Source organism: Dromaius novaehollandiae, chromosome Z, assembly GCF_036370855.1.
Source record: "Dromaius novaehollandiae isolate bDroNov1 chromosome Z, bDroNov1.hap1, whole genome shotgun sequence".
Classification (NCBI taxonomy): Eukaryota; Metazoa; Chordata; class Aves; order Casuariiformes; family Dromaiidae; genus Dromaius; species Dromaius novaehollandiae.
Genome location: NC_088132.1, coordinates 37,630,338 through 37,774,516, shown reverse-complemented (window position 1 = coordinate 37,774,516; position 144,179 = coordinate 37,630,338). Strand labels below are relative to the sequence as shown.

Genomic DNA, 144,179 nt, shown 5'->3' with positions numbered 1-144,179 from the left:
TCAAAACTGCCAAAATTTGCTATCATGTAGAACGAGGACTAGGATTACTTTATGTGATCTGCTGGGAATATGGGAATACACATACATGAAATAAATGAAATGGCCAATATTTTCCTCAAGCAAAGCTAAATACCAATGAAGATTTAGAAAGCAGAAGCATTGGTCTAATTAGAACTGTGTACTAGAGAACCGGGCAGACTTGTTATCTCTGCATACTTAGAAGCAAAAAAAGCATTTGACAGTGTAGGATTGAAGTATGTCATCTTTTGAAAGTTTTATGTTTTTATCCAGCCTTTATTAACAGCCAAGGCCCTCAAAGCCAACAGGAAGATTCTCCTTTATTTTCGTAGAGCAAGTTCAAGATGAATTAGCTTACATTCACTAAAATTGTCAGTACAGGTCAGGTAATGCCCAAGGATAAATCTGGCTCAAGTCAAGACCACCACTTTTGCTTGTATAATCACCACAGAATCTCCATGTTTTGTAGGAAGATTTAATCCATCTACAGAGGGATATAGGTAAGGAGGAACATACAATAAAGAGACTAAACACTTCTCTTAATGACAAATCCTGGGCATTTTCTCAAAGGTTTAATGAACACTCTGGAAGACTTTGGTCTATACTAAAGATCAAAATGAAGTAGGCCAAAAAAACTTATTTTCATTCTGAGTTTTGCTGTTATTATAATAAAACCCTTCAATTTGAATGATAAAACTGGTAAAATGGCTATGAATTTTTTAATTTCTTTCAATTTTTTTCATGGATTTAGTTATTGAAGCCATGAATAGCAATGTATAATCATATCTTCTGGATGATAAAAATTCTGACACACAAACACACAAAAAAAAGAATAAATAGGGTTTTTCATTGTAGTTCTATAACAAATATATATATGTGCGTACAGGTGATTAGTCTCTGTTTGAAACTATACGTTCTTAGCAACTGATACAGGTTACATACAAAGGGGGCAGTGAAATTGAGGGAGGAAATCAAATCACATCTAGACTTTTTTTCTTCTGTGGTGTTACCTGTAAGGGCTTCAACAGACTAAAACCTATTGCTGTGCTTTTAAAAGACCCTTTGGATCAAACATCATGAACTGAATAGTATGGATCTCAATAAGAAAAATAGTCTTTAGGGCAAATGTTTAAGGATTTTTGGAACCTTTAAAGTACTGCCATTGCATGGTACTGGATATTTTTGTTTCTGTACATTAATAGCTTTGATTTTCTAATACCAGTCAAACACAATGTAAGGTTAGTGTGCTGGGTTGTATAGTCTATTGCTTACTGCAGTTTTTTATTGATGTGCATTGCTTCCTTTACAGAAGAGACATAATTATATGGAGTTTTTATTATATTTTGGTAACTTCTGGACACCTAAAGCCTGGAGATTTAGACAGAGTTAACCTGGACTTTTCAAAATAGCAGTAGCAGAGAAACTAAAATTATTGTAGAGTATCTTAATCATTCACATGACAACTGTTAAATTAGAAAAGGTCCACAAACCTCTCTGCAAATGTTTAGCAACTTAACTGCCAAAGAACTAGAGAAATGCTTTTTAAAAGCTTTTCCTTCCTATTATATCCAAAACCAAGATCTTAAGGTGAAAAATAGTGAGTAAAAGGCTGTTCTTTCAGGGAGTCAAACTCTGTGTGCCCAGTCACTGTGGATTTGTAGTCTCAGGACAGCCAGAAGCACACGTGGGCAGCAGGAGGCATTTGGCTCTGAGGCTTTGCTCGCAGCCCAAAACTTGCTGTTGCTTCGGCCAACATGCGCAAAGGGGAACGGGCTGGGAATGGCGGTGCCAGGGAATGGCTGTTAGGGGGTCCATGAATCAGAGAGTCGTGTAGCAGGGAAGGGAGCTGGGGATGTCATCTGGGCCTGCGTGCTGCTCAGAGACAGCCTGAGTATATCAGGATGCTCAAGGCTGTGGACAGTCAGGTTTTGACCACCTGCAAGGCTGGAGATCCCACAGCCTCTGTGGGCTCTGTTCTATATTTGATGACCCTCATGGAAAAAATTATTTTTGCTTACATTGAGTCAGAATCTCCCATGCTGCCACTTCTGCCCGTTGCCTCTCATCCTGCCACCGGGTACCTCTGAGGAGAGTCTGGTTCTGTCTTCAAGGCACCTTCCCATTAGGTAGTTAAAGACAGCAATAAGATGTCTCCTTCACCTTTCCTTCTCTTGGCTCAACAAACCCAGCTCCCTCAGCCTCTCCTCACACAAGTGCTCCAGCCCCCTGGCCAGTTTGGTGACCCTCCTCTGGACTTGCTGCAGTATGTTCATGCTTTTCCTGTGCTGGGGCACCCCGTCACTGCACTCCAGGTGCAGTCTCACACGTGAATCCCCACAGCTGAACAGTTACCCAGCATCTCCAGTCTCACTTCTTTCTCCTCCCACACAGATGCAGTAGCTCATAAATCTAGGGGTTCAGTTTGGTTGCCTGTATATGGGTGCCTTATGCCACTACAGGTTAGCCAAGCTCAGACCTTAGTGTGTCTGAGACACCTACCAGCTCTGTGCCTATATGATACCAGCTCTGGGGAAACCTGTGCCTTCCTGGAGTGGCAGCTAGAAATCAGCTAGGGTACTCAGAGGCACTTCAAATGACGGTAAAGATCTACATGTGGGCAGCTAAATCCCTCCTTCAGTGCTTGATTGCACAGAGCTGCTATAGGAGACATTCAGGCGCTGGCCATCAGAAGCTGCCCTAACAACTTCCCACATCTCTTTCAAGGCAAAGGTGATGGCCCAGATAAAGTCATACTGCGGCCAAGCAGTTTATATAGTGCTTTTAGTTTTGCTTTTTATCAGTCTGTCTATCTGAAATGCTCCTCACGTCTGTGTGCTTCAGTATTCATCCATTCTTTATTTATCTGATCACTATTCCATTCTCCCCTATCACTAACACCAAAATATTATGACTTGGAGCCCTGGGTTACAACTACGTGAAATAGCTGTATTTAGGTAGGAATATGTGTGGGGGTATGTTGGGTTTCTCTTCATATCTTTCTGAAACATAAAACTGCCAGGTGGGAGCTGAGAAAGGAAATCTGCAGTTAGAGTAATAAGGAGGAAAAGATATTTAATGTAATGCTGTAATTCTGCCAATTCAACTGGATTTAAATGCAGACTAGAAATGTAAGATAATAAAGTTCCTAAACCTTGTGTGAAAATTGGCAGCTGGGTAGAGGACAGAAATATTCCCAGTGCCCCTGCAAAGGGAAAGACAGGCCGTACTCGGCCGTAATATGTGCTGTTTGACAGCAGCTAGCTGGCCAGTCACTGTGTGAGTAGCTCCAGATCAGGCTGTCTCTGCCTGGAAATGGGGTCAGGAAGAGTGTAGAGAGATGCAACATTGATGAGATGGATGGAGCACTACAGGATAAAGCAGCCTGCTCTTAGAAAACCTGCTTTCATTAATTCTGTTCACTGATAACCTTTTTTTTTTTTTAAACAGCAGTAGCAACCCACCACCAAAGTCATGGCACTAACAATAACACGGGACATAATTACTCTTTTTGTCTGAATGCCTTCACCTCTACCCCTTCCCTTTCTTGACAATTTAGATCGATGCTTTTAAGAGCAGAGCTTGTCTCTTACTGAGTGTTCAGTAGCATCTTAATAGTTGTGAAGGTCCCACAGAATGACAAAAAATGATGTTTACTGTTCAGTACAGTACGACTGATTTGGAGCCCAAAATAACCCAGATGAGTAGGAGAACTTGATTTGATAGTTGATCCTGAGCTATCAAAACTAGCTCAGCACCGTAGAAATACAGAAGATCAAACTGAATACCCAGTAATGAGACAAATCAGCATGGTATCAACACAGAGGCTGACGGTGGGTGTTAAAACCCACAATTAGTAATCTGCAGTTAAAATGCAAGTCAAACTGCTGCAATGAGCTAAGGATGTTCAGCAACCAGTGAAGTGTTTTTTCGTGGCAGGGCTCGTGCCAGTGCTCTGGGAAGACCTGTGGGCTGCAGTTTCAAGTCTGGTGGCAGGGCCCGCCTGATTTTTTTTCTGCAAGATTGGTGCGCCAGCCCAGGGTCACCCTGAAACCACGCAGTCTCCTGTGCTGGAGTGGAAATGACTGACTGGGGAAAGGGGAAGACTCAGCTTTCTATGCCCACATTGCTGCTGAAGACATTTTTGTGAGACTGTGGCTTTAGTTTCTGATATGTGACCATTCTGGATGACTCCCAAGATCATCACCTTTCTAGATGGCTTTGTAATTAGCAGGAAAGTCTCTCAATACCCTAGGGGGGGTTATGCAGACTACTGTCAAAGGACAAATAATCTCAGAAGTGTTTTCTAATGTTCAGGAACAATCTCTCGAATCCAGTGCAACTTAGGGCCAAAGAGACTTTTCCCTTGCCATTTTTCGGTTCCTTTCCTGGCTTCAGAAAAATCTCTCTGTGGCACACACAATGGAGATATCATGCCATGCTTGCTTGGCTTTCTGACAACACTGAAAAAATCCTAGACAGACACTTCTATTTTCCTGATCAATGATACTGTACCTCAGAACAGGTCGTGCTGCACTATGAGCTGATCTCTGCCATAAAAATGCATGCATAATATATAACACACACGCACACACACACACACACACACACACACACACACACACACGCACTCATTTATATTCTCCACACAGAGGATGAAATAATTCTGCACCTTGTACATTTTTGCGCCGTTAAGGCACGCTGTTGCTTTGCAAGCAAAACAGTAGATCTTTCATTTGCCAGTGACATTCCACAAAGTGCTTATAATTCAGTGCGAGCTTATCAGCCGTCCAATCACCCACTCCAGGGAATGTGTCAACCATCAAAAGGAGTGGAGGAGGTGTGCTGAATCTTAATGGCTTCTATTTCATCAGACTCACTTTCTTAAGGGCATTTAATCAATGAGGACAAGTAGTAGGCAGATTTTTAAATAAATGTGTCACTTTAGGTTAATCCACAGTACAGTTGAATGTATTTGTTTATGCGATTCCCTGAATATGTTCCACTGCTGCTCAGCTGAATTGATAATCTGTAAATCAAAACATGTTACAAGTAGCTTTAAACTAGCCCTTGAGCAATAACTTCATTTGACCTACTGGTATCTAAACCAGCCAGAAGTTTCAGATCCAAGGGTGCTTAATGTCAGTGTTTCATATTCAGCACAGTTTCAAGCAAACATTTGCTTCAGTGAATCACATTGTTTTTCTGGTCGTTGTAGGTATATGGAACGCTTTGGTGCATTGTTTTGATTTGACTGTGGGTTCTTTGTTAAAAAACAATCTTTTGGAAGAAAGGATAACCTAAATGAGAAAGTGAACCCCCCTCCCCACAAAATCATTGAAATAATTAAGCCTCCCGGTGTTATTTATTATTATTATTTAATGGCTATATGACAGGACAACATATATAACTAAAAACATGCAAATACAGATAAAATTGATTGTATATGTATGTACATATATATGTGTGTCCATGTGCATGCGATAAGCAATTACTCATGAGTGCTGATTTACCACATGTTAACTCCGTGCTAATTAAAATGTTCCATCTATTTATCCTTCCTGCTCATACATGAAAAAAAGGTTATCACATAATTCATGGGGGAGAATGTGTCACGCGTTAGTATATGACAATCATTGCTAGTCTATAGTAAAAAGGATTTAAATTAGCCATTGTTACAATTATACCAACATATCTTGGTGTTCACAGAAAGGAAAACTGATGAGCTAGTGGGAAAAAATGGCTAGCCCATCTGTACTGGAGATTTGCACTAATGCAAAATATTGGTAAAGCTGCTTTGATTTACACTGATATGAACAAGATTATAATCAAGCCTAACAGCTAGAATGGATGCTACTTATGTTACTCAGCTGCGAGAACATATAAGGCCTGACTGTGCAGTTAAAATCCCCTTGGAGACCAATGGCAGTTTTGCCTGCATAATGACCTCCGAGCCGTACTGTAATAGAGTAGAAATTATTCTGTGCTGTAATAGAAAACTTTACCTACAGCCATTTATTGAGGTCTTTGGTGGAAATACTCTCCAGATCGAAGTGTGTGACATTGCAAAGGACATCTGTGCTTATGAAAGGCTGCTTGTGTTATGCAATATAAATCATTCGAGCATGGGCATCCAACCAGAATATGACTTTCCAGTTCGTGTGAGGAGCAATTAGATTCGTGAGCGTGCGCCACACACAGAATAGTGAAATAAAATAAAATAAAATAAAATGAGTCAACAGAGCTCGTATACAAAATCAAGAAATAAAGGTTGAAGATGTGTTACAGGTGCTCTCAGCAATGTTCTTATGATTTTAAGGGTGATTCTTGCATGACCTTAGCCTGTCACAACTGCTCCATTTCCGAGCTTCTCAGCACTAGCACCGTAAGTGCACTTGTAAACATACATATAATGGGTACTTTCAAATGGATATTCATGTGCCAATTTGTATCACAATTTCGCTCTTCTCCATTCAAGACAAATTAAATTCATTCTTGTGCATCCTACTGGTAATGTACAATTAGCTTCCTGAGACTGCAATCTATTTTTTTCTCCTGACTTGCAGGAGGCTTTGAAAACACCAGGTAAAACCTACCCCACCCCTTTAAAAAGGATCTTTAATATGGATCTGAAAGTCATGTAAATCAAACCATTTCATAAACTGTGCCTCAACCTCTTTAAACATATCTCCATGTTAGCTTTAACATCATTATGTCCCATTGTGATGAAAATGGACTTTCTGTTTCCTGTGATAATGAAAATAGCCACTTTATGCAGTTTCTGCCTGCAATTACCCAGGCTTTTCTCAGGCTCTAGAGAAATCTAAGCTAATTGCTTTGGGACTTTTGCTACATTTCCATAAATTCTTTGTTAATTTTTCATGAGAAACTGTTATTGCAGTTGGCCTTAAAGTTCCCATTGTATTCAATAATGTAAAGAAGTCATTATGAAAACATAACCAATTCACTAGTGCCTCCATCAAAGCTACACTCTTTTATCTACATGTATTCTCAGGTGAGACTGAATGACTCATCCAAACCCTTCAATGGCTCTTTTTTATTTTGATACAAGCTTTTCTTCATCTGAGCTTACTCAAAGCAAATCTAAAAGTGGTTCTATGTGGTGCATGACCTTGTCATTATAGGACATGAATTGAGTTTGCTTTATCTGACAGTTGGCTGTGGAATTGCTTTTATACCTACTCATCAAGCCAAAGACAAAGAATTCTGTTTTAAGTGACATGGTAGTAATAAAAATGAGGCACATTTCCAAGGGAACGCTTCACAACTTGTGATGTTATATTTGATTTATTGATTATTTCGAGCTCAAAGTCACAGTTTCTGTAGACTAGAAACAGCAATAAAATATTAATCTGAATCCATTTTAGTGCACTTTGCTCAGATATTCAGTAATACAAACCTAGCCTCTATCCTGATGGGTGTCAGGCACTTCTTACTAGGGTCCTTTTTTCTTTCCTTACACAGCTGGGCCTCAATACAATGATGCATGTTTTTCTCTGCAGCATTTTTATAAAATGCAGCAATTACGTATGTTAACTGTTATTAATTACGTAAAACCCCACCAAGCAGTAAGAAAGAACTGATGGTGGTTGAGGTTCTGGAGATTCCTGGAACAATAGCAGCTCTGTGTATCTGGCTGCAACTGGGCAAGTGTTTTTATTAAAAAAAAATAATATATGAATTAGAAAGCAAGAAATGTCAAAAGCTTGGCTAAAGTTCTGTTGCTGACTGTGAAAATATCTTTCACTGTCTTCCTCTGCAAGCTGCAGTGTTAAAGCTTTGCCTGCATTATAAGGACAGGCCTCTCAATACATAAAACAGAAGATTTGCATTGATTTTGGTGGCACCATGCCAGCTTACATTAGCTACAAACCCAACCCTGATTAGGTCTGTACTTGAAGAAAGGCATCAGAGCTGTCCACAGAGATGCTCCTTAAAAAGTCCTCGGGCCATAGCAAACCTGCTTAGCTCTCGCACAGCCCTGAAACACCTTAATATAACAAAAATATCTACGCCGTTTTAGGAGCTTATTGCATTTTTACCAGTTTTCACCATGTAGGTCTTTCTGTTATGATCATAAAATATTGATATATTTGTAATCAAATATGTGTCACTGCCAACTCTCAAGCAGTTAATGTAATTTGCAGTGCAAAATCTACTTCCACAAGGATTTTCCCTTGTATTTTGCAATAGAAAAACAACCACTTTTATTAAAAAAAAAAAAAAAAAGAAAAAGAAAGAAAGATCAGGGTGAAAAATCACCCTGAAAAATCATGATGAGCCAGTATTTTTCCAGTCAGGGAAAACTGCTTAGTGATATGATTTATGGAATGCACAGGTTTTGTTGATACCAAGAGTAACCATTAGAGATTAGAACTGTGTCATTTAATGACCTATCTCTCTCTAAGGTCCTCTAGCTTCTGAAAGCTGAAAAAAGGCAAGGTATCATAAGCAAACCTCAAAAAGCTCTAAGGTTTGACTCAGAAACATGTCACAAATCCCATTGCTTGTCCTAAGCTTTTCCAGACCTCTTTTGTGTGGTAATGAAGGAGAGGATCATTGTATGATTTGACCACTTTTTCTCTTGTAGCTGGTCTAAAAATAGAACAAAACTAATATTGCTTGTGATATCTATAAATCATTGATAACGTTCTGACCAAAATTTGGAAACACTCCATGCAAAGATCTTAAACAAATAAAATTTAAGCCCTACTTTTTTGCTTTCCCACAAAAAAAGATAATGCTGGCTTTGGTTTTACATACAAACTGAGTTTTTTTCATATTTATCAGTGGTTTCCCTATGCTGGGGACTATTGATTCAAGAACCATGCCTTTCCCATACTTCTTATGAGCTGCAGTGCTTTATTCTCTGGGGAGCTAACTGAAGTGAATGGGAATATTGGCAGCATATGGCACTACTCAGGGTATTCGAAGTGGAAGGTTTGCTGGACTGGAGGGAAATTTACTCTGTTCTTGTTGTCATGCGTATTACCAAGCAGTGTACATTCACAGGCTCTCTGAGATGGCAATTTTAATACCACTGCTTTTCAGTGATTTGCCACCACTGATGCTAATGGCAGTGGGAGCAAAAGAAGCAGTACAGTAGCTAGTTGGCTACTTCAACTACTCAGACTTTAAACTTTTCTTTTTACTGCAGTGATAGCAACAACAGTGAGTTGTGTCAGGGACCTAAAGCTTGTATATATATGACTTCTAAAGTGCTTGAGCATACTTTATTAATACTTTATCCAGAGCACTGGATCTATATTTTCCCGAAGAGGTAAAAGCCTCCTCTTCACACTGTTTCTCTTCCATAGGAAATTTGGTTTGCTTTGATTGAAAGAGAGAAACAACCGAAAGGCCTGCGCTTCTCCCAGAAGTGTACACCTGTTGGAAGACTAATGGTCTTACAGCTGGTCTGCATTTATTTTCATCATCTTCCCTCTAACATCTGTCCCAAACAGGGCCTTCAGCCTGTTTGTTGGTAAAAATGCAGGAAGAGAGGGTGGGAGGATACATGGATCCACTGGCAGGGGATATGAAACATCTAGAGACCAGTCTGCATTGTCATACCTGGGGTCTCTGAATTCACAAGGAACGTGAAAAGTAGGAAAGTTTGATTGCGTTTTTGCCTGCAATTGCTGAGTGGATTCAAGGAAATGGGGTCTTATTTGGGATTGTGCTAAAGCAGGTATTAACTGAGGGGGGTGGAACGAAGATTAGTGGAAGAGAGGTGGGACATGAAACGCTGGAAGCTCTGACATCCAAATAGGAAAGGAGGTATAAACATGTGTGCTTATGTGAATATGTGTGCACATCTGGGTGCTCACAGAGGACTGTTGTGGGAGCCAAAAGAAAGGGAGGAAAGAGGAGCCGAAAGGCACAAATGGAGAGAGCACATCCAAGCCTTTTTGCTTTTTGAGTTAAGAGAACAGCAGTAGTGGATGTTTCTTATATAAACAGTGCTTCAGTAACACAGGAAAGCTGACTTTGAACTTCTTGGAACTAATTGAGTGGTTTGGCCGTGCTTGCCTAAGGAAGTCATTCTGCTTCGGTTGTACACGATAATTGCAACAGGCTTCACAGCTAGTAGCCCCCTTGCTGTTACAGAAAATTTCACTTTGACCAACTCGGTCCAGCAAGTCTGGTTTATTGTGTTTTGAATATGTTCACAAGTTCATACACATTAGGTAATTCCATCTCCTTTTGTAGCTCTGTCCTAATGGTGTTTCTTTTACATGCCAGTTATTTTCTAGCTTTTAGATATTTTGTTACTCTGATATTACCTGAACCGTAGGGGCAAATGAAATGTTTGCACGAGCTACTGAACGTGGCTTGTTCTTTTTTCTTTTTTCTTTTTTCCCCTTTCCTTTGCTAGAAAATCTACTAGCTCAAATAGGTGAGAGGAACAAAGTTCCCTGAACTTTAGGGGAAAAAACATAAACAAGGGCAAACACACACAGTAAAGTAGCCTTGGATTTTTCCAGACCCCTAAGTGCTTCGTTTCAGAAGATTTCCAAGTTTATTTAGGAAACACATATACAAGGCGTGTGTAAAACCTTCCCTGAATGGTTAGCTGGCTATAAGACTGATCACTGAAAGCAATGCAAAAAGACCTTTCATTCTCACAACAATCATTCTTTCTTGATTGGCTAAGTGTATGGAAAAATCCCTTGACATACATATAGTACCAATTTCCATATAAGTAAGTGCAGTCCAGCACTATCGCATTCCAGCTAGCTGTGCAGTGAAGACAATTGGTCATTGAAAGCTATTGGGAAGATAAAGTTCATGTGCTTTAAAAAAAATGCAAACTTTTGACTGTTAAAGTCCATTATGCATTATGCAGTTCTTTACTTCAATGAAGGATCTCAGGAAAAAGCTGTTACAATAACAATGAATAACACATTGCTTTACATGATGCTTCATTTGCGAATTCCCTGTGGCTAGTGCATTTCTTTTCCAAACGGAAAGAAATGAAGTGTCATGTGTATCAGCTTGTTCTTCATTGCTCACATTCCTCTTTGTGTTGACTAGAATTTTTCAGTACAAGGACGCAAGAATGGTGCTTTACTTAAGGATACTGCGTTATGTTAAGCAGACAGTATTGTCATTATTTAGCTGCTATGGTAGACTGTGGATGCAGTCCTGTTGATTTTATTAAAGAGGCTGTCAGGATCTATAATTCACACATCATTAACCGCTTCATTAAGACTACAGCAGCTCTGTGAGCCCTAAACTTGTAGCAGTTTCAAGACAATACAAGTAAATGCTCACTGGCTGCGACATGCAAGCATCTCCAGTGACTTGTTCACTGGATAGTTAAAAGGCAGTACTGTTTTTTAGGAAACGCTTTTTTTCAAATTATAAGCATAAATGCATAAAACATGTTCACTTACAATTGATTTGATTTAAGTTAAAAGCATTACTTTGCAATGAGGTGCACACTCTCACATCGTCAATCAGAAAAAAGGGCAATAACATAACGAAATGTACAGTTATTTAAGTACTTTCATATGTTTTAGGTTTTCTTTACTGGAATATGGAGCAGCCTGTGTGCTGAAACAATGTGAAGCAGAACTCTAACAGACCTGAACAATGTGAAGCATATCTATTTAAGAATTTAGAATTAATGGAGCATTAATTATATGAAGTAATTTTTATTTTCCTCTTATTTTCCCTAAGTCTTACTATATTTCCATTTTTACTCTGCTCAGTCCCTTGCACTTGCTTTCCGTTCCTCACTTTCACTAGCCACCTCCTTCCCTCTCTCTCCCTGCTTCTTTTGTTAGAGCTACCACATAGCACTGGATTTTAAGCTGTGTTTTGGAACCTGATAGATTTGAGCGGATTTAAAAAAACAGCAAAAAGACTTGTGTTTCCACCCATTACACAGGGCCAACCGTGGAAGCTTTGTGGGTGGGATTGCTGTGCAGCTCTTTGGCAGCACTGCCCTGCTTTCACGGACCCTTCTTGCCTTCTTCCCTTGCCTTCCTGTTGCATCGACGCAGCCATTTGTGCACCCACAAGAGGAACGGGGCCAGGCAACGGGTTCGGCGTCTTGGTGCTGCCGGTTTAGGCTGGCCCTGACACCTCCCTTGGAGGAGCTCATGCCTCCTCACCTGCTACCAGGGCACTGCTTGTATTCTGCAAACACGGGGCTGCCAGCAGGGAAGGACCTTTACTTCTCTTGCCAGAAATCACAAATTTCCAGCCTTCCCCTGCCTTGGGAGCTGCGCGTTCAGCTTGCTCCAGCATAGCCACTAGCCGTCCCTCCAAACCCAATGGGGCTTGCGGCTCTTGGCTTTATGGGGGTCTCTGCGAAGGTCCTGCCCAGCCACGCTGGAGGCCACCAGTCTCTCTCTCTCCACAGCTTCTTCATCCCATGGTGACTTGGCACCTCAACCACCCGCTCTAGGGCTGATGCTGCCCTGTGGCCTCCAGCAGAGGCACCGCCCCCCCGAGCTGCTCTGGCTCAGGGCCACAATGCCCCAGGGCAGATGCTGGGGATTACGCCTTGCAGTGGGTCACTACCATCGCTGCACTGAGTCTAGGTGTCCTGTAGGGTCTCCAGCAGCGTTTCTGGGGCACATATGTGCTCCTCAGCGATGGGAGCCTGACATCCCCAAACTGGCGCTGAGCAGTGAGGCACTCCCTAACAGGAAACCATGGACAAAAAGAGCCAAAATCTAGCTTACTTTGGAAAAACCAAGCAAATGCTGCCCTGACCGCTGGGGAAGGCTGGCAGGCTTTGCGGGAGGCTCAGCCTGGTGCTAGGGTTAGGGTTAGGGTCAAGAGAAGAGAAAGCTGAAAGCTATAGGGAGAGTGGGGCTGCAAAGGGGCCGCCAAAAGAAACCGAGAGCCGCCTTGCAGTCCTGCTCCCTGCAGTTTTTATGAGGTACTCTTTGAAAGATGCTGAACAAAATAAATGGCTTTGTATTGTATTTGTTGATATTAGCCCAGGAGCACCATGCAAAGCATAATTGATTGATGTTACCCTAAAAGTCCATTTGAATTTTGCTAACTTAATTCATTGCAGCTTTACTGACAATTTAAATAGTGTATTTGTTGCCATAAAGTAAGTCTCAGGGTAAATGTACTGTCAGCAAACATATTGTACCTTTCTTGGAGCCAATATGTGAATATTTCTATTGACATTTTTGTAGGGAAATAAGTCAAATTTTTATTTATAAGAAGTTTATTTTCTTCTTCTTCTCTGCATTTACTTAGAAAGATGTACATACATACCAAAAGATTTCTGCTCAGTCACGGTGGATTCTTTCAAGGTTAAATCCCAAGTCTCCATGGGAGTGTGTTATTCTCTCTGTAAGATGTCAATCTTTCTCAGACTGTTCTAATCAGGGAAAACAAATCTTTTACCAACAGCACACTGCTGATAACTATTTTTTTGCTGGGGGAGAGTGATTGCATAATGGTCACCAGTTATAACATGCTTACAATTTATTGGGATGTCTAGGCTGTAAGATTGTTGATAGGGTTGAGATTACTCTTTTCATGCTTTGGTGTGCTAGTGGTTACTGAGAAATAAAATTGGCTATGGTTTTCCAGCCTTTGTCTTCAGACCTGTACAAATATATGTCAAATAGTATAGGACAAAGTTAGCTTTGGTAAAAGGGGAAGGAGCGAGGAACTCTATTTTTTCCTGTAATTATCACTGGTGAGTATTTGTGTTCTTAACAGCAAAAGTGCTGGTTATGTTGGGAACTGGCAGATCTTGTACAAACCAGAAGGGTAGTCACTGTGTAAACAGTTAGAGGCCAAGATTTTTCACAGTGACCTTGCACTGACCTCAGCCTTGAGGTAGAAACTTCTTTACTAGAGATAAAACATTAATGCCTTCCTGTCTGTCCAGGACAGATGGCCTATGATATGGCAGTAAATTCAATGTGCCCAAGGCCATTCTCTGGCAATGAGGCCAACCGACACAGAGTAGCACAAATCCCTTCCTTTAAACTACCTTTAAACTACCTTATTCTTCAAAACAAGGTGGCCAAATGCAAACCAATAACGAGGAAGGGCCCAAGGTTCCCACCCCACGCTGGGAAGGGCCCACCCCATGGATTGGCATGGGCCAAAAATGGGCTGAGGTGGCCCTGGCATGGTGTCACTGTAGATGGATGGGTCTAGTACCCAGCAGCAACCCCCAGCCCTCTTTAATTTAATAGTATAGAAATAGCAAGAGGGCTTTTTTTCCCCTGGTGCTCTTCGTTCTTTCTGGGAAGTAAATCTAACCATTCCGCATTCATTTCACTTAGAAAATCTGAAAGAAATACAAGTAGTTACCTCTTAAAGGAAGGTCAATAGTCACCACAAAAGCGTCTGAACAAGTCAAGTCATATTCATACATTTTCCCAGCACAACCAGCATATTCCATTCACAGCTTCATCCTTTCCCTGCAACCTTTTTTTATTGTCAAGTTAGAAAAAGATGAAAAACATAACAATTCAGCTCAAATATTCTCAGCTGACCTGACTGTATGGAGGGCTTTCCACTTAGGACTGTTTGGGTCCTGAGCCAAGATGGCAAGAAGATTGCAGCTATGGTAAATCAATGAGCTGTAAATGCTACAGAAAGTTAGCAAGGCTTAATTAATTAGTCCTGCAAAATACCTTTGCTGACTAACTGAACAAGTCAACAGTAAAATATTTTTCCTAAAAGATCATCTGCAAGAGCTGAAAACACAACAACCCGTACTTATTGCAAACAAAAACCTGTGGAAAGGAACATGAGAAAATGTTTGTGACTGATAATTGTAAAAAAGAAAATGTCTGAAAAATAATCAAAAAAACAGAAAAACAAGCAGATAAAAGCTAAGAGGGAACAGCCCTATCCATTCCATATAATTCCAGAAACCTGCAAACATAACAGAAAGATATTGTGAAAGCAGCAGGTATATCTGTGATATCCGTGTAAGCCCTTCTCCCAGTGACAGGGGATCATCGTCATTAGTGCACTAAAACAAACACAGTCCATGCAAAACTGAGACATTCCCTCAGGAACATGCAGGCATCACCACAACCTTTTTAATCAAGAACAACAGAAAAGCTAGATACGTTGGACAGATCTCAATAGGAAATGCTAGCTTCCAGAGCTCAGACCTTACCAGTGCTTCAATAATTAATACTAGATGGTGGCCTAGATGGCCAGTATTTGGGCTACAAGGACTTGTGGTATGACCCAGTACGGCAGTCCTTAGCAGCTTGCCTTTCTGGTGTGCAACTTAAATCTCCCTTGCTGAGATTGCTTTCCTTTTCAGCCTATCCACAGTAGCCAGGAAGAGTAAGTTACTTTCCCACTTGGTTGTTACTTTTATACCTTTGAAGGCTTGTATCTCTGCTCAGACTCTTCTCAAAAGTGACATCCCTCATTTCTGGCTATTCTCATTTTCCTTTGGGCTCACTCTAATCGGTCACATCTTGAAGTGTAACGTCCAAAACCAGGCAGAGCACAGAGCCAAATTCTTCCCATTGCTCAAGCGAGAAGAATCTTTACTTCACATGTTGCAGACTATGCTATTTCATATCCCAGCATGATGGCTGATGCTTTCACAAAAGCACAACATTGCTGACATTGTTCAGTTTGATCCATGATAAACCCCTACGGAGCTGCTACATAACCAGTACTTGGGTGGTTTATTGTCCTTACCTGCATATCACACTTTGCATTTGTACTGTTTTTTCCAGTGCATATTGCCGATTTGTGAAGATTATTTAGCACTGCAGTACCATCTTTCTATGCACTTCCAGACCGTTCCAGTTTCGTAGAAGCTGTATATTTTTAAGGATATATACTCTATTTTGTTATGTAAGTTATTCATTAATATACTGAAAATAGTGGATGGGAAGCACCTGAATGGGAATCCCCTCTCAGTACATACTGCGAGTTTGATAGTGAAGCATTGATAGCTATTCTCCAAACACTGTCTTCCAGTTAGGTTTGTTCCTACTTCACAGCTCTTTAATGGACAACACATATTCCTCACTTATATTTGAGAGCATTGTATAACACCTAATCAAAGGCATACTAAAGTCAAGACAGGTGGCATCCATTGCTACTCTCTTACTGTCCTACTATAGAAGGAATCCAGATGTTTTGCCTTGAATTGTTCCTCTCTTTGTTCTAAGTAAGTCATTACAAACAATTTGTTTATCATTTTTTTGAGTATCATTCTGTGAGTTTGAAAATAAGCTAACCTGTCCTCTGCTAACAAGCTGAGCTAACCTTAGATCTCCTATTATCTCCCTGTTGCGCATATGGGAATATTTATGCAGTAAATACACAAAATAAAGCCAGCTGGTCTTACAGTTTAGGCAGAGAACCACTTCTTGCACACTTGCGTAGACATACCTTAAAACCCAAAGGTTTTTAAGTTTTTTGTGATAGGCAGCTGTTTCAAGCTGATGATATCAGCCATAAGCAGTTGTCTCCTTTTTGTCCTAACAGCATGGGTTGCAGATGAACTCTGAACTATCATGTCCTACAAGTCCTAAGCTTGCCAAAAAAACAAATAAGGGTTGATCAAATCAGCAGTTGAAGATGAAAGAACTATATTAAAAACTATCTGTGGTTAAATAGAAGTATCCTGGCATAAACACTTTCTCCCGTTAGGCCCTTAGCCTTCCCTTTTGGTACTATGTCCTTTTTCTAAGGTAAAACTAACAATTCAAACACAAAAACTTTTAAAAAACCCTCTAAGTTCCATCATGAAATTGAGCTTCAACTACATTATTACTTTAAACAGCGCCCATCAGATACTGACATAAGTTGGCATAACTGGGCATTAAAATCTCTTACCAAAGTCCTAGAACAACTCTACAAGTTGTAAAATCCAATCACTTATGGATTCTTTAAGACTGTGTGGAAACTGAAGTCTCAAAGTAGTCTCATTTTCATATTTATCATGTATTTCACATTTACCATGTATTTTGCATTTATTTTTCATATTTATTAGGTATTTATCAGGTATCTCACATTTGTGGTAGATATACTATCTTTGATATTGTTTCAGGTAAAATACTAGATCTAGGGTAACCTGCACAAAGTCATAGGAACTGCAATAATCCCTCTGCTGCACATGCTTTATAAAATGCCTGTCTGACACCACTGTGATAGTAGGAGTCCAAAGTATTGCTCAGCTGGTACTTCTCCAAAAAAAGCCTTTTTCTCATTTGAACTGTATATTCACCTTTATCTGTTATAACCAATAGCTTAACCATCAGACAACTGGTTATGGATAAAACTATGCAGTTACTGTACTTGTGAAGCCTGGGATCACGGAAAATCACTATAAAGATATTTGTATACCCCCATCATCAGGTACTATGCACTGTTGTTTTCTGGGATTTGGCCCAGAATTTCTGACCTTTTTCTGCTGGGTACACCAAGTCTGTATACGTGGCCTGGATGTATGTAATACACAGAACACCCATGCTAAGGAGGGCATTTCTCACATGTGGCATCACTTACTTACATACAAGCAAGTCCGCACAGTGTAGTGATAGCTTTCTGTAAGTTGATAGCCTTTGTCTTAAGTTTGTGTCCTCTCTGGTTTTTTGTTTGTTTGTTTGTTTTGGCTAAATATTACTCTAATGCAGTAAAACCTTGTGTATAGGTAAGAAGATTTTAGAGAAATTAAATTGCCACTGGCTTTAAAAATGTCTTTTCTGTCATGGAAGTAATGTGAGGACAACTAATTCAAGATGCTAACATTAATAGAAGTTGATAAAGTGTTTGAGTAGACAGTTGTATGGATTTATCAAGTGAAGCATGCATCTTAAATACATTAGAAAATGATCACCTCGCACTGATTAAGGATGTAACATTTCTTTCTATTGAGATGTGTTTTACATCTGTGAGGCTGTAACGTGTCTTGCAAATGGCTTCAGTATTTCACAGACAAATTATATGTTTCTCACTTCTGCATGTTCTGTCACTAAGTGAGAGGAGATGCTAGAGAACTTAGAAAGCTCTAAAAAATTTCCACTGGTTTTCTGTCCAAAGCAGCCTGTTCATTGTGAACCAACCTTTTTCAAGGGCCTTCATATATTTTATTTGTCTTTTATTCCATTAGTACATTATGACGCAGTTAGACAGACATGAAGAAACTTCAGCCCTGTGAACACTTGCCACTGGAGACATGCAATCCCTGGCAGGAGCGCTTAATCACATTCCTCAGTCAGGTGTCAAACAGAGCAAAGGCACAAACACACAAGCAAGTTTTGTTTAGAGGACCTCAAAAAACCAGCCAAGTGGCAAATTTGGACATCTGTGCTAGACTGTGGCTGTCCTGTTTTTTCAATCTAATCTGTCAAGATAACCATTTCCCCATTCTCTTAAACAAACACAGACTTCCTTGTTTAAACACTATAACAGTTCTAACAGAGCACACGGTTTTTAATCATGCTCTGCTAAGTACACTAGCAAGAGCCTGAGAAAAGCAGCAAAACATCTTAAATGTAAGCTGCTGAATTTGCTATGTGCAAAAGAATAGGGCATGCAACCCTCAAATTTTGGATGGACTGTAAATAGTGCTTGTAAGAAAAAGTGCAGCTTAAAAAGACATGAGCTCTTTTCTGGCCTCTTAATTAACAGAGCAGCTGAATTCAATTTTACTCCAAAAGAATAATTAGGATAATGAATGTGGGGGGTTCATTTTTCTTTTCCTATAGGGTGTCCCTTCCTACAGATTTCCTCTACTACTCAGATTATCCTAATGTAGCATTAGTAACAGATTTTCCATGAGTAATAGAATCATAAAATATGGTAAATGCTGAACAGCAGTCTGTAGGTAGTCATTACATTTAATACTAAAATTTAGAAAGACAGGCCTGCTGCAGAAAGACTATTAAATATAGACATTGAATAAATCCAATTAAAATCACTGATCTATTTTTGCTGAATATTGACTTTGCTTTTTACTCTCTTCAGTCTTTTTCCCCTCCTTTTCTTTCCTATTATCTCCGATTCATTCTATCCACTTCTGTATTATTTGATTTTTTCTTGCTTTACACATTATTCTCTCACCTTTCTCTTCTGTAACTACTTGTTCTTTTTATCTCTGAATGGAGCATTTCCTTTCTGTTCATTCTTTATTGTTTTTTATGCCGGGTACACTATGTTGACCTTCTCATTCTCTCTCCTTTTCCTATGACTTTCCTCTTTTTTTCTTTTGTCTGTTTCTTTTCATTGCATTCTGTTGTCCCTTTCTTGCTTTCCACCACCACATTCTTCCTTCTTTATCCTTTATCCCCGAAGTCTCCTTCTTTTTGTCTTGAATCCTTCCCTTTAGCTGTTTCTCTGTATGGAATTTTCCCATATCTTAGTCTTACATCTTTTCCTGATCCACCATATGGTGTCTCCTATCCTCTCGTTTCTCATGGGGTCCTTCTTCCCGACCTGCTCCAGAAGATACATTTCTATTGATGGGAATGCTACTTTCCCGTCTTGCTCCTTTACCTCTGTGCTTCATTTATATTACAGACTAGCTAAGTCATACCATGTGCTTGGAAATCAGTCTGCCCAAGGCTTGGATCTTGTGATTTCCCACACAAACGAACCTGATTGTTTCCCACCTGCAGGTTGCCCGGGTGTACTCCTGGGGTAGGCATTCTGTGTTGGGAACCTCCTTCCGCTGTGGATGGGCGACTCGGCAAGGTCAGCCCAAAAGCTCCCCTTCACAAAGTTTCCTAGATGGTTTATGCAGACTTCCCGGAGCTCTTCTTTTACGACACTCTGGTCTAAGCTGTTTCTCATTGGAAACCACAGTTAAAGAACACACAAGGTATGCAGGGGAATATTTAAAACACCTTATTCTTGGACAGTATAGGAACTACACAGATCCGTGCACAAATGAAAACGTTTAGATACTGTATCACAACAGGAGTTTATTCTCACCTCTTCAGGGATTCTTTAGGTCCAATCTATGATTGAGGCAGCTGTAGTCCTTTTCTCTTCTTTGTTGCTCTCCTAGTTTCCCAGGATGGTTCCTTAGTGAAGGAGGTAAAGAGATCAGGTAGCTCTGGAGAAGATACCATCTTCAGGAAAAACATCATTCACCTTTGTCAGGTTACTCATCGTTTTTAATATCCTGGTCATATGGCTCATACACAGCTCTCAGAGAAAGACTAAGACTACTGGCTTCTACTAGCTTAGTCTAATTGTTCTTAGCAAAGACAGTTAACAAAGTATCTCCCTTCATCTTCTACATTCAGGACCAAAAAAACTAGGCATCTGGCTTTGTAACACGAGTGGAATAAAACAATCCCCTGAAAGTGCCATGTACAATGAGTCTGAAATATAGTGTGTTTCAACAAAATGAGATGCAGTCAAAATCTTCAGACCATCATGTTTTCTTGCACAGGACTCCAGTCATGTCTGGACACTGGAAATAGGAGGTCACATACCTGGAAACTCTTTTTTCCTGCTCAAAAGGTGTAGTGGTCTGCTCAGACCAGTACTTCAGATTGGGCAAAACAGGCACTCCAGTGATATAGCTATCCTACCAGATCATTGCTATGTTAATTCCCAAATTAGCATCCAGAAAGAAGTAATAGCTGAGGGTCATATGTAGCTCAGATCTGGAAAGTGCCAGAAGCTGTGCATGGAAAGAGTAGTAGGCATGAAGCCTCACATGCCTAGAAACCAGAACCAAAAGACTGCCAATTCACCTAGAAAGCAACCCAGGGCTATTGAGATGCCAGCTGTAACAGTGTGGGACAGGAGGGCAAAAAAGGCCCTGAATTGACTAATAAGAACAAGCAGGACAGAAGCAGCAAATTCTGGCAATGGGCTCTGTGACCTTGGGCCTGATTGCCTCCCGAGTTTTGTTAGTACCATGCACATGGAGCACAAGCTCCCGTTTGCTATAGTGGGCTCCTTAAAGTGCCAAGTGCAGGACAGCTGGTTGTCCATAGTCTGCACCTGAAAACAGTCATGTTAAAATTTTTGCAAAGATTTCTAGTAGCACTTACACAGAAATTCTTTCTGTTGCTGAAGAGCGTGAGTATTTGTTTTGAATCTGGAACTCATGTAAAGATAGATTTTTTAAATCTCTAAAATTATTTTGTACTTTGCTGTACTTACAAAAATTTATGTTTATACGACGTTATGGTGCCTTTCATCAGTTCTGATAAGAAGGCTAACAAATTCATGGAAGGATCATGGATTAGAGACACAATGTTCAGATTTTCTTCCGTAGCTGAATCCTGGCCTACAAGGAGGTCAGCTAAACAATTTCATAATCCATCAAATACTCCAACACTCCGCAATTATTAGTCACCTAGAGGAATTTACAATTTGGGGAAAAGGCTATAGTATCAACGTGAATCCAGATACTAGTGAAGGTTAAGGTTTTAGGGTCAAAGGATTTTCTCACAAAGGGAATATTGTGCTGAAGATTTAAATGTCAGAAGTCTATGTGGGAAAATACGAATGACTATCTCAGGCAATGAAAAACTAAGCTTTTCATAAAACTTCATGCAAAGAATGTGGAAAAAAAAGGAATTTAGAGGAAAGGGAGTGGAGTCTGCAACCAAGAACAAAAACTAAAATAGAAACATCAGAGGCATCAGAATGGAACAAGTGGCTACAAAAAGAAATCTGAGAATGAATAAATAGGGCTGTAGAAGTTCAGACCTGTCAGATATGGTATGTGACTCTGACTATTTCAGGTTGGTGTCCAGGCTAGAATAAAATTTGGCCTGTCTCACAATATGCAGGCAGGGTGAACCTTCTCAGAGAGGTCTGGACGATTAAAGTAGGAGAGCAATTTGCAAGCAGGCAGAGATAAGAAATATGTACAAGACTGTTGGGAGGTGTAAGCTGAAATATTCCACAAAATATTCAGAAAACAGAATGATTACTAAATCCTGAAAAAGGCAATGCACAGCTTAATGTGGGCTGGCTTGGGTGCATTTTGTATATATATATATATGGTTATGTCTTGCATTAAATATAAGGTTATGAGGATGGAACAGAGTGAAGTGAAATGCTAGTATAATTAAATGAGAGACAGTACCCATCTGTATCTATAACTAAGGTGAAAATAAACACAAAAAAATGGTAAGGCCAAATATTCAACTTAAAATATTAAAACTCAGAGAATGACAGAATCACAGAAAACTCTAGGCTGGAAAGGACCCCTGGAGATCAGCTGATCCAGCCTTCTGTTGAAATCAGGGCCTTAAATTAGGTTAACTAAGGCCCAATCAAGCCAAGTTTTGAATATTTCTGATGAGGAAGATTCCATCACTTCTCTGGGTACCTGTTTAATTGTTCTGACAATTAAGATTTTTTTTATTTTATCCAGATGGAATTTCCCCTGAGGCAACTTGTGCCTGTTGTCTCTCATCCTGTCACCATGCAACCCTGTGAAGAAAGCACCTCCATTTCCTCTACAACTACCTTTGAGGTATGGGAAGACTGTGATTAGATCCCTGCAAGCCCTAGCTTCTCAAGGCTGCACAAACCCCATTTCTTCAACCTTCCTACATATGTTAAGTTCTCCAACCCTCTAGTCATCTTAGTGGTCCTCCTCTGCTGGACCCTCTCATATTTTTCTGTCTCTCTTGAACTGTGGGGACCAACACAGGATGCAGTATTCCAGGCACGGACTGACAGGTACCCAGTAGAGTGGGATAACCACGTCCCTCAATCTGCATCCAAGGTGCAGGATTTAACATTTACCTTTGCTAAACATCATGCAATTCTTTATGCTTCGATCTTCCAGCCTGTCAGTATCTCTCTATACAGTGACTCTTCCCTCCTGTGTATGTACTGCTCCTCCCTGTTTGGTGTCATACACAAATTTGGAGAAGGTGCATTCAATCCTGTCATCTGGATCATTTATAAGGATATTGAACAGTATCGCAGCTAGTATCAAGCCTGAGGAACACCACGTGACCAGCTGCCATTTCAACTTGGAGCCATTGACCACTACCCTTTGAGCTCAGCAGTTCAGCCAATTTTCCACCCATCTCCTGGTCCATCCATCCAGTCCATATCTACCAGTTTGTCAGCAAGCACATTGCGAGAAACCATGTCAAACACCTTGCTAAAATCAAAGTAAGTGAAGTCCACAGCTCTTACCTCACCCACTGAGCAAGGTGTTTCATCATAGAAGGCAACCGTGTGGGTCAAGCACAATTTGCCATTGGTGAATCCGTGTTGGCTTTTCCCAGTCACCTTCTTGTGCTTCATGTGCTTGGAAATAGCCTATAGGAGGATCCGTACCACAATTTTCGCAGCGACTGAAGTGATGCTGGCTGGTTCGTAATTTTCTGGATCTTCTTAATTTTCAGTTTAATGTGATATATATTGGAAAGATACGAATGAGGTGCCTCCATAATTTGTGTATAACACTCAAGGAGAGGTCATACAAAATGGTGTGGTAGAGGCAAATGCTCCTGTAACTTATTTAGACCCCCAAAAGCTCTTTATAGGCTTATTTGCGTCTTACAGCATCCTATAGTGTAGCTCATGGAACAATTACAATATATCCTGTGGAGAACTATGGAAGGAAAAAAGAAGAAAAATCCCATCTAGATTTGAAGACGTTCTGTAAAGAATGTCTTCAGTACGCAGGCCAGGGCAGGGACCGATGATGGTGCCCCTCCCCTTTTCCCCATGACCCGATACGTGTCCATGCTGCGTTACCCAGTCATACACAAATAGCATATCTGAATGTCCTCTGGTGAGGCACTGAGCACCTGTGATATCAGCGCCTTCCCTCTCACGTGCCCTCCAAGGAGGAAACATGCATATACCCTGGGGTTTTTGTCTGTACATGTGTTAGGATGTGGGTGTGTTTATTTGTGCAGGCCAGGCTGCCTTGACTTACGCCTTAAGATCTTTCTGTTGAGGAGCTGCATCTCTTGTCAGAACACCCTAAAAAAAATAAATTCTAATGGGCCAAAACCCAGAAGGTAGAATGAATATTTGTTTGATAAACTCAATAGATTTGAAACCTGAATGCATTTTTACAGGGCAACATAAAAGAGGTCTTAGAAAACAACAAAACTCTACTTTGAATATTTGCTAAGGGAAGAAATAGGTTTTGTAGAGTAATACAATAGTGAAGGAACAAAGCTATCTCTAATATATTTCAATGGTAGTATATCTCTGCTTTCACTTTTAGGCATGGTAATTTCATCTTTTACACTGTATAGATAACTGAGAGAAAGTCATGGAAAGGCTGCAATTCTTTTTCAAAGGAACGTGAATTTTAGCTATTCAACAGTGAGGTACACTCAAAAGCCATGTTGGCACGATCAATATAGTTTTATGAATACTTAGTTTACTGGTGTCATAAATAATTAATTCAATCCAGGTAGACTCCCTTAAAAAGCAATTTACTAAGCTGTCAACCAATACAGCAACAACATACCAGGAATACTTTTTGCTAAGAGGCATGATTTTAAAAAAAGGATTAATTATAAGATTGAAGATATGATGAACACTTTTCTTCTGAACTCTGCAGTTCAATTGCAGTATTGTCTTCACAAAAATTCATGACTGTAAAATGGGAGACAAACAGAAGATTTTATTTTAAATAATAAACATTTTTAAAAGTGACATACCGTAAGAGATATTTCCCATCTAAAAGAGGTGGTAAATGAATGTATTACTTACTTCACAATGATTTAAATATTGTTCAATAATTAATGCGGTGCTGTGCTAACGTGGCATTATAGAGAAGAACTAATTCAAAGGCAATTAGTAGTATTAGATGAAAGTTTTGCTTTGGGGACTTTTATTATTTAGAAGCTATTTTTTATCATTAATTTAAACCAGAGAGCTTACATTTAAGGTTATGTGGCGGTGGCTGCCTGCTACTTACTGAATTTGGAAAAGCTGCATATTCTCAAGCCAGTCGGTCTTACAAGCCAGAGATAGCAAGGCCAGGATAGCCCTGTGCATTCAAGGTATCCCATGGGTGTGCAAACATTTTTAACCCTGCCACCTCCTCGCTATTGTAGCCAAGATATAAAGGAAGAATGCAGCGGCTCGGCTTTGTCTTGCACTTCAGTCCCAGGGAGAGGCAAAGGTTAAGAATGGGGAAAATTAGGCAGGCAGCCCTGTGTGGCCCAGAGAAAGACATGCTCTTCTGTGGGGGCCAACTCCCCTTACATAAATGGGCGAAAGCCCCATGAATGAGATCATTTTGACTTCCTTTGCTCACATGCTAATGTGGGCTTTCTCTCCTTTAGTTAAAGCAGGTCAGCCATGCACTAAGGTTCAGCACTGCTTTGTGAAATATTTCCGAACCCCTGGTGCCTGCGCTGTGACTCAGGTCTGAAGTACGTGACTCACATGGGTCGTCCTTGCTCTGCAACGGGTGCGTAAGGCCTGGCGCACCTGAGCCCACCTTCGTGTTCCCGGTGAGGTCTGAAGAGCGAAGACCCCAGCAATCAGCACGCTCGAGAGGAAACACGGGCAGTGGGGTTTATTTCAGACCACTACTCAAGGGCTTACTAAAATGGCATTTGTGTACGCTCTGCCCTCATTGATAGCAAATTGAACGTTAATGGGGGGCAGTTCTGGCATTTAGGAGCGCCAGTAATCACATACTAGTCACAGTGATAAGGTTTCAGACTGCCACTCTTTTTGCTGCTGTTTGGCTTTTTTTTTTTAATCCTTGGATTTACTTTGCTCTCAAATTCTTTTACAGTTTGCTCACTGAATTATGTTCACTCCAAAGAAGTGAATCCAGTTTCTTCTGTTCCCACAGTAATCATCAATTCAAGCTAAAGTGAAAGGGTCAAATCCAGAGGCAAAGTAAATGGTGGTGTAAATTTCTCATTAGCAAATCAATGCAAATCAGTGAAATTCAGTGTCACTGAACCAAAGTCAGCTCTGCTTTAAGTGAGAACAACCTCCATCAATAGCTTCTTTCTACTCTGCGTTTGATCCATTGGGCCAAATTACACTTATACCCTTGACATCACTGTGAAGTTGAATTAATCATGGGAGGGCACTGTCTCTGCCACTGTGAATGTAAATCTGTATAATTCTCCTGCTAAGGGGAAAAAGGAGCTGAAGTAGCAAAAGAAAAGAGTGTGAACAACAAAATAAATTTACCCTCTTCAACCTTTTTAGCATCCTCCTGAACCTTGCTGTTGGCTGCACCTTCTAGCTTCACAAAATGCATGCGGCATTAACAGCTTCCTATACACTCAATGCAGGCTGGCAGGTGGGAGAAGAAGGGCCTGAAGGGAGGTCGTGGTGCACGCAGTGCAGGTCACATCCCTGCTCCCCACGGCTCCTCCTCGACTGGCACTGCCCCAGACTGAAGAATGCTGAAGGGGGGAGACAGCGTCAGGGAGCTCTCTGGAGTATAGGCTAAATATGTGCCGGCCAGCAGTAGGTTAACTTATACATATGAAAATCCTTTTAAACAAATCAGAAATGGTGAGGAAATGTGGAGTATCCAACGCCTTTCCTTGCTCCAAACCTTTAAGATTTCCTTCAACCAACTAAAAAGTTAAACCACAGTTCACACTCCGCATATGCTGTCTGCTCGCCTTTCCAGAGGCTCGCAGCTGCCTCGGCCGTGAGGGAGCCTAGTCTGTAAATCACTGCACGGAGGAGACTGGCGCAATTTATTTCTTCTGGCACAAGCAAGGAAAGTTGCCACAGCTGTTGGCTGGTACGGGGGTGCACTCTGGCTCATGGGCGACAGCCGTTCGCCATTTCTATACCACAAGCCTTGCATATGTTAATGATGCTCCTTAATCCCCACCAGTTTATTTCAAAAATATCTTTAAATCAGGCTTCTGCAGTTATGGCCAAGTTAACAATTTATTTCACTCAGGCCTGAAAATACAACATGTAATTTAGCTGTTTTAAATTCCAGAATGTAGCTGTGTGTGTGTACACATATATATATGTTTACATGTATATGTATATACACACACACATATATTAAATATATATAAAACTTTAAAAGTAGACTTAAATATAAATTGTAACATATCAAAAGTAAGAAGAATAGAAAGGGAAAGAAATAGCCTTCACTGTAAATTAGGTCTAACCATAAGCTTTTTAATGAGCCTTCATTCATGCAAACTTTGCATCAGATCTATTTTTTCCCTCATTTTCCAAAGACATTTTGCAGGTACTATGTCATATTACAAAACCACTGTGAGAGGCTTAAATCCTTATGAAATGGATGCATTAGTCAGGATAGGTCAGGTCTAGCAGTAATGTTGTCAAGGACAGCTTCTGTTACTTTTTTATTTATTTTTCACATTGTCCAGATTTGCTTGATGTTGTTTTGCACTTTTAGCACTGTTACCTCTAAAAACATGGATGAAGCATTATACCAGAGTCTTATTATGATCTCTGAAATACTTATGAACAAAGGCATATTCTGAAGTGTAAGTAGTTTGGACAAAATACTATATTCAACACTGGAAATATTTAACAGATCACATACTAGTTGGTACCTCTAGGCAGACCTGATTCTTCCCCACACATGCATACAAGGTTATTAATGTATTTTTAAAGCAGATTGTTGACTTAGCTCTGTGTTTTTACCTGTATAAGAGCCTTTACAGAACTCCTATTAAGGCTAGAACAAATCTGTGTATGAGTCAAAACAGGATGATAATACCTACAGGTGTAAAGACCATTTAACTATATGTCCCAGACAGGAAGAGTTGTCCACATCTCCAGCAACAGATGTCAAGTTAAGTTGGGATGGACCATACTCTCTAGAGTTAGCACTGGAGTCTGGGTTGCTGTCATGTATTTGTCTACAATAAAAGATAGAGCTTGGTTTGAAGTCTGTAATAGTGCTTCTCGTTTGACACCTACTTAACATATGTTTTCATATTGGCAGAGGATTACAGTAAATTTCAGGATTATAGATCTGAATAGACGCAGCCTGTGTTCAAATTCTTGGCTCTGAATGTTTTAGATTTCAGATTTGGATCATAATCTAAGTAGACAGTGTCGGATTTGCTGTGGTCAGAGTCTCATGCAAGCTGCCAGTCGTATTTCCTATCAAGATAGCAGGAATTTTATGAAAGCAGCTGTTCTGGAGAGATTTCTGCTATACTCCAGCATCAGCTTCAGCTGATTTGTCTTTATCCGCTTCACAGTCATACTCAAACTTTGGGAAGTGTATTTCAGTGTACTCTTCAGATTGACTGAGAGATACTTATCACCAGCAGACTGAAAAGACTCAGCTCACCTTCCCACTTTACTCACTAGTGGACTCGCATACATGAAAAAAGCAGAGGAGATTTGTGTGGTATATACTATATAACGTACCCTCAGACAGGGGAGCAGTCACCCAGCACCATAGGCTGGGCTCTCTTGGCAAGGGAGGACAACTTTCCTCATTGGAGCCCCATCACTTCTGCCAGGAACCACGTGGATGTCAAGAGCAACGCACAGTCTCTGGTGAGCGTAAGAGCCAACAGTTCGAACTACATGCTGGTGCAAGCCAGCAGTTAAAACCTCAGCTGGTCTTTCCAGAGCTCATCATACACCCTGATGGATCATGGTACTGGAATTACTTCAGTGCAAGTTAGAGCATCCTGAATTGCTTTAATTTCTACCAGTTTTTGACGGCCCCCTCAGGGGTCATTATTCTATTAGGGTTGTTCTTCCTAGTCCCCACAGTCTCTATCCTGATATGTACTGTACATCCTACATCATTCAGCCAGTTCTTAAGGAAGTATTAGTCATTGACTTCCAATGAAATTCTTTAGATCTAACTGCCTGTTCTTGAGCAGCCTAATTAAAAAACTTGTTAAGGATTTCTTCCAACTCCATGTGGATAACACCAGCCTTTCCCATTCATTATTAAGAACAAGATTTGAAACATGCTGCTGCTGCTGTCAAACCAATGTTATCATCTCTTTTTGGCTAAAAGAACTGGGTTTGTTCAGCCTTAAGAAGAGATGGCTGAAGGGAGATTTGATTGCTGTCAACAACCACCTAATTGGAGAATGTAGAAGAATGGAGCCAGGCCCCTCCCAAAGGTGGACATGGGTAGGAGAAAAGACAACAGACACAAGTTAGAACACAGGAAATTCCAATTAGGTATAAGGAAAATAATTTTCACCATGTGGAGGTGAAAAACTTGAACTGGGCCAGGAGAGGTGTGGGATCTCTGTCCTTGGGGTTATTTGAAAGCCAGCTGGACACAGTCCTAGGCAATGTCATGTAACCAGACCTGGTTGAGCCCAGGGTTGGACTAGAGATGTCCACAAGTCCCTTCCAGCAGAAATTATTCCGTGGTTCTAAGAACAAAACAAGAAGGCAGATTTAATAAAATGCTGCTGAGGGCACCTGTCTCTCATCTTCCTAACTTCTCTCCCGCAAAGTGTGTGTGTCTCACCTGCTCTATTCCTACCTAGTCTGTATAAAACCACAAGAGAATTCACAGACCTAGATTAAAACATCAAAGTTCCCATGACTTTGAGCAACTTTACATCCTTCTCATACTGGTTACTAATACAAAATACACTTCCAGGCCTGGTTTCTATATACAGTTTCTGGCAAGGGAAGTCCTGCCTTGTAAACCTCTTGATGGTCTCTCATGGGATGAACAAGCATGTGGAAAAGAAGGCATCAACCAGATCACCCAACTGATGTCTTTTTTGCTTTCCGAAAGGCTTTTGACAATTGACCTTCACTGGGGCTTTTAAGAAAACTCACCAGCCATGACATAGGAGAGCATATAGGAAAATAACTGGCTAAAACCTAGGAAGTCAAAGGTAAATGGGCAGTTTTCACAACGGAAAAATGGTTGTGTCCCCCTACAACTATAAAGGATATATTAGAAATAAAAGAGGTTCAGAGAAGGGTGACAAGGATGCTTAATAGGTTCCATATAGGAAAAAAAAGATTAGGCTGGGAGACTTTAGTATGGGGGAAAAAAAGATGGCTTGAGGTGTTGATGTTAAAGTCTACAGAATTATGAGCGGTATGGGGTAGATGACTAGGAAAGAAATTGTTTGCTGTTTCTTCCAATACGAGAACCCAGGGTCACCAAAGCAAGACAGCAGGAATCACACTCAGAACAAACAGAGGTTCTTCGTGCGATGGATAACGGATGTGGGAAGCTCCTTGCCAAAGGACACTGAGTACAAGAAGTTTATATTGAATTCAAGAGGAGACTGAACAAAGACTTTGAAAAAGATTATAAATTTATTGAATAGAAAAACCACAAAGGGTTCAGAAAATCCCCTGGCTGAAAATTGTTAGGAGATGGGAGCGTATTAGTACAGATATGTGCCCTATTCTTGCTCTTTTCTAGGTTTGTGGCCACTATTGATGACTGAGCTAGCCAGGATATGGTTGGGTCTGTATTCCTTGACCTCCAAAGAGACTGGTGACGTGGATGGTGATTTTGACCTTTCCTTTACCCAAAGCTGAGTGAGTAAACCCCCATGCCATGTCTCAGTGCAGTCTGGAAATAGTCAATATTTACAAGATGCGGTGCTTGAGCTCCTGCAGCTGCACTGCTGCTGGACCTCAGCTGGCTCACCTATGGCCGTTAGGTTTTCTCCCTCTTGACTCCCCAGCATTTCTAATTCCCGGGACAGACAGCATATGTGTGTCCTCCTGAGCAATGTAAGCACATCTGATTTCAGAACTTTAAATCTTGGCCCTGAAGCTTAATCTTGGCAAACCTGAGCTGGTGGGGGGGTGGGGGGGGTGGGGCAGAGAAACCACTGGTGACCTCTGCTATGTTGTCTGAACTTTTCTACTCCAAAAGCAACTGGATTTTTGAGAGCATTCAGGCACCTAGACAAGCTCCTTGTGGGCATCTCAAAATCTGCTTTACAAGATTGTTGCCAGATGCCTAACTCCCCTTGACTTCAGTGCAATAGCACTTCTGAAAATCCTTAAGACACCTATCTACATCTTTAGGTGCTTAAATATCTCTAGTGTGCTGATCCTGTGCCCTCCAGAACTTAAAAATAACTTTGTCTAATTGGAATCCTACTTGACCCTGGGTGGTTTGAGGCCTGCTCCATCTGCATAGGCTGACAGGACAAATGAAAATATATTAATCTGAAGTGAAAAGCACTTATTGCAGATGGAGTAAGATCCCTTGAGGTATGTGTCTGATTCCAAAGTTATGGACAGGCACAGCAATTTTAATATTAATACGATGTTTTAAATAATAGAGAAGCTGTGAGATTATCAATTTATGGCCAAACAAAATATGAAGCACACCGTTATATGCTAGATTAAAAGAATGCAATCTGTAACTTTTCATGGTTCGCTATTACAACAATACTATGGTGGTAACTAGTATTAAACAGGAAATTACTATGCTTTTTTTTTTTTTCCCCCAGAATGCAGCAAAAGAGAAAGAAAGAAAAATGAAAATCACTGGGACAGGACCCTGTCCTTAAATGTGTTTGTATAGCATTGAGCTGAGCGGATTGAAATCTTTGGAGGGCAGGATAAAATAAATTAACGAAGAATACTAAATCATGACTCCAAACAAAAGAGCTCAGAAATGCGAAAGACAGAGCAGGAGGGATTTCAGCCAACAGCGTTATAATCACTGTGTGCGCGCATGTGCCAGAGATGTAGCTGATCACTAGGTGATCTTGTACCTAGGCATACTTAGCTCAGGGTTCCAGTATTTTTTTCTCTCAGAGAGCAATTTTGTTATTAAACAAACACAGGCATTTTCATGTTTGGCACATTCAGGATTCATTCCCATCCCTTTGCTCTTTTTTTGCTTTGTTTTCTCCAGTGCAATGTCAGGAGCTGTAAGCACATTTTTTTCAGCTCCTGATTAGGTGGAGAGGTCTTCTTGTCTAATTCAAGGACACATTCACTCACAGTTTCAAAGCAGATGATTAGCTGTCCCTGGCTTTGCCAAGACAGTGGGAGTTGTATGACTAAATCCTTGTGCCGGTCTTTTAAAATATTCTCTCTTGATAATTAACTGGAGCCGCTGACCTTCCTGATTTCACCTCCTACCACAGTTTCTGAGCAATGGTGCAGTGTGCCACCTACAATGCAAGTTAGCCAACGGCCATTATTTTCAGAACTGCACCAAAATTATTTTTGTACTTATTCCATTGCCTTACACTCAAAAGCAGTTAACGTCGGGCTCTCATCCCGCTGCACTCCCTCAGCACTTGCTCACCGCGCCGCAGCAGCAGTACAGCTCGCATGATGCACTTTGCACACCGCATGAGGACATCTGCAGGACTGAAGTCTCCTTCACGCTTAAAAGCCTGAGGCACAGAGGGACGAACTTGAGTGGACTGAAATATGATGTCTGAGAATGTTATTACCCCCAACTGCCCTCCTCGCCCCCTTTTTTGAAATCGGCATGCCTAGGCGAGAAGGGGCAGGCCGGGTGGTGCAGCCTCAGGTCTCCACTTGGCAACACCGGCCGTGGCTGGCGGTCAGGCACGAGTGGCAATAACATCCTAAACCCCCAGAGGTGCAGTCACCACGGCTCATCCCTCTGATCCCCAAGGTTGTGGCTCTGAAGCAGATGGAGATAGGAAGGAAATTCTCTTGCCGTTAGCTTTATCTTTGGCAGAAGCAGGCAGTTTGCAGTATCCTTGAAGGAGCTTCTTTGGATTACAGCAACTATTAGCTGAGTGTTTAACAAATAAATTCAAATGAAAACCAAATGTCTTCAGCAACACAGCAAAGAGCATTTGGTTACCAGTGCAGATCAGCCTATACCAAAGCTTGGGTTCGGAAAGTTTGGGTTCAGCCTTTGAGGCTGTAGCCCTGCTGCAGTCAGGATGCACTCTTGCCTCAGCTGTTTATTTATCTGAAATGCGTAATGCTCTTGTCCATGCAGTTCGGGTAGGACATTTCCTTTTTCTCTCTTCCAAGAGAAGCAACGTTCTCTAAGAAAAAACAGCTCATGACTAAGAGTAAATAAGTTATCAAAACAGCTGTGTCAATGGGCAACATGAGCACTCTCCCTTCCCTCACAAAGCAGCTCATTTATTTGGATGGTTAAGTAAGAAAATAGGTGCGTGAGTTGAGGTGCCCAAGTCTGCAAGTGTTGGCCTGCGTTCCTGAACTGAGTCTTCTCATGCCCTGATTCAATTCATATCCACCTCTTTACAGCAGAGCTGTGAATCCTAAAAATGGATGTTTGCTGTAAAAAAATCACTGCTGCAATTTCAATTATAGTTATCTAAGCTCAGCACTGTGATACAGGTATGGTCTTTGCTTGATATTTCCTAACACTAACTGGACATGTGCGTGAAAGGGAAAGAAAGACCCCAGAAAAGAAAGACCTCGCCAACCTCACTTGAACATTAGATTATTCACTTTCCCAACTAATCAATAATCGTTATAATTAAAATTGATAGCTGCAAATAACATGACAGAGTGCTGCTGCCAGAATACTGATTGTGTATTTGGCTTGGAAAGATATGCAGTAGCGTGGAACACTTATTTTCCAATTTGCTTTTAGCTGTGTGCAAATTGCTTTAGCTGTATCCAGCTGATTTAGACCTTGCCTGGAGGTACACTAGATTAATTGGGAGCCACACATTCATTGCTTACAGAATGGACTCTGTAATTGGTGGAATTTGTTAGTGCCAGTTATAAAATAACTATATAGTTCTGCTTTTTTTTGTTGTCCTTTCATTACTCTTTCAGGATAGGGGAAAAAACAATTAGAACCCTTCAGACAATCAAGATTGCTTTTAAGTCTTTATGTAAAACCGCCAATGTGACTACAGTCAATATTTTATGCAAGCAAACATTACTGTGACTATGGTATTGATTTTTTTTTCAAAACTGAAAAGCTCTTCAGCATACACAAGAGGGATTTTTTTTTTGTCCTTGTTGTGACTGAACTTTAGATAATGAAACCATTATGTTGTTACTACCAATGGCTTTCAAAAATAACTCTTTGTTCTTTTTTGTATCTTAACTAGCTTATTATTAAATAGTGGGAAAACTTATTGTTGTTTGTTGGCACCTAAAAGCATTAAAAAAGAATCTAGGGCCATAGCTTTTCTTAAATCCAGGCTGCTCTTTTGTTTATGTATGTATAATAGGGATGGGTAAAGCCTAGAGCTAAAAACATAAATATCTCTATAATGGACTAATTCAAAGTTATAAATAATCTGATTATTGATGGATTTAGGCGTTAAGAGCCATGACCTGGGCTTACTTCAGTTTCCCTTGTTGTTCATGTCTTCACCTTGGAAACGAACAAATGATAAAACTGTTTTTACAACCTCTGCATCTTACGCACGGTGCAGAGCACAGGACAAGACACTGGAGCCTGGAGGATTTCACAGCCAGGGGCCGTATTGGGCCTGACCATGCCCCATTTTTGCGAGGGGCAAAACCGTGACGCTCATAGCCGCCACTCGGTCGTTCACAGCTCACAATACACGTGTGACAAGGCTGCGCTGCCGAGACCCTCGCGCAACCCTCATTTACAGCTCCTGCGCTCACACCATGTGCATGGCCTTTCCCTCACACACAACACTTAAGCCTGTTGGCCAGCTGCAATTAAACTAAAGGTCAATGCTCCGAAGACATTCTTTTTTGATAATTTAGCAAGTATTGGTAAGCAGGCAGAGGACAGACAGCCTGTTAGTGGCCTCATTTAGGAAAAATTCCCACTTCACTGAACATCTGAGAGTCCGAACAGGCAAGAAAGCCATTGGAAACTGGTCTTCATTAGCTCCACTGGTCCCAGAACTACCTGTTCTTCTTCAAGTCTCTTTAGCTATTAGCCAGCAATTTGCTTCTGATGGTACTGGAAGATAGGAGTATTTCTACTGCTCATTCAAACTGAGCATCCAACCTTCATGCTATCACTAGGGAATAATGGATAGTAAATATGAGAAGAAGTGAGCCTGGGGCAGACACATGATCTAGAAAAGGGTGTATGTGAAAGGAAGACAAGAAAGGGGCCTGGATCAGTCACCACCCTTAGCTGCCCTCATATGTGCATAGACACAAGGAAGAATTAAAGAGCTATACTGAATCACAATGATGACTGTCTCAGGGGACCAAACTCTTACATAGTTGCAGCACACCTCACCTGAGATTAGCGAGAGGTGCCCTAGCATAAGAGACAGTGGACTCTGTCCTGCCATTTTTGGTTCTTTCTTTTTGTGGTAGTTTCCTCTGCAGCTTTTTGGTTCTTTAGAGCAATAAGCTGATGGAGACCGACTTTTGGCAGGTGCAAAGGGAAAGTGGTCAACTGACTTCAGCAGAGTCACAGCCGTCTCCACAGGCTGAGGGTATGGCAAATTCTCTATTAAAGGAAGCCAGGAGCCAGCCTCTCATTTCTAAGTAGGAAGATTGTGAATTAGCTCAGCAGATACTTGCGGCAAGGCTCGGTATTAAATTGTCACATTCCAGGACACGGCATGGGAAGACATACTGTGCCATTGACATTTTAATGACCTTTTCAGTATGGAGCTCTGCTTAAAAAATCAGCGCCTTGATGAGGCTCATCACTGCACACACTGGAACTGATTTAGGACAGATTTGGAGAAAGGTGTGGATGAAAGGAGACTATAAAAGCCTTGCTCTGGCATGTATATGCAATGCAAAAGCAGAACCTTCCCTGCAGTCCTTGTAGTCCTTGGCCTGCTTCCTCCCATTGTCTCTGGGGAAACGCAGAGCCCCAAAGGAAGGAGGTTGAGTCATTTCTACAGTGGCCAACAGAGCCGACCACTGCTGAACAGGGAGCAGAGCAGGGAGAAGCCTCTTCCGCATGGGGAAGCTGCCCATACAGCTGAGCACACATAGTAGAGGCCAGCTCCTGTTAAAGCAAATTGCAAATCTTGCCCTTTTCAGTGGCCCATATCGGATGAGGAAAGAAAAACCACCTCCTCTCCCCTCTATTTCTAGTGTCACTGATATAGTTCTCGGACTCTTAAACACAGGTTTATATTATTGAGAAAATGGGGGAAAGATAATAATAAAAAGGAACATTTTTCATGGCAGCCTCTTACCTATGTAGGAAGTTCTTCAACCAGAAGACTCTAGGGCTTCTTGTACTATATCTCATTTCCACTATTCTGTGCAAATTTGATCTGAACCATATAAAGGCAAAACTCCTCTTTCACTTTTCATATGGCTAATTTTTTGGCTTGTTTTTTTAAGCTGGCATTGCTATACAATTCAGTTTCATGAACATGCATTACTCTCAAAATAATAAATAAGCACTACTCTAGCATCAGCAAGTTCAAATGGCCAAAATCCTGTAATTAAGATACACCACTGCACCATCCAAAATGCCTTCCAAATGCTGCTGAAGTGACCAGCTATGAAGCCACGGAAATAGTCTACAGGAGTTCATTCATCTATAGTGAAAACTGCTTTCAAACTCCTCAAAGCACTTTTGTGTAATATTATGGTGAAGAGTAACAAGCTTTCCGCATGATTAACATTGACAGGTTGCAACTAATAATTACCTTTGCTAAATCCTAAAGTTTGCTAATTTGTCAGTCCAGACGAGAAGTTTCAGAGCTGCTACTGAGGTTGGAAGCACCATTTAGCATAGGCTCCATAGAAATTACTAACAACCACCGTGAATATTTTAATAGGGCCTAGCTTCCCATCACTGCACATGTGTAACTTCAGCTTATGTTAATGATTTTCTACATGCATCACAGAGCCTTAAAAAATGGTTAAGTAAGTAAAAAACACAGTGTCTTCAAAAGGCTTTCTCCCTCCCCTCATAACGAAACAGATTCAACATCGGATACACCAAAAAGGGAAAAATGAGCTGCAAAGCTCTTATAAGTCATTAGACATTTTTGTTTTCAAATCTCTCTGAAAAATACAAAATTTTCTAAATCTCATGCTATAAAGAAAGGGGTAAAGAAGATAAAGACAGTACAAACCAAGACTTAGGAGTTTTCCATGTTAAATTGAAATGGAAAACTTACTCCGCTACCAACAGTCAAGTGTCTCTTCTGCCTCACGCAATCCTCTTGTGTTGCTCAGTAAAAGAAAGACCCGCACAAAAATACAAAAATTAAAGAAAAGGCTAAAGTTAAGTGAACCTAGGAAAAATTGACCTGAGCAAAATAACTGCATCAAGGGAAGCTCATGCTAACGCTATAGAGAGATTAGTACAGCCAGGCAAGTAGAGGGCTAAAACTTGAATAAATGAAGAAAACAGGGCTGCCTTTGTAAAACAAAGCAAAGCTGGTTCGGTAAGTAATGACCGTATGGCTGCAATTCACTCTGATATGTGGAGACAAAGCTTCGAAACGCCTATGTGGGCTTGGTTTTGTTCCCAATTTTTGAGGAGTAAGGTGCTTTCAAGAGACCTTTTAGAACTGTAATGGCTTTTGTCAGTTATCTTCAGCTGCTTGTTAATAATGGCCTGTTCTAGCTACTCATCAAACATCTTGTGCTATCTCCTGTGAGATGCTAAAAGCATCCATTGCTGTTATTCAGAAGGAACTATAAATATGAACCATGCTGTACAAATTTGAAGTGAGACATGTTCCCTGTCCCAAACACTTCAGGCTGAAGAGAGACAGGATACATTAACACAGCGTAAGATACAGGGGAAAAAGAAAAGTACAGGTCAAAGGAAGCAGTGTGATAAAAGCAAAAAGAGAGAGGTAATCACAGGCTGAGAACACGACTGCATGCAGAAGATTTCAGCTGTACAAACAGAAAGAAAAGAGTGAGTTTTGATGACACCAAATGGAAGTAAGTTAGAGGGCTTATTAAGTGGGCAAGAGGGGGAGCGAGAGAAGAGAAGGAGAGAGAAATGGGAAAAAGAGAGGGGGAAAAAAAGTGAAAGGGCACAAGAGTGTTGCAAGCCAATGCTAGAGTGACATTCTGAGGCAGAACAATGAGGACAGTAAATCCGTCAGTTGTCAATAAAAGTGCGACAAGACCGTGACTCCAGAAGGAAGCAAGAGCGGGGTTCCCTTATGTGTCCCCTAGGGTCACCAGGGAATCCAAAAAGATAAACTGGAAGAACGTCACTCCCCACCCCCACGAGAAAAGCTCTACCCCAGCTCTGCCAGCCCTTCGTTTTAGCCAGGTGGACCCCCGTCCTATTTCAGGCTCTGAAGCTACATAATTGCTCTAAAAAAACCCACCCCTTCTCTGTACACATCCATTTTATCCCCACGTGAGCCCCACGGGCAGTAACTCCCGGGCTGAGGTTTCCGGGCCAGCATGAGGGGCTCTCACTGGCAGACCCTTCGGCTGCATCCCACAGACAGGCTGGAAATGCGAAGTCAGCGCATAGGCGAGCTCCAGGTTACCTCTGCAGACATCCAGCAGCATCCGGACGAAAGACAGGAGCAGAGGGAGCGACTGGGGCTGCTGGAAGAGCAGAGCAGGAGAGGTGCCAGCCGGAAGAGACACGAGCCCGGGCCCTGTCCGTGGGCAAAAGCGCTCAGCTGCGGCCGTCCCACGGTGCGTGAACTGCCCCTTTCCAGTGACCGGCTCCTGTGGCATGCAGACAGCTCCCAGGTTTGTAAAATTTCTTCCTCACGGCGGTGAGATGGTTACAGCCACTGCGTGTCAAAGCCTGGACGTGAGGACACCGTTTGGCTTTGGGGAGCCAGAGAGTCACGCGCATCGGCTGCACAGCCTCTGAGAGGTCAGCGCGGCAAGCGTTAAACCGAGAGGAACGCTATAAAGACGGAAGGAAAATAATACCCTTCAGTGGAGGAAGACAATAAATGGCAATGACAGTTAGCCCCTCTTACAGACTTCAAGGATATAATAAAGCTATAACATTAATTATCATTTAAACTGCTGCTTACCCTGTATCAATCAGAGTAATTCATTCCAGTTACTTACGACACTCAATCTTAAACCACACTAAATCAAAATCACCAACAGTGTGAATTTATAAGATCTGTTTTGCTGCAGAAGCATTAATGGTCTGGGCTGAAAAAAAAAAAAATCAATGGCGCATTTCAATAAAAAAGCCATCAGAGCTTTTAATATAGAAGTAAGAGGGCACTTATTTAATTGTTCAGGAGCTTTGCACTCACAACATCCCCACCCCACAGAAAACACCCCTTCCTTCCCATTTCTGATGAGGCTAATTTGTCGTATGTCAGTGCTGGGAGATTTCTGAATGTGTTCAGAACAAGATGATAAGAGTAAGCCAGAGATGAATGTGTAGTAAAAATCAATAAACCTTATTACTAGTCACTAAGGGGACTGATTTTATGTCTGTAAAAATAAAACAATTATAGCAATATTAATGGCAGATTCATCATGGTAATATAAAAAGTCCAAGTGTGCTTGTCTGTTGGGAATCCTTAATTCATCCTTCTATATTAAGTATTCACAAGGCAAGAGAAATGGAACCCACTTCATAAACAAGTTCTAACCTCCAGTAATTCATCTTGCCAAGAAAAAAAAAAAAGACAGTAAAACTTTAAAACCAATTTTGCCGCCCAATGTAAATGGAACGTGCAGGAAAGGATAAAAGTTAAAGCCTTAAAAACGTGACCAGTAAATCGCGTTTTTTTTTTTCATGTCATAACCAGTGCTCTTTCATGTTACTGTGTATTGTGGTTACAGCACTGGAACAAAATAGGTGGCAAGTCTACAAAATTATTTATTTTTTGGTAATAAGGGTAGGAATGGGACTTTTTCTATCTACATGTCCTCCGTTGTTAGGTGTCTATTCATTTTACTGAGGCAGTACAGATGAAACAGAAAAAGAATAGCCTATAATTTATAGCGCACACAGCTGCTCTGCAAAAGGCATTAGAGATTTAAGTACCGCTAATACCACCCAAGCTTATTAGGGGCCTTCCTCCAGCCTGCTGAAGCCAAGGGAAGGAGACCCTCGGCAGTCACCCGGCTCGGGTGCCGCGCTGCCACCCAGGAGAGGCAGCGGAGGTGCTGCGGGCCCGGGGCCACCGCTGGCCTGTTGCCGGTGCCGGCGGCTCCCGAGCCGCAGAGAGCCGCGCCGCAGACACGCTGGGCTCTCCTGCCTGCATCGATGGCACCGCTCCCAAAGCGGGCCACAGGAAAGCAAGTTGAGACAGACACCAAGAAAGTACAAAAACAACTTTTTTTCTTTATTCTGATTGCCAAATTATTTAAGGCAGGTATAAAAATGAAAGCATTCAATATACATTTTACATAAAATAAACTAGATTACAGCATAAAACAAGTAACCAGGCAATGGCATTAAAGTCTCTCTTCTAAAACTGGATAATTGTAAACATTAAAAAAAAGACTGCAGGACTATTCAAGTAATAGAACAATCACAGATGTCTTCTGGTATGCAGGCTATTGGGTTATTTGCCATTCAAGATTATCAAAAAAGACATTTCATTATTCACAGATGCTCATTATTTCCCCATTTAAAATCTATACATTATGTACAACACAGTTTTTGTGGTACTGGCAACCCCATGCCTTCCAAATGTATATCTCTCACAATACACAATTACAATGAAACAGTGAATACAGTAACATTTTACACTGATGCATCTTAATAGGAGCCACCAAATAGACATCTACATTGTACCAAAGTGTCATCACAGTTAGCCTCTCTGAGGGCTTGTGGGAAATATCAGAAGGGTATGCAAGGTTCAGGCACACTGATACATAACATTATTTATTTACAATTACAAAGCAAAAAAAAAAAAAAAGAAAGAAAGAAAAGGGAAGAAGAGAAGAGAAAAGAAACAAACAGCCTTTCGTGGTTAACACTTTCTAAACATGACAAATACATTTCTCCTTTACTGTGTGGTTTGCAACTTAGCAGCAGACCCTGTGTGCGAGCCTGGTTACTGATACAAAAAAAGTAAAGAATATATATATATTTTTATATATATATGTATATATATATACGCATATATATATATAAAAACAGAAGTCTAATTACAGCAACATTTGTTACTCTGTGATAAAATCTGCAATTTACAAAAATGAAATGACTGGTTTTTGCCTGCCATTAAGGCATTTCAAATTAACACCATGGAACTGATGTCTGTAATAAAGCGCTTCCTCATGTGATCCAGTCACATGACAATGTACATTTCCAAACTCATCATTCTCTGAAAAGAGAAAGAAGAACGTTTAAGCATGGCGTGTCCTTTTCTCCTAATGTTTTCTGCATCTCGGACACGCTGTGAAATGAGATCTGCACAGAACTCTATCTCAAGCGACAAAGAGAGCAAGTCACATCCTCTTCCCTCCCCCACAAAGGTCAACATACAACAAACGTGTCGGGATTTATCTTCCGAGTTCTGACACCCTGGACCACATCGGGTCTTTCAGAGCCAGAAACCTCCTCTCCCACTCAAATAATTCAAGCTAGAAGTCTTACGCGCTCACTTGTTCCCAGAAAGACACCAATAACCACGGAACTTTATAGCACTACATAAGACATTAAACTCTGAGACTTAACATGGAGGTGATGAAAGAGACCCTACTGTTACGGATGCATTGGGTTTTTCACTTAAAATAAGATGACTGTGACACAGAAGGGTGTCTCCCCTGTTGGGGGTCGAAGAGTAAATCTTATTCACAACCTATTAAATAACTAAGACGTGAATGCATGGAATTCCTATGTGACTGAAAAATGATGTAACCTCTAACGGACTCCCTAGCAAACCCTCTGAAAATAAAATCAGCAAACTAGACAGATTTGCAGATTACATAAAAGCATAAGTTTATCTGGTAGTAGATGGATCTTAATTGAACATGAAATGTTATCCACCTCGTAATATCATTTGGATCTTAATTATATTTCATAATCACTTGTTTTTTCTTAATAATAGCTAAACCTAAAACATAATCTATGAAAAAACTCAAAAAACAGACTATTTGTTTCCCCTTAATGATCTACATTATAATTAAAGGACACAATTCAAAGACAAAATGTCATCTTAATGAGAATAAAACTACAATTAGCCTCAAAACCCAGCCAACCTTTTCCCCCTCCTTAAAAACTGTGTCTTATAAAGAACTGCAGCCCTCTAGGCTATAAAAACTATGCTTTGCCTTCTCCTCTCTATATTAAGATGTATAATTCAAGATTTACTGGATATTTACCTTCTTTGTGCAGGAAACATACCAGACGCAGATGCCTGAGCAGCCACCTGCTGAGTGGCAACAAGGGCAGCAGAGGTCAATCCTGAAGGAAAGGAGAAACAAAAGAATGTGGATGCACTTCTGGTTTTAATGGATTTTTCTGTTCAGAGAACGGTAGGAAGAATCCCTAACGCAAACAAATAAAAAAACCCCACCATCAGAAAATGGCTTTTAACACTACACAAAAGGCAAATGTTTCAGACAGCCGTGTTGAGACAGTCTGCCCAGTATGACCAATATGCCTTCACAGAGTATACTGAATTCTCCTTGATAGGTATTTTACAAGAAAATACAGCATTCCGACTTATTGTATTACTTTCCAAGTACTGCACTGTGTGGTGCTAAATGGTTTGTATGAATTCCTGAAAGCTCAGTAGAAATAACAGGTACCAGGAAACAACAAGAACAAAAAGTCACAGTGAATTACAGAAACGACATGCTAGCTGCTCAGAATACAATACTTTCATATTAACTTATCATTTTTACAGTTTTCCTACTGAACAGGCATAATGCATCCCATAAGGCATATGGAATCACTGAATCAAACTGAGAAATTTCAAGACTTTTACACAGGAAAAATAACTTCTGAGGCACTGAGTGAATGTAATGAATTAATGTCATTTTAGCTACCAATTGTGTTAGCATATACTTTGCTGCATGGGAGGAAATCTCCTTTTAATTCAGCTAGAATCCAGGGTTAGAGAAAACCAGTCAAAGACTGGTATAAAACCTAGGGAGAATGAATCATGCCTTACTGTGGTGCCTTTTCCCTGACTGCAACTCTGCGCACTGCATTTGCTGAAATACAAAGAGATCCCTTTCAGAGGCTCAAACTAGCAAACTCAAACCGTTGTGACTCCAATGCCCTGTACATAAAATATGTTCCGGATAAAAAGCTTTTGTCTTTGCTAGACTTCTTCCACTGCTTACACAACCCTAATTACATAAAAAGGGGTTTGTTTGGTTTGTTTTTTTTACCGCCTTTTACCCGGTTAATGTCAGTTTGCAGTAGGATTCCAAAAGTTCAAGTGAACAACAGTCTAACTAGTAGATCTTTAATAATATGTTGACAACCAGTTGTGGAAAGAAAACTTGGTATTTCTCAGGCACGAAGCTGTTTACTTGAGGTTTTCCTTGCTGCTAGTCCTTGATGGGAATTTTCAAGCCTCCTGCCTAAATGTAAAGCCCTTCTGATTTAACAACGGGGTCTCTACTCAAAACGCTTCATGTACGTACGGCTTGCAAGGTCAAAGAAACAACTCCACCAGGCATGCTAACCCCATTACTGCTCACCTTGAAATGGGTCGTATTGACCAGGTATAAGCGGGTAACCCATTCCAACGTGCGTGTGATGGTGCGTATGGAGGTGCCGCTGGCTGAAAGGAGAATGACGGTCTCGTTCCCTCTCTGCTTCCCGTTCACGCTCAGCTGCAGATTTTTCCACAGGCTGACAATAAAATGGTGGAAGAAAATTGACGTGAGAATTTCAAAGGGGAGGAAATCGTAACCAAAATACACTTGCTAGTATTACCTGGCAATGATCTTTTAAATTCAGATGATGAAGCTGATTCTCCAGTGTACTGGAGACCTGCACTTGTTCTAGCACAAAGCAAGTGTATCTGGTTATTTCTGGTATTCTGGTTATATATAATCTGGAAGATTTTCAAAGCACAGATTTTCAGGTGACACCCTGCAGCATGAAGCCACCAGGCTGACCTCTATTTTTGCACTCCCTCAAGTTTGGCTGACCCGCCAATGCCTGAACATCCTCTTTGGGCTGCTGAGAGCTGATGTAAATTAGTCCTCAGGCCTCTTTAATGCACACTAGGGAACAAACCTGCCTGAGCAGCAAGAAAGCCCTTTTTAAAACAGAATCAGAGTCAGTGACTTGCTCACAATTAAAGATAGCACCAACTTATCTGAAAGTAAAATAACAGTGTTTGTTCCAACATGGAAATATTCAGAAGTAGATGCTGGGAATCTGCTATTCAGAAGATATGGCTTCATGGCAAATCTACTGAGGGGATATTAGCGAATCCCACAGCTGAACTTATTTCATTTTCTGCTTTCAAACAGGAGCTTCCCATTTAACCGCAACAAACTCTGCCATGCACCAAGAGATATCTCTGAATCTAGGTTTCTATATAAGTCCTCTTATTTAAGTTAGGAAGACTGTGCACAGAACTCTGTTATACGTATCACTTCCAATTTATGCCAAGGAAGCATCCGGACTTTAAACTACTTTTACTTTAAGTAGCAGTATAAAGAAGCATCATGCATTCATAGTTTGATGCCAGACTCTGTGTGCATATTAAAATGATATTCTCTAGCCCTCCCCAAAGGTACTGCTCTTCAGTAACAACAGAAGAAGCCTTACAACAGGGGACTTGCTGCGATACTGGTTGGCATGCTGCTGGAGCAAATCCAGTGCTTTAGACTCAGTGGTTGATTTCGCATTGATGCTCGGGCTGGTATTGACTTTCTCCGCCTCTTCTCTCCCTGACATCTTCCCATAAACAGGATAATGAAATCCTGGAGAGAGATAGGCCCCTGCAGGTAAACAATAAATGCCACATCAAGTTACTGTTTTTACATTTTGGTTATACCAAGGTGGGAGGAAGGGATGGCCAGGACAGAGAGTAACAACAGAAAGGGATCACGCGACTATCAAACTGTATCTTTGCTCTTCGATTTTTTCCCCTAATTTGCCCTGATGAATGGAGGTTATAAAGAGGGCTGAGCTGATAGCCATTTCAGACATTTATGGGTCCTCTTTAAGTGAAAGGAATAGTAACTCTAATGGTTCTGACAGTAAGTGCTTAGAATATTTTTATAGGCAATAAACTATCTGTCAGTCTAACAGCAATAGCAAACTGTCAAGGGTTGAGAAAACTGTAGCCGGGAACTCTGACAGTTCATAAAAGGCACACCTTGTGTTGACTTTCCCTAGCATAAGCTCAAGCAAAATGAATGTCATCTATGAAGCTTCTAATTTACTCCAGCAACAAATAGAAATATTAAAATGCAGGCTTTGCTGCATTTTGAGTGTGCAAATCTTTACCAGTGCGCAAGGCAAGTTTCAGAATACATACCAGGATAGCTGTGCATTAGGACAGGAGAGACTGCACGATAGGCTGGATGGTTGGGATCGTACATCTGTGGATAAGGATAAGCATGCAAGTACTGGATATATGACTGATGCTGACTCATTGGTGAAGAAACTGCCACTCTAGCGCCCCGAGAGTCCTTCCAATTTACAGGAGTCTTTCGATCATCGTTTTTTATCTTGTTCTCATCCACTGATTGAGAATCAGAACGCTTGACCTCTTTAGGCTCCTCTTTAATGCTTGCTAATGAGACAGGAAGGTTAGGCAGGGAACTTTCCTTGTTAGGTGTTTTTCTTGGGCTGTCTTCTTTTAACTTTTTCTCACGATCAAGTTCTTCTGATTTTTGCTGATCGAGGTATTTGGGCTGATAGACATAATGATGCCATGTTCGTGAATCTGGGTCCTGAAGCGGAGGAGAAAAAAATTTTGGTCTGAACTTAGATGTTGAAATACAATATTGATATTTCCCATATTTTGGTTAATGTATTTTTAATAGCTGTTTTAATAACATATCTGTATTACAAGAGGAGAGGTGTGCTTGCTACAGAGTGCCTTGAGCTCAAAGTCAAACCAATATTACCATGAAAGAGTAAGAGACTGTTATCAAAATGTAATTCAGTTGCTTCATCTTATATCTTCCGTCATGCCTTTAACTAGTTTAATCATGAAATACATATGCATTTTATCAAAGTTCTGCGACCACACCATACATAAAACATTTTAATTAAAACCCACTGAGAGATTTTCCCACTAGAGAGCAAAAAATATCTGTGAACCACAAAATTAAAGCTGCCTAATGATATGTCTGGGTGCTCAGATTACCTGAAACAACGAACCTGAAAAACTGATTTAGCTGGAAAGATACTTGTGCTGCCTCTGATACTGCAAACACTGACGAATCAGTGGAATGCCAGACATTTAGGCAGACTCCTGCCGCTGACAGACAGTCTTATTTTAAGTTTGTAAAATGACACATGCGTAAGTATTTACAGGATCAGGACCACAAGGTTTAAGGAACAAGTACAGGATATAAAAAATGTATTTTTGCATAATATACTATCTAGACCAGTTTATAAACATTGTATAGAAGTAGATAGGTGTGTTCTTTACAAGACTACGTCAATCAGTACTGAACAACAACAAGAAGACTTAAGTACAACCTATGTAAGGGCTAACTGTAAACATCATCTCCAACAGATCCACATCATGGCAGACACAGCGGAAACATGAGCACAGAACTAGACGCTTGGATGGTCTGGTTCAAATACTCATTTGAATCAGCAGAAATCTCCTCCTTAGGCCCATACCATCCCACTTCCTTTATAGCTCCCACCTCCCACTCACCTGACCCCACCACATCTTGAAAGACAGCCTGTTAGGGTGAAGTCTAGGATGTACCGTACACCACAACATGAAAGCGTTCGACACTGAGGCTCCGGCTCAGAGCAGAGAGACAGTAACGTTACCTCCAGTGAAGGAAAACCGACATCTAGGAAGGTCAGCATGAGCCACTGGATGAAATTCTGGTTCCACTAAAGTCAATGGCAAAACTAACACTGACTTCAATGGAGAGATGATTTCATCCATTGTGTAGGCCCGTAGGGGCTTGGGGTTGGTTGAGGAGAGAAGGGGAACTTAACTGTTTTGAAAAGGTCACCTTGGGTTAAGATAAAGAGCTGAGCTTCAAGCCAACTCTTCAAAGAATCAGCTCACCCATCTTTAGTAAATGCCAACTGTCATTTAACAAAAAAAAAAAAAAAAAAAAAAGAAACACTTCAAACTGTGTTTCAAATCTACTTTAAGTCCTCTCACAATGAAAGCTGCTTATTTTGCTTCAAATTTTTCATTTCTGAACTAAGCAAATTGCTTGGAATTTACATCTAAAAGAGAAATCTAACTCTATTTCATTCTTGCATGTAATTTTAAATAGTCTATTCATGTCTTAGGCCTGGATTCTGTCACCACCTTGCTAGATAGTTTTTTTCTTTTCAAACAGCTCAGCTGAAAGCTAACTTCTTTTCAAACAGCTAAACCGGTTTATTCACCAACTACAGTAATATCCAGCAAGAAAAAACAGATGGCGGCGCTTGTTTGGCTGCAAAGGTAAAAGGCCATAACAAAATCAGGGACAAAACCTCACACGATTTAAGAATAAATCAAGACACCTGTGTTTCATTTCCTGTGATCTCACCTGTTTAAATCTTGTAGTCGGATCTACTCCTGTCTGCTTCATGGAGTCCATAACAGATTTCATCTCCACAGCCTCTTTTATGAGTTGGTGGTTTTCCATTTGTTTGGCTTTGAAACTGTCAGACTGAAGCTGCTGCTGGTGATTGGAAAGGATCTGCGATTTGCTCGTCTCCTCACCTTTGTTAGGGACTGATGACCCTATTTTAGTGTTATTTTTGCTCGACTCTGGAGTTGAAGGGGCCTTTGAAATAGTAGCAGATGGGATATTCTTCTGCTTATTATCATCCTTTCCTATTTCCTTCAAGGGGGGTTCGTTCTTCCTTTCACAGTCTCTTCCAGTTTGTGCCATTTTCTGTTCTGCTAGTCTCTGGTCCTCGTAGTATTTTTCATACTGCTGTCTGTAAGCAGGGTTGGAGGCCATTAAGGACTTTTGGTCCATATAGAGTCCATAAGCATACTGTCCGTAATAAAGTGACTGGGCGAGTGCAGGGTGTCTTTGTGTTATTACCGACTGATGCTGTGGCTGCAAATTAGAGGAATTGGTTTCACTTTTCTTGGAATCCGATGGTTCGGTCTTCTCTTTCTTTTCAGCCTCTTCCTCAGCCTCTTTTTTGATCTTCAGCCCCTGCGGGGTACTGCTGTTCCCAGCTGCTGGGGCACTGACCTGTCCAGAGTGCATGTAACTTGGAGAATAATAAGGATCGTAGCCATGGTAATAGGGAGAATGGGACTCTTTTGCTTGAGCCGATTGTGCCGCGGTTGAAGAATGTCCTTTTACAACACTGTCCTTACTAGAAATAATATCCGACGGAGAGCTGGCCTTTGACCTCATGCCCTCTGACCGGCTGTCAGAACCACCGTCATCAGCCGCATCAGAAATATCGGAGTAAGCGGGGCTGTTGGTTTTAGCGGCCGCGCTGTCCGCACCGTTTTGCGTCAACACGTGCAGCGGCGCCATCGAGGACTGTCCATTCACCAAAGTGCTGCAATCCATCCGGGAGGCACTCCCTATCGACGGGCTGGGCGCGTTGTCCGTGAATGTGTAAACCTTATCGGCTTCGGCCTTAATACTCGCCATCCTGCTCTCTTGCGACTCCGACAGTCCGTTAGCTAACGCTTCGTTCTTGTTGAGATGGTCCTTTAAAAAATGGCCAGGTAAATCTTTCCCAGACCCCTTTGAATCCTCCAGCTTTCCCAGCTTAGAATCCATCTTCGGGCTCCCAGACTCTTTGCTTTCTTTGTCCTTTAGCTTTCTCTTCTCCTTTTTCTTTTTGTCTTTGAGCGATGTGAGAGCTGGGTTTACAGTGCTTGGCTCTCCCATAATTGTGGGCTTTGGTTGAATAGGTTTTAGCGGAGGGCTCTTTGGTGTAGCCTGAACAACAGTAGTTGTTAGAGAGGGCAGTCCTGGTATTGTCCCTGTAGTGGTGGTTGTAAAGGCCGTAGTAGGTATCGCTATTAATTGGGGAGGAGTCGGCGCTGGCGCGGGGGCAATGGGCCTGGCTGTTTTCAGTTTGGAAAGGTTTTTATCCACTTTGCAATTATTAGCTTTTTTGCCTTTGTCTTTATCACCCAAACCTTTCTTGTCTATTAACCCTTCAGCCTCCAACTTAGGCATTTCAGTCTGCAAATTGCCATCTGCTACCGAGCAATTGTCCAGGGTGGCTGCCATATTAGAAATCACCGGCAGGCTGTTCAACTCACTGTTCAGACCCTTCTTTTTGCCCGAATTCTTGCCAGTTTTGGAACTGATAACTGAACTGGGGCCATTGCTGGTCAGCTCCCTTTTTCCCTTGGGGGTCCCTGGGGTAGTGATGGAGGAAGGAGACGTCGGTGCTTTTAGTGGATCAAAGCCGGACAAATTTGTGCTTGGCTCGCTGCATTCAAGTGCCACATTACTCAGTGCTTCCTCGCAGTCTGAAATTTTGTCTTCGCTGTCAGGCTCAAACTCCAGCTTGTTTTCTGGGTCTAAATGTGCATGAGCCTGGTGGTATCGCAGTCCGTTAATGTGCTTGTACTTCTTGTTGCAGTTGGGGTGAGGACAGTCAATCAGCACTGGAGAAGAGCAGCCTTGGTCCAAAAATGTGGTCTCTGGTTTCCCCTGTGGGGTGGTAGGAGTGCTTCTAGAGTTAGTACGAACACGTTTTCCAGATTTATTGTCCTCTGAACTGGAGTTCAAATCAAGCTCCATCGGAGGCTTATTTTTCCTCTTGTTGGTGGATGAGGGGCTGGCTTTGACGTCATCTACAGCACAGTTCGGGGGTGTCCTGCGCCCGCTCGAGTTAAGGCTGCCCCTCCTTCCCTTCCCGTTGGCGCCTCCTCGATTCTTGTTCTGGAGTCCTCTAGACTCTGTAAAACTCGCATCGTTTCCAGGTACAGCTGCAGCTGCAGCGGACCTTGCCCGCTTCCCTCTGCCCCGACCTCCTCTCATTTCCAGGTCACTCGTTGGCGATTCACAAAACCTATATAAACAAGAGCAGATGTCATCAGCAGGAACTGTGAACTAAATAAATACTGAAACAACACCGCTTCCCGTAACAGAGCCTTCAGCCGTGTTAAGGGAAGGATGTGCTTCTTCCACATGAGAACATTACAGTCTCAAAGGGAGTGTCAATTAAAAAAAAAAAAAAAAAAAAAAAAGGGAAAAAAAATCTAATTAGAGCAACAGAGAGAAAATGTTTCCAAACTTATAAAAATGTATTTTTAAATTAATTCCCCTTTGATTTCATCCCACATACTTCCCTTCCCCTCTCAAAAACACAAAGCAAAAGGAAACAAAAACGCTCACCCTAATGTCCCCACTTTCCAGTGTGGAACAGAGAATTATTCATTTCACTGATGCATGTTTTCAATTACACCCAGTTGTTTTTTATTAATGTCTGTATAGTTTCTTGACAGGGACTGGGGGGGAAAGGGGCTGAAAATACAGCAGAGCAAAACCAGATGCAAAACGCTTGCCTACCTGGGAGGGGCCCAGTCGTGCTTTGTGCAGTCCAGCAGCGTTCCCACGTAGGTCTTGTTCCTCCATGTAACATTTACCACTAGAACACCTGCCGGTGGGAGAAAAACAAAGTATTATCACAGTCAGAACAATAACTAGGGCAGGTTTTTTGTTTTGTTCTTTTTTCTTTTTTTCCTTCCCCACAAAGCGAGAGCTTTATTCTCACTTGCTTTCAAAAGCTGTGGTCTATACTCTTCCTCTTTTCTGGTTTCACTGACCTCAAGCTAAAACCCACAGGAAAGAGAGCGAGCAAGAAAGAACAAGAGCGTGTGTGTAAATGTGTGTGTGCGGCTGTGTGTGTGCGCGGGTGTCGGTGTAAGAGACAGTATGTGCCTGTGTGACTGTGAGTGTGTGTAATCAAGATACAGCTGACAGAAGGAAATGGGTTTTGCCATGTCCTGCTGTAAAACGGCAACACTCACCTCTTAATTTTGCTATTATTGCACATAATTGCTTTCGTTTGGCAGCCAGCCAGCATAAACTGAGCACCAGTTACAGTGTTTAAATCAGTAGGTGACTGAGAAGAATCTGCTTTGCTTTAAACAATATGATAATGATGCTTCTATTTATTTGAAATTGCATATATCCAAACACACAAAAACATACACATATATGCATTGTAAGTTTGGTTCAGCAGACTGATATGAACACGTATTATCTGCCTTGCCTTCTCCTCCGCGGAAAGAGAGGGATTAAACGAGAAACTGCAACCTTACAGTAAAGCTAGAGGAATCAAAATGTAAATATTTAGAAAGAGGGCTACTTTAAAAAAATGCATTGTGTTCACTTAATGGCTTTTCCATTTAAGACTTCTGTTAAAATGTAAATACATCTGCCCACCTAAGACAGACTTAGAGTTTTGCTTTATTCAAAACATCTGTGTAAGATGTATACATGGTACGGATGTCTTAAACAGAATTAAAAAGGGGGGGGGTCATTCAAATGTTTTCAGGCTCCCCTCAAATTTGCCTTCACAGAGATAATTTATCACCATGTTTATGGACTAGCCAACATAATTACCCCTTTCATTCATTAACTACCGCAGATAAACACAAGGTAATATTCCTGAGGCAGCCGCCTCTTCCCTTCGGACCTCACACCAAAATAAGAGATTATCCCACCCAGCCCAAGGAAGGCGCAGGGTGCAAAATGTTTCCAGTTCATAAGGGGCATTAGACACTGAATCGCAGCCGCCAGCCCTGTGACTTTCTTTTCTTCTACGCTCTCCTTGTTCCAGCTCTGGCTCTTCCACAATGGATATAATAATGGCACAGTGCCAAAGTGTTTCCAGCCTGTCCCTGCCTTTGTGTTACCAGTGTGATTTCTAATTTTGCACTAAAACTCTCCCTCTCTGCTGCACCAAGGTAAAGTAAACATGTAACCAGCAGCTTATTTCCTCCGGGGCCTTTTAACAGCAGGGAAGTATTTGAAGTGTTGTTAGCGGAGGTACATGGGAAGAAGGGATTTCCTTGAAAATTCTCAATAGCAGATTTGAAATTTATTCCCCATATGGTTTTAAGTTGCCCTTACGATGAGACGTCTGTACGATTTCAGACATTGAGGGTAACACGGTCTAAGGGATAAAAGATAAAATAGTCTCCCAGTCAGGTCCAAGCCCCGACTTTCGACACAGAAAAGGATTAAGGTAAAACTGATACGCAGGCAATCAAAATCAAAATTAAGTTTATTTTTATGATCTGCGCCACTTCCGTAGAATGGAAGAACACATTTTATTCCTGCCCCCTTCAAGTGACAACAGACACCTGAAAAAGCTATGGGGGGAGGGGGGTCCGTTGCTTTTCTCGTCGCCGCTCTCCAGCGCGTCGTGCGCGGTGCCAGGGACCTTCCAGCTCCCCCAGACCCGGCCGAGGGCAGCGCCCGCCGCGCTCCTCGGGGCCGCCCGCGGGTGGGGGCGGCGCGCGTGGCGGCCGTTGCCTCGCGCAAGAGCCGCGCGAACAATGAGGGCGCCGCTCGCCCCCTCCCCTCCGCGGAGCCCGGGGCGCTCGGCGCGACGAAGGGCTACGGTCCGCCCCGCCGCAGGCAGCGCTCAGCCCCGCGGGGAAGCGGGGCCGCGGCGGCAGCCGTTAGCCCCTGCGCCTCTGCGGTGCGGCGGCGGGGGGAGGGGCGACGCCTGACCAACGCGCGCAACCGCCACCCCAACGGGCGCAACTGCCCTCTGCCAGCCCGTGAGCCGCCGCCGCGGGCCGGCACGGCACCGAGCGGCCCTGCCGCCAGCACCAGAGGAGCAGTGCTCAGCGCACGTCATGTTTGGTGTCCCCTAAACCTACTTACACGTATGGGCAAACGCTTCAAAGCATGAAAAGCAACCGCCGGTAGAATCAGAGAGGAAACATTTGCCAGTGGAAATCTGGTTTCCCCAGCAGCTCCCAGCCAAATGCCCACCTGCCACTTGTACAGCAGAGAGATGCATTAAAATAGTGTTTCTCTGGTAACCTTGATGCTTTTCCTCCCACTTTAACAACTTGTCAGCCACGACTCCGTAGTGCTAGGAGTGAAAACGACGGGTATTTTCCATCTCTGAAGCCTGCTCTGTCACGCAGCCCACCTGTCTGCGGCACCTCAGCGGTGCCCTCCCGTCCCGTCACCAGCGCCTGTCCCATCTCCTAAACTCCGGGGCAAGGAGGGCTCTCCGGCCTCCCACCAAAGGTTACCGGAGACTTAGGCGTGCTTGCCCTTTCCTGCTAACTAGTCCACCTTTTTTTTTTTTTTATGTAATTGTTACATTCTTAAAAATCACGGAATACTCCTAAATAATTCTGCGTCCTCAACTCTTCTTGTCTCTTTCTGTGTCCTGTATTTATTTAATAATTTATATAACAGAACCATGGGTAGTCTGTTATCTATTAATAGAACAGAAGGCAAAAGAGAAGGCATAAAGAGTAGTATAATGAAAAATAACTGAAATCAATAAATATTTCAGTAATTCTCTTAGAAGACATTCAAATGACCTTCCAGTGTGAGAAAGTCAATACTTCAAAGCAAACACGAACAAGCTCCTCCTCTAAAGTCAGTTACATTTAGCATCTTACTAATTTTGTTGGTCTTAGCTAAGGCCCCGGTAAGTAAGTAGAAGGGAAGATTAATCCCCACGCTGTTTTAGAATAACTGTGGTAAGGAGTAAATTTCCTTCCTCTAATGAACAGCATATTACTCAGCCACAGGTACAATTTCACAGATCAGGCAGTGAAGGGAGCTCATTTAATCTATTAAAATCATCACAGAAATGGGTCAAAAGAATAGAAGTAACATGGGAGCTAGGACCGACCCCTAGGGAAACGTGCAACTGGGAGGCTAATTAGACCAAAGCACTGGAAAGCCAAAAGGGAGAGCAGAAAGATGCTACATGCTTGATGCACCTAGAGAAGAGGAAGGACTATCCCTGCTGCACCCACTCAGGGGGGACTGTTACAGATTTCTCTCATCCAAAATATTTGTCCGTGGCACAAAGCTCAAGTGAGTCCACTTCGAAACAAGAATCTCTCCTGGGACTTCTTTCCAGGAAGCAGCACACAAATAATACTGGAGCAGTCTTCAATACATCCCTGAGTAATGCATCCGAATACACAGCGCAGGTAGTCACAGACGCATTAGCTTTCGCTAATTTGTTCTCAGCCCTCCTGTGTGCGTGTGTGCTGGGACACAGCTCTCCACACACTGGCACATCTATCTGACGAAGTAAGTAACATAGCACTCACAGGACCAACCCTCACTGAGGCTGTATCCAGCTGCAAGAAATCTCTGTAATGGCGGTGGGGGGTTCCTATCCACTAGAATACATGCCTTGTAACAACCATTTCTTTAGCGTTGTCTCAGCGGAGGAGGGAAGATGGGGAGACAGTCTGAGGAACCCACAGGCTTCATACCACCTGAATACAGAAATGCATTTTCACATGAAAAAAACAAGAGGCTAAACTATCCAAAATAACCACTACTGCTGAATGGGAGAAAAAAATCAGATGCTTGTGTATTACAAGTGTATCTAAGGGTATCTGGACTCTAAGATTGCAGTTCAAGGAACCTACCTGAAATCCTAAATTAAAGCAGCCAAGAATAAGAAATTGTCTTTTCACTATTTCAGAAGTTACTACCCATGCTACTCGTTATTCCTGAAGAGTAGATAGAGTAACCAGTAAACCTATGCTCAAGGATTGTCAAACACAATCTAGTACAGATAAACAAGGTCATGTTACCTAGAAATTTTACAGTTCAACCACCTACGCTAGCTAGTCAGTATCTTTTCTGCTCAAATCTGTTATTAGCCAAGACAGGATCATACGCAAAAGCCTTAATGTAAAGTGAAGGTGCACACTGGATGTTACCCAGTGCCCACCACTGTCACTCCTCTAACATCAAGGGACATTTCGTCAGCCTGTTGGGAGCAAGAAAAGATTCTGCATTTGGGTGTTTTCTTTCTCACTGGATGTACCTTTATAAGCTTTTTCTTTTACTCATCACATTCAGAACTACAATGTAGGAAGCTACATTCACGGCAAAAAGAAGCTCAAGAATAGTTAGAGCAGCATTAAAATGTCATTGGCTATTTACTATTAATTAAATTTAGAGAATAAGGTATGTCACCACAATTTGGAAATGAAGGCATCTAAATTACTTCCAAAGCACTTTAAAGACAAAAACAAAGGCAATTCACAGTGGTTCTGTATAACCTATCATTAAATTATTTCTTAGTTCTGTGCTGCAAACAATGTAAGACATTAGTCTTACATTGTCTTACTGGTGAGACATTAACAGAAGACTGAAATCATGAATACTGTCCAATGCCCAGCCTTAGGCTCTTAGCTGTATAATACTGATCTTCTGTAGGTCTCAGACCTGAAACTGCAGATTAGCACTGGGAATCTTTACAGGGCTTGCATTCACAATAAAAAGAAAACAACCCACGTTCTTTTAATGTTAGCATAACAAATGCAGATGTACTGTTTTGACATAAAAACATCACAGTGACAAGGCATCTTTAGCACCACACCAGGATACTGTGCACATTAATTACCTTGAAGTAAAAAAAGACATGGCACTTTTAGCAGCAACCTCAAGCTTGTAGGGATCTACTCACATCTAACAAAATACGCTCTTGCAGATGTTCTCTCATCTAATGCAGAAAAGACGAAAGGACTATTCTAAAACAGACACAAAGTTTTTTGCTTTCATGACTCCACTTTATGCATATAATAAAATCAAGACTTTTTACGCTTTGTATTCAAAACTTTGAAAATGAGATCATTTGTTTAGGAATCAAATTATCACATTAACAGCTTAAATGCAGGCCCCAATTTTTGAAAAAGTTGGCTTTGGAAAATAAACACCTTCAAAGTCCAGTATAAGTAGACATTACTCAATTAATTAGACTGGAAAGCCTGACTTAATGTTTACAGCATAGGCTGCTTTGGTGTTCAGATCACAGTAAATGCTACAAAATTCTGCTTTAGTTAGAGTTGATTATTTTCCCAGGCAACTCAAAAGACCAGTTATCTGAGAGCGTGAATGGGCATGGCTTCATTTTGGTAATGAGAAAGAGGAAGCTCTTCCCTCTTTTCTTAATTGAGAATCCAGCCCAGAATAATTGCAACATTTTGGGGAAAGCAGAGCTGCACACAGGCTTTCTGAATATGTATGTCACTCATTTGTGGAAGATTATCCAGATGATCTTCCACCAGTAGGAACTGTTTGTTTGCTTTTCAGTTATCAAAAACTACCGTTTAAACATCAGTGCAGTCCTGCTTGCTCAAAACTCCTATTTGGATAATAGTTCTGCCTACTGCCTTTACTATGCTGAGCATTATTTTAGACAAATTTGCTGATGCTAAAGCAAGACTCACCAAACTATACTGTGCTTTGTAGTCATTTTTACAAGATTATTTAACAAAACTTTAATATTACAAATTCTTTCAGCAATACTCCTGTGGTACAGCAGGTCTTCAAAGCTGAGCTGCAATTCTCAATACTGAGAAGGCATCATATCATCACCTGACATAACATGAGAGCAAAATCAATTCCTCATATCTTTACCATCGGTGAATACACAAATTCATTTGCAAGCCAAATTCAATTTGCCTTTTGTGCCAGCCTTGCTAAGTACAAACAATCCCAACATGCCTGGAATAGCCAAATCGTGGTGTGTGCTTCATCTGTGAGTACACCACCATCATGGATTAAATAAGCACATCTTATTTTGCAAGTAGCACTGTCAACTTTCTAATCCCACATGTACCTATTTGACATCACTGTTCTAACACTAAAGCATTTTGAGTGCAAAAAGCAGCAGGGTGAAAATCCCTAACTTTAGGATTATCTCAAGCTTTTTTTATTGCCACTGGTTTCGTAAAGAATGCAGTAACTCCTTTGCCTCACAACACCCACCACAGGCTCATCAAACCCAGCTCCACATACACACCTGCCATCCATCCAGGCATATAGCCCATAGAACGATGTTTACATTAGACTCGCGAAGCAAATGCCCCACTTTCTCCTGATTGCTTCCATCAAGGAGGTAATCTAAAATTAACAGCACACATTCTACCTATAAAGTCAAGTCTCCTCTGCTGAATACTGATCCGGTAGCCACACAGTTTGTTTACTACCTTAATCATACACAGTGCCTAACATGGCACAAGAACTTAACTGCATCTACAGCAGGTGCACATGTAACAGACATCAAGATCAGCAAGGCTGAGAATGTAATGATTGTCAGGTGGCCAGAAAATGCAAGACTGGGGATTTTTTTTTTTTTTTTTTTTTAAGTGCCCTACTGCTGGGCTGAATGTTTGAAGAGTCGCTTTAACCACATCCTGTAATCAAACCATCTGGAGCCCAGATCTGCAATTAGTCATCCTGGACATTGGACTTTATCTGAACAAATACGGTACAGCAATGAAGCTGAGAAGATTGGACAGCATTAAGGAAAAGAAGCATAATGAAATACTGCTGCTACAGTCATAAACCTTTGAGACACTTAGATGTGGTGTTAATTTACTACTTTATGAAAGCACAGTAAGCTTAGAGGGCTGAAAGGCTAAAAACTGCTAGTTTAGATAATGTTGCCCTGCTGGTGGCTAAAGCAGGTTGGCATTACTCGAGCCACATAAATTATAGCCTCTTCAACAGCATAACAAACTCAATTCATATCCATGTGATTTCCAGTGGGTTTTGAATAACACCAACCTAAATTTGATGGGTACTTTATCCAAATGTCATGCCCTCTCTTTCCACTTTAATTGGGAAGCCATCAGCACAAGGTATTTAAAGTAGCAACCACCACCTTAACGCAAAAAATCTGTGTTATACCTTTAATGAGATATGAGCAAAACATACATCCCCCGGACTCATGCTGCAAACTCCCATTTACACTCAGAAAAGCAGCAGCAATTTCACAGGGAGGAGGAGTACCTCTTGAAGCCATTGAGTCGGGCCATCAAGGAGACAGCCTTTTCATCCCACCTCATAATAATAATTTTTTTTTAATCTCAATCTATCCCAGAGCATACAGAAGAATAAGCATTGAAATAACCAAAGAAGGCCTGTTTCCCCATGGGCCTGTGTGCTTTAATACACAAAAGCACACACAGCCACTTCCATCACTGTCACGTCCCCCACAGCCTTTGTTCTGAAGCCTGATGAGCTGTATTGATTTGGGAAAATCGTTGAGCTTCTTCGAAAACTAGACTCTAGCTTATTCGCCACCATCTATTTCTTTCTCGTGAAGACAGTTGGTCAATATTCAGTTGACTGGTCAGCTACAAGAAGCTCTGGTTTCTTTTCTTTCCCTTGCCTCCCTAGTAACATTATACTTTTCCAGCTTTAGTATAAAATAAACGTTAGGAAGGCTTGTTGCTAGGGGTGATATGAAATGGTAATGCCTCTGGACAAAGCAATGACCTAAATGCTAGAGTTAGGTTGGCTTTGGAAGATGGGGCAGCATCTAATCAAAGAGCTAATGTCCCTTACCAGTTATAATAATAACAGCACTATAACGTTTTCAGTGTATGTTTCTCTTAAAGACAGTCTGCCTAACAAATAAGCAATAAGCAAAATCTAAATGCAAATGGAAAGCTGAGGAAAAAAAACCCAACCAAATGGCCCTAATTAAATACAAGGCTAAATTCTGTACTCATTAAAAGAGCAATAAAAGACTCACTGAAAACTGGGAAATAACTCCAGAAAATACACCAGATTGGGTCCCAAATGGCTTGTAGGTTTATCTGCAACTGAATAGTTCTACTAAAATACGAGCTACTTAGAATGGTGATTTCCAAAACTATGAAGCCACAGTGACCAAAATAGTTTTCTCCTGTCAGATTTATATCAAAATGATTAGTTCTTGGCAGAACTAGGAAAATTTTTGGATAAATTGCTGTTACACCTCCTGAATGTCAGACCACATGTTTGCAGTGTTTACAGGAAAAAGTGCAATTAATGTTACTATAAACTAACCATAGGTTTCTGACCTCCAGAGTACAACTAAAGATTTATTTTTATACAACCCGTACCTTTCCTTTGGCCAGAGTAGCTGAACCATTTCACTGTTCTACTGAAGCCTGAGAATAAAACTGCAGTCTTACTCCTTCTCAGCCGACACTAAAAATGTTAGTTGCAAATCATTTAACATCTGTGTGTTCTGAAGAAAAGCAAATCTGTTTCAGAAATACAGTATTTTGTATCTGGCAGATTTTTTTCTCTTTGACTTCAATAATCACAACTGCAATTCACATAGCCTGGCCCTAAGAAAAACGGCACAGCGTCTCAAATTTAGACGAGGAAATGCTCTTCTGTAATCCCCTAAATTTCCCACTCACTTCTCAAGGAGCGTTATTTCAGCCCCTCCACTGCAGCCCTGTGGAACACATGGCCACTCTTTTGCCTTCTCCCACAGTGAAAGAAGGGGGGAAAAAAAACCCAAAACCCAACGCACAACCCACTGCCTTTGCTTGTACTCCTAGGACCATATGTCACTTGAGATAAGCAACAGAACACAGGGCTTTTCAACTCATCTGTCACACTTGCTTCCTGCAGTTTATATTAATTACAGGATCTCTTCAGCTAGTTATTTCTCTCTCAAACTCTTTCACCCTGCAAAGCGAGTAAATAGAAAAGCAAAACAAGTCTGCAGTGTAGGGAAAAGCACTGTTGTTTAAATAGGAGAAGTAAGACCAAAAAGGGAAAACCAAAACCATTTTTTCTCACCCTGACAAGCATTCAGGAGTTCCTTTAATAATTATCTGCCTCCTTCCTATTTTTCATCTTAGACACCAGACCACAGAAGTACTGTTTTCACCAGCAGACTGTTGAGAAACAGCTGCAGAAATAGGGAAGCTGATATATATATTTATGTATGTGTGTGTATCTAGCTACCTATCTAAAAAACCCCTTAAGGATCTTACACTGTTTTACTTTTCTTCTTAAGGTCAGTATTAGCACATCTCAACAGAAAAGTTTGCATCCCAGCTCTGAACTCTGCTACTGTAGGAACAATTCACCGGGTGAGTAAAAAGCAAACAAACAACAGATGACAAAAAAAAGAAAACCCTATAACCTTTCAGGTGTCTTTGGTGATTAGTCCCCCAGTGCTCTACAACATGACAAAGAGCTGCCAGGTGCAAACGGTGGCACAAGTCTTTATCGAACAGCAGAGCAGCTAATGCAACATAAAGGACCGGGAGAGGAAAGAGGTGGAATTTGTGGAAAAGAAAGCAGCACAGATAAAGGAAAAATCCCAAGCCAAAACCATGAAAACGCTCTCCAGTCTGTAGACGGCAGATATCAGAATGCAGTACAGCCAGGCAAACGATTCTGCTCAACCTCAAAAAGCTGCTGCTGATCCATGTACCTCACTGGGACTGAGAAGCAGAGCCTCTTATAAATTATGATGCTTTATTTAAAGTCAAAGCATTTATTTGCTTTTGTGCCAGCTTTGGATCCTTTTCATCTCTAGCTACCAGGCCCAAGAGAGAACACATTCCTATAGCTCTGCTGGCAGCCAGCTGTGGCCTCAGTAAATCATAAAGCCTCCTAACAAGCCATTCTTTACAAAGGCCAACTGCAGTTACTAGACATGATAACTTCTCTATTATTCCACTCACTGGAATTTAAAATAGCAATTTAAAGTGGTGGCTGAAAACACTGAAATCTCCTGAACTGCATTTTACCCGTTTGTGTATGTGTGTGTATGTGCGTCTGCATTAAGCTCCACTTATCACATGACGACTTCATTGTCCTCAGCCTGGGAAAACCATAAGTAAACACCTGAGACAGATGCATCTGAGACAAAGGGGGGGGGGAAAAGCATTTGGGATTTATTTTGCACAACTCCCTCAGGATTTCTGAATACATCTAAAAAGAGGTAAGTGCCCCGCCCCCCCATACAGTCTGTGGGGCTCGTAGGGCCACATCTTTTATGCTTGTGAAGGTAAACTCTCTTAAGATCTTAAGACCATAATACCCCATTATGAAAGGTCACAGTAAAATATGTAGAGCTAAAATCTGTGAACAGCTGATCATGGGATGTACTTCAGAGTACTGCAAGTAAATGAAGAGCTCTGTCCCTTCCACCTCTCATTCCCACCCCTCCACCTAAAATGCATCAGTTAAAAACAGCCTGGTGAGGCCCACCACTCCACTTTTACCTCTGTCTAGGAAAAGCAGACCGAAACCTTACAAGTCTGAGGCCCTCCTTCACATACAATTCTTAAAATGAGTGCCTCAGTTTAGGATTTGCAGTAGCATTGCTGTAAGGTCTTTTGTTGGTACAGTTAACAGATGAAAAACAAAACTCTGCCTGAAACTCTACTTTCTAGATTTCAATACCACAAAACACGTATTATGCATTGCCAAGTTCTTAAAAAAAGGACCTGAAAGAATAAAGGTGGCTAAATGCCACATAAATTTTACAGTTCTTATCTGATAGGCTAATTTTTCTCAAATATAACAGGCAGTGGTGTCCTTCCCATTACAAAATTCTTGTCTTTTAGCAGGGGAAAAAGATGCCCAGAACAGTTCCAAGTATTTCAGCAACACGCTTAGACACCAGCTCTTTTTTGTAAGCAAGCCTAACGAAGTATGACTAATAATGTTCTCCTTGAGCAGAAGAAAGGTAAAAGGGCCTTTGTTAGCATCTACTGAAGCAAAGTAGTCATTTCGCGGGGACCGCACAAAAGTTAGCTACTTATCAATTGACCAGCTTCAATAGGTGTCAGGATTCTGCGCAGCGGTTCAACGTGCACTTTTTTTTTCCCTCCCCTGCTCACTTTTAAATTACCTCCCAAGTGGGTAAACCAGTAAAACGTCTAGTTAACCAGTTGGCTTTGCCCAGCTGTTCCTCAGTACCGACGCAATGCAAAAGGAGGTTACCGGCGAACTGATTTCCCAGCAGTGCTCAAGCACACATCCCGGCAGACTTCTCTTCTTCTGCTGCTGATGACTTGGACTAATTTCCTGTAAGTCTCCTTTGTGCAGCATGTCCCAGTGTCTCCATTTATTAGTAAGAGACAGGCAAGTTTTCCCTGACCTGCTGTGATCCGTGCCGCTACTACAGCTTCGCTTGCCTTTTTCATGCACTAGAGCTGATCCACCTCTGACCTTCACAGGTTTGGAAACAAAACTATTCAGACACCCAGAGTAGGCAAATGTCGCATAAAATGTAAATCAAATCTTAAGTTTCCAGCAATCCTGATATTTAAGACTAAGAATCGCTAGATTAAGAAACCTAAATTCAAACCTAATCTGAGGTTAAAAATCTCTGCTTTTGTTTTGGCAATGAAATTTCCCTCGAGTGACCAACCCAGGTGTGCCCTCCCTCAGTAAGGTACAACTAACGCGATGATGGAAGTGAATTTCGACACTATTAAACGATTTTCCCACGCTGCTAAAAGCAAAAAGAGGTTGGACTTTCAGCCCTGACTTAATTCTTTCTTTGCTCAGCCAGGCAATGCCAAGATGAAACTTGCTTTGCTCCAGAGCCTACACCCAAATTTGCGTATAAATTATCGGCTGCGCTTTGGCCTCGTCCGAAACGCCAGCCCCGGGGGCCGATAAACCCTGACCCCAGGCGGCACACGCAGCCCTCTCACCAGAGGCAGCGACGTTACTGCTCTGAGCCCAGGACCGTGCCGCGAGAGCCCATCAATCAAGGGCCTCGACAGCTTTTACAGCCTCCCCGCTCTCGGCCCAAGTCAAACGCCGCGACTCCCAGGGCTGCCGTTCCTCGCCCTCTTGCTGCTCTGAGGAAGTTCGGGCAAGTCCAAGGCCTCAGCGAGAAAGACAGACTGTTACGAGCAGCTCCCCATTTATTGACTCGGACCTGCAGAACAGCGGCCCCAAAGCCTTTTCCCCCCAGAGTAACACACTCCTAATTGCTAGTCGTCATCAGGGACCCTCATCGGCTCTTAGACATCTACTTCCAGGAGAGGAAGGCATAATTGACATGCAAACAGCTAGTCTCATGATCTTTACATACTAAAAAAGACTTCTTGTGGTAAATGTACGCAGAGCAAGAACTGCAAGCGTTCAGTCACACAGAACCGTCAGAAAAATATTGATATTTTTCCATAATACAACTAGTTCATTAGAAAACTAGTGACCAAAACAGATTGTGATTCAAAATTGTGGACTAGCGGATATGTTTTTCTTTATTCACTCTGTAACATTTCAAGATCAATATCACGTTGTGCTCAAAATGGAAAAACACTTTTGGACCTGATTCATGATGTCATTATTTCTCCCTAGCATTTTTCTCTGAGGCCTAAAGATCATTTAAATGAAACTCGTACATACCTGACATGAAAGTAGACTGACTTGCCAGCAATAATATTAACCCCTAATTATTACGATTATTTTTAAACAACCATATGTTACTCTAGCTGCATGCCTAAATCTTACTACCACCAACAGGTCATTTACAGTGTCTTAATGTGGTGGTGCCGAATGCACACACACTCTCTTTCGTGTAAGAATTTCACCACTGCTTAACAGTTGGCAAAGACGTCCATCTCTATTTCCTACTTCTCAAAGCTAAAACTGGAGCAAATAAAAGAAGAGGAGGAAAAAAAAAAAACGCTTAAGAGCTTGTTTTGGTAGGAACCGAACTCCTGATCAACTAGCAAAAACTAACTGCAATAACTCCAGAAATCAATCTCCCTGGATACTGAGGGAACAGAAGGGAGGGAATGGCTCTTTTTTATCTTAGCTGTAGCTTTAGATGATTCCGCCATAAAATCTTCAGCCTTTAGGAAAGGATTAGCTCATTTTAAATTATAGAACAGCCCGCGATAGCAGTGCATGAATATTTATTTGCTTTCTTAAACCCGAATATCAGGACTAAGATAGTGAAGGGCATTTCCAATTAAAGTGTTCACCCGCATGTTTGTTAGTGCCCTGCCTTCCCAACTGGGCTGGAAGCGCTAAGAGTTTCAGTGAGCTTTCTGCAGAGCTGCTGGTTGAGAGAACAGCAGTTTCCTTCTGCTAAATCCCCTGATAGAGCAGCTTGCCCTTTCAGCTGTCATTCAGTCCAACATGGCTTTTCATACAAAACCTGAGGAGATCAAGTGCAGACTAAAAGCTTGTTTCAAATGACGAATTTCCCTCCCTCTCTGGCTTTCAGCTTCCCATATTTACGTCCTGAAGAATAAAAAGAACTCATAATTTGTAGTCCATCAAATAATGTGTTTTCAGATTGTGCCAAAGATGCAATTTCACAGTTATATAGATGGACACCTGAATAAACAGAGCAATAAGAGAAGAACTAAGCAGCGCTTCTGGAGTAGAATAATAGAAATTAAAATACAGCAGGTCTTTCAATTTACTTATGTAGTTACTGTGGATGAAATAGTCACACAGTACTTAATAAACCAAGTTCTTCCCTTACAAATATTCCCTTATTTCCTTTCTCAAAAATAACAACAATCAATGCATGCAATATCACATTTCTTGTCCCTACAGGCTAAAATCAATCTTCCTGGATTTTAGTGAGGTCAAGTAGAGAATGAACAGCGTAAGAGGTGGCTGAGAAAAACTGGCAAAGCAGCACAAAAAGGTATGCACTGCAGCACCCTGAACCGTACTCATGGTGCACGTAAAAAGAGGATTCCTGCTTACAGCGCTGTCAATTAGCTATCACTCACAGGCACTGCATTCAGCCTGAGAATTTTTTTTAAGGGAAATAAAATCAGAAAATCAATATGGCATGCTATTCTTGTCAAGTTACAAAGCTGAGAAGTAGTGCTGCAATATTTAACCTAACCTGTTTTTCATAGGTCCTCTGCAAGGTGAGTGATACCTGACTTAGAAAAACGACAGTGATTTTGCTGAGCTTTCCAAAATCAACCGCCATTTTCGTTGAACAAAACCAGAGGCTGCTGAAGCACATTTGTCTTTCCGCTGATATACGCTCCCTCAGTGCAGCCCATAACCCACCTACCCACAGCAGCTCCAGACAGTTAGCCTCACCCACAGCTCCTCGCAATTTAATGAACAGTCACATCCAACAAATCTCTTACCAACAGCCTGACAGTAGTCAGACACTGGGCCCAAAAGAGAAATTTGTCATTGCTTAAATACATTTTACAGATGTAACAGATAAAGGCAATAAAGAAAACAGAGCTTTTATAAAACAAAGTCGACTGAGCAGAAAGCTGTTCCTCCAGAAAGTGCGTCTGTGCACGCAGGCGCACCGGGCCCGCATGTACCGACGGCACGGAGACAATGCAGGTTAGCAAGCATGAAACGACAGCCCACGCTGCCTTTCAGGAGGCCTAAATGTTATTTGCAGAATGTAAATCTCAAAGCCATGCTTTTCAATCTGCGTGTGTGATCACCAGAAATTGATTTCAAGGAGATTTGGAAGTATTTAACTTATTGCTTAGAGATGCAAATCCCATCTTGTACAAACGCTATTGTAAAAAGGGAGGAAAAACCTGGGTGACATTTCTGGGTTCTGCTTATACGTTTTCATTTTTCAGCTGCTCACAGCTCATTAAGCTTTCATTTAAAATAAGGACCTGTCTATACTGAAGCACACAAATAAAACTATGTATGTTCCACGTGTTTTAAGCCAGCTTAAAACTCTTAGTGAACAATACAGCTTAAACGCAAGATGTTCTTGAAAGCATTTGCCACGATATAACACAAACGTGCTTATGTCCCTCCCTAAACGTGCGTGAAGATACTGTTCAACAGCTTCAGCAAACACGGCAGTGGATGCAGCGCTGAAAAGTTTTTGGAAATGCACAAAAACATTTCCCAACTTCAGCACGCCTGCTGCATCTCCCAGTGGCTTTCTTACAATTTCATACTTCCTTCTCGATACTTCACTGTTTAGCCCAAAACCAATCAGGTACAAAAGCTGCTGCTGTTAAATTAAGAAAGCCCAAACCACAGATTCTCGTGCATGGTATGTCATGTTCATGCACGACAGTATTAAAAATATCTCTGAAGCGCAGCATTTTCCAACAGAAAACAGATCTATTCTTGAGCACAGATGAGCTTCCTCTGTGTCAATAAACACAAATTGACTCTGTTTAAAACACAGAGGAAACTGGTTAATTTCTATCTCAATAAAATTTATGAAGCAATAAAAACTTTGTAGTACACACTGTGTGGTTTGCTTCACTTCCTTCTCACATGAATTCATGAGGAGAATTTTTCCTCTCCCTCAGACGCTTTTTTTTGGCTGCTCGGCTGCCCGCTGCAGAGTACCTTACAGAGCTCAAAAGCCCAGCGAGGCCAGTTCTCCTGCCCACTCCTCACCCTCATGTTCTCCTGAAGGTTGGCAAGGAACATCTTAATTTCTCATCTTTGCAATGACAGTATTTGCAAACTCAATCACAGTGTGAATTGTGCTGAGGAATATAGTCTAACTGAGAGAAAAAGGAAACAAAAAGAAAGAGCATGTCTGAATTGGGGTAACTGTCACCAGAGCGTACTAGTGTAACCCTTAATCCTAGCTACTTATGATACTAAAAATGTCAGACAATTCAAACTCTTGCAATCCCTGAACTAGAACCAAAAGGAAAAAAGCAAATATACTGTCTGAAACTGTACATCTGCAAGAGCAGGAGCAGAAAAAACTGATAAAGACTTTGTGCATAGTATTTGGTCAGATTAAGTATAACTCTTCCCTGCATGTTTTATTGTCATTTATGTTCTCTCTGACCACTCGCAGAAAGCTGCTTTTGACAGGCCACAAGATCAAGGCTTCTGGGAATGTTTTGTTCTCTCTCTGCAAATCCCCTGATGCATTAATTTCCTGACCTCTCTCCTAATATAAAACTACAGCTCGCTCCTTACATGATCATCTTTGTCAGAACAACTTCCATTCAGACAGCAGCTAATCCACTCCAGCTAATGGCTTCTGTCAGGAAGGAAGCCAGTGAAACGATGCTATCATTATACTATAGAGAAGCATCTCCGCACCTCGCGCGGCCATCTCCTTTTGGCAAATACCAGCACGATGGAGCCAAGCCCCATCAAATCTAGTTTGCTCAGTCCTAACGCATGCAAACACAGTGCCACTTAGCCAAAGCCGCTTCGGTGACCCGGTTACACCACTGGGGACTGGGGGGCTCCCTGGGGTGAGTATTTGTTCTCTTGTAAGCTGGGAGCCAGCCGCGCGGGAAAACTTCTCCCTCGCTCCTGGTCCTCCATGCTGCTTGTAGAGTTGTTGCAACTTGCTAACCCACCCGCCTTATAAAGAGGTGTCTCTGCGTTTCAGGGCACAAGATGTAAAGATGACCATCTGAAACCACAAAAGTCATCTGCAAACAAAATACTGTCTTCCTCTCCTCCCCCTTCCTCCCCTCCATACTTTCTGTGCAATAGTCACCAACAAATTTGAGGAGGCTTGGAGGAAGGGAGGGAGGGGGCAGAATCACACAGACTCGGGATGTCTTATCAGGAAAAGCAGAAGGCACCACTGACAGAGGAAAAGGTGCCGATGGGGAAAAGGGCAGACCTCCGTATGTCTCCTCCCATGGGTTTCCGCTAATGGACCACCTCTCTAAACAGTAGACAACCAAATGCAGTAACAACAGATGCCGTGACAAGGAGTCTGTAACACTTCGGGAAGGCGTGAGAAGAGTGACAGTTGGCTGCCTTTCGCGATTCCTCGGCACAAGCCTCTCTGCTCACCCAGAAGGCAGCCGAGGCTGTGGCACCATTTCCTCACAGTTTCACTGCACGTACAGCGCCTACCAATGATCCTTCGGCTATGTTATTTTAGGTAATTAGATTAAACTGGCTTGGTTTCTCTCTCAGGGTCTCGCCTCTGACAGAGACAGAAAAGAGTACTAGAAATTCAGACCATACATGTAGCATAATGGTCAAGGGACACAAAAACATGGAATTTTTTCTGCCTGTTTTGGGAACTTAACAAAAGACGTGTCCAGCTGTAAAGATTAGAGCAGAAAAAAAAGTAGATCTTGTGTACAAAAATCACATTTTCTTCTGGAAGACTTTTCCTTTTCTGGTTGAATAGCTATTACAAAAGGCATTTTGAGAAAGAAATGTTAAAATGACCAATGAAAACAGCATGGAACGGGAGGCATCTTGCTTTTGAAGAAATAAAGGTGGAGATGGAGGACTGCAGACTTAATAACCAAGAGTGATGTATTCCTCATATTGAAGCTCTGAAAGCACCTAGAACAGATACAGAATACTAAGTAGAATAAGCTGGATTTTTCATGAGTGCCCATGAAGAATGTTTTTAGAGGCAATATGAAATGTCTTTTTCCCTTCACCGTATTACAGCCAGCGCAGATCCAGATAGCGTCTTTTGAGACATCCCTTTTTTCTTTGCAGAGTCCAATGCATTATGCACATCACCAGAAACCACCTCCTTTAGTAGTAAGTCTTTCGGGGACAGGCAGATAGAGAGCTGCCTGGGGAGCTGAGCCAGATTCCAAGGAAGCAGGCTTGGGGACACCGGAGGAGGCGTGCACCAAAGGAGAGCCACCACCGCAGCTTTTTGTGGGCTCCTCCCAGCTCACAGGATCGGTAGGTGGGCGGAAGCCTGCTGCCTTTAGCACTTCATTTGTGAGAAGGGTCAGAAGATTACGACAACTGAAGGGATGCTACGAAAAAAACTCTTGGGCAAAGATTCCCTGTTCTGATAAAATGTTGCCAAAACAGACCCATTCAAACCTCTCTTCAGTTTGGCGAACTCACTTTACTTTTCGCTTCTCTCATCCAGAAAAGCCCTTTTTTTCCTCTCTTCATAAAACTGTCCAGTGAATAACATCTAGACATGTCTGAGAACAAACACCAAAACTTGATTTTAGTTCACCACACTGCAAAATTTACCAAAGGTTTTATACAGGCTCTTTACATAGACATTTTGTTCACTCTGACAAGGTCCTGCAAGTAAAAGCACACTCTTGAAGCAACCTGTTTTTCTCAAACAATGATGTATTCAGCAACCATTCCTTCCAAAAAGTTTCCATTTTCCTGAAAAGATTTCATATGGTCTTTAATCATGTTTAGACTAGGGAAAAGACACCACTCACAGTATTTCAAATGCCTAATGACAAAAGGCAAATCTCCAGAAGCAGATAAGCTTGAAAAACTGGAATGTGGAAATAAAACATCCTTAAACCAAAAGACTGCAGGTAATTCTTTCAGTATATAGCCTTCAAGAAAGTCCAGACATGCTTCCATCCAGAATGGCAGCCACTCAGTTTGCCTCAAGCACTTTTAAGTCCCACCAGTCAACAGTCACTGTTTTACAAATCTGAACAGAGTAATTTTTTTGTCTTTGGTATGTCGTTCTTTAGGGGTTAAATATACCTACTTCAAGTACACCAGAAAACTGTCTAGAAAGAGCCCTCTTGTCTACAGACCTCCATGGACAGGAGGATGACAGGAGACCAGCAGAAACAGTCTGAATCTAGCGAGTAGAACAAGGAATGCCTCTCTCTCTAAAGGACGTCCTACCTACATAACTAACAGGCTTGATTTTCAAAGACAGAAAATAATTTTGTCATCTAGGTGATTCCACGGGGTCTTCCAAACTATTGCAGCAGGATCTCAAATAAGAGGAGTTTAGCCTTCTGCAACAGAGAAGGAAAACACTATTCTCAATGACATCTCTAAAAATTGCCAAATGCGAACAAACTTCCAAAAAAATCTTTATTCTCTGAATGGAAGACAATCTTAGCTGTAATTAGGACACCTCACTGGACAAGTTTAGAGCCCTGAAAATCCACACAGCATGCTTCCAAAGAGACTTAAGTCAACCTTGGGCTATGTTTCTGAAAGCAAAGGCACTGTATACAGAACCTTCCAAATTGCTTCAGAGTTCAGATATTCACAATGACAGCTGCTGCAGCCATAAAAGATGAATCTGCACCGAGGGAAAACTGCCTTAAACTTTTTTTTCAGACTACACTATTTCATCTGTCCTGTCTAGGGATGTAGAAGAAACAAGCAAAAGCCAGGTTGTTATTGGCTGAGGACCCCTTTTCTTCAAGGACTTCTCAATGGGAGATAAATAAAATACCTACAAAAAATACTTTCAGAAAAGTGTGGGTTTTTCTCTGGTTGGCCATGAGTAAAGTTCCTCTTTCTTTAGAGAATGAATTTGCAACCCAGTTGCTCACTGGAGGAAAGGAAACACTGATAGATAATCAAATGGCTAAAACCTGCTCTCTGACCAAACTACTACATGGCAGACCAACTCAGAAACTCATATGAGAACTTAAAACTTCACCAAATATCAGGGGAAAAAAAGCAATTTTTTAAAATCTTCATTAGGTGTACCCTGATACAAAAATGACAGGTGTTTCACAAAGACAGATGAAAAAAAGACTAGTGATTTCACAACCCTTTGGGGTTTTCTAAGGTGCAAAGAAGGATGTTTGTGTGAAGGTCTGCCTATGGGATAGCTAGGTTGTAAACACATCTGCTTAAACTGACGATACCTATGGTTGTGTCTTCTGATCTTAAAGATGGTGCAAGCAATGACTGCAGAAAGAACCCGAATGAATGATGAACAGAAGATAATATTGTTTGGTTATGCTCACTGTTACTCTGTTTCTCTGTCACACTCAGTCGTTCATAAGGAAAATAACGGAGAATTCAGAAAATCCTAAATACTATTCCTGGTAGGCAGCAGGACATAATGAGAAAAGAATGAGACGAATGGAAGGACTGAGAGTGAAATTCTTTTTTCATATGGCTGACTGCCAGCTGCTTTACAGATGCCATAAATAACATACACCTGGCCAAATCTTTGAGACCTTGAAGATAATTTTTTCTTCTCTCCAAGCAAAACTCAACGTACAACCAATACCCCTCAAAAGAAGCAAAGAAATGCTAATAAATATTTACTGCTGGAAAAATATTGCATTGGAAATAGTTTGACAAGCTAAAGGAAAAGAGCAGTATATCTTATTTACTTTCCAAATTGAAACCAAGAGCTATCTTCACAGATGAAAGATTAGTGTTATTTATGTGCCTCACTCAGCATCAGTGGTACATTTCTTGGATCTCAGTATACTGTACTACGCTTACAACACCGCCTTCCCCCATTCCTCATAAGACAACTCTAAAAGGTTATGTTACAGAAAAGGGTAGGTTACTGGAGAAGCCTCCTGCAAATTTATGAGATATCTACTAGCTAGGTATTGGTATGAAAAATGAAGGTTTAAGCCGAGCGCAGGGGTAGCTTTCCAGTCAGAGTACCTGCACACTCTCCTTTTTTTCCCCAGAGCTGTATGGATTCAACAGTTGGTCTCTTCATTACCAGGCTGTCCACAGGAGAGCTGTTCTCCGTTTCGTATTCGGTTCTCGTGGGTCCATTTGATTAATAGGTGCCTACTATAATTTGTATACAGCTCTCATTCAGGCAGCATAATTTCCTTTTTACTGCTATTTTTAAGCATTTCTCAAAATGTTGTTTGATTAATTTTAAATCTAAAAACATTAAAGGTGACACACCATGTCCTGCTTTCCTACGAAGTCCCTGTACGACAAGTAAAAAAAACCATTATAACTATCTTTCCTTTAGACATACAGAAACCGAGGGCAGAGGGGGACCTCAGGAAGTTGTCCAGGCTATCCCCCCAGCTTCTGAAGCAGCAACCGTGTCCTTCCTGACAGATATTTGCCCAGCCTTTCCCCTAATGGCAGGCTCCGCAAGCTCCCAGACAACCTATTCCACAGCCCCATTACCCCTGCTGTTGGAAATACTTTTCTAGTATCTAACTTGGGTCTTTCTTGCCTTCATTCAAGACCATGATGTCCTGTGCTTTCTGGAATGGCTCTTAAGACCAGACCAACTTGTGACACACCGTGGCCCTCACATCTCACCTGGATTAATAAAAACCAAACCAAACCAAACCTACATTTATCTTCACTGTGTTATTCAATAGCAGGCCCTGTGCAAAAGGGATTGATAAAACTCAGATTATGCAATTTCACACTGAGCATTTCAGTATGGTGGTATCTTTTCTAACCTATGTTGTCTTTAGACTTCTTCAGACAAGATCTGAGTCTAAACAGGGCTGGGGGCAAAACGGACACTAATTTAATCCTGTGGTTCGGAACATAATGCTCTTTACTACTCTATTTCCACCAAACTGTATTTCCAGCATAAATGCATTGTGGCTGACCCAGACTTTCTGTTATAAACACCTTATATTAGAGTGGCAGCCTAGCACTCATTTTTCACAAAGTTTTTCAAGGAACGGGTTTGGTGGTTTGTCGGGGAGTTATTTTTAAGGCCTGAGGCGGAAAGGCTGTTGCGCTGCTTTTTTGCACTGCTTCGAACAGAAACCTCTTGTGAGGTCTTCTAAAATAACAGTTCAGCAAAAAGTGAGTGCCGAAGCCACTGAGTCAGCCCTTAGATGCTTTTTTTTCAAAAACGCAGCTTCCAATGAATCCATTTTAAATGTTCCTTTCCCCCCCAGTTATTCTTACATAAAAACTTTCCCTCCCAACCCTTTCTCCTTGGAAATTTGGTAACCATAGTTTCTGTATCCTGCTGAGACTTGATATGTAGAGCTGTATTCTACCTGCTATTAAGCTGCTGATAGCAGTGTTTCTGTTGCAATTTATGAGAAATGTCAGTTGAAGGCAGAGAGTATTGTACACACTATATTTTCCCAGCTGGATACCTCCGTGAAGAGAAAGCAAAAACATGAATACACATGCGCTTGAGGTTTTGGGGGAGGGGAGGAGAGCGACTGCGGGAAAAAAAGGCTGCAGGTTAGATGCGCTGCTGGGTGGGCTAAAGCCAGTAGGAAATGAATACATGAAGGGGAAGATGCCTCTAAGATTATTAGGAAACACCGGAGGATCTCAATGCAGTTGTTGGTGCTGTAGCAGCAATTGGGAGACCCCTCCGCAGAGTCCTCAGATGCCCCTTTCCCCGGCACAAACTGAATTTTTGCCTTTGGAGAATTGTAGCCTTCCTGTGTTGGTTCGTCTGAGCCAGTCCTGAAGGTTTTTGTTTAATGTTTAGCATGAAGACATCTTCATCCTGAATACGGTTAAGCCATTTTTGCAGTAGTCACATCTCAGGGGCTTTTGTTTCATCTCTTTTGTTTTTCGGTAGAAAGAGAACCAAGCCGCCAAGCGCAGGAAACGCAATCGTGTCTCAGCTTGCTCTGCAAAGCTCTTCCAGATCAGTTTGCTTCCTTTAATGCTAGTGATATATTTGCTGGCAAAAATATTTTAGCCTTTCCTGAGTAACAAGGACAGCAGTTTTCATTTTTCTTCATCACCCAAGCAGCTGAAGGTAATGGACCTTACAGGAGAGAGGAGCGGAAGTCCAATTCAGCAAGCAGTGAATGGGCATTAAAGGAAAATGCCTGCTCTGTCTTCTAAAAACACCATGGGTCCGTAACTTTTTCTACACCAGAAAGTACTGAGGATTACAGTAGAAAGCATTCACCAACGATTACCATTTAAAGGCACTGGCTCCCCGGAGACCAGAGTTCTGTGGCCAAGGCTTTTCTCTCCACAGAGCACTGTATTGAGCCAAAAATGTTACAGCAAATAATTTAACAAGACCCAAAGTTTATGCTTACTTCACAGTCCACGCTATATGGAAACACAAGTCACCAGTAAAGAAGAGCCAGACTATTACAACAGCAAAATCATTTATTATGGAACACGTTGCTCAGCTAGCATATGTGCCTTCCCCAAAGTTATCGACTCTTGCCACAAGTAACCGGCTTCCAAATTTGCAATTAATCCTTGTCATTCCCCAAATCACCTCTTCCATTAGAGCCGCAGAACTGGAAAGAATGAAAATCGCAAACCTACTAAAGTTAAAATGCTCATAGTCAAACTGAGGATAGAGCCAATTACCATTTAAATAACAACACGAAACTCTTTGAAGGAAGGGCCTTTTGATCTCCAAGATTCAAATGCTGAACAGTGAGAATCCAAGTTCTTTAAATTTCCAGGGAAAAAGCTACAAAAAAAGAACTGTGACCCAGGCTGTCAGTCATGTGCTTAAATCCCTAGCATTTTTTACTGTTAAATGTAGCTCTCTTGGCGTGTAATTAGTGGCAATGTCATCATCAATACCATGGTTATTAAATGCTTAAGTAACTCTTTTCTTACAGTTTGTTCTGGTGCGGAGAGGCAGGGAGCAGGAACGGAGTGAGGGGGAGACGCATCAAGGGTAAAATACAAGTTGTGTTTTTCTCCCTTCTCCGTGGGCAACGCCAAATTGCAGCTCTCCAGACGGTGATCAAATCACGCTTAGTTGTTAATGCAGATTTTGTCAATTTGAGTGCCTCGTTTCATCTCAAAGTCCAAACAACGTAAGGTCAAATGGCATTAAAAAAAGTCTCATCTGTGGCCGGACTGAGAGCACTGTTCCTTTTGAGAGGCAGAGCCAAACAATAACCCTGAACCGACCTGCAGCTCCAACTTCTGGCTCCTTTTTTTAGCCTCGCTCCGGAAAGCTGTGAAGGAGCGATGCTTTTGAAAGCTGCGGTAGCCCCTGACAGCCTAGGGAGCTTGCTGATGCCACACGTCCCAATTGACACAACGCAGGGCCTGCACGGCACATTGCTACAGCCGTTGTTTTACAAGTGCAGATTTCACAGGAAACCAACCATTAATTTCCCCAAGACTTACAGGCATACATTTCCAAAAAGGGAAAAAATAAAACTGTTACATATCCATACAAATCAAAATTCATAGAAGGGTGGCAGCCAGCCAGCCAAACCACTCCAGGTCTGCTCTCCCATCTGCTTGGCCTGTTAACTATCAGAAAATAAAAGCAAATTGCTTCTTCTGCAACTAATTCTCAGAAGGACTCCTTAAAAAAAACAAAAAAAAAACCAAAAAAACCAATTCCGCAACAGGACTTTAATCGCACAGAACGCCTGACGACAGTCGAGAGACCTCCTAGCCCCCCACAAGGTAGGCAGTGCAGCTCAGCAAGGGGTATCGGGAAAAGAAGAGCTCCCTTCCCCCGTGCTAACAAGGCACTGGGCCAAGGCGCCATGGCTGCTCAGGAACCAGACCTCTCCCCTCTTGCCCTCTTGCAAGCCGAGCCCTCCAGCAGGTGAGCTCGGCCAACTCTTGACGCAGTGGCTGATGCCACCCCTCCCGTCCGTCTGCCCCAACCCTTTGCCGGAGGCTCCGGCCCTCGGAGCAGGGACAGCAGAAACAAGCGGGTGCCAGGTCCTGGGTCACCACCATCCACAGCGTTAACGTAACACCGAACTGATGCTGGCTCATGCCGCTTGGTGAATGCGCTGGCACTGGGGAGCACACAGCATCCCTCCTTCTGCCTCTGCTAAATGGGAGGTAACCTCCGCAGATGAATAGGCCGAGCAGTTGAGGTCGATAACGCCTTCAGCTATTTGTCTGCTGGAGCCCTGACAAGTGATTCTCAGTTTATGGCAGCGTACCATGTCAAAATCATTACTTTTTCTTTTAATCTATAAACTAAAAACCCGTAGTAAAGACTTGCACAGCTTTTGTCTGTCTACCACTGCAGTGGTATACAGTAATTAATATACTACAGGTTTCTACTTCACAGATTAAAATATAATTTGACTAAAAGCACTTTCAACAACTGCCTATAAATCAGCCCGCTCTGCCTGCAAAGTTCAACTCAAGAGTTATTGTGTCTATTGTGCATCTTAAGGTTCAAAGAAAGATTATTCATGCATTCATTCATAGCCAAGAATGTATCCCAGCAATGAAATTTACCCTTCAAAGCTGACCTAAGCTTAACCACTGCATTGACTAAATAATTTAATTGCTCCATGATATGCTATATCCCTTTTCTGAAGACTGCATTTTTGGTGACTTGAGCTAGGATTATAACTAGTGGTATGTTAATGGCACCGATTCTAAAAATGTAAATGGTTGCTTTCCATAAACACTGCCAAACTGTGAATAAGGGAATAATAGGAATGCAAACAAATCTCCTGGTATACAGATAGGTTTCTTAAAGTATTTAAAAATTGTAGGGCTATAAAATTAGTTTTGTGGAAGAGAGAGAGACAGAAAATAGATGAAAGCAAAGCTGTTACTTACAGAGAGCCCCTAATAACTGAGTAACGTTGCCAGTGTAAGAGCATTAATTCTGTCACCCACTCTTCGTACCCACCAATTTGTTTTCCTTTCTGTGCCTCGATCTAATCGCACAAAGCCCAGCGAGTACTCTCAGTGCGAACGGGAGAGTCAGCAGAGTCCCTGAGCAACTTCTCCGGCCTTGCCAGAGCAGCTCTCCGGGGCACTAATTCGGCAAACATTCCAGCCTCTCCTAGCTACACTAAGCCAATGCAACGAGGCTGAAGATTAAGGAGAAGGGAAACAACTACATTGTGTGCTACTGCCAAGGATCCAAAGTCTCTAAATCTCCTTGAAGCTGAAAACAAATTAGCAGCTTTGCCTGCATCAAGCTGGCTGTCCAAATGGAGGTCGCTTTGCACAACCGCATCACTGACTGTGCTCCTCCAAGATAATGCTGGAGGGATACAAAAACATCGTCTCTAACTTATTTCCTGTCACTTTCTTGTCTAGCCCAACAGAACAGCTTGTAACCCAATCACCCCTCCAACCCTGGAGCAAAACCAAGCATGGATTTACTCTCACCCCTCTAGCTCCCCACTTTTTTTAACCCATCTAATATGCCACTTCCTTGGGCAGAATGAAGATAAGAGTAAAGAAACTGACTTTGTTTTCTGGTTCTTGTTTCATAGAAACGCACCTTCAGTGGGTAAATCCCAATCTCTGTGCCACCTTTAATCTTTATGTGAAAGAGAAACTGCCTGTCAATTCTTGTGGAAAAACCTCCAGTCTGGTATCATGAAACAAATAACTAACATGCTGCACAGCTTCATTCCTATGGTGAATATGAAGGGGTTAGCAGAAAAAGTGTACCGCTGATCAAAATGCGATTTAGCTGTGTGGGCGCCTACAGCTTCCCCGGTCAGCCGCTTGAAGCGTGCATCTCACTGCAACCAAGCAGAGAGTGAGGGCTGCAGAACTGCATGCCCAGGAAAAGGGACAATTCAAAGAAACCAGTGTGAGCAGTTTTGGGGGGACACAGAAAACCCAGGAGAAAACTCCCAAGTAAGACACTAAGGTCTGTGGCGGAAAATATGCAAAAGAGCTACACTGGAAGAAAGTGCCTGTTGTTAGATGAGCGCCTCGGGCTGTGAGACTGCCTCGGCAGAGGTCGGAAGCGCTGCAGAGGTGTCTGGCGCTTGCACCAGCACTCGCAAGGACATCGCTGCTGCCTTCCCCGCCAGAACGTGGTCCCCGCTAGTTCTGTTTCTAACAAACGCTGACTAGCCAGTTTAATTCAAAACAAACCACGGTGTCACTGTGTTTCAAAAGCAAGATGCTTCACTCCCCTCTTAGCTAGCTCTCGGCTCTTGAGGAAACAGGGCCCGGTCAGGGTTTGCACAAACCTGGCCAAGCTGAGAAAGTTCAGAAGAAGCTACCGTCCAGGGGCTAAACTATAAAGCCACCTGAGAGTCACAGAGGCCCTCTGATGTGCTAATAAATATTAAATTCTTAATTTTTACAAGACTACCATGTAAGAGGTTTTCTTTCCTTTACACAACAATGGAAAAAGGAAAGACTTTCTGAAGTGCATAGGGACGATGCTGAAATGCTGGTCTGCCATTTAGAATCCATACAACAATAATCCGATTTTCCAAAGTAATGAGCATCAGGAGCTTCCACTGACCTTACAGCAGGTTGTATCATCTCTAAATACAGGTCTCTACCTGGGAATTGTTCCAACCCCACATTTGTTCCCTCCTTCTCTTTTTTTTATAGCTTTTAATTCCTGTAGCCAGTGATAGTTCTTACTCTGAAGCTGAGCCAAGTCTCCTGATAGCCAGGGGTCCTTCTGCCTGAACCTGGCTTAGATGCAGATAATGGGAAACTTTTATTGGCTTCACTGCCACCAGTAATGGCTTTAGCAAAACTTCTCAGGAAGCAAATAGTAATTCATTGCAAAACTTTTTCAGAAATCCCAGAACGTACAGCCATAATTTTCATGACTTTAACAAGATTGCAGAGAATAAGCTGAAAGTAAACTTTTTTTTTTTTAATCCATAACAGACATTAGAAGTGACACTCTTCTGAAAGTTGATATCAGCTTACCTCTTCTCTAAGGAAAACAGCTCCTTCAGTGAAACCTGAGACTCCTCTTTCTATTTCTAAAATCTCCCAATTAGAGGGGGGTCACACAGCCGCAGGCTTTAAAGATCCACAAAAGCCAACTCTATGTGAATGCAAGGTTAGGAAGTTTAGGTTCAATCACTGTAGGGGAAAGTAAACAGGCAGTAAAACATAATTAATTCTTTCAACTTACTTAAAGGCAGTTTTAAAGTGATTGTGGGGAAAAAACACCTCTAGATTAATTGAAGATTTATCTGGAACCGCCTCTGCTTGAAAACGTTTCTCCACAGTGCGAAGGACCATGATGGAATTGCCATCTACTGACACTTAACTTCAGCTCCATTTTATTAAAGGACATCTTTATGTTATTGGTTGAGTTACCTGAGAAAACCAAACGGCTTGACCTAGCTGCTATGGCCATATAGAAATAGCCCCCCCACCCTCCCAATAAAATCTCTTAAATACAGTAAAATATCAGGTAAAGCAAAGCCCGAGTAACCTTCCCAAATAAGGGACTATTTAACAAGTAACGGACATCCACCAAAAAAAATCTGTAGCCTCAGATGATGGGGAAAAGAAGGATTTTCTTAAATTATTTTTCCAATTAAACCTTTAACAAGGATAATCAATTCTGTCTTTAAAAATGAATTCTATAACCTTTTATTTCTATAGCTATATCCATGTAAAAATTCTTCAAGATTTAACTTTGCAGCAAGAAAATACAAACAAGCATTAATGCTGATGTAAATATAAATGTTTCTGTCTTAGTTGATACTCCTTTAAAACACAGAATTAAAACAAAGTGCTCTAAAATGGGCCTTTTTTCCCCCCAGATGTTATTTCTTCCCACAAATCTGATGGGGTTTGGGAATTGATGAACCTTGATTGGGGCTTCCATTGCAACACTAACTTTAATAAAACTAGACCTAGTTTTTCAGTCTAAATCAAGAAAGCTATACCCCTTGAGCTTTTCCTTTTTGATACTCTTTGTTTTCACCCTCGACCTCTACCGTTCCTCTCTCCCTCTTTTAGAACAAAAATATAACCTGTAATCTTTTAGTTACCCTAAAGGCCAAAGAAACCTTCACTGTTCAAAATTTTTAAACAGAGGTTTTCCTCGTGCTTTTGGGATTGCCTCTTGTCACCCGTAGTTCCAGACTAGTAGCTAGTTACTACCACGTCACTAACAATTTGAATGAATTAGGAATATGCCCTCGGGGTGAAGAAATGCAAGTTCCCATCAATTCCAAAATATGAAAAGCTGGATATTAAGCCAGACATTGGTCTTATACAGGCTTGTCAGTCCCAATACCAAAAGCAGATTTTTGCTATGCAACCCAGAAGGCCAAAAAAAACCCCCACCCTTCTTATTAAGCTGCTATTAATCTGTATTAGTGAAAATGTGCAGTCCAGCAACAGAGAGAGCCCCTCATGCACCACACTGTACAACATAGGCAAAACTTATGAGCATAACAAACTAGAAGACCACAGCTTGTCCTAACCAGTTAGACGATATACAAAATTGTCATGGAGTGACTGTGAGAACATCTTCAAATAAGTGGGTTACTCCTTGAGTCACATCAGTTAGACACAGCATTTCTACTGGGTTTTCATTCCTTCCTCCCGTGGTATTTATTCAGTAAGAAACCACTTGCACGCATACACACTTTCTTCATTAACAGGCAACCCTCCTCCCCCTCGCTATCTACAAACCCGAGCACCACATGTTTCAAGCGTTTTATACTGGAATGGTCTCACTTCTAAGCAATCTGCGGCTATTGTGATTTTGCTTTTGAGCAGTAAATGCTCAAAACTGTTGCTTTTCTTAAAGCAGCTCCTTCAGTGTTCATAACCTCACTGCTTGAGCAGGCTCAGTTTCATGTTCAAATAGCTCCAAGCCAATGTTTCCAATCTCAATTATCCGCCTTCCTTTTTCTGTGCACCCTCCCTGCCCCCATACGCTTGTTTGCAAAAGGGATAATTTTCTATGTATGTATAAGCAGTGCAGGGAGTCTTCCTCCGCAGCAGTCTGGCAAGATACAGCTTTTTATGTACGCACTGTCTGGAACGTGTTAAGGTTTTTCACTCTCTGCCTTGGGTTATACCAAGATAAGTCGCGCTCCGTCTTCTCAGAGAGCTGTAAACAGTGGCATTTGCCAGTTCCCCTCAGACAAGCTGGCTGTTCCTGCCCTGGCTAAATAGATACCTTGGATAATCTTGGTCAGTTAGGTCACTCAGCTGTGGCTACGCTCTACTTAGCATTACATCTGCATCCATAAGGCTGAAGCAACACGACCGGCACTAGGTGATAAACAAATTACGCCTTCCTCCACGCACAGCCAGGCAATAAGCAAAGTCATAGGACGAGCGCTACGGCGCGTATATGTTTGGGGAAGAAAGCTGACATTTAAAAATCAAATTTAGCATTTAACATAACAACAGCATCTTTACGCACCTTTCCTAGGTGTTTTTCTTTCAAGAGTCTGTACAGTCCTAAAAAAAATCTGCTGACCTGAAGTGACAGTGTTGGGAAGGAATGGGAGAGGGGACGAACCAACTTCACTTCTCTGCTTACATATAAAAAGCCTGGAAAGTGGCAGTGGTTCTGTTTTTTTCCTCACTTTTTTCAAGTTTTTCCTGTTACAGATCTTCAGTACTCTGTGATACCTAGACAAATAACCTCAAACTGAAATTAGTGCTAAAAGGAATGACTAACTGAACATTTCTGGAAAAAGGAGCGCTTTGTTAAAGAATCAAAATTCAATTGGAAGAGGTCAAAATATCCCCCTCTGACATATAACTCTGCCAGCAGGGAACACCCAGGATCTATTTCACGTTTCTCCTTCACTAAGAAGGTTTGTACAGACGTGATTTATCTATTGTTTGCTGTGCGCTAAGAGCCTGCAAAGGTTTGGTTACCGTAGCTCAGCTGATTCATGGCAACTCATTAAATCCACATCAACTCAACCATGTACCTGGGTCATAAGAGTCAGTCCCAATGGCTTAAAACCACTTTAAGGGGATTCTGTTGATGCACAGGGGCTTGCCTTTAAAATTACTATTTGCTTCAGTTATTTTAGATGAAAACAGTATCAAATAGAGAACAAGTAGCAGTGCAATTTGGAAACTGAAGGCTACATGCAGAACAGTTACTTGGCTGGGTCAAAAACGGTTCCCTTTTCCGTTCTCTGAGCACAAACATTTTGCTACAGCTGTGTCGTAGCTGTAAAATATGTCAGGAGGAGATTCCTGCCATGCTGGCTCAGACCAAGCAGTCCCCCCAGCCCCACCAGCTTGCCTCTAAGGGCGGGCAGCACTGAACGTTTCGGAGGAATGTGCAATGAGCACTGCAGGAGCCAGTTACAGGACAAGGGATACAGATTCTGTATCCCTAAGCAAGCACGTACACTGATCAGATAAAGTTGGGCATACTGGTGAAGTCACCAGAAAGGCCCCACTTACAAAACCTCAACAAACTGACTGCCAAATCCCTCTCCTGGTCCAAATCCTGTAACACTAATCTCTTAAACTTTTTGCGGACACTGTTTACGTCCAGAAGTACAACCTCCCAAACTCCTTTTGTAAAGGAGGCAGAGCTGCCGTAAGGGCACAGCGCAGGTTTCCACGCAAGCCTGCCTCCCCACTGAGAGACGGAGCCCGTTTCTGCTTTGCTACGGGCTTCTGTGTGACACAGACTAGGGGTCAGACTCAAAACACCCTGGGAAATAAAATGAGACAGTTGAGGGCTATGAAGAATTGGGTACCGCAGGCTTCCGTGAGTCCCTTAACTCACTGGGTCCGCTATCTTAAACAGCAGAAAGAGGAAGAACAAAACATTTAAAAATAGAAAACACACATGTCTAGACTTCTTCTGCACAGACTGCATTTTGATACTGGCGGATGTTCATGCGGGTCAGCAGATGACTCACATGAGTAGAAGAGAGCTGAATTTCAGGTGTTCTCTTAAGGTAGCCGGCCAAAAAAGCCACCGCCTCCGTGAAACACTTCCCTCGACCACGGATGTAAGGAAGCCTCATTTCTGAGCTTCTTCAGTGCTTCTCTCCCATAAAATCCCCACTGCCTTTACAGCTCTGTGCTGGATATGGGAAAGAATACCAGACTGCTGCTGCCTGTGTGCAGCAAGTTAATGCTCTCCATCACTCAGAAAGGAGAGAAACTAAGTGCGCTGAGCTTGAAAGCTTATCTGTTCTTTCAGCTGTATCACTTGGTTTAATAAAGCGTATTACCTCTCTCCATAAACCTTGCCTGAACTTAAGAAGACAGTGTTGATTTAATCGTGTTTGTCTGAATTTCTATGGTTTATTGTAAGGTTCTTTGATAAAAGAGATTAGAAAAACAAAAACAATTTTCTCTAATTTCTGCATTTGTCTACTTATGCATTTGACAGTGCTTTCAACATTACAAGTTCATTGTTTCATCATGCCTTTGTATTTGTGAAAGTAGGAAAATGTGGTTGTTAAACCACAAAAAATGCTAAGGGGAATCAGCGGCAGTCCGACTACTTCTGATGCTTTTAATTCTATACACTCGTACACACCCTTGCTTATACACACATGTACAAACACATATAGCACTAACGAGATTTCAAACCAACTGTATTCTTCTAAAACACTTTTTGCAAAACTAACACTGCATAGTAAAAAGCGGAGAGGAATCAAGCTCAGTTCTGTGCAATAGGTATGTTTTCAAAACAAGGTCTATGCATACAAAATACAAAGGTGGCAGGTGGGGAAACCCATCCACGACAGGTATCAGCACGCCTCCGTGTAAATTATGTCTTCTCCTTTCTACCGGAAATTTCTGCAAAACGGTGTCAGAACTGATGACAGTACCCATCTGGAAAACCCCAGCGCTGATCCCATCAGATTTCCAAGATCCAAAATAAAACTACAGCAATCCCCAGATTCCTAGTTCTCACATCTGACAACCAGCCTTGAGTTAAAAAGCCAATGCGCTAACGCTGACAAGAGAACTCTTTAAAAAATACAATTCATTTCTCCATTATTTATGGCCAAACAACAACGGCAAGTTGTACCCAAACTGCACAAAGAGGAAGGACGTCAGCGCAGCAACGTGAGAAGCCGAGCGTGGCGCGCTGACAGCTTGCTCTGCACACAAAGGCGGCGAGGTGACGGATGGCTGTCTCCTCCGCCGTCTTCAAGCAAACAAGACATCAGCAGAACAAGCGCTCCTCACCACTGCAAGCTGACTCCGCTCCTAGATGCGGCACCAAAAGCAGGACTTGACCCCGGGCAACCGAGTGTGAGAAGCAAAACAAAACAGAAAAACCAAGCTCTAAGCAATTTAGAAAGTTGGTTGGTGGTTTCCCCTTTTTCTGGGTCATTTTTATTTCCTCTAGGCGGTAAGAAACAATTACTGCTCTCTTCAGAGCTGCTTTCCCAGAAGATAATTACATCGTTTAGTAAGTACCTGATTCTAGATTAACCTTACTTCTCAATATAGAAATACAGACTTTTAGCAGTTGTTTCCCAGAGAAAACAGAGCATGAGAAGAACCAAATGAACAAAAAGCCCGCTCCAGCAACGCTACCAAGCTGCTTGATGTAATGGATTTTTACTGTTACTGAAGAGTAGTTTATGGTATCAAATATCCACATCAGCTGCCAGCTTTCAGGTTGACTTGCCGATAAACTATTTCTCATTCCAATACTGCAAGGTAGCCTCAACCAGTTTCCTCGTTTCCCCCCGCCACCCATTAACACCACTTTGAATACACACCAAGTCATAGCCAAACAAGGATGTTACACAGAAGAAAATGCCTACTGCGCACGCATGTGAAAATTAAGCAGTATACAACTGTGAGCAGTGCAACTGAGAAATGCCCACGTGATAACCAGCCTTCTCAGTCAATTATATTAGTAAAACCACAGCCATGGTTAGTTACAAAGCCCCATAATAAAATGTGACAGACTTCAGATGCCAGCTTCCCTCTACACATCTTAAGATTGAAACACTCCGGGAAAAACGGTCTCATTTATTAAATCCACTGATCAAATCAGCTGCACAGACTGGCATGGGATAAATGAAAAGAGCTGTAGTAGTAACGCTGTCTTTGATAAGCCACAATTTTGTCTGAAAACCAATGCTTGCTTTTATTTTTTTTTTCTCCTTTGGACTGATTATCTTAAAAACATGAATAACAAAACCAAACACCATCCTTCTTGTGACCTTGAAGAACAAATGCAGCAGAACGTGACAACCTGTTTAACACTCCTAAAAGAAAACCACTTATTTCAGATGCTGATAACCTTCACACCACGAATTCCCAAGCACACACCTTCTCTTCCAGAGAGCATGGATTAGATTTAGTAATGAGGTCTACATAAACTATCTGACTTCATCTTCCTCTGCTGACTGCACTGTTCTCATTATAACTCTGATGGCCACATCCTTGCTGTATTTGCACTCCCGCTGCTAGCTACGGCAGCGCGTGAAGGCTGCCCAGCACGCACATGGGGCTCATCGTTCCCATATGCTATAGGGTGCGCAGACATCCTCCCAGCATATCCTAATTGCCTCACGATTCCTCTTACAGAAAGGCTAAAGCATTCAAATATCGCAAAACACAGGCCAAGGTCAGCAATTCTTGCACCTTGGCTTCTTAGAACTGTTTTACCTTAAAAAAGCCATCAGATGTAGAGACAGATGTCAGTTTGCATGTGTGTTTTATTAGGCCTTGGAGAGCAGTGGAGGGGGGTGGATATGAACGAAACATATGGGCAGCACAAAAGAGACTCGTATTTCAGTCGGACATTATGCACAACAAGATGGTTTTGGATCTCACCAATTACAATGATTTCAGTTAGAGTATTCTGGATTTACACCAGTTTAGCAAAGGTCATGTTCTGGCCTAATTAAAGTCAAAATCATAACCGGAGAAAATGCGAATCTGATAATCATCCTTCTGTTAAAGGTAAATAAAAGACCCATCTGCACCCTGCTTTCTAAAATTTGGCAGACATGGCTTCATGCAAGCTGCTATATAGCTGCTTTCATGAACATATCAGGAAATTTGAAAACAGCTAAATATATACATGCATGTGTGCCCCAAACGTCAAAACTGAATTAAAATGCAAAGCTGATCATTAGGAAGTCATTTTTTAATAACACAGAGTGAACTGAGAACACTGGTTTGGGGGGAAAACAGAGTAAAAGTAATGACATTTTCTTCAGTAAAGCAGGTCTCAAATGGTAAAATTTCTTGAGAGAAAATCATACCTATTATCTTCAGTCTTTTAAACAATCTACACTCTACCTATATCACCAGAGTGGTATTTTAAAATCCCATTTTGTCTATTACTGTAGCCACTCACACCTGTAGTGTCACTCCACACTGTTTGTGAACCGGTGAAAACAGGCACATTCAAAACCATTTCACTCAAACCCGTCTTCATTGCACCCTCGGTTGTTTCAGAAAATTGTTTTAGACAAAGTGGGAAAAGGTTAAGGGAGTTAATTTCCATTAAATAACATGAGCTTTTAAACCAGTAGAGTGCTGAGAAAATGTTAAATGGAATGTCATCCCGGCCAGAATGCACTTCTTTAAATACTTCATTTCTGGTGCCAAACCTTTAACAAGGCAGGCTTCTTAAATTCAGTGGGGGTCAGAAGTTTAGTTTATTCAGCAAGAATAACACTATTAACAGCTACTGCTCTTTCATGTCACCACAGTTAACACCCACACATTCCAGCACTGGTTAATACAGGCCAGTCAAGGAAGATTGGAGCTGCTAAGGGCAGTCATCTCTGCAGGGATATTTTAAAACAGAATTTATACTGTGCTTTAAAAACAATCTAAAAGGATCAATCTACCTTATGAATCTGCTGTAGACATAGACAGAGAGAAAGATGGATGGATGAGAGCATATAAAAGCAAGTAAATCTGACTCTCTATATTGATTTTTGCGAGGACAGTGTAGAGCACTTTGGTGAGGTCTTATATATCACTGGAAAGGACCAAATGCCACTGTGCATATGTCTGAAGGATGTCAGGATTTATCGTGAAGCAAAGCACGGCTGTATTCTTTCATTATGTCCTTTCGTAAATAACCTTGTTTTCACGGCTGAGGAAGGTAGACCACTGCAAATTAAATACTCCTCAATACAAACAAGAGAAAACAATTACAGGAGGACTCTCGAGCAGCTGTAACTGGAGAAATACACCGCTATTAAACCAAAAATTGCAGGAGCTTAGAGTACACATGCAGTATTTTTAGCATTAACAAGAGAAAGCTGGTATTTTAATAATGAGCTTTTGAAAACCAGAATGGAAAAATCTGCATATCAGAGCATAATCCTCTTTCTACTGACTTTGTTCTCAATTGCAGCCAATCGCCGTGGAGCCTCCCCCAAAGCTCCCCAGCGCGCCTCCTTGGCCAGACACCGCCCAGGGATACTCAAGAAATCGCTCTGGTTTAGCTAGCACTTCTTCACCAGATGGAGCATTTCTCTTTGAACGCGCATGTTTTCCTCTTAAAACATGTTTCGAGCAACCAGAATGCAAACAAAATAATCACAACATCAAATACAGTCTTTAAGAGGGCTCTGGGGCCTCTATTCTTGTGTAATGGTGACAGTTTTGATCATAAGATCTGAGTTCCAAAATTACTCAGCTTTGCACGCTTTCACCTAACCTCTTCACATAGCCACTCCCATCCTTATATTCCCCTCATGTTGTATATTTAACGAAGATCCTGCTGCTTAGCATACTTATGCTATCCTGCTAGCTATTTCTTAATATGCTTTTCTCAATATAGCATTAGAAAACAAATCTATTTCGAATTGGAGTTACCTTGTAGGTCATTTGGAAAATCTGACTGTTTAAATTAAAAATTGTTGGGTTTTATAAAATAAAAAGCTCACCAGCTTAGCTATAAAGCTGCGACTGCCATCGTACACAACGGCATCCCAACAGACTAGCGAGGCCCCAGTTAGCGTCCAGGCAGACAGAGCACAGTCTCCTCGTTAACATATCTAATAGACAAGCCTAATGAAAAAACAATTTACCTTCTTCAGTTTCATGCCACACAATTCCTTCCAAGTTCACGCTGGTCCCAGGCTCACAGGGTCCAAGGCATTCGGGTTCTGTTACTACTCCAACCTCGCAAGTATTTACACCCACTGAACGAGTCCGTACCAAAAGCTGCTCGACTGGTGCTGCAATATTGGATGAAGATGGGGAAAAGTAGGAAGGCAGAATCTGAGGTGTGATACTGCTGGAAATCGGAGGTGGAGGTGCAGGCACTGTAAACAGGGGATCAACCTGAAAACAACAGACAAACTTACTATAATGGTGCTGTGAGATTAAAAAAAAAAAAAAAACAACAACCCAAAACAAACAAAAGAAAACCCAGTTTGCTTAGACTGCATTTGTGTATGTAGGGATTTGGTTATCATGGGTGATTTCAGTCTTATGAGCTCATCTAATTTTTTTTTTTTTTTTAGCATCAGCCCAAATGCTGCACATGAAAAATTAAGCACAAAAAAACTATCATGCTAAACAAGTCAAATTGCTAAGTTGCTACAAGACTATTCCCTGTTGTCATAGACTGCTAGCATGAAATAATAATAAAAATTTAAAAAAAAGGATTAACGCCACTTTTTTCTTGGTGCTGACAGAGACTGATTTGTGAATGGAAATTAATTTTGCAAACTGGGAACTGCATTTTCTATTTAAAGAAAAACATTTAGAAAGACAGTACAAAGACATATAAACGCCATTTTGTTTCCTGTGCATCACAGAAAAAATAGCACTTGGAACAATTCTAATATCCATATGCCATCAAACATAATCTCTTGTCATCCAGTCATTTAAAATACATTAGGATCACCCACCTAACAGCTTACAGATAACATTTACATCTTTCTACTTGAAATAACAGCTGAGGACTTTTACAAGAGTCTATCCAATCCATCTTGTTTCTACGAATTCCCAAAACGTGTACATGGAAGAACACAACTCGCCAGGCAAGCGGCCTGTACACAGACAGTTCACATAGCCACAGGATCTATATATGAATTGAAAAAGTTACTGGTCTTGCATGGCTTCCAATACCCCCAGGAAGAGATTTGCTGTATACGGGTTTGGTCCTCAAGGTGCTCAGTATTTTACTGTGGCCATAAGGTCCTTCGTCGCATGAGAGATTAAATGAGGAATGTTAAATGAGGACATGAGTGCGCCCACTTAAGTAGTTGGTGATCCTCAGCACACCTGCTTGTCCCTGCCACTTGGGGAATCCTCCCTCCATTTGTTACATACCAAAACTCATGTTTGTTTGGCCCACTGGATCATAGGTTTCACACCAAGAAATCCTTCTTCAGTCCAAGGGTTTAAAAAAACAGCATTACCTGCTTTCAGATAGATGATGAAACACCTTCAAGTCTATGTAGCTTTTCATCCTGGGCCCCTGTAAGAAGGGCCAACAGGAGAGACAAGCTGTCTCACAGCACATTGCGATCTAGGGTTTGTTTAAGCGCATCTCAGTGTGGCTCAGAGTTAATTTTGCTTTCTTTTAAAGCACAGTTGGCAAATACGCAGAAAGAGGAAAGGACTGAAGGGCATATCCTTGTGTCCTGTACTTTTTGTAACACAGATCAGATCACTTAATCATGTGGCCGCTTTTCCTAATGAGAAAATGAGATGGAAATCTAAAATCGTAAAGAACTTCCTTAAAATAGCAAATGGCCCTTCCAGCTGTGGATCCCTTTTCATTCTTTTTCTTGAAGCATCATCCATACAAACTGAGAACCAGCCCTTCTGAATCGCGCACCCAAGCCCAAGGATGCTAAATATATGTATTTATATATATATATAAAGTTCTGTATGATCATTTATTTTTTGTCCTACATGGCCATAAGCAAATACTAAAATAATAATAATAATAATAACAAGCCTGGATTCTGATATTGATTACACTAGAACGGTAATGAAGAGGAGCCATAATCAGATTCTTACTGATACTGCTGGCTGGTGGGGGCCGAGGGGTGGCCCCGAGCAGAGCCCTGCCAGGACAGCGGAGGCAATACGTACTCCGGCAGAGCTCTGAGTCGCTCTCCGCGTATTTCACCTCCAGGCAGAGGAGAGAACGGGCAGCGAAATGGAGCCCCGGCGCTCCAAAAGCAAGGCTGCCTACTTCTGCAAATGGAGCAAGGCTGAAGGAACGGCCTGCCTCAAAGCTTGCACGCGGCTTTGGAAACCTGGGCAAAAGCTGCCAGTACCCAGCGCTCTGCCATAAAACACACTCGTCCCAAAGCCAGGGGCAACACACCAAACGTTTGCCCTTATCATACCGGAAGGGCGAATGTTTTACATGACTGTAGACGAAACTGGCAGATGTTGTCTTCCGTTTTCCAAGTATTATAAACAGGGAGGGGGGGCCAAAGAAGAAAGCCCAGATCTGACAGTGTCCCCTGCTAAGTTCGTTTTTATGAATACTTGTACTTAGTTCTGGTTTATTTTGACTTGCTCATGAAAGTTCATGTTTTCCACTAAAATCACTTGGAGCAGACAAGGCCAAAAAAGCAGCTATTGCAGCAAAAGGGGCCATTACGCTGTCAGACCAGACCACTAAGGTTCGGTCACCAAGTAGGTGGACGTTTACCGGCCCTGACGTCCACAGTCGTTGTGCAAGTATGACCTTCCTCGTGAGAATAAATCTGCAGAGCTTAAATATCGCTCCACCTTCCCCTGTTTTAAAACTATCCTATCTTGTCGGACAACCAGGCCATCGGCAGAGCGAAGCAGTGGCTCTTCGCGATACTGGAGTGACACGGCCGCGCTCCCGAACCCGCCGGAGGGCACTGATGTAAGCGATTAGCAGCCCCGAGAGAGGCAGGAAGGCGGCCATCTCCAGCGGAAAAAAGGCACATAAGTCTAAACATCTGGTGGTGGCAGTCTGTCAAACTGAGGAAAGTTAATGTCAAGAACAGACGCTCTGCAGTTTCTCACTGTTATTTTTGCATGATTATTGCCAGGTGCTGGTGCACGCCGAGCGGTAGCCTGGCTATTTATCACGCCAGAGATTCCAATAGGAGGACGACAAGCTAAACCAGAGTAAGGTTGTTTACACAGATACTCTCTTAATGCCCATAATGGAAGGGCTCCCAACCCAACGGAAGTATTCAAGCGATATTTTCTTCATTCACCCCATTTCGAGGGCTTTCGAGAGCTGATTAGTACCAAAGGCTACAAGGTGGGAGCGTTACCCGTGGCAGCGCCCCACCACCGAGGCTTCGAAGGCATCAGGCAGCGATGGCTCCCGGCAGCAGAAATCACGACCAAGGGACAGAAAACGCTCCACGGAGCCCTCCTCGCTCTGGACAGGGCACAGAGACGTTGCGGTGGCTGCATGATGCTGGTCTGCAGGCAGGAGAGGGTACAGAAGAGAGAAGACACATCGCCCCAACCAGGAAGAGGCAAATCTTTCTAATAAACAGGGATTTCCTGCAGTTACTCGGGCACTTTAATTTACACACTCAAATTAAGTTCTTCTCATGAAAGCTCATCTTCTTGATGCAATGTAACCTCCTAAAAATGTGTTTGAAAATTAACATTTTGTGTCCTTTGTAAGCGATTTCCTGACAACCAGGAGGATCTGGTGGAGCTGACGGCAGCTCATGGCAGAAGGGACACAAATTTGAGCGGACATCCTAGGTCAGAAAGCCCAGCATCATACTACCACAATCAGCCATAGCCCAGTTCCCTTCTTGCAAGCATAGAAGAGCCTTAAGTCTTTATGGGACAGAGCCTCTAATCTACTCCCACAGAAAACCCCAGGGAATGAAAGAAGAGTGGTAACCCAGAAACCCCCATGACCTTAATTTGCTATGGTACTAATCTGACCATGGGGGATTAGTTTTATCATTTTACTCAAAATAACCTATTTTTTCCCAGATACTTAAATAGATGGCTTTTGATCATATTACCAAATGGATGTATTCTGCATATAGGTATTTCATTCATTTTAACTTTGAAAACTTTCTGAGGGTGTGTATCTGAAGTGTGAAATGTTTTTGTCATAAATCACAAAATACAAACTAAAAAACTAATAGCTCCCAAACTGCCCAGCAATGTGATGTGAACCATCAAAGTGTGCAAGCAGGTGTATAACTATAAAAATATATGTAGTTCCGCCTTATTAATGAAAATATTCCTTTGGCAGTGATCTCTGAAGGACAGGAGACAGAGCTACCAGACTAAGACCTGACAAGGTCATACGCTCCTGCAGCATCACCCAGCACATGATTTTGACATGCACATGCCATACACCATTTAATCCATGTACCATCACACAGCTCAGACCAAGGCAGAGGAGCAGGTTCAAAGCTTGGGATAGCCCCTTCCACAAGAGCCCTGCTTTTTAAATTGAGAAAAATAAGCACTGCCAGCAGGAATGTCTGTAGAAAGAATGCAGAAAGAAGGAGATCCCAGACCTATTATGGGATATACCTAAAAACAAAAACCTGACCCTTTGCAAAACTAAGCCCTTCCTTAAGGAAGACGCCAATGTAAGACCAAAAGGAATGAGAAACCTCCAGCCTTGAAACCGGCATCAACAAGTTCCTTAGATTTACACAGTAATACTTCACAGAATCACTATACCCGAAACGAAAAGCAGGAAATAAAGGAATCCATCTCTGCATGGAAGTGCTGCTTTTCTCCAAATTCCTTTACCAAGATTTTAGGGTAAAAGGGAGATTGACTTGTTTTTGCATAAAGTATGCCCGTCCTGCCTTCACGCACTTCTAAAGCAACAAGGACCCCAGAAGACCTCATTCCAATCTCATTCATGGCACCACAAACCAGAAGTACTGCTAATGAAATCAATAAAATTACTTTGGAAGAAAACAAACGTGGGAGAATGTAACACGGAAAAAACGCCTGTGTGCTTGAAAGTCTGTCTGTTTCTCCAGCCATCTCACTGATCCAAGAAAAGATGCCTCTTTTCTCAGCGAACCTTGCCCCACAAAGAATTTATACAAAATGAAGCTATCCACCCATATTCTACCATGTAATAAAAATGGCCCCTATGAAGAATCTCTCCTTCATCTGAAAAATCTCAATTTAAACTCAATTCAGGATTTTTTGCATCTAAGCTCACCCAAGAAGCCACTCAGGTGCATTTTGCCACCATACTTAACAGAACTGATGTTTAAAAAAAACTATCCATTTTCAGATGAGAAGGTTTTAATTATATCCTTGAAATCTTTGGTCATTTTCTCAATACAATTTGTTTATTACAAGACATTTATTATTTAATAAAGACATTTAGATGAACAAACTTTCTACAACAAATTAATGGGGGGGGGGGGGGAATAGATTACCTGCCATGTCTGGAAAATAGAAAAGAAACATTACATGACTTGGCTGTAGAAAAGAATTTTGATCACCAGAAAGGCAAATCTACAAGTCTTATATTCAACATATGGAAAAGTCAGAGGAACTAAGGAGGTTAGTTATTATGGTCAATTGAACTGAGGATCACAAGAGTTTGAATGTGAAGGAACAATGAAGGAGATTCAGACTGCCTAAATTTCATCCACATTTTAGACTTAAGATCCTATGCCTAAGAGTAATCCAAAAAATATGCTTTCCAAATTCTGTAGCATGGACAAGAAACCTGAGATGTAATTATGTTCAACTGACTAATACAAGTAGCATCTACTTGGAGATTTCAAGTATTTCCTACTCTTAAAATGAACCTTTCTGCTTCAACCAAGTAGTTAAAAAAAATAAAAAAGCAAACAAAAAGACACTGCAAAACAAAACCTGAACTCTTGCAGTACTATTAACCTTTTACTGCAAGGAAGAGGGAAAAATTTCCCCCTTGTATTCAAGATCTTCTATGCCACTCCAATCAACTGTGCAACCAGCAAACACAGTTCTGCCAACACCCGTGCTGTTGGTAATTACATATTCCTTCCACATACAGATTTCCAGACCTCCTCAGACACTGTGCAACTCTATCAGCAGCGGTTCCACAGATGGGGTAACGATAATGCTTTTTAGGACAATAATAACATACAACGATGATCATAACGAGAACTCAAATCTTTCAGTAGGGTCTAATGCAGATATAATGGTGCTAAACTATTCCAAACATGGACTTTCAAGGGAGATCAACGAAAAACAAGAAGAACTGCAGGCACGGAGAATTCCTTGTTCTCCCTTATATCTTCTATCCTAGCTCAAATGCTTGGGATTTCCCAGAGCCATTCACCCATTTTAGTATGGGAAAGATTAGCATTTGACAGCTGCCAGCGATATCCTTCTGCCAAAGGCTGCATCTGTGAAAAACTGTATGTCAACTCTAACGTTTGGCAGAGGCCTGGGAAGATGCCCAGATTACCACCTGCAAATTTCTAGTAAAGACATTTCTCCTATCTCAGCCCAGGAAAATCGTATTGATTGAGATAACTCTGCTTGAAAGTCTCTAGAGCACCTTTCTCCATTGAAACTTGGTTTCTCATAGTCAACTCCTCAATTCGCACTTCCAAACTTTTATGTCAGTCACTGCCTGACCCTTTGCTGAGCTTTAAAACAGAATAAACAAGCCCTGAAATTCCCTCAAGATCCCTGTCCTGTCTAGACAGATTCACAGTATTCCAAGTCAAGAAAAGAATTTCTCTGTTTGCATTTAGACAGAATATGCATAAGACGAGCTCCTGTATCAGATGGTGTCTTGCAACCAAATATGGTAAAAATTGAGGCATAGTCACGTCCTGGTAAGGGATTAGATACTTCTTTACCTAGGTCTGTGACCCTTTGGAAAACTGTAATGATGAAGATTTTAATTTTAAAGATGGCAATCACATCTTTTTTTCCACAAGTTTCTTCTATACACACCCCCTCAGGGTTCTGAACCTAGATAAAAAGATAAGGTATTTACATATGGCAATTCCACAGCATTACTAATAATTGATACCTTGAAGTTGCCAATGTTCAGTCCTAACAGGCCTGAGACTTTGATGAGGAATGAAGCTGTACTTGCTGTATCACTTATCAAGATATCAATTCATCAAGGAAAGTTTTCCCATTCTGAACTGTAAATAGGAAGATAATGGATAATTTAATTGCATCATGACTGACTTCCATTTAACTGTTGCATTTCTTCTCAAGTTTTTATTCTCAGGGTCCAGGCAAATCACACCACATCCCTCTGACCCCACAGCAGAAGTTCTCCGTTACCAGCAGACTGCAGTCTGGTGGAAGGGCCGCCTCTTTAGCCGCTCTGAACACGGGGCTATGCAGAACCAACATAATTGCGTGAGGAGGAACCTGCAGTGTACATAACCAGAGTAAAGCAAGACTGCACGTAAAGCAAAGCTAGGGTGTCTTTTAGTCTGGCTTCTTTGCATCTCTCGGCATTTCTGCACTTCAGTGTCCCATAACTAGATTTTGTTGCCTTCTACCTCTTTATTGTCTACTCTACCTTGTGAGTTTAAAGTTGCAAGCATTACGATTCAGACCCATGCTTCCTCAATTCAAGTAGATTTTGGTGAAAGAAACTATTGGACTGTTAATTTCTCTTGCCACAGTTTGTCAAAGAACTTCTACAATCCTCAGAAACAGGATGAGCTCCCTTGATGGTTAACACATACCAAACCCTTTTCTTTGTCTGACTAGATTCTTACGGATGACACTTTTCAGCACGTTCTGAAAATTCACAGACCAGTATCTTGGACCATGGACCAATATCTGTCAGTGTCCGCCAACACCAAAATTTCTAATTTAGCTAGCCCTTCGGCTTCTTAGGCAAGACAGACGGATCTGGGTTAGTATCTTCCAATATACTATTGCCTTAGGTCTCCCACATCAGCCAGCTTCTCTCTTTCTCATATGACTTTACGCCATTACCTACAAATACTACGAAGAGCTCAGTGCCCTAATTTTATTTAAAGAGCAAGATAGTATTATTGCTATTAAAAATGGGATGTATACATTCACAGTTATTTAGCAAGTCATTAAATGAAACCATTTTTAAAATTGCCTTTCGACTTTTTCACTCTGGTAATTCTACTGAAAAGGGAGTGGAATCGTTATTTAGCTTTAGCTATCCCTGCAAATGCCTGCAGTTGAAGATCTACATTTAACAAAAAAATCTTTATTCTCAAATGGAGTTTGGAGTTTTTACAATATGTTAGGGAATGTCAGTTACTTACAACAGTCAAATGTTCCTCTCAACTGGCATACACCTTTGCTCTAGTGTAAAACCGGAGTAGTTCCACTGAAGCACAACTGTGGGCAGAATTTGAATTGCAGTGTTTGTTTTACCAGGGAGAGAGGAGGTCAGCATTTCTAATAATTTTTCAAGAGGCCTTAAAAAAATTCTGAAAATAATCTAAGTACAGTGAAGATTCTGAACAGAAAAAATAATCCACATGAGGAGGAAACGGCTAATAACCATTCCCTCCAAAATGTTTATTTTTTTCCTTTTTCTAAATTGAACATGGTACTGATACGAAATGTCAGACAGACAGTCCTTAAGAGGGAGACTAAAAGATTAAACTTACAGTACAAAGACAAATACATGAATTGGAGTCAGTAAGGAAGATCTTCCTGAGTTTACTTACCTGCTTCAGTTTTGAGACAATTCAATTTTGGCAGAGAGGGGAAACCTAGGTTTCATGTTCATGTAGTCCTCTTTTACGAAAGTAGCTAGACTATCAGCACCAAATTGTCTGATTACAGGCCACTGAACCAGACAGCACATCTTTTCCTCTGTATGGCTTAGAAGTGGGTGACCTTGAGATCTCTGTTCTCATGTCCCTAACTCAAAGACATTAATTCCTATTGATTTTGCCTTAGTACCTAGGGATCCTCATTAGCATGCTAGGTAAGCACCCAAAAAGACACAAGTTCATGTTTGCCAGAGTTCCAGCTGGGGCTTATGCATCCTGTTTTGCTGAGAAAGAACAGAGAAATGGAGAGGATGCAATTTCACTCAGAAAATCCCAAACACCATAGCTAAAACATCTTGTGTTTCAGAACATCAACCTGGCCTTAAACTTCCTCCTTTCTTACACTGTCTCACAGACTATTTTTATAGCCTGACAAAGTGATCAGCACCTGCTGCAAATGAAACTCCCCCTCTGTTCAAGCAAGAAAGCAAAAGAAATATTTATTCCAAATATTCCACATTTCACATGTGATATCCTAGTTACATGCACCTTCTATTCTCTGCTCCGCCCTGACTGTACATATCCTTTTTATTCCAATCACTGCATGATGAGATTAGTAACAACAAAAGCCAGTTCTTTCTACACTTGGTAGAAATTCAAATATTTTGCCCAACTGAAATAAAAAATAAACCTAATCTAAACTGTCATGAATTCATGAAATGCCTCTGGCAGTTCTATCAAAGTATATAGACATGTACAGACTCTTTGAAGAAACGAAACTGCAGTTTATCAAGTGTGATTTATAAGCAACACTGATTTAGCTGGGAGATAACACTGCTGTCTAATCATTAGTAGTCAGACAACAGCCATGTGAACACATCAATTATGGGCCACTGCCAAAAGCCCTTGAGATCCCAGAGATTAACAGCCAATCCTCTGTTTTACAAGCTCACATCAAAAAGAATATTAATAAGAGGAGGGGCAATGTGAAAGCTTGTCAGAGTAATTCAGGCACTAAAACAAGCCATTTTTTTCCCTTTGCTCTGCCTTGAACTGGTCCACGAAAAAAGCTGGCATCAGCTACAAAGCACAAAGCTGCCAATTTCTCGGAAAATGTTTTTATTAACATATGGGAAGTTGTAAAGGGCTGCAAAAGCTCTGTTTGGTGGATAAAGGCGATGACTTCTATGCATTCCTTTCCTGAATGTATCCTGTATACAACATCAATCATTATTCAGATATTTGGAAATGAACATCCATGCATAGAAGTGTTTGATGGCTTTTCTCTTCCCTCAAAACCAGAGCCATTTAGTATTATAAACAAATTAGCCAGCCCTAAAGGCATCCATTTACTCTATCTCGCTAATGACTTAGCAAAACTATAAAGTAGGAATACTAACAACTCATCTTCAGGTTCATTCGCGTCTTCGAACTTGTGGGAAAAAAATCCTACAATTGTGCCTTATTGACTTTACTCATATCCTGGGTGTTTGATTAGGGGTTTACTATTCTTACATATAAATGAAGGGACACAAGAGAAGAATACACTTCCAAAGGGAGCACTTATTCCTTCATACAAATGTAAACATGCCCACTGAGACGGAGTTCAAACAGCCGGCTGCTGGCATTTTAAATACAGCAGTATTAATTGGCATAGCCTTTGCGCTTGGTCCACTCATCAATTAGCCATGTCTGGACCCTAGTTGAGGGCCTAAAAATAAACAGAGCTGTCTTACAGCCTGTCTGCGAACACCCTGGGTTCACTTCAGCCAAGGATATATTTTAGGGTATGTAATGTGGAAGAGAGAATTTGGTTTGTGGGGTTTTACCGGGAGCTCCCTTTGCACGAGCTAGCAATGAACCTCTGAGCTGAGAGGGAAGGAGGAGGAGGAGCCTCTTAGGCTGGCTCTGCTGCCCCAGGCCCTATAATTTGAAACGTGTACCTTTGGGCACAGCTCCAAAATACATATTCTTTGTCAGATGAGCCAGTTTAAAAGGTTCCCAATGCCCCCCTATCTTTCTGGTATCATTCCCATCTTCAGTCGTTTTTAACTGGACTATTACACATACACAACCTGCTGGAGGATTGCATACTATTAGTCAAATGGACATAGCTGTGGGGGCCGCAATCACGCATGGAAGGACATGCGGGCAGGAAACTTTCCAAGCAGCAGACTGATTTTGTATAACTGCCCCTTTAGGAAACAGCTGCAGCAATGAGGTGTGGGTCCCAGGTCTCAGGTAACCTTGGCAGGGTTGCCACCACAGCTTAAACTGCTTCAGGGACACCTCTCATGACAATTTTAACTAAGGATACAGTCCTGGTGTTCATACAGCCAAGCAGGCGGCCAACTCACATCTGGCCAAAAAGCAAAACAAAACAACACAATCATGATTGGTTTGGGGTTTTTGGTGGGATTCATCTTAAGAGCCCAGCCAGAGCCCACAGGCAGGCAAGACAGTGACGGCTCACTTTGGGACAGCTTTGTGCAGAGGTGGACTCACAGGCTAAGTGCACGCTCTGTGCTGAAGGGGGTGGAGTACTCTCATGCTGCTGACACAGCCATGGCCATAGCAGCTAGTGGCAGAAGCCTGTAACATCTTAAACTAACATGGACATTTTCTAACTGAATACCGTGTGCCAGAGTCCTTGGCTAATTTGGATTAACGTTTTTTTTTTTTTTCCCTCCTCATAGAGAAAGCAATGCCTAAAAGTATAGCCTCCTGTACACACACAAAGTCCTTAAAAATCTACTACTTTCAGCTTAACAGCTGATACAATTTTAGAAATACCTTTTCTTTTTCCTAGACATAGCTTAGGAATATATCCACCAGTTTAAAGAAAAGAATCTCTCCGATATACATCCAAGGTGGATGTATGCCTCCTACATGTCCAATAAGGCCACCCTACTGTGAGGAGCCACCTTCGAAAACCTGACATTTTTAATTTCAATGTATTTCTTCTCCCTCTCTCTCTCTCCCCCTGTGAGGATTACTGATTTTGATATTCAGCTGCTTAAAAGCCAACCTGGGAAACATATTTTCCTGGGAACCTGGGAAAACATATTTTTCAGGGAGATGTCTTTTAAATCAGTAGCTTACATTTGTAACCGAATCATAAAATAAGGAAGTGAATCAAACACTGTGGCGCAGATAGTGGCAAAAATTTTATCTTCAAAGTGGAAAGAAGCTAAATTTATTAAGAGGCCATGTTTTCCTTCAGCTGGCTGAGACAGGAAATTCATCTTCCAAATGTTCTCTAACATTGTTTTCAAGTTTGAATGAGCTAATACAAACTAACGCCAAGTGTTGAACTTAACGTGTCCAGTGACATAAGTTCATTTTGACAGGAGTGGCCTTCCAGTATCTAGCAAATTATGAAGAGATACTGCTTATCTATTTTTAGACCATATTCAAAACAGCATCAACATTTTCAGACTTTCCAGCTGAAGAGATCATTCTCAGAAAGTGCTGAGCACTGCGTACAAAAATCTGGAACTTCTGAGATGTCTCAGATCAGGCCATTATGGATCTCTTAAATCAACATTCAAAAATTCAGCTCAAGAACACGAACAATTAATATAGGGCCTGGATGAACGAGATCCTATTAGAAAAGTGGTAAGACTGACTGACTCGAATGACTTCTGGACTGGCCCTTACTATGTCCCCTAACTCAGGCTACTAATAAATGCAGGCTGTATCAGTAAGCGAAAACAAAACCTTTCATAAAGTAAGCGTAGGGCAGGACTTTAATTAATTTACTCTTTACTGGTGGTGATCCGGTAGCAACCTTCTGCAGGCTCTGTAAGACACAGCTTTGAAGGAAGCTTGAACTGATGGAGATATGATTGCTGTAAAATAAGGGAGTGCATGAGAAGTCTAACGACAAGGGGATGGTTGTCTTAATGCGGAGCTCGAGAAGACGCACAGTGGCACAATCTTTGTTCTAGGCAACACTGGTTACTTTTTAAATTCTCTATTAGCAAGTCGCTGATATACAGGTTTTCAGCACTAAGCGTGTCAGGCTTTAAACACTTATTTGATTTAAGGCAGTGTTAATGACTTAGCCAATCACACAATTTTATAGTTCTATAATGTACTGTGCTGTAAAAATTAAACCAGTGTTTATTACACCTCTGCTGCCTTTACTTTCCTTCTTATTGCATGGACTCTTAAATGAGCTAAAGCAAATACTGTACTACAATAAAACATAAAATGTGCACTGGTTCACAACACTTCTCAATGCGTTACACAGTATTTTTGTTCAAAGCCATATACACTACTTTCAGATAGTGAATATAACACTATACTTATTTTTCAATTTTGAGGGAGCTATTCAGCATCAAAACGTAGAAAACATTATCAACACTGAACTACCTTAAAGGGATACTGACAGATTAAAAATGAAACTACTTTGCTTATATTATTACTAGCATTTTAGGTAACTAAAAATAGAAATTGTTAGATTTGCTTGTCATTACTTTTATTTGCTTCTGGAATTTCACTCCTTCTGGACACCAAAGGCAGACTCGTCACTTTTCCTTTTAGAACGCAAAATATGAAAGGTGAAAATACAACTTGGTTTGTATTTTTGCAAAATTATAGGTTTCTGCAAAATCTCTTTGATGTCAACAGTGTATATGTGACAGGTCCTGGTATGTACGGTTAAAACGACATTGGGAATAACGCTTCCTTTATCACTGAAGTATCATTGTGACTAATGGTCAAGCAGGAAAGATTGAATGAAAGCTTCCTGAAGAGTGGTGAGGATAGGAAAGAAGGTACATCCAAAATAACTTTGAAAAAACATAAATAGACATCTAAGATACAGAGATGGAGTCGGCAGACCTCTGAAAAAGAACTTCACATACACCATACATGTTCTTACACTGCAACCTAGGATTTCTGTAGAGGAAAAAAGAATGGCCGAAAGACTCGGATAAATACAAACCTCTTGGATCTTGGTATGCAAAACATACAGAAAATTCTGTAATCCTACACAGCAAGGAAACAAGTGTTTAAGACACGCTAGACAAGATTAGCTTGAGCATCTACTGAAGACTTGCCACTAGCTTTCAATATTGTCAATAATTAAAGGGAATCACCAGCTAACTGCATGGGTTTTTTACAATTAGCTCTGCGGCCTTTACATTCTGCAGAGTATTTGTTTACTACTCCACAGAAAGAATATACTATTTGCTCTTCTACTAAGTTAAAAACAAGTATTAATTCACATTCCCAAACTGTGTTGAAGAGATTGATGTTAATGTAGGAATGGATACCACCAATCCTCATGGCATAGTATGACTGATTTCCTGGCCATAGCGTAATTAATTTGCTTAGTGGTTCTACAACCTAGAACTGTTGAAATCGTAGAATCGTAGACATATTTCTTTTGGTCTGAATTTAGGCTCTAAAAGCCACTTCTGAGGGAACTGTTCAGTATGGAAATGTATTGACAATTTTCAATAAGCCAGTAAGTGATCTATCTCAGTTTCATTGTTTTTAAAATATGGACAGGTTTTTTCTTTCCTCTCCCCTCTCTCGGTATTGGGAAGCTTATAGCCAGGCTGTGTACTATATTTAATTAGAGCTTAAAACCCAGAACTGATGCCAGATTTTCAAAACAGCTCACCAAGCAAAATAAGAGGCCAGATGTTCAAAAGAACAAAGCACATTGGGTGCAGGGCTTTCCCTCAGACTCTCATAATGGCAGGAGTAGGTGCTAGACTGCTGAAAATCTTGCCACAGTTGTACGTGTTAACCACATAAAAATCTGCCTTTCAAAAACCGTCTCTCTAATGCCTAGAAGTGCTCTGAGATCCTTGGAAGGAGAAGAAAACAACTGAACACGGAATTATTTAGACCTGAGCCCTCTTTTCCTTCCCATAAAAGGAATCTAGCATTTGGTCTCTTATTTGTTTGGGGGCAAAAAAGATCATTTCTTGGCTCGCTTCTTCCTTAGCAGCACAGAAGAAGCTTTGTGGGGTGTGTGTGCCTGTCTGTGTGTGTGTGTGTTCTAAATAAAAGTAAGAAAGAAGAGTAAAATTGGAGCAGGATGCCAGTGGATAAATCTGACAAATGAAGCTATGTTTCCCTCTCCTACACACAAGCCTTCAGCTCGGTCCCATACGTCACAGCAGCACAACAGAACAGAATGTATTGGCTTTTTCTGTTACATTCACATTTGCATGAAAAGGAGCAGTCAAATGAAAATTAAGCACTTAAACAGCTTAAAAAGCACTGGTTCAGAATACTGTACTTCAAGAAAACATTCATTGTTATTCAGTGCTTGGCAAATGACATTGCCATCAAATACTAGTAGAAGAACTGTGAAGAATAAATGCTATCTGAAAAAGAGGCTTGTACTTATGCAGCGCTAATGACCATCTAAAAGAGCGATTCTGCATGGTTACATCCTCTTTTAGATTCACAGCTGCAGTTTCACAAGAGCAGCCATACATCATAATCTGCAGCCATTTTAGGCTATCCTTGCGCTTTCAAGAGCAATATGGGCAGTAAAGAACTGCTAATCAGCAAAGTGGAGTTCCCAATCAATAACAAGTTTATTTAACAGAGATGATTGGGGAGGAAGCATTCAAATTTTAATACAGACAACACAGCTCATTGTAACAGCAGGGACAAATAGTGAGGAGATCTCTATATTTAGTTTCATTAGAGAGTAAACATTCCCATTATTAGAATGTGATTTCTAATTAAACGCAGCACAGGCACAGAGTGGCACATAAGCTAGATCTTTAAAGAGGTCAGATAACTGTATTTTAAGATTATCATACTCACATTTTAATTACTGTCAGGAATTTGTTTATTTAATAACATGCTGAACCTATAAACACCACTAATTAACTGGTATACTGTGCCTTTTCAGAAAGTTAACATCTTGGGAACAAACATCATTTCACCAAACTTTGAAACAGTTTCAGAATCAAAGGCAAGCATATGGGCAGAAACGTTAACATCCACTAAATTAGTCACAGACTTTGCGGGCAGGCCAAATATAGCCTTTACTTTCTAAACGCGTAAAATTCAGAGCCACACCCACCTCAGCAAAGCATTTTCTCCAATTATGCGCACTTTTTCAAGCCCAAGTAACCTGGGAGCAACCACGGGTCTCGGCGCAGCACGTATCTGTGGCTTATTAGCACGACTCTTTAGATCTTTAATTAGGTTAGACAAAAAGCAAAACAGTCTGGAAGTCTTTTGGCGGTAACATATCAGGTGAACAAGTACCGTAAATAGTTTTGCCTCTTTTTTGCAACCAACTAAAGCCCATTTGTCAGGCCAGGCCATTCAAGCTCGCTCTCCAGTGCCCGGGCAATGACATCAGTCATCATTATGGTAACTCCCAACATATCTTTACCTACAAATTTGGAAGAGGAAGTTCCAGAATGGAGAAATGGGGCCGGTGCCAGTTTCAACCGCCCGGAGTTCAAGCAGAGGTTAACTGCAACCAGGAAAGATGGTGTTTTGCTTTCAGCCCCCAGTTCTAAAGAAAGCAACTGCTGATATGCATCTCTCGTGCTCCTTACGCTTCTCTTGCTGAGATGAAAGCAGTTTGAAATCCAAGTTACTACAAGCATAAGCATCTATATGAAAATGTGGGCATACTGAAGAGAAACTAACTCTTTGGTAATTAGTTACTGCCATATGCTCCTCTCCACTGTGAAAACGCAGCTAAGAGGAATACGCGCATACCAAATGCTCATATGGGTATACATTGGTCGCTGAGAAGCTAAATTTCAGCTTCACGTATCCAAGACTGGCAAAATCACAGTAGGGCCATATTATAGCCAGGAAAAAAAAACAAGAAAGCCCAGATTCGTAGGTTATATCCCATCCTCAATTTGACAACGCAGGGACTCACCGCACAGACCGCCCTGCCCTAACTGAGGGCTTCTGCTCTCCTGCTGCCTCTTCTCTGCCAAAGAGGCACTTTTGCTATTTTCGCACCGGGGATAACTCACCTACCTCTTACATTCAGAAGCACAGCAATGCAACTAGCAGCTTCAAGCCATACCATTTCTGCAACTGGATCATAGCTTGGGGCCCTAAACAACACAGAGTTGTCACGCAAGCACAAAATCTATCAATTAAACCAGCTGCACAAGGGATTATATAGTTACCTGTTACCGAAGGTGACCCATACCTATTACATCAGGTATAAAAGGCCAGCAGCAGCCCCAAGGAAGATCCCCAAAAGATCGACGAGCACTCGAGAGAGCCACAAAGCCAAGGCTGTTTACGTTTTACGCCAGCTCCAAAATGCTTTCTGAGCTGAAAAGTGAGTTCTCCAGAATCTGGTGGCAAGTGTCCACAAAATCCCTCCCTTAGCCAAGATGACAGATATTACTCAACCCCTCCCTCCCCCCCCCCAAAAAAAGCTTTCTCTGAAAAACAGGGGAGTGGATTTCCTTCTCATCCAAGCAAATTACACTTATATTAAGTGACCCACTGCCAGCTTCTACCATTATGCCTTAAAACGCTGCCCTTGTTGCTAGCTGGGACATCCTTCCCAGTGACCACCACAGCCCCTGGCCAGCGGGCAGGCAGCTGAGCACCTTCCAACCCTACTAAAGAGGAGTTCTAGATGGGGCTTCCAGGGCAGGACAATAAAGGACGTATGGATTTCTGCCCTCAGCTGTCATTAACCCACAGCAACAGTGCCTGTCGAAACCTAGGTGGTTCCCCAAATAAAAAGAAAGCCCTAAAAGAGTTGTTCCAGATACAGTGCTTACACTGGAGGCTTCTAAGCATTTTTGTGGTTTCACAACACATTTTCCTATTAATTCGGAAATACTTTTTCTCCTCAGTAGCTGGCTGATAAATCCACAGAAACAACAGGGGAACCTGACAGACTACACCAGGGAACTAGAGATCTGAAGACATATACAATCTGTGAAATGAACGGGAAGGTCTGGGAGAAAATTTTCTCCCTACACTCCACCTGTTTGACTAATATTGAATACAGCACAAGATAGGAAAAGAAACTGAAAGACGCACTTCAATACAAGAATACCATGCAAGGAATTAGTATCACATCAAATGCAAGCAAAAGTAATGATAATCACTAACCTAGTGGAAATCAGGAGAAAAAATTACGCATTAAAAAGTGATAGCCTTCACGAAGAAAGCAGGTAATGTGATATAATAAAGAAAAAGGAATTAAAGTGCTCAATCCTCTTGATTTTTTTTTTAATAAATTGCTCTACATCAGTCTAAATGCCCCAAACAAACTCAGTACATTTAGCCTGCAGTCACATATCTCGTTATGCCTGCAAGTAAGGCATGCCGACTGAGAGTATTGAACCCAGGCCTCCATCACCGATGTGAGATCATTGCCTCCCCCTCCAAGTTGTCCGTGTAACCCCGCATGCAGACACTTCCCATCCCAGCCAAGTCCAACACTGGGTTAGGAAAAGCTCACTACTTAGATCACCTGGACTTGCTTCGTTTCATTGTTTTTTGAAAGAAGCAGGCTAAGGAATGGCCACCTCGTGGAAAGTAAGGTGGGAAGGGAAGTGATGAGTCCCGATAGTACTCTGGGTAGATGCAGCCACAACCAGATATGGCATCACAGCTGGCATTTCTTTAGAAGCCTCCCCAAATGGTTTCACTGATACCTGCAGGCTGAGACACACTTGGGCAATCAGCAGCCAATTCTGTCCTGGCATGGATCCATTTACACCCATTTTGCAGGTATAGCCTCACTATACATTAGAAGTCTGTGAATACAAAGACTACAGCCCAGAGAGATTTGATGACACTATTTTGCAAGAGAGCTATGCAAATTCTTTTGTAAGAGAAGCAAGCAAAAATGTGACATTTCATGTCCTGAAATCAAGAAAACAAGATTTAGCATAGTCCACTTCCACACTGGCAAACCAATTCAGATACTAAAGAATTGTCATAGTGCTGTAACAGAATTTAGCAAGCACAGCCTGGCTTAAACTAAACCAAAGAAATTACTTTTCTCTTCTTGAGGGACTTGTAATGATGCTCTGCTGTCATACCCAATGAATTTATTAATTAAGCTCTAAAGTGGGCTACAGGTATATTTTTAAGCTAAGCTGTGATTTAAAAGGAGAGTCAATTAATCTCGAAACAGCTTACATTTCCTCCCTGTTCATAACCTGGTTTCTCAGGGAAGGTTTTACAAATTTAGCAGTGACTAAAACAAATTAGCCTAGTTATCTGAAAAAATGGATACACTGACTTCCAGTTTCCAGATAGGGTGACCTTCTCTAGGTCAAAACACTGAAAATACTGTAGGTACAGGAATGAACAACACAGGTGCCACACTTTCTCATCGGTGGAGCTGGAGGTCCACTCACATGAGTAAATGCACCGGCCTGTTTGTGCAACAGAGGCAAGATCTGATCGAAAACACCCATCGACCATACACATGAAGGTCTGACGGGGCAAGAGAAAAAACGTACTTGACCTCTATATTTAAAGGTTTTCAAAGGTATTCAAAGGTTTGCTTCCTGGAAGACACTGAAAATTCGTAACAGATTAACCTGCTTTCCTCCCCCCACACCCATTCAATTCTGAAAATAATATTACATTTGCATAGCTTTTCTTGGAAGAATTAAAAGTGGTTAAACATAACTACAAGGCAGAAGAGCTTTTATGCTGCCATAAATATTATCCGCAGCTATTTTTATCTTAATGAGTTAGAACCATTTCAGCAACTTCCTTTGTTTTTCTCAGAACTTGACCAGCCCTTTGGCTCCTGGTACAAAATGAAACTGAGCTCATATCAAATTTTGCAAAATGCTGAGATGAAATAATTTCTTGGGCTTAAATTGTTCAGTTAGAAGGCAAGTTTCCTTTTCAACTTACTGAGGCCCACATTCATGGCAACACTGCTTAATTATCATTTCTGACTCTACCAAGGAGACAGAGAAGTTCAATAAGTCTATCAAGCATTTGGACACAGTACTACTGATAAAGAAAACATACAAATGTTGATGTATTTGATTACATTGATCAAAAAGCTAACGATTAGCCTGGGGTGGGTTTGACTGCTGATAGCTGTCTGAAGCCTAGCCTACATATACAAAGGAATAATTCTGTCTCAAGATTTTATGAAACTTTGTCTGTTATTTCAATGCTATCATTTTTACCATGCAGCGTGAAGACCACCCATCTGTGTATCTGTTAGAAGCAGTAACAACAATGAAACTATAAACCTGTAATTAGATGCAAAAAATATGGCCATTTTGAGACTACGCTTTCCAAAACAAAATGCCTCTCACAGGCTGCTTTTGTAATTCTACCATTTATGTTATACAAGTTCTGAAGCACAACGTGAACACAATCACAATACCAGAACACACTGTAAAGCAAAGTTCTTCAAGGGTCACTTAGAACACTGCTTTCAATCACTTAACATATGATGTCAATGCTCTTTTTACCAAATAGATATCAGATAACAGACTGTAGTTTAATGTTCCAGAGGAAATAGCCCTTTCACTGCCAGGGGAAAAAACAAAGGGAAATACTGCATACACAGATATGCATATAATTAGACTGCATACAACAGACCCATTTCTTATATAACTTTCAAATATTGAAATATTTGAATATTGAGAAGAATATTGTTCTTAGGGTAACTATTTAGCAGACTACAGTTTGTAAGAGAGGAATATTTCTAATAGCACAAGTTCCTGGCAGTGCTCCTGGCAATGTTACTTGTGATGTTCATCTATAAGCAGAGAGCGTAATATTTTATATGGTGGTACTAAATTTCAGTCAAGCCATATTAAAAGAAACCACAGGTAGCACTGCTAAGCTTTTAAAATGCCAAACCTGAAGCTCATTAACATTTTTACTGTCCCCTTACAATTATACAGCACGAGGTACACTAAAAACTTATCTACTCCTTTACTGGATGTGAACAATTGACAAGTTATTCTTCATGTAAACTTGTCCTAGTTAATTAAAGCGATACAAACCTTCGATGTCTACTTTACTATAAGGGGACTAAACTAAAAATATAGTTTAAAATGATTGCACATGACCAGACACAACCTGCCAACCGCAGCTATACCCACTCCTTCCCTCACCCAAAGTTACAATAGCCATGGCAGATGGAAAATGGGGTATTTACAATCCTTATTACACAGGCCGAGCATATTCTTCAAAAGGTTCATAATCTGATCACATCAAAGCCAATTTTCACATAAACAATCACGACACATTTTTCAAGAAGGCTTTGCCTACCAAGCTATTGGAAGTGTGGATAGGGACGTTTCATATAAATAATATATGTTGTTCTGAATGGGACTTTTTTCTAATAAACTTTTTCTATATTCAGACTTGGCACATTCTGTTTCGTGGTGGTCATGGTGGGAAAATAGGCAAATGAGTGGGGAATAAAAAAGTCACAGGAAATTCAGCTTAAGAGTTTTGAAAAGTTGCAAATTATTGAAAAACAGGAGGTTCAAATAAAAAAAAAGCTTAAACAACCTTCAATGTAGAGGTTATTCCACATCTGCTATAATACTTTCTTTCCTTTGATCTTTAAACCAATGACTCATGAAAACGATATCTTTAAATTCACAGGCCACCAGTAACTGGGTCTTTAAAAAAATGTTGTACAACAATAAAGCAGGAACCGCAAGCTCTTCTTAACCATTTGGACTGTCCGCTAATTAATTAGGGTACTGAAACAAAGGCCCATTTACACAACTTGCCATTAAAAGGAAGAAAAAAAAAAGATTTTGTGAGAAAGCCAAACTGCCTTTCAGGGAGACAGGTTCAAAAAAAATGTATTATGTTTGCTCAGATTGACAAAAGCATTTCTGCCCCTGCAAATTCAGGCAAGCAAAACAGGGCAGCTCTTCCAGCCACCGACTGGTGCCCCTCAGCTGGGAGCAGCGCCAGTGGTCGGGTCCGAGGCAGAGCGCACAGCGCACCCACACTTCCCTTCTCCCACCCTTTTGTTCCTCCTAAGGACGTGCGCTTTGCCCAGCAGCCTGCCCGGGAACAATTCCGGTTTTTCCTTGCCTCCCCTGCTTCAGGAGGGGGTAAAAATAGCAGAACTTGGTCACAAAATATAAAGCCAGACACTCATTTCCTGTACCTTAGAGCCTCATTCTTTCACCTCCTTGTCCATAGGATTTAGCTACCAAATAGGTCTTAATCTGTAAACAAATGATTTGCTCTACAATTAAACCATTCATTTCTTTCTTTTTTTTTTTCCTTTCTGTGCCTGCTTGGCTGCTGTCCAGTGCAGAGGCTCATAGGTTCTTCTATTATTTAGTGCTGGTTAAAATGCAATAAGCTCATTTAGAGTTTATAAAACTATAAGCCATCAACAAAAGCATTTAATGCTTCTCAGAAGCACTGTGGCTTTTGCCTGAAAAATTAATAATGTGTGGATATGTGTGGGGGTCCGCGTGTGTGTGTGTCTGTATGCACATATGTGTGTACGTGTGTGTGTTTTTTTTAAGTGCTGGCCTGGTTAAACACTTCAGATGTCTTTAAGTCAGTTATAGTAGGCTAAAAATGCACACACTCCACTTGAATTTTAATTGCCTGTGTACTTTCTTCTTAACAGCTGACAATCACAGCAACTGCAGTTCACCCTGCCTACAGAGCTGAACCTCAAAGACTTTGATGTTGTATGGAAAAAAAAAAGTCATGCTGCTGGAGCATTTCACAATGTTTGCAAATATTGTTTCCTCATAAAACGATGCTGTGAATCACAGGAGTCTAGTAGAGTAAGCGAAATCTTTAGAGAAATAAAGACATGTTAGGTTTCTCATCTCTGCAGTAAGCGTCATTTATGACCCCAGAGAAAACGAAATATCAAGGTCGTTTTCCTTTGTCTCTATTTTTACGTTTTTGGTCTTGATGGAAAATAAGTTAGAGGGTGTGAACCCAAAGACCTTAAATGTGTGTGCATTCACCTTTGTTCAGATGTGCACACACAAAGAATATGGGGCCAGCAGGCTACCACCTCCATCTACAATGGGTAAAGATAATGATACATTAAAAAAAACCGCTGTCTATAAATAAGTGAATTATTGTAAACGAATAGCTAAATTTACAGGTGCAAATCTCATTTAGAAATGACAGGTACTTAGCAATATCAACTTCAGCAATTTACTTTCAATGAAATTCTGCAAGCCTATTTAAAGTCTATTACGGCTGCTGACATCAATCTGCCAAGCTGCAGAGTGCTAAGCTCTACTAAAGATTTGCACCTATAAATTTAGCTACTGGTGTACTTGAATTAAATACACAGCATTTCGCCATATTGGCAATACAGACTTTGAGGTGGAAGGGCATTGAGGTAGAAGGGTAATAAGGTGGAAATGTCATGGAGACTTTGATGCCAGTTTTGCCTGAACAAGCACTGAAGGTTCAGACTCCCACTTGGGTGTAGATTTCAGTCCTTCCTTCAGTCCTTCCTCGGTGCATTAGAGTCTAGGTCTCCACAGTTTCCACTCAAAATTTCACTTCTTCCCCAACAAATACCATAAAGGCCATAATTATATATATAATATGCATAATATAATACCGTAAAGGCCATAATTCTAACCTAACGGCTCACCGGAGTATGAATGCTACCTGAGACTCCTGCAAACTCCGTTCAGCTTAAGTATTTGAAAGATACACCCATGTGCCAATGTGTATGCACACACGTACAAGCACAGACACATACAGAGGGGGACACATAAATATGTTCTCATCAGTCGTATCTATTAACACTCACTAAAGACCAGATGAATCTCAAGCTCCTCCCTCCAAAATAAATGACAGCTTATGGAGTTGCAGATAATAGTTGGCAGGCAGACAGGTGGCAAAAAAGTATGTTCCTCCTTCTGAAAAGCTACAGTCATAGGTGAAAAAGTATCTGTAGTGCTAACCCTGCAGAACAAAAATGCCTCCCATCCTGAACTGATAGGGTAATTATAAACAAATTATTCTGACTTTAATTGTAAGTATTGTTCATTTGCAGATTTTATCCATATGCAATGTATTTTCAATAATTACCAATCAGCTGGAAAGGTTTTTTTAAAAATTAAATAGTAAGAGACATTTTAAATCTGTGATAAATATTACAGTTTGAGGAAAAATGTAAATCTTGGAAGTAATTTGAAAATAGTTGGCAACTTTTCCTCCCAAAGTAAATCCAAAGGCTCAAAAAATAAATATTCAAGAGCATTAATTTGTTTCTAGATGTGTGCGTGCAAGTAAAACAGCAGTCATAATGTGGAAATTTGAGTCACATTTTGCAACTAATTGGAAGCAGATTAGAATTCTGCCTCAGGGGAACATTGTCAAACTAGAAGCTGAAGCAAATGAAGAAAGAGGTGAAAGCATCGTGAAGAGCTGACAGATTTACAGTGCTCAAGGCAATAAACGGGTACTAGATGAAAATGAATGTGCTTCACTGTACTGCATGCAGTTCTCAGTCATATCTCAGCAGTAACAGCACACAGCCATGAAACTATTATTTTCAGAGAGATGGTGGAGATGGAAAGAGTAAGAATGAAAAAAGCTACTATTCAGACTGTGTGCAAAAAAATATAAAGCACATAGTGACTCAAGCTGTTATAACAATAATCAAATTGGTAATACTGGGCCTTGTTTTGTAACCTGGACTCATTTCAAGTAGGACTTACGCAGACATAATGCGATGATCTACTTCTGTGAGTTGAGAAAGGACCGCAGACTCACTGTCAGCAAGAGACAAAGCATTAAGCTCTCAAGAGAAAAAAAAAATCAAGCAGATTCTATTTTTTTTAAAGCTAAGAATAATACATAGTCCTGCAGACAGACAAATCAGAGGCAGAATGAAAAAAATCTTTTTTAATGGGTGAGCAGGGAAAGGTTGGAGGAGAATATAAAAATGAATATAAAGTGTAAGGGATAAAGTGCCAATGGTGTAATGGAAACAGCTGCTAGCTTTCTCCTTCAGTGTTTGGCATCTGGTGCAGCATCATAGGAAAGACTGTTAAAGGATCTGGACATGGAATGTAAATACAGACAATCAGCCAAATCTCAGCTGCTGTATTTATAAAACAGTAGCGGAGTTTTATATAGATATACATGTGTGTGTGCATGTAGACACACACACGCTATACAATCCTATCCTTTAACGGCAACTAGTAACACTAAGTTTATTACATCAAACTACACCTTACTACCAGGTTGAAGGAGGTAGGAACATGAATTTAGTTTTCTTTAGTAACAGAGGATGTAGAAGAACAACCTTCTTTGTGCTCAAATTACTACAATATTTTCCCCTCAAATTCCAGAACAGAATGCAATTGAATATATGCTGCCTAACATTAAACCCACGGCAGTGAAATTTTATGTCAAATATGTTCAATACATCCAACATACTCCCGGAGTATTAAAGCTGTACTTTCAGAACGGGCTAACTAAACAACTCCCTGGACATTTGCTCAATCAGATTTGAAACTTATAGCCGCAAAACAAAGTTCAACTCAGATATCAGGTCCATTTTTAATTGAATTTGCTTCTGTTACCTTTTGTTGCAGAGATACAGACTTTCATTTCCCTCCTCCAAAAAGGAAGAATTGGCAAGAACATGAAACCCAGAAATACACAACTACTGCTGTTACTCTACTGTTATAAGCCTATAATAAAGCACAGATTTGATAGTACTATCCATGTACTGTGGCGAACCACACACAAATAAACAGTTCTCCATGAAGAATGAAAACCCAAAGACCAAACTCTTCCAATTCAAACATTATTGTTGCTTTTAACATGAGCCATCCGCAAAAAATCAGCCAAGGAGGTAACAGGAAATCCAAAAATAATTTGGTCTGGCCCTATGCACTATGAGAACGGAGGTTACAAGTTGCATTTGACTCTTTGTAACGGTTGAGGGAAAGGAAGTAGTGAAAACTATAAAATCTAAGCTTACGTAACAAACACCTACGGCACCACAGAGACATATTTCCATCACAGTTCAGCACAGTATCGCTGAAATTCATCAATGAAGGTGGCGCATGACCAGGGTGAATTTATGTCGGGGGCGGAGGGGGAACCTTAACAAAACCTCTGAATTAAGTCAATGGCTAATGTGAAAGCCTAAAAGTGTGCAAAATCAAACTGTCTAATGTCCCCAGTTAAAGAGGCCAGATGTGCCTCAAAATTTCCTGGGAAACTGAGCCTAAACTTGGGCGCTTTCTTTCATCAGAAGGATGAAAGCAAGTGACTTCTAGGAGTTTACAAAAGTGTGACCAATTGGAGCTTAGTCTTCTGTTGCTAATTGAAGCATAAAAAAAGAGAGCCAGTTTCTGAGGGCAAATGACAAACATATACTTTTTTATAATCCACTGCCACATGATAAAAAACAGAATCAAGCTGACTGGTAGAAACTTGACTGGCAACCAAAGACCAAGCTATTACTTCAAACTGTCATGGGAAAGCAATAAAATTGCTACCAGGTCTCCTCATGTTACTCTTCAATAAAAAGAAGCCATCAGGGAAATAAGAGGAAAAGAAAACACATCAAAACCTCTAAAGTTCCTTTAAGTAAAAGTATACTTTAGTGGCATAATGCCATCTGCTTCCTGGTTAACATGACAAGACACTTCAACAACATGAATATGAGTGTTTTATAAATACCAAGCAAACACAATCAATGTATTCTAGTTTCCTCTTTTAACTGTAAAAACTGCATTCGCATACCACTATTGGCATATGTTTGAAACACCCCCACGGGCACATTTTTCTTATGGTAGTAGTTGACAATGGATATTCCCAGGGGACCGAAATACCTCAGCCAAGCTGGGTTTGTGGTCAGGAATAATATTTAGGCTGTGAAGACTTAAAAACTGAGAGTGGAAGATGGGAGAAGATAAAGGAACCAAATTTTCAGTATTTAATTTTTCTGAAGACTGGTAAGTCATAACGGTCAAGGAAGATTTATCATAAAGGACAATTCAACACAGCATGGTATACCAACAACTTATTTACTTCAAAATTTACTAAGACAAAGAGCTTCAATTTTAAATTCACACTGCCTTTGACCTGAATAGCCTCACGGGATGTTACAGGTAGATGCTGGAAAAGCTAAGCCCTTTGTTTTGAGACTTAGCAGTGTTTGCCTACCTACGGGAAACGCAGACATTCATATTATCAAACATCTCTCCCCAAAATGCATCATTTTTACTTTTACTGAAATCTTAAGCCAACAGTACATGTAAAGCAATCAAACACCACAGATGCACATGAGATGGAAAACCTACATGGACAGTCACTAATCCTGTTTCACTGCGTGCAAATCACACTACTCACTCGCTCAAACTGTTTAATCAAATTTAAGTGGTCCTGTATATAAGCATATATTTTATGTACTTGTACATGTACACACACACACACACACACAGGAACATCAGAGAAAAGCTATCTATTCCCACCCCCTTGAATTTTCTTTCAGCTTTCTTTTTCAAAAAAAGGAAAAAATTACAAAGAACTTGCTTGTCAGTCAACTCCTTCTGAATAGTTTTACAACCTTTCATCCAAATGTAAAGGCTTTGTTCCAATTGCCAAGACCATTTAGTCAGAATTAAAAGAGAACGCAACAGAGAATGCTTAGTGAAACCTTGGCTACAGCACAACGAAAAGTTATAGTCTGATCTTCATATTTGCCCAAATGGCTACTCATAGCCTGCAGTAAATTGCGGTTTTAATTTCATGAATGTAACCAAAAAAATACTGCGATTTAAAAATCTCATTTTAAGAAAATCCCTCAAGTCCTGTTTTGAAAACTGGTAATTATCTTTATTCAAATTCTCTTATTTCAAACATATTTTTAAGCAAAGTAAAAAATGGTAGTCTGTATTATTATTCACTTAGGTTAAACACTACACCACAAGAGAGCTTCACTGGGCAGAAACATTCTGGTGTGCAAAGGAAAAAAAAAGTTTGCCAAATTGAAAAAAGAATGAAGAAATATAAATAACCATTCCTAATTTTTAGAAAAGTATTTACATTTTGTAATTACACTATCATCAGAAAGTTTCAAGAGCCACCATTGTGCTATCTTTCACCCAACAGATAACATTATGTACAGACCAAAAAAAAAGAGAAGACCCAAAGTCAATATAATTGCTATGATTATTAATAAACAAAACCTCACTGACATGTAAACATACTAAAACCAACACAAGATTTTAGCAAAACTGTGGGCAGCCCTTCAACTGAAGTCTACAGCTCCACAGGCGTGACACCATCTGAGGTTTCAGCAAGAAACAGAGCACAGGTCAGAAGCCAGATACTCTCTCCAAACTTTGGGGGAAATACAATGACATATCAGAGTGTATGTTATGACATTATGTAAGTGCAATGTAAAACTGGTACAGTGCTAAGCATATTAAGGGAAGACTAAACTGGTTGTTGGACCATCTTTCTGTGTCCAACAGGAAGTATCCTAGCTCAGAGCAAAGCAGACTCTAAAGCTAGATTATATTCAGGCATCCCAATTGTATACCATGCAAAAAAATCTGGAATATGTAGCCGACATACAGTTCAAGCTATATAAATGAGCAGCATAACTGAGAAGTGCAGAACACTGAGTAATGACATCCAGAAAGTCAATATACACAGCTGCCTAAGTAAGTGGAAATGATCTAACCTTTCTTCAGGGGTGTGCCACGGAAATCCAAACTATATAACTATATTTATCCAAACTAGAAGTGAAGGTGGTATTTCTGATAGCATAAATGTTAGCATTTCCAACACCGTATTCTTGATAACACTTGTAAAATGTGCTCAGATATGACATATACCGGTAATATCATTCAAAACTTTGCAGAAACACAGCATGTAACTGAAAAGAAAGCTTCATTAAGACTATTACAACAAAGACTATGGCTGGAGGGGTAAACATGCATGTATGGCCTGTCAAGACACTGCTGACACAGTAGGCATTTTGAAGGAACCTCTAATGCTAAATATATTTGGCCTAGGTCTCCCAACTCCATTTCTTTATGTTCTCTATTCAGACTAGTCTTCTGATCTAGAGTTTCACAGACCATGTTCTGTGGCCTTTAATCCCATGTGTGGTTCCTGGATACATGAGCCATCTCAGTGGCTTCAGAGGGGGTAAAAAAGGTGCCAGGATACAATTTTGTGCTTAATATTAACCCCATGCTTGACATTATTTCAAGGACGTCTTAGATCACCTGCTCTGCTACCTCTATTCCTGGATTTTAACAAATGGAGGCATACAAGTGTCCTCCAGTCTAACTCTCAGCTGGACCAAGGTCTAGAAACAACCCGGGTAGCAAATGAAAGCTGTGGGACGTACACAAGCGTTCTGAGATCTGGCAGCTCCCCATAGAAACCACAGCAAGTTGGGAGCGTAAAAAAACAACACGCCACGGGGAACAGCCAACCCTGGAGCTCGCTGGCATGGAATACGCTTATGGACTTACGGGACGTGGTGAGCAAAGTGCTAATAGGAAGAAACAGGAGCAGAGCTGCAAAGCCCTGTACCATGTCTGGTCTTTAGTTTGTAATGGATACCAGTATGTCCCACTGTCCCCTCAACCGGCTTATGTAAGGCAGCATATTTTTCTGCCTTTTTTCTTTTTTTAATCCACCTGTTTTACAAAGCAAGCACAGGACAAATCTTGCTCTCACTGAAGTAAACAGCCTGCTTTTACAAATGCAAATCCCACAGCTAACACAGACCAAAGGGAGGGGAACACTGCATTCAACATCCAAAGGATGTGTTCAATTAATGGGAAGCAGGCCACAGAATCTCCCACAAATGTCAGCATTAGGCAGCCCGGAGCTGATACCTTTTTAAAAGTAGATCACACATTTCTTATGCAATAAAAAAAACCACACACACAAGTTTTAGCATGCAAGAGAAACTTCACATTGCAGACCTATGATTTCAGTTGTTGTTGATAAAATAGCTTTCCAATTATCAGGGCCCTCGTAGGAGAAGCAGGAATGCATTATGTGTTAATGATCACAACCAGGGGTCCGAGCTTTACTCTTTTGTCAGAACTAGAGCAGATCCTCCCCGCAGCTTCACCATTAACATGTCTGTTTCCTGTCAGACCACTCAGAGATAATGTCATTTATCTCGGGGCGGCACAAGACCAGTCATTAGCTTCAATAAAAGACCTCAAACAAAGGCCGGATGGCGTTTTATCCAGGGCTCATAGGCTGCAGCCAAGAATCTCATTGCCTAACAGTTCAGAACTTAAGTTACCTTTAAAAGAATAATTTTCCAGCTATCAACAATTCTAGAGCACTTCTCTGAAGAGCAGAAAAGTCGCTGCATGGAAAATTTTAGTCAATGGTTTTATCATATAAAATTAGGTGACTGATAAGAGCTTGCGAAAGTTATCCTTTGAGAGTCTTTTTTTTCCCCTCCTCTTTCTTTCTTTTACCTCTCAGGGAAAAAGTGACAGAATAATTCAGGTTCTAGCTAAATAGTAAGATCTTTGAAGAACTGACCCTTATTGTGTTTGCCTGCAGGAGGTGATTCACTATTATAAATTCTTCAATGTCTGAGCTTCTGGGAATCTCTTTAAATGAAAGTGGAACCGGTTAAATGTATGTATGAACATGTGTTTTCACAGTCTCTCCTGTATTATTGCATTTCAGAAAGCTTCTATAAAGTGCCAGGTGAACTTTTTAAAATAATAATAATAAAAAAAAGAACGAGAGTCAAAAAGTATGAGCAAATCGCAGCTATTCAATTCCTGTTTTTATGTTGCAAACTAGGAACAGATGGTACTTTCCACGTTACTTGAATCTGGTTATTGAACACCTCTGTGGTTACGGGAGATTTTGCTTAGCACTTTTAACACACATTTCATTTATTGGACTATAAAATGCTACTTTGGAAAAACAAGTCTTTATATAACTGTAATTAAAACAATCTTGCAGCAAAGCCCTTTAACAGGGAGAACACGCTTAACCTCATGACATCTGGACAATCAATCCTTTCCTTTTTACTGGCTATTTATGAAGTTATTAAAATTGTAAAATTACCAATGCCCAAAGTGAAATATTTCCCCAGGAGTTCTGACTAAGCTTATCAGCGGCAATACTTGGCCGTGTAACTGTCCGGGACGAGCCCCCATGGCGTTGCGCTATCTCCCGCTCTGCCCAGGAATTCAATGGCAGCTCTTGGGCATACATATTGGCCGGGGTCAGCAGGTTCACGCCAGAAGCTTTCCTCGGCCAAAGGGCACCACCTCTTCACCCAGCTCCAAAAGCCCTGTCACACTACTAGACAACACTACAGAACTTTAAGAACCTTGAGCTGTGCTTATTGTTAGACACCCATAGTTATCAATGTTTTTAACAGCTAAATCCCTTATGTAGCTTTCAAAACAGTTTGCTGTCAAACAACAATAGACTTTGTTCTTTAATTACAGCAAGTGACCCCCATGCCCTTTTATTTCACAGCGAATAAACTACACCCAAGGCCAGGGAGAAAAGTACATGAAAAGCATATCTCCATAGCATCATTAATCACAGCATGCACTTAAATGATTTACATCAATAGGTAAAATGCACAGAGAATTTCCTGATGAAGTGTAAAACACCCTCAATCCTGCTATAAAACATGAAGAATGAAATAAGCAATACCAGCCAACATGTTAATTTATTGAAGACAACTTTCAGATGTGAAATGCAGTCCTAATGAAAAACAATAAACTAATACAAAAGAAATAAATGCCATCCTGCAATATTACTAGACCGATTCATTTTAAAACTGCAAGCAGAATTTTTACAGCTCTGACTGTAGCTTCATTCTTCTATATCTGCTTAAACACAGATTTTCATATGCCAAATATAACCTTCCCATATCTCAAAGTAAAGTGAGTCCTTAAATCCCAAACTCTTCCTGTAATGCACAAAGCAAAACTGTGTAGATAATCTGAACACTTTTCAATGTAACAGCTGTTAAAATTACAAAAGCATAGCAAATAAAAAAGATGGAAGAGTTCATGCTGACAAACCCTCAGTAACTGTGCTAAAAAAAAAGTGTGGATGAGGAATGGAGAATGGAGACAGGTTTTAACACCAAAAATCTTAGGAGTGGTTAGCATACCTGTCAAAGCTACTTATTCAGACATGTCACTGGTGGCTTAACCACAAAATGGGCTGCACGAATATAGCTCAAACATCTTAGAATTACAGCATACTTTGACTTTATGCACATATTAGGGGAGTGGCGACTTTTACAACATACTTGCGGTTTCTGCATAAAAGAGCCAGCAGAACACAGTCATTGATTTAATTAGGCCTCATAAGATCCAATTTATCATGTTTTACATGACTTTCTGCAGCAAGGAAACAGAATAAATAGACCAAAAATAGACATTGAAGCATGCTGTGAAAATTAAACAGTGACTACAACTCTTCGGAATCTGCTCCAAGCTTTTCACAAATAGTAAACAAATGCAATATTATATTCCACACCACATGCAAAAAACCTCAGATTTTGAATTGGTAGGCATTAACTCACTTGTATCTAGCAAGAAAGCATACAAATTCATGAGACATGTCTTCCATGAACATTAAGACAACTGGAAATTGATTAAAACATGCAGGCTTGAAAATTATACACTCATCTAGAGACACAAAGGTGCTTTGTGCAAGCATTGCACGTCTAGTGTGTAAATAGTCAAAACAAGAACACTTTAATGAATCTAAAATCCTTTAAAAATATATAACGATTATTAAACATTAGGGGGAAAAGCCAAAACAACAAGCATAAAACATTTAAGTTTCACTAATAATACCACAGGCAGGGTTTAAAGTTGCAACTATTGCCAGCCAGGAGCTTTATTATTATCATATGGCTATAAAGGAAACATTCTTTAGGGAGAGAAACGCTAGGAGATGTTATTGAAGACAGCAAGCAAGCACATCATTGTGCCAGACAATGGCCAACCCTGCACGACTCTAATGGGCGAAGCCTATATTAAAGTCACTGTGTGCCAACAGCAGTGGCTGTTACTGGAAATGCAAGCTCCAAACCTCCCATAGAAGCAACAACTACAACACAAAGTGCACTCCCGGCTCTAAACCACTCCATACATGTTTGCTCTTAATTTACATATGCTCCGATTTACATTGCACGTACGATTACTCCCATGTGTATGAATTCTTCATACAATTTCCTGTGTGACTAGAGAGTGAAAAGAACACAAAAACTGGAGAAACCACACCACTCTCTAATCTCTGTTGCCATGACAGCAGCCTTTGAGATACTGAAATGTTCAGATTGCCAGCTAAACAAAATTGTTGAATGTGAACATTTGGCTGGAAGATTAAAAGGCTAAGGGGGTTGCGAAAGGGCAGTACCTCCCACATTCCAAGCAGCCACTGAATCCAATCAAATGGCTCTGACTCTTTAACCACAACCATTGTGAAGACCGGATTAGGGCAATTTATCTAGATAGTTAAAGCAGATTAGAGAACTGCAATTTGAAGACTATTGGCAACAAAAGTAAATGCCTACTGTACTAAGTTAATAAAGAGACCATGGGATTTTAGGACACTTTTCCACAGCGAGCACAACTTTCATAAATCAAAGTGCAAACATATACCTATGAATTAAAGCAATCTGCTTTTCTTTCCCCTCATCTGCATTTAGAAAAGGTCACAAGGCTCATTCAAATTCATCTGTAGATATGCTATCTTAAAAGCAATAATACGCATACAATATGAAATTTAATTTGCTCCTTGCCTTGAACACGAGCCCTTGAAATTATCTTTGTTTTCTTAACAAATATTTGATGTCACAAACACCCAAATCTAATCCTTAAAAGTCTACTGAGAAATTACACAACCTTCAACATCACTGAAAAATAAAAAGCCAGTAACAGGTCATAAAAAGGTAGAACTTTTTCCCTGAGACCTCCAGCCCTCCCAGACGCTTGCAGACCACTCCGTACAGTTAACACCAACCCGAAAGTTTTCCCATCACTGAACCTTTGCCCAGGGAAGCTGTAAAAGCAGGCAAGTTAAGACCGACAGCAGACAATCAAGTCACAATCTAACACCCTGACGCTGCTCATTTGGAGGTGGGTAGCTTTTGCTTTCCTTTCCAGGCAGGCTAGGGTCTCGTGGCGTAACAACCTGTAGAATTCATCTGCCTCGTAGTCCCGGGCCAACACCAGCCCCGAGATCCCAGAGAAGCAGCCTCCTGCCCTCTGGACCCAACAGCTCCTGCTGCCTCCAGAACCTGCCTGAATGAGCAGTAACAAAAGGCGAACTCTCCCCCCGCCCTTCCCCAAGAACACAAGGCCGTTTATTCTTCCAGAAAGCATCCTTCACACATTAATAGAAAGCAAGAAAAACACACACCCCCATCTGATGTCTTTCATACATTTCAACCACTCGGCAAACAAGTAGTTCACATCCAAGAACCCACAGGGCTCAGATAAGAAAGCTCCCCAGACAGGAGACACACTGTTCTGCAAGCTGTTTTGCACACACAGCTCAGTACAAGGTGCATTCCCCTCCTCCCAGCCTCCTCCTTCCAGCAGGACTAGAGGCACCGCCTGTCTACTGGCTCACTCCTTCCCCTTCTCCACAGCAGCTTTCGGGGCCTCGGGGCACCACAAGAGCCCCCGGTACGACAAGCATCCCACATCTCCGCCAAGGGGAGTGGCGGAGCCCAGGTCTCTGCTGATGCCTCTCTTCTCCCAGGCACAATCCGGACTCCAAAGCAGGGGTCAGGGAGCAGGGAGGGAGAGTCCCTTTACAGCCTGGGAGAGGAACGGCTGCGAATATCCGCCGGTGTCACAGAAAGGGGTCAGTACATATAACTCCAAGACCTGCTACTGGTGCAGCCTGAGCTACACAGCCCCCTAGGCAAACACACAAACCTCCAGCCTGACAACACGTGCCATCCCACTGGTACCAACACTGCTGCTCACTGCTGAAACCAGAGACAGCTCAGTCAGGGTCATCTTGGGGTTTTGTCCTTTCAGGTGAATGCAATCAAAAGAGGCAGACAACACGAAACAGAAATGTTCTCCAGGTCTGGGGATGGGGAGAGGAAATCAAAAGGAAAAGCAGCACACTCAAAACGTGGTGTCTTCTGCCTAGGGACAGGGATTTTCGGTTTAGAGGAAGAACAGATGCATGTCACATACACAACAGAGAACAGGAGCCAAGCACACAGTTGTGGGAAGTTTATCATAGACACAGGGAGACACAGAAGAGAGGTGGTGGAGAGGAGCTTGTCCTACCTTTTCTGTTTTCAATTTCTTGATTCGCCTGTGGCTCTCCTCCTCCTCCTCTTCCTTCTTTACCAAAATAGAGTTCCCCATTAACCCTGAATCCGGGGTACTTTTGCTCACCTCCCCCACGGCGGAGGAGGCGCAGTGGAAGGGGCTGCTGCTCCCACCACCGCCTCCCTTGGCCCCGTAGCCATACAGGTGCCCAGGGGGAGCTTGGCTGCCGCCACCCCCACTGCCGTTGGGGTGGCCCTGCTGCAGGTCATGCTGCTTGTCCTTCCTGGATTTCCCCGCATCCTTATCCCGCTTGGAGCCTCTGCTGCCCTGGTTTTTACCTGGTTTCTCCTCTTTGTTTTTCCCACAAGAGGCAATAGTGTTGTTGTTGCTGGTGTTGTTATTGCCATTTGGGTTACTGCTCACACTTTGACCCAGAGCTGAATTCATGCCAGCTGCCTCTCCAGGGCGCCCTTGGACTTCCTGCCTCTTGCCAGCACTGCTGATCTCAGGAATCCCATACAAGGCAGCAGAAGGCAGAGATTTATTAGCATCCTTAGAAGTTTTACTCCTTTTCACTTTTGATTTGCTAGTCTCTTTGTGAGAGGAATTCCCCTGGGGAGCAGAGGGCTGAACAGAAGCAAATTTTAGGCCATCAGCTAAGGCTGAGGTAGCATTAGCCCCACTGGAAGCCAGACCCCCGCAATCCTTGGAGCTGGTGTTGCTGCTGCTGCTGGTATTCGTGGAATTATTCATCTCAAATTTCTGTCTGTCCTTTTCCAAATCGGCGTCCAAATCGATTATTAAATTCCCAACCCCGATTTCCCAATCATCGCCACTGTCATAAGTATCAACTGCGTTTGGATCCACACCTTTTCCTGCAGTGGAAGTGTTCACTGACATCCTGAAGATGAGATCTCTAGAATAAAAATCCGATGAACTTTCCTTTGGAGATGTGGGGACATTCGTTTATCTCCGTTGGGCTTTTTTAAATTTAACTCTTCTTGTCTTCCTCCCCCAGGTATGTCTAGGTTTATACCCTGCAGTCCACGTCCACCTTTTCCTGTGAGGAGGGGAAAAGTCGAATATTTCTTGTCTGGGTGTTACCAGAATATAATACGATTAATAAAAAGGGAGAAGGCAGGGGGAGCGAAATCATTCAATATTTCCACGGGTTGGTTTGTTTTTAAGTTTGTTAAACCGGAGGCAAAGGCTGTGATGCTTTTATAGTGAGCATCTTGAATCTAGTTGTATCCCAACATCCACGATCTCTCTTAAAAAGTCATGTCCAAAAAAAGAAGAAGAAAAAAAAAAACACAAAAATTTAACTACATGATTTAAATCCACAAAGCTCAGGAAATACAGACTTAGGACTCGTGCCTAGCTGTTGGAGCACATGTTGTAATCTAACCCCCTGGACCACCACCTAGGCACAAAAGGGAGAAAAGGAAGGACACAGATTCACTCTTCAGTGCATTCCATGGATTTTGTGGCTTTAAACCAGACCCTTGAAGTTTTGTGACTTTCCTGTATTATCTTTACCTCTTTCTACTTAATCGGGTTTTTTTTTTTGAAGGGGGGGGAGGGAAGAACAGCAAGAAGTGGGAAACCTAATTTTCCTTGACACAATACAGCTTCTATTAAAAGCCATCAACCTACATATACAAATGTTTACTGAAAATTATTAAACTCCACTGGTAAAAAAATAGAAAAAGAAATAAAAAAGTCTTCTTTCTTTTAAAAATATGCCCAAGATAACAGTTCTACAAGCAGTTCTAATGTACTCCTAGGTCACACAATTGTTAGGTCTGTTAAATATAGTATTACTGACTGTACAGGAAACTGATTAAGACATACACTTTAAGTGATCTGCACCAAGGTGGCCTCAGTGACCGCAAATGAGTGTGTGTTTGACAAAGCTTAGTTAAAACGATTTTTAAAGGGATCTCTCCCTCTTACAGTCGACTGTTGAAATATTTATACATATACATATATATGCGTATTGCTTACCTTTAATCCTTTATCATTTTTTTAATTAAACCAGCAAATCAAAATGCTGTTCCCACTCGTCTCAGCAACAACTCTGTGCCTCATTTTACTTAAAGAGCAAGTGATCAAGAAGTAGAAAGCAAGTAACATCTCAGCCAGTATAAATCGGTCAATAACATATCTCCCCCTACTTTGGCACACGGATCAGAAGTCCTTTTTTGTTTGTTTTGTTTTTCCTCCTTGCTTAAAAAGAAAAAAAATGCTGTTCCTCACAACTTTACAAGCTGGTAGGTCACATCTCACATTCAGAACAGGAGCATCGAGGACCAGATTTTTGTTTGCTTTCCCGAATGAGCACCGAGAGGCAGTAATAATCACAGTAATCTTAAAAATGTTTCCCCAACTTCACACTCCGTCTTCAGCCCCGGACCTCGGAGCCCTCCTGATCAGTAAGTAATGATCCCATGAAACAAACCTACAGGCGTCCGGGTGTTACAAGACAGAATGTGCTAACATCGGGATAAATTAGTGAAAGGGAGGAAGGAAAAAAAGAAGAAGAAAGGACTGAAAATCTGGGCTGGATTCCGCCTGTTAGTTGGGAAGTGGCATTTTTTTCGCCCGTCCTGACAGATCTGATTTCTTGAACTAACTTGAGGGGAAACGGAGGGGGAGGGGGGCCGAGGAAGAGGAGGAGGAGCGGGAGGGGGGAACCACTGATCTGATAAACCAGTTATCAAAACATTTTGTGGGAGTGGAGGAAGGAGAGCGTGCTCTCAAATGAAGTAAATTTTCCCAAGGATAGGATTTGGGGGGGGGGGGGGTCTTCAAAATAAACGTTTAAAAAAAAAAACCGCACAGACCAGAGTTCCAAATTGCTGTCTAGAAAAAAAAAATAAAAAAAGGTAGCTTGGGCTAATCAGTCATGTGGTAAGTAATTCAGTAATTAGAGTCCAAAGAGATAAAACAGACGACCTTTTTTCAGGACAGATCGCTCCCCCCCCCCCTTATTGTTTCAGCAAACCTCGCAGTCTATTTCTTTTCTCCCCCTCTTCCACCACCAGCCCTCCTTCCCCCCCCCCCCCCCCCAAAGTCAGACGGGCTCGGAGCTTTAGCTTAGTATTTTTAATTAGCCGGCGTTGGGAAGCTAAAAGCCGTAATGAATTGCCGGTGGCGGGGGGTGGCGGGGGGGGAGGGGCGGCCGCGCCAGCAACCGCCAACCCCCGAGGAGCGGCGGTTCCGTTACAGTTCAGGCCTCCCGCGTCACGTGAGGCTCACGGGCTCAATTGGTTGTCGTGAGAACAAAAATGGGTGACAAGCGTATCAAGCAAATACTGATCTGGTCTTTAAAAAAAACACACACACACACACACCACAGAGCCCGTAAGGTCTCTCTCTCCCCCCCCACCCGCCGCTGGCACCGCTACCAGTCACAGAGGTGAAGCGTTCTCCTCAGCCAAGGGGATCCCTCAAGCTGGGGGGGGGGGGGGGCTGAATGCCATGGCAAAAGCGTATGTTTCAGAGAAACACCTTATAAACCTTTCCTCGACTTATCTAAAGTACTACAAATTGCAGAGAGAGGAGATGGGGGGGGGAGTTATTTCGAGGTTTTCACGTCCTCTCGGCTGAAGAAGGTGGCTCGCGGTCTGATAGCCCCCAGCCAGCCGCCGCGGCGGGGGTCTGCTGGGGGCTCGTTTGGTGGGAGAGGTCGGCAGGAAGCGCTCAAGGCATCGGGACCAAACGGGCGATGCCACCCCCCGACTTCAGCCTTGCACTTCTGGCATTAACATGTGACAGGAGAAACACCTCCTGTGCCACCGGGATCCGTCTGAACCCCATCACTCCTATTAACAAGTTACTTGCTTTTGAGGGGTGGGGTGGGGGGGTGCAGACTGCTCTGTAATTGTGTCACTTTTATTTCCCCCTCTTGGTTAGTTAAAACCCCCAAAAGGCACTACGCTTTAACGCCCCCCGAGTGCACCGTCAAGTATGATTTGTGTGACTACAGTGCTTTCACCCTCATATTTCCCTCAAATAACTCATCCTCCTGCTTGTGGAATTTTCTTTTTTTAACCCCCCCAAAAAACCCTAGTTATTTCAACGCCCAAAACTCTTAACACTCCCATTTGCATGAAAAAAAATCCCCTCTAAGTGCTATAGACACATCACGCAACCGTACTTACGATCTGTATTGGATCGAGTTGACCTTTTCCTTCTAACTGCATTGAGTGTGTTTTTGTTGCAGCCGCTTTTTATTTTTGGAAAAAAAAATTTCTAATGTCTTCAACAGATTTATTGTGTGTGGAAGAAGCGAGCACCAGATACCGTGAACCTTCCTTTCTTAAAACAAAATCAAAACAACCAAAAAAAACAAAAACAAAAACAAAATCAGAGTCCCCCTGCACACACACATGTACACACACACACTACACAACAAGCTGCCTTTACAGCACCCGCGAGCGGCAGCGGCCGGGAGCGGAGGAGGGGGAGCGGGAGCCGGCTCGGGCTCGGTACCTGAAAGGGACTTTTCTTTGTTCCCAATGCCCTTCCCCACGCGGCCAATCAGAGACCAGCTTTTATGAAACCGGGCTCTCTGATTGGCCCGCCGCTCCTCCTGCCTGCCGGCGGGGGTGAGAGACAGAAACACGCACGCACACACACACACAAGCACACGCGCACACACACACACACACACACACACACACACACACACACACACACGCACGCACGCACGCACGCACACGCACGCACAGCCCCGCGTTTTGCAACCCTCCGACTACCCCCAGTGCTACAGTAGGCAGCCTCCTGCTGCAGCGAGATACAAATCATGTTTCCCATTTCAATTACGGCATTATCCTGCATAGTGCTTAAAAGAGAGAGAGGAGAGAGAGGAAAAAAAACAAGGTGGAGAGTAGCTCTGCCAAGACTCACACGTTGGGAGGAAGACTCCTTCATTTCATTTTAATTTAATTTCAGGGCAGTTTTCGAAGTGATGATGAATGATTTTTCTGTGCCGGTTTCAAAGAGGCAATTTAGAGTCTCACTCATAATTTTTAAATGCCCCCTCATTCAAAATTATAACAGCTTGAACCCAGCGAGAGAGAGCTGGCACTACACATGTGCGATTATTTTCGTGCTTAGCGAAGGAGAAAAGCAAACAGTGTCTGAAGGAAGGGGCTGAAGGGAGGTTCAGGGGAAGGCAGCCCCCCCACCTCTGCTCTGAGGGACACCGAGGTACTGCAGTCTGCTCACATCAGCCCTATTTCTCAGCTTCACCCTGCTTCCCTCCCCGCGTATTTTATTTCATGATCATTTTTACAATATGGCTTAAGTTAGGCAGGTCGGGTTTTATTTTTTTTCCCCCTCTACGAAGGAGGGGGAGCAGAAAATAACCCTTTTGTTTCCAGGCGCCTGATTTACTGCTGCAAGCACTGAACTGTGAATGCAAGCGACCATATAACTACCACGTGAACATCCTTTCACAGGAATTAGTAACACAAATCTTCCCTATCGGGCTTTGTGTAGCTCGAAAATATCCCCCCTTAATCATTCCTTTTGTTTAGGTTGGGAGCCATTACGCCGCACAACTGCAAATTGCGCTTAACCCTTTGCGCGCTGCGGGGGCGGGCCGGGGCCACGTGTGAGCGCCGCCGCCGCCCGCGACACGTGGGGCGGGACCGGCCCCCGGCCCCGCCGCTGCCACCCGCGACACGTGGGGCGGGACCGGCCCCCGACCCCGCCGCTGCCACCCGCGACACGGCGAGGGGGAGCGGGGGGGGCAGATCCGCCCCTGCCCCTGCCCCGCGCCGGCCGTTGGTGCCCGCGCGACCCCCATCAACGGCCATAACGGCCGCGCCCGCAGGGCGGGCCGAGGACTCGACTGCCGTTGTTTTTCATACGGAGGCACAATTTGCTCCCTTTCCCTTTTCTTTAATTTTTTTTATTTTTAATCTCACTCTGAATGATCTCCCTGTGAAAATCGATAGGGGATGTTTTTCCTCGCCAAACGCAAGCGTTGCCTGAGCCGTGGTTTCCGGAGAGAAGTGGAAGCGCGGCTTTTGCAATGTCCCACGCGCACAGGGCAGGGTGACAAAACGCGCCTTTGGATTTCATCCAGCTGAGCAAATTATGGGCATTAATGTCCCCACGTTACACACTTTCCATCAAAGGGGTGATAAGGGGAGGACACACCCGAGGAGGGAAGCCACCTAAACCTGCTCACTGCTGGGGCATCGGGGAAAAACGACACCGTTTTGGGGAGGAAAAGCTGCCTGTGGCACCCTGCCTCGCTGTCCCCGGCAGCCAAAGGGCCCTCGGGAGGCACCTGCTGCCCCTGGCCCCCAGCTAAGGGTGGCCCCTGCCCCAGGTCGATGGCTGTGGGGCAGCCAGCACCTACCCCCTTGGGGGGCTTGGAAATCACCTGGAGGAAACCATGTCTCCTGGTGTAAAAACACTTCCCCTTCTGGGGCTGATAACGAAGGGCTTATTAGCACCGATAAGTCCATTGCCAGACAGGCCCTCCATCACGTTACATTTTTCCACGATTACGAAAAGAAAACAAACACAGCTAGAGTACGGGACAGCAGAAAATACCGCGGGAGACGCTTGCTGGCCTGGCCTACGCGAAGGCCTGGATGTGAGACCAGCCCACATCAGGGCCCCGCACGGCCTGGCCCCGCAAAGGCTTGTTCGTGGAGGAACAGGGTTCGTGGAGGAACAGGGTCTGCGGTGGCCCCGGGCCCGCCATGCAGGGAGGTGAAATGGACCCCCATATGGAGGGTGACCGCCTGCACCTGGGTATTTGCCACACATGGGGAACGAGCATGCACAATTTTACAAGGCACCAAAAGTCGCAGGCTCACCAGGGTAGCTCTGAAGTGATGTTGCTGGGTGGTTAGCGAGGATTTTTAAGATCAGCAATATCAAGCCTACTTTTTATGCTACTTAGTCACCGATCAGTGTTGCTGTGTTTTTGGGTTTTTTTTAACAATATGTATTTTTCAGATTTAGGTAATAGCCCTGATCTCTCAAAATCGACCCCTGTTTAGACATGTTTCACTTTGGGCTGCTTCTCGCCTGCAAAATTACAGTCATTTTCACGTTATTATACAGTGAGTAGGAGACATTGTATTTAGCATTGGGTGGGGGAAGGGTTATTATGGGAAGTGATCTGCTACGGTCAGCACATAATTTCAGCCCAAAGAAAATTGCTTCTGAATAGCTGGTCTGTTAACTAGCCAAGGAACGGTCACTGGGAGATATTGCAAAAATGCCTCCGCTTTATCTGCATTACACCATCCTTTTAATTCCTCAAAGCAATGGTCGATGAAAGAGCCGTTTTTGCAACCACAACTGCCAATTCCGGGGTAAAATATCTTCACACACTTCCTTAGATCATGATACTCAGAAGAGAGCCGCTCCTCTCGCCCCTCTCCCATCTGGCTTTTGCATATGTCTATACAGTGAAAGAGGCTGTCCAACGTACTACACTGATTATCAAAGAGGGGCTTTTATTTATCTGTTCCTGAGGCAGAAATTGCAGCAAGCCCACTCACAGGCCTAAGGGTGCATCTGCAGCCGTCACCTCCCAGAAGCAGCTGCAAAAAGACCACTTAACTCATACCCTCTTGTCAGGGTGGAAATGTCCTTATTTCAAAAAGAAGCCAACGCCCCTTGTATGATTTAGTGGCTTTTTCGCCTTCATTAATTTCTGCCTGCTCGCTAAATTAAATTACAACTTCGTGCTCGTGTACGTTTTACAAGACAGACAGAAGGCCAATAAATTAGTGATGTTTGTCTAAAATAGGAAATCCCTTTCTAATTAATGCAGCTGCAGACCGCTAGTAATCTCAAAGAAAACCTCAGGCTTTTTTTTCCCATTATCTTGCCAGACATATGCATCATATACGCTAAGAAAAATCACCAGCAAATGTCTATTTTTAGCAAAAGGCATGTGAGGCTCTTATCTCACACTCCTGGACGGTTTAAAAACACGTTTGTTACGAGCAAACGCTCCTTTTTCCTCCTCCCAGAACAGCTTGGCAACAAGATAAATCAGTGCAATCGGCCTCAGAACATTTAGCAAGAAACAGAGGAGCAGAAAGTCGCTGCCCGCCGCGGCGCGCCTCTGCCCGCGCCCGCGCCGAGGCCAGCGCCGGGCCGCAGCGGCCAATCACCGCGAGGGAAATGTGCTTTTCCGCCTCCTCATTGGCTGAGCCTCGCCGCGGGGTTCCGCGGCCGCGCCGCACCGCACCGCGCCCGATCCGCTTGTGCCTTGGGCGCGTGCTGGATGCTTCCGCCACCCCCGGCACCTGTGTCCTTGGGCAACGTAGGGTCAAGTCAGTATTTCCTAGTGGACGGCTTTCGGAAGGAGCACTTCTTAGTTCCTCCTCGTACTCCGCGGAAAGGACCAACTTTAAAATCAGTGGTGTTAAATGTATTCATGTTTGAAAGTGCCAGCTAGTCTTACCGTCATTTGCAGCTGGGTCTTAATTACCTTTCCTCGGGGGAGCTCTTCCGATTGCACCCTTTGTTCCTGAATTTCACGTTGGGGGAGTGGAGTTGCATGTATGTGCTGGCAATCGCAATATTAAACATGGCATGTTCACAGTGATTACACCAGCATTCTTTTTTTTCTTTAACTTGGCACTAAAGAGAGAACAAAAATCTACTTCTTTTGAGGATTCATTTGCCAGGTTAATATGCTAAACAGAGAATGGCATTTCTCTTGTATATAACTTACTTTTTTATTTTATTTTATTTTATTTTTTGCAAATACAAGGTTGCTCACAGCAGTTTTGAATGCAGTACATTGGAAGCTATCGTATTGATCCGAGGAATTGGATTAGTAAATCATTACAACTACCCAAATTTATCACAGCCTATCCTGTAGTCTCATGATCAAACTTTTAATTGATGTGGGCAAACATTACTTGCTCTGCAGATTAGCTGTGGTTCATTCATTATGGCTCTGCAGACTGCCAATGATCCACAGACTGGACTGTGGGAACTGGTGATACAAACATACAGACGAGTCATTATACACTTGGCAAATACGTATGTTAGATACTACTTTTTTTGAAAGAGGCAATGCTAACAGTGTTTTCTTCTTTAGAGCAGTCCATAGACTCTTTTACATCCATCTGCATTCTCACAAGGACTCTCAGTTGGATATCTAATCTAAAGGTCAGTATCTCTGATGGTTCAGCACACAGATCTATGTTATATATGGAAACAAAGTACCACTGTGGTGTTTATAGAAGAGCAACAAAAATGACCTGGTAACTAGAGGGAATGATTTATGAAAGACTGTATGTGTGTGTGTTGGGAGACCAGGAGACTGGGAGAGAGTGAGAGAGTGCAAAAGGTAGACAGGACAGAACCTGTCTTTCCAAGAGCAAGGAAGATAAAAACAAGAAAAAAAAAGTTTAAGATTAAAAAAAAATCCTAACAGTAAAATGTGCTAATCAGTGAAATAAATAATGTCCCAAAGGAAGTTGTTAAGTCCCATTGCTTGGGACTTTAAAACTAGGCTGGAAAAAGCATTAAAAATGTACTATGGGGAATGAGTCTATTTTGGCATTGGAATGGACTGAATGACCTAGTAAGTCTTTCCCATCTCTTAACTTAGCAGCTCTGTGAAATCCTGCTGTAGAATTTGAACTACAAACCTTTGACCCAGACATGGGTATAGCCTTCAGTTTGCTATATAGACACTCAATTTCTGCTCAAGTAATTTAAACAACAGATTATTTATTTATGTAGAGTGTTGTGTAAACATTCAGATAATACTGAAAAAACTGTATTTCTTGCTTAATAGACTGTGTGTGATGAGAAACAGGCGATACATGTTAAAATCTATTACAGCCTTTTGTCATAGCCTTAATATTCTATTACACAATGTATTTTTTTACAACTTCTTTCATACAAACTAGCATAATGTTTCACAGTCAATTATAATTTGTAATACAAATGATGGATGGAAGTACAGAATTTTATCTGGGCAGCATCCACATTATAGTAGTGCTAAGGTGAAAAACGTACAAAAGGCCAGTGGCTGGGTGCCATACTTCAGGTTTTCAGAGAGAACAAATGAGCATGAGGAAATGAAACTGAGGTTTAGAGAATAGGATTAGATTGTTTTATTAGAGAGAAGGCTGGGAGTCATAGGCCAGGGAGAGAGAAGATGAGTCTTGAAATGGAATTTGCAGAGAAGTAGTCAATTAGGCATAAGGAGTCTGCAGTGGAAGCTGGGGTGAGAGGGATTTGTTGTCCAGTGTGAAAAAGGAGAGAGACTAGGAAGAGGTCTGATGCTGGATGGGCAGCTGAAATGAGCCAGAGACAAGATCAGATAGTATAATAGGAGTAAGGTAATGATGATGAAGAGTCAGCGTGTGTACTGGCTGGCAAAAGGAGGAATGCAGCCATCAAAGTTTCTGTGGCTAAGGTTAGGAGGAATGAGGAAACATACTGCTACATTTTTGACAGAAAGAAGCTGGAAGAGGAATGACACTGAAAACTCACCACAGAAGTTATCAGAACATGTTTGGGATTTGACAACTGTAGATTTAAAGACATGCAGAGGTGTGGAAGGAGAAAGGGAATGCTTTAGGGCAAGATGAATGCCTGAGATCTTGATAATCGAGGTGAGAGACATAGTAATAAATGAAGTACATGGGCCACTGTAGCTACAACTGAAGAGACTATCCCTAAGTAGTGCGGTATGGGTGCCAGAGCAGGCAGCTGTGGCTTCTTGCTTTGCTGACTGCCCTTGCTCCACCATTGTTTCCTTTGCTGTGGTGGGGCAGGAAGAGAGATACCCAGAGACCTATGTACCCTCAAGGGTACAAGAAAGGACCTTCTGGAAAAGCAGTATGTAGACACAGAGGTCAGACAGTAGAAGAAAAAGGAGAGAGAGACTTAAGACCAAGAGAGGGAGACAAAGGAAGAGGACAGTGTAAATACAGAAGTGGAAGAATGCGCTCATTAGTGCAAAGGATGGGGAACTGGGGTTCTTTCCTCAGCTCTCTTGTGCTTATTATGTGACCTCAGGAAAGTCATGGTACCTGTCTCTGTGACTCAGTCATCTTGCCTTGAAAAGGAACAAAACTAATGCAGGTAGATTAAGACTTGTTAATTCCTCAGCCAAAAATAACACAGTTACATTTTTTAGCAAAAAAGAGAGCCTGAATCGGAAGAGGCATTACTCACTTTCTAGGCTTACATTCTCCATGGTGCTACTCTAAACATTGCAGAACTACACTGATCATATTTGAGAAGAAGGCACATCCAGCCTTTAGTTATTATTTGTGGAAATATGATTGTGAAAGTTTAATTTTAAGCGAGAAGAAGCCAGATAAATAGAGGAGAAAATGAGAGGAGAAAATTCTGAGGTGTGCCTTGATTTAGAAGTCTGGTGATAAGGAATACCTCGTCACGAAAAAAATGGAACACTGTGAGAATTTCCTACAAAAGGAAATAAAGCATCCACAAACACAGAAAAATTTATCCAACATTCAAAAAGGCATTAATGATGTCTTACCCTGTCAACCTGAGGCGTGTGTACAACTCGCCAGCAGGCTTGTTAAGCTCCTTGGTGTAATGTCTAGGACTTATAGCACAGCAGAGGCTGTGAAATTTAGCTGGTGTTTCCAGACATTACTGTAAGACAAACAAATAACAAACACCATCACTGGCTGATCATTCATCTTACTAGCAAAAAAAGATATGACTGTAGCTATCCTGAGTGCATTACTTATGTCTCTGTTTTAAAATAGCAGCATGCACTGAAGCTGCCACTGTTCGTGTGGGACTCAAAGAACAGCTGATCTGTCTAGGAAGCTGCTGAGCCTCTGCAGTCTAGCCTTTCAAATCTGTGGGTCTTCTCTTCTCACTGCTTCTGCTTCCTAGGCCATAATTTGGTGTAACAGTGATTACTTAACTTACAGGGTGCTTTGAAAGCTGTGTTTGTAAGGCATGTTGAGATCAAGTGTAATGTGATTAAGAACATCTGCATTAGCTTTACAATTGTGTATAGTAAATAACTACTAAAAAAGCAGACCTTTGGTGCCTGCAACTGCTCTCTTCCATGGGCCTAAAGCAAAAGACTGGCCTACAGTCCAAAGAATCACCCACAGCCCTCAGCTATATCTACTTTTGCGTAAAGACTTTCTATGCTTTCAAACTCTTTAAGGGGGGGATGAGTGCAGACTTTTTGCCTTGTTCACTGAACAGCCACAGGGGTGTGAAGAGCGGCCTGATGCACAGGTATCCATCCCCAACATACTCTGAGCCCAGAGGGCCTCTGAATGCATCTCCTAATTCTGGTTAAAGCAGTCAAACTCGTTAGGAGATGCCCAGAGGTCCTTGTGGAGCCTGAGGTGGTTTGCAGTGTCCTGGAACCACAAATGCTATTTTTTCAGCTGTCTTCTAATAGAATTACCAGAAAAAGAACCTGAAAGAAATTCCATGAGGATCATTCCTCCATTGCTTCACCAGACTGCATTCCAGCTCCTTTTCATCAAGAACGCCTAACAGAAGATCTCCAGATTGTACTTAAATGACACAGATACTTATGAATTATACCATACTCTAGACTGTGGAATAGTATTCTGCAGAGTACATACTCCCCCTTCCCCTTCTCTCCCAGATTTGAAATTTAGGAACAAATATCTGTATAAAAATCTGGCTTTCTAATTTTACACTTCTCTAATTTTAGGTGCTCAAATATAATGCCCTCAGAATTAAAACATGTTAAAATTTTGCCTTGAGCAAAGTTTTATAGCTTTTAAACAGGCTTGTTGGTTTTTATTTTCAACAGTGATATTAAAAGACACCTTTAACTAAGCTGATATTAGTAAGAAGTACTAAAATACACTGTTTTAATTTGGAGAAATGAGTTTGCGTGAACTATGTGTAGCCATAAATCTTTTTATCTAGCGCTCTGTATTTTGCTGGTTAAAAGCATTCTTGTGAGGTCAAATGAAAGTTTGTGATCAAATGCAGACCAACTTTCTCTTGTAATGCTGTTCAAAATGGTGAATTAGTTCTGAAATATAATCTGTTAGCTTATTATTAATGAAAACATTTAAGCACCGAGGTCAAGGCTTTTTAGAAAAAAAGTGCACTTTTCCAGGAAAATACTGGGTGCCTACCCTTCTTATGTGTTATGTGTACTAAAACTAGGTTATAATTTGTCTTTTCCAGAGAAAATACTTGGCAAGAATGCATGGCAAATGCATCAAATAAGTTGGCCATGGCTTTCTCCTGATTCCTGAGGAGTAGGTGTGAGAACTGTGCTGATGTTGAGCACAACACATCACATCAGCAGTGCCACAGGCTTCAAGGTGAGGAAGGATGGCAGCATGTGGCCCTAAAGCAGAAAATATGAAGCCCTGTGTATTATCTTCCCAACATTTTTACATGTTCACACATTTCAGACTGATCAGAAAATTCCAAGGGTATGTTCCTGTATTCACACATAATGTTACAACCACTCAGACTGCAGATAATTATTCCTAAACTCAGTTCTCCAGAAGGTATTTATAGAAAGAGCTTTGAGGAGAATGTGATTGTGTTCCTTTTATTTCTCCCTATTTTAGCCTTATTAAAAGGAGAAACTATGCATCTGAAAAGAAAAACATGAAGAGGAGACCCCAATGCCATTACTTTGGAGTGCTGAGAGGTGGAGAATGAAAAAGCCATTGGTCTCAGTTTTACTACCACAATGGCCTTTTATGAGAGGGATTAGATACGCCTAGAGCTGGTGCAGCATTCAGTGCTGCCCTGGACAACAATCTGGAAAGAAAGACGATAAAAATCAGTTTGTCGTAAGGTTAAATCACCACAGACTTGCTAGATTGGCTTTTCAGATTGTTTTTCGTTGAGGAAGGGGGGAGAAAAAGAGAGAGAAATATGGCTTAAAGGCTAATTTTTTATTTTTTTTCTTCTCTCTTTTTTTTTTCCTCCTGCAAGATGTAGCATTCAGAAAACATGTTGAGCGAGTTGAGGCATTAAAAAGATCAGTCTTTGGTTGCTGAATGAAAGACTGTTGTGCGTGTGACTCACATACTAAACAGAAATCTGCCTTCAAAGCCTATTTTACTGCCTAATTATATATACACAAAATGTAGCTGTCTGTTTCAATCAAATCCTGGGAAAAAGAATATAACTCCTCTTAAGATGCAATTTTCATGGTTTGTCATAACCTTAGAACACACACTGCTAATGCAAAAGGGGGAAGTACAGCTGCAAGGTCCAGATAAGGCACCAGTAATTGTTTTTCTTTTAATTATTACTTTATAAAGACATTACACCTCCTACTCGGAATGAGGAAAATTAGTGTCCTCTCCAGGTTTTTCTTTTAAGATTTTCCTTTTTTTCAGAGAAAGCTTGTTGTTATGCATTTCAGAAGCAGTCAGCAGCTATAGAAAGTACTTTTAAGTAGCCTCCCTAATAACAAGCTTTCAGGAGGAATCTAGGAATTCCAGCTTCTACAAACCTTTGTATTGAACTGAGCACTCCATATGAACAAACCCAAATATAGAATGAAAGAATGCATCATAAAATATAAAATAATTGTTGGTAATCAGCTCTCTTGCAAACTTTCAAGCTGGACAACATGTGTGAGCCATTTGTTTTATAAGGCCAAAACCCCCAAACTGATTTCAGTCCTTGCAGTATTGCAGTAATGTGATTGTGTGCCTGTTTGTGAGTGTACATGCGTTTGTGTGTGTGTGTGTATATATATACACACACATCATTTTTTAAATCTGCTAATATTCACAGGTCTTTTTTGAATAACTTAAATGGTAAAGTTTAATAGGCCATTACTAATTTACATCCTCTTGCAGATACAAATCATTAAAATGAAATGATGTTTTAATGGCTTATTCAATATGTATCTAATTGCTCCTTAAAAGTTTCTCACTCAGAAGACATCACTGGAGATCTCCCCAGGAGACTGGAAGGGTAGAGACATGCATTCTGCAGATGGCTCTGCCGGGGAAGAGAGACTGCCCGTAACCTGCCAAGGAAGAGCACATCACTCTCCCTCCCCCTGCTCCAAACTGCCCATGCAACTACTTATTTGAATGCTCCCTAGACCATTTCAGTAAAAATGAGACAGATTAGCAAACTCCTGTTATTCACACTGTTTAAGGTAGTTGAATCCACTTAGGCTTGAGCAAGTTGTGGAGGGCTTTTCTTAGCTCACCTGGCAGAGCTGAGGTTTAGTAACTTCTGGGAAGAGACATGGGAGTGCAGTGACAAGCAAGTCGTGTAGACTTAGAGAATAACCCTATTTTATCAACACAGTTGTTTGCAGCCTCATAGTTGTATCCTGAACCTGCCTCCATTGCTGTTAAGCCACTGAGCCTAGCAGAATATGCTTGCTCATTACTAGAGGGAATAAGGGCAAACTTGGTCACTGACAATTTAATTCAAATATATATTTGCTCTCCCAGCCACTGGCATTACGTGTGTTCCAAAAAAAGGCACATCTCTCCCAAACTGGGCAATGCCTGTCAATTACAGAATTAATTAGATAAGGGGCCCGCCATGTTCTGCCGTGTAATGTATGTGCATTCAGCCAGAAGTAGTTTCCTGGCAAACCTTCCTCCCACCTAATCGAAGCCTAGCGATTTGAGCCCTGACATAAGGCAGGGATGGGGAACTGGGGAAAACTTGGGTAAATCTGGTTGCTGCGCTGAGCGAAGAGGTTTGCTGGGCCACTGAGCACCCCTGCAAAGGGGTACCCGCCTCGCCTGGACTGTGGCCTGTCTCTCCCGGCCCAGTTACAATGGAGGCTTGTTGGACATAATGACTGTACTTTAGCCAGACAATAGGTATGCTAAGGAGATTAGCTGAAGCCACTTCCCTTACCTGCCTGCAGGGAGGGAATTTGGAGAACAAACGGGGAACAAAAGACCTCTGGATCGAGTGAAGTTGCTGCAGAGTAAGGGAGGGTGTGACTTTACAGCACACCAACTGCTGCAGCCTTTCTCATGGGGGCATCCTTTGTGCGCTGTGAGGGTGCCGCCCAGCCAGACACTTGAGCTGCTCTAACAGCTTGCTGCTGCCAAAAGGGGCAGGCCCAGGCCCCAGGCCCCGTTTTCCCACTTTGCTCTCCAGCCCTTCGAGCTGTGTGGTCTCATCTTCTCCATTGCACAGCCCTGGCACTCCTTTGACCCCTCAGGGAGTCAGTGGAGTTTGTTAAGCCAACAGAAAAACCATTGACTTTTTGGGAGGTTAGTTTGCTGCTGGCTCAGTGAGCTGAATCAGCTCCCAGTGTGGCGAGAGGGGCACCCGCACCCTGGGAGGGAGCCACCGCCAGCAGGTGGGTGGGAGCGAGGGACAGAAGATTGAGGGGGTGAGCGGGGCAGGACCCCTCCTTTTAGGGGCAATGAACCATGCAATTGGCTTCTGCCATTTTGTCTAACTGTACCCTGAGGGCAGAGATGTGTGCTCAACAGCCATCGCCAGATATGCCAGCTGAATTGCCAAAAAATGCATTTAAACTATAAACCACCACTCCAGCTCATTTTGACTGGAACAGGCTAAAGCACACTCAGAAAAGCACCTTACTCCCAATAAAGGGTAAAAATTTTTGGTAGCTAGGGATAGAAGGCACTGGCATGGCTGTAGTGCAAAAAAAAAAAAAAAAAAAAAAAAAAGCCTCTGCTGTCAGCACATCTGTGCTGTGAGGGAACTGATCCAGAAAAATGGTCAGGCGGTAAGTTTGCAAGAGTTTCCTTTGCCATAGCTTCCTTGCATAAAAAAGCAAAGAAATCAAGGTGTTGGAATAAGGATGTATAGGTGGACTCGCAGGCACACATGGGAAATCCTAGACAAATGAAGGGGAGACGTCAACATGCTTTGATAGCAGAGCAGAGAGGTTTGGCTGTTAGATCAACAGATGCGCAAGATTGTGATCTGAGCTGAAGGCAGTAAATGATTTGGAGAAAAAAGGATTTGGAAGAGTCACTCAGACTGTTCTGGGCCAGGCCATCAACTCCGGAAGAGTGCTCCAAATTGGTAAGAAAGTAGAAGCAAGGAAATAATTGCAAGAAGTATTATTTCTCGTCTTGATCTGTGTATTTTTGTGTTAAGTGAAACCCAGTGGGCGATTTTAGAAACCCAAAACAAAGTCCATCTCTTTATTGGTTCCTTCCAAAAGTCACGTGGTTTCCTGTCACGTTGCTGTTGCCCACTGGCTCCGTCCTCAGCTTCTGGGCAGGCCACGTACTCGTCAAAGCATCACATACCTCTGGCTCAGACTCACCCAAGAGGACTCCTTTGTGTTTTATCTCCCTTGGCCTTCAGTGCACCGGTCTGGGACTACACTGCCACCTTCGCTGGCAGTCATAGACCCACAGCTTCATTCCCTTTCACAGAGAGTTTTGACAGTCTGATTCTTCACTCTGAGTTTAACCAAATCAGAAGTTTTTACTGACATTCTTGACACATTCACTTTGATTTGTCAGTTCTAAAGTTAAGCATGCAGAAATATTTCTGAGAGACTGCCCCACTGCTAGGACTGGCATAGGTTTACTGTTAAGTTACTCAGTATTGTGGTATCAGTCATTCAATTAATAATAAAAATAAGAATTGACACAGAAAACCAGTATCAGGTTATTACAGTGGTGGAACTTTAGCTGTAGTAATGATGCCAACTGAGCACAATGTTATGGCACCATGTAAAACCAATGGGACAGTTATTGGTGCAATTTGGTCTCGGATAAAGCCAGTGCTGTATTCTGCTTCCAGAGGCACATGCCTGCAGGCATGCAAGGCCCTGTCAAGTCAACTTTAAACTTGTATTAATGAAGTTTTTGGAAGCAAATATTTCTCAAAGGCAGAAAAGAAGGGGCAAAACATTTTAAAATGTTTTCTTAAACTTTTATTTTCTACAAACAGTAAAAGAATAAGAGAGTATGGTTTCTTTCTGGAGCACATATTCATAACATACCATTTCAGAGGATGTGACAGACCCCCAAATATGACAGAAATATCTAACAGACAGATTGCTAGATAGACAGATAATATGGAAGGGTACAATTCAACTATTGTGCATGAAGTCTGTGGCAGAATCAGGAGCACCGTCTACATCACCGGACTCCTTGCCATTTTGCAAGACAGCATAAGAGTGCGGGTCAGGAAAGGACACTGTTCTGCCATTGCAGAAAACCATGCAATAAATATCTGCATTAGGAGATGCACAGCACATGTATTCTACATCCCACCACAACATCACAGGCCCCAGAGTTCATTCCAAAGTCCTACAGCAAACACCAGACCTGTATCCAAACAACAAGAAGGCACAGCTATAGTATGTCCCGGGAAGACAGCAGGCGTTTTTCCAGTGCTGTAAGCCTCTGCACAGAAGGGAGCTTATTAGAGAAACCTCCCAGATGACCACTGGGAAAAGAGTATGTTTAATTCCGCAGAGGAACACCACAAGTACATGCCAATCAGATCTCAATAACAATTGTTTCCAGACCTCACTTTGGCACAAGTGTGGGAAAGGACACATGAACCAGATGCCTGAGAAATTTCATTGCTACTAGAAGCCTCTCCTGCCTTAAGTTGTGACCAATTTCCACTGCTTCACAGGAAGGAGAAATACCTTCTTTCTCTCTCCACTCTGCCTGAGCTCCAGGGGGGAAAACAACACAAAAATAAGAGAAAGAAAAAAGCATCATTTGCCATATGGAATTCCCTCTGCTTGTCACTTGATTCAGTAAGAAAGTTCATATAACTGAAAGGCTTCTTTCAAAAGTTTTTAAGTTGATTTTTAAACTTAACTTTTCTTGTAAGTCTCTAGTATTAGAGACAAAAAACATTTGTTACTGGAAAATATTAGAACTTTTCCACCAAGGCTTGTGGGAAAATAACATGGGTGTGCATGTGAGCTTCCTTAGCGCTATGAGGACAGATACACTAGTGAGCTGCCAGGTCCATTTGGGAGCTCACTCTCTCACTCCTTCCAGCTCCCAGATACCCTACAAGGTAGAGTGCCACGATTTCCCTTCCCTCAGCACTTCTTGAAATCTTGTTGCCATCATTTTTCTCATTCCCAGCAAAACAACACCCATTTGACTAAGCAGCAAGAGATTCCTCAAGCACTGAAAAAAGCACATTGGTGCTGATTTGGCACCACCTGATACGCAGACTGGCACCAGTAAGTTACATTCCTTGTAAAAATGTTTACCACAACATATACCAACATATTTTTTCCTGATCTTTTGCTTCCACATTGCCAGTACTTCAAAATTGAGTTATCCCATGGTTTCTGTGTTTCTGCTCAGTTTCCAAAGCAGTGGAAATGCCTCCTGATAGAGAAAGCATAAAAATAAGCAAATATGGTCTCTGGTAAAAATGAACGTGAACCTTTGAGTAAATCAAATGAAAAGCTTACTATGAGAAGGACCCAGATGAAGGAGAACTTTTTTGCAAGAGGAGATCTAGCACTTTTCTGTCTATTCCCAACAGCAATTCTCCGGTGGTTCACAGCAGCAGGACTTGTCTCTGATGATCCATCAGATAAACGTTTACTTCTAAGTGCAGGGAAGCATTTGATTGCTCCGCTTTCTGCCTTTGTCAGCTATGAAGAGTCCACTCTTGCTCGTGAAGGTTCACAGGGAAGGAGATTATAAACTGAATAGCATCTGAACCCTGGAGAAACACCTAAAGCTTGTGGAGTTTGGTGGCAGTGATTCTTTTCAGCATGAGTGTCTTCACCAAGACAAGATGCCACTTACTCATTCTACAGTATCAGGATTTCCTCTTGAGGATCCCAGGGAGGCGATATCCCTCCCCCCACACACATCACAGAAAGGAAGGAATATGGGACTTGGCAACAGGAGAGAAAGATACCCTTCAATGTGCAGTTCTTCTAGCCCCAGCCAGGAGTGTATTTTGTGTGCTGAGAGCATGTTTCATTTATTCTCTGTGACTCTGTGGTAGGCCACCGCCTTTAGTTACAATTAGGGCAAGTCTAGATTTTGGGGGTTGGTTGCATGAAGAAACTTTCCATTTTCATTGAAAAAGACAGCATTTGATATTACCAGGACATTGCAAAAGGGCAAAATAAAGTTAATCCGCCTCCTTTACTTTTATCTTTGGAGCTCGGCATATTTCGTTTCCTTTTTAACACTATTGCTGAATTGTCTAGCTCCCTAATTTTTCCAAAACATGAATCTAGTGTTTTTGACACAGCAATATATTCTCAAGACACAGATAACTGACTGTAAACCTCATGTCACTATAGGTTTTTCTCCTTGGGGTTTTCAGCAGGAATTATTTGTGCTTCAGTTACCCTTTTATGACAGAGTAATGCACTAAAAATAAATGTTTAATGGAAGTTTACAAGAACAGACAAAGAAATTGTTACAGTCCACCATGTAGAACATAAAGGCATAGTTTAAAATGCATAGTTTATACTTGCAGCATGCAGCCACTTTAAATGACATCAGCATAAAATATGAAGCATTATGGTACTAATATATGTGCACACAAAAAGAATAGAAAAGAATACAAGAAGAATAGAAAGTAAGTGTAAGTAGTAACTGATTTTAAATATCCTTTGACTATAAACTTTGCTGTCTTAAAATATTGCAGGGTTCTATTACCTGGTTGTTAAAAATCCCAGAAGCCGAATCTGAGTTACATAAGAATGCATTAATGCATTTTTAAAATATATGAATAAGTAAAAGGGACAAAATCACTCTTACAATCCAGAGTGGATTTTAGTGGTTTTATTTAAAACTTCTAAAAAACGGGTTAAATAAAGGAGACATCAACAAAGCCTTAAATATAGATGAGCTGACACCAACACAGTAGGAAAAATCCCATATCATTCTGAAAGCTTGCTACAGTGCTGCTAACATATTTTGTTACAGTGCTCTCTTAGTTCTTCACCAAATGTCTAATTTCAGATCCGTTTCACGTGCTTTCCTTGCAGGGTTTAATGTACGTGATTAATCTTGACTCGGCTTAATACTGCTAGAAATGTGGCAATGACCTCAGCTGAACACTGGCAAAGTGATTAATGTTACATGAACTGGGATATTTTTTACTCAGGATCCTGAATAAACACAGACATGCTGTATTCCGTTACAGACCTTTGCTCAATTGAAAATGTACCGTGGTTTCAAAGAGTAATGTTTCAGATGCAATAAACAACGTTAGAGGAAACATGGCTCTTGTTAAAGAAAATGCTGTTTCAGGCTAAAGTCCCAGTGATCATAAAAGATATATGATGCAATAAACAAAATGAACCACAGGCAAGACAGGTCCATTCGATGACTAACCACTGATTGAATTTTCCAACACTCCTGGACATTCTGTGAGATAAACTATTCACAAAAGGTCCCTATTAAATATAAGGTTGTCATTTCTTTTTTATTTTTATAGTGAGGTCCATGAACTGTATGAATTTCCCCCTATTGGTTGTTTGTGTTTTTGAATTTTTTATGATGTGGGAAGACAGGCAAACAGTTGCTGTGATTGTCAAATGTCTTAAATCAAGTAGAGAAAATGCAATAAAACACAGTTTCCATGGCAACGCATTGTAACCTAGTACCTCTGGATTATGAGCCAGCTCACATCTATGATCATTATTTGTTGACAGGCATAAATTGAGCCTAAAAGCATTAATTTCAGAGATAAAACTGGAATGTTGAGCTAAGTTATAATAATGTTTAAATATTTCCGAGGCAGTGGCAGCAAATCAACAGTAGTTATGTTGCCATTTACATAATGTTAATAAACTAAATGAAAACACTTTTATTTTCAAGCCTTTTTTCAGGAAAGATGGTGTAGCAAATATATACATCTCCAAACCTGCAAATAGTAATTGACATGTATTCCGCGCTGCTAAAGGAGATACAATAGGACCAATTATGCAGCATGATATACAAGACATTTTAATCAAATAATGTGATTTTGATTTGCAGTTGCTTGACAAAAAAACAGAAAGAAAAACAAATATTAAAGCCACCCATTTACTAAGACCATCTCCCTTTTCTGCGCTCTATCTTCCATATCAGCCCCTGGCGTTCTTGTAGGATGCTATGAAGCACTAAAAGCAGAAAAAGGAAGTGGACCGTGTAGGCAGGACATAGGTATGCCCATCGCCACCACATACATTTCCAAACCATGAAGGTTGCTCTGTCTGTTTTTCACAACTCAGTAATAATTGACCAAAACAATCAACAAGGATGATGGATCTGCTTTTAAGTGCTTCTCGCTATTACTACTAGTAGTTGGCACCATGGCA

At 41.7% G+C, this 144,179-nt stretch overlaps 1 protein-coding gene and 1 long non-coding RNA gene across 8 annotated transcripts; one reads left to right on the top strand and one right to left on the bottom strand.

Annotated features, from left to right (window-relative positions):
• Nucleotides 1–40,046: 40,046 nt before the first annotated feature.
• On the bottom strand, nucleotides 40,047–126,419 carry ZNF608 (zinc finger protein 608). Of its 7 annotated transcripts, none has more exons than XM_026115378.2 (10): nucleotides 126,085–126,419; nucleotides 121,934–123,341; nucleotides 87,066–87,321; nucleotides 50,350–50,437; nucleotides 47,392–49,849; nucleotides 45,186–45,603; nucleotides 44,471–44,643; nucleotides 43,387–43,540; nucleotides 42,055–42,136; nucleotides 40,047–41,054 (listed from the first exon to the last, which is right to left on the bottom strand). In XM_026115378.2, the coding sequence occupies exons 2-10, from the start codon at nucleotides 122,816–122,818 to the stop codon at nucleotides 41,048–41,050; spliced, it is 4,521 nt and encodes a 1,506-aa protein (XP_025971163.1). In that variant the 5' UTR covers nucleotides 122,819–123,341; nucleotides 126,085–126,419; the 3' UTR covers nucleotides 40,047–41,047. The 7 variants fall into 7 exon arrangements, with proteins under 7 accessions (XP_025971163.1, XP_025971165.1, XP_025971167.1 ...); XM_026115380.2 differs by having other exon boundaries at nucleotides 121,934–123,188; XM_026115382.2 differs by having other exon boundaries at nucleotides 121,934–122,978.
• On the top strand, nucleotides 124,223–138,115 carry LOC135325131 (uncharacterized). The gene is made up of 4 exons (XR_010386322.1): nucleotides 124,223–124,353; nucleotides 131,016–131,086; nucleotides 135,107–135,246; nucleotides 135,502–138,115. It is a non-coding gene; the product is annotated as an uncharacterized LOC135325131 (long non-coding RNA).
• The last annotated feature ends 6,064 nt before the right edge of the window (nucleotides 138,116–144,179 follow it).

Excerpts from the sequence above, each read along its gene's own strand:
- ZNF608 (XM_064502753.1), bottom strand. The coding sequence starts at position 122,818 with ATGTCAGTGAACACTTCCACTGCAGGAAAAGGTGTGGATCCAAACGCA. Across the intron at positions 87,322-121,933 it reads AGAAATTGAAAACAGAAAAG|GTTGATCCCCTGTTTACAGT; the intron begins GTAGGACAAGCT and ends TGTTGTTTTCAG. Across the intron at positions 41,055-42,076 it reads TGCTCAGGCATCTGCGTCTG|AGAATGATGAGTTTGGAAAT; the intron begins GTATGTTTCCTG and ends TTCTCTTTTCAG.